This window comes from Crinia signifera, chromosome 1 (assembly GCF_055691185.1).
Source record: "Crinia signifera chromosome 1, ASM5569118v1, whole genome shotgun sequence".
NCBI classification, from domain to species: Eukaryota; Metazoa; Chordata; class Amphibia; order Anura; family Myobatrachidae; genus Crinia; species Crinia signifera.
Genome location: NC_139217.1, coordinates 13,751,149 through 13,895,327, shown reverse-complemented (window position 1 = coordinate 13,895,327; position 144,179 = coordinate 13,751,149). Strand labels below are relative to the sequence as shown.

Below are 144,179 nucleotides of genomic sequence, written 5' to 3'. Positions count from 1 at the left end.
CTATTCTTTCTTTTAATAGTGTTTCCATTATTTTCCCTACTACTGATGTAAGGCTCACTGGTCTGTAGTTACTTGCTTCTTCTTTGCTTCCGCTTTTGTGCAGTGGAACTACATTTGCTTTTCTCCAGTCCTCTGGAACTGCACCTGTATCTAGTGACTGGTTGAATAAATCTGTTAATGGCGCTACCAACACATCTTTTAGTTCTTTTAGTATCCTTGGATGCACTCCGTCTGGCCCCATTGATTTATCCACTTTCAGTCTTGAAAGTTCTGGGTACTTGTGAGTTATCTGGGCGTCCGATTTTTTGATTGTATGCCTTAAGTTAAGGCATACAATCAGATGCGATGCGATGCGATATCGCATCGCATCGCATGCGACCATCGGATGCGATGACCCGATTTTTCCATAGGAATCAATGTTAAAATGGACTGAGTCCATTTTAACATGGAATTCAATGGGAAAAAGGGGTCCTTTTCATACCCCTACTATCCAAGTGGGCATGGAGTTGGATATAAACCTGTGGCGAGCGTAGCGAGCCACCGAGCTCGAAGCGTGTCGAGCGAAGCGAGCCCCGCGAGGGGACGGTATTCCGTGTCCCCTCGCGGGGCTCGCTACGCTCGCCACGCTTCGGGCTCGGTGGCTCGCTACGCTCGCCACAGGTTTATATCCAACTCCATGCCCACTTGGATAGTAGGGGTATGAAAAGGACCCCTTTTTCCCATTGAATTCCATGTTAAAATGGACTCAGTCCATTTTAACATTGATTCCTATGGAAAAATCGGGTCATCGCATCGCATCACATCGCATCCGATGGTCGCATGCGATGCGATGTCCCGATCCAACCCGATTTAAAAATCGGACGCCCGGATAACTCACAAGTACCAAGTTCTGTTAGGACTTTCTCCCTAGTAAATGTACCTCCATCTACCTTATTTTTATGAATGTCCTTGCAACTTAACTGTGGTCCCTTCCCTTCTCCTTCTATAGTGAATACAGAGCAAAAGTAATTATTTAGATGATCTGCAATTGCCTTGTCTCCCTCCACCAAATTCTCAGTGTCTGTCCGCAGTCTTATTATTCCTCCATTTGATTTTCTCCTTTCATTTATATACTTAAAAAAAGTATATAAATGAATTATTATTTCAGGTTTATATAAGTAAGTGTTGAAATGTGAAAATATATACATGCACAAGGTCACACATCAGAGGCTAGGATGTTTAGAATAACGCAATGACTGCCATAGGAAAGGAGTGAATTAAACATCCAAGGCTGTGTGTACACTATGGGCATGTGACTCGGAGCCAACCTCCGAGTCACATGCACGCAACCCGTATGGCCCCTGCCGTATTAATGCTGGAACCAGGCGTGCGGCCGCCTAATGGTGACCTTGATATAGGGATGACGTCGAGGTTTCCCTCCATTGATGTCAAGCATAAACTCATAGGTTTTTCCCCAAGGTTCGGGACACAGAGTATAGCCCCGCCCCCAGCACTTGTGAAGCCCCACCCATGTTTTGATTAGTCCACAGGCCAATCAGTTAAAGGAAATCGATGATCATCAATAGGTAAAAACATTGCTGGTCATCCATTGCATAGAATGTCACTATTGATGGCCAGTTGCACTACTGCCATCGATGGCAACCATCAATGACAATGGGCATCTCTACCGTGACGCGTGTGTGTGTTCAATACACAGGCCCTGATTCCGGTTCACCCCTTCTAGCAAATTCCATCTCAAATGGACAAAACCATGTGCACTGCAGGTGGGGAAGATGTAACATGTGCAGAGGGAATTAGATTTGGGTGAGTTATTTTGTTTCTGTGCAGGGTAAATACTGACTGCTTTATTTTTACACTGCAATATAGATCTCACTTTGAAGTAAAACCCCACCCAAATCTAATTCTCTCTGCACAAGTTACATCTGCCCCACCTGCAGTGCACATGGTTTTGTCCATTTGAGAAGGAATTTGCTAGAAGGGGTGAACCAGAATAAGGGTCTCAGTGCATCAGCGAGAACAGGGTGGTCACACCCCCCACAGAGATGTAAAGAGTGGTGCTGCAACGCCCCACCCCCTTTCACTCGGGGCTCCGACCTCTTTCTGGTAAGGCTCTATCCCTTTTTCGGATGGGTGGACTCCTTTGGTGCATAAGAGGTCAAGAATCAGATTGGGGGGGGGGGGGGGGATTCTGTTTGGTTTGCAAAACTAAACTCCTTCTTTAGTGGGCAAAACCATGTGCACTGCAGGTGGGGCAGATGTAACATGTGCAGAGAGAGTTACATTTTTGGTGAGGTGTGTTCAAACTGAAATCTAAATTGCGGTGTAAGAATAAAGCAGCCAGTATTCACCCTGCACAGAAACAAAATAACTCCCCTTTTAGACATACTACCCAGGATTTTAACCCGCTGCAATCTGAGGTTTTTAAAAATCCCGGGTCGATTGCAGGTGCACAGGACCCAGGATTTTAGTCAGCTTGAACCCCGCGTAGAGCCATTCAGACATACGCTAGTCCTGGGTGTATGTCTGAAAGGGGTATATCTCACCCAAATGTAACTCTCTCTCTGCACATGTTACATCTGCCCCACCTACAGTGCAGCATGGTTTTGTCCATTAATGGAGTTTGCTTTCACACACCAACCAGAATTACCCACTAAGGGCCAGATGTATCAAGCTTCAAAAAGTGATAACTTGGAGAGTGATAAACAACCAACCAATCAGCTGCTACCTGTTATGTTACAGGCTGGGTTTGTAAAAATGACAGGTAGGCGCTGATTGGCTGGTTGTTTTTCACTCTCCTTGTTATCACTTTTTGAAGCTTGATACATCTGGCCCTTAGCATGAAGGAAATATTATTATTATTATTATTATTATTATTATTATCGTCCTTTATTCTGCATGAAGAAGAGGAAGTCCACATAAACAATGACAACAAAGGTACAGAAGTTACATTCAGTACACATATATACAGAATTACATATTTATAATATATAAAACCTGACCCTAGGAGCTTGCACTCTAGAGGGCACATGTGAGGAAGAAGAGGGCAGGCACGTGGTGCAGAGTGGAGGATGTTATTGTTATTCCCAGCACAGGCGTGGTTACAGCGGAGACACATGTTACATCAGCTGGAATAGTACCCGCCCCTTTCCTGTGTTATGAATGAACAGACCAGTATAGACCTGCAGTGTACTGTAGTGACTTGCATCATTTTATACTCACTGACCCAGACTCGCTGCCGCCATGTCAATCCGCTATGCTCTCCTGGCCCTGCTGACCGCTGCCTCAGGCCTGTATTCTGTGCACTATATAACACTGTGGGGTGATTCAGGCCTGTATTCTGTGCACTATATAACACTGTGGGGTGATTCAGGCCTGTATTCTGTGCACTATATAACACTGTAGGGGTGATTCAGGTCTGTATTCTGTGCACTGTATAACACTGTGGGGTGATTTGTGTCTGTATTCTGTGCTCTATATAACACTGTGGGGGTGATTCAGGCCTGTATTCTGTGCACTATATAACACTGTGGGGTGATTCAGGCCTGTATTCTGTGCTCTATATAACAAGGTGGGGGGATTCAGGCCTGTATTCTGTGCACTATATAACACTGTGGGGGTGATTCAGGCCTGTATTCTGTGCACTGTATAACACTGTGGGGGTGATTCAGGCCTGTATTCTGTGCACTGTATAACACTGTGGGGGTGATTTGTGTCTGTATTCTGTGCTCTATATAACACTGTGGGGGTGATTCAGGCCTGTATTCTGTGCACTATATAACACAGTGGGGGTGATTCAGGCCTGTATTCTGTGCACTATATAACACTGTGGGGGGATTCAGGCCTGTATTCTGTGCACTATATAATACTGTGGGGGTGATTCGGGTCTGTATTCTGTGCTCTATATAACACGGTGAGGGGATTCAGGCCTGTATTCTGTGCACTGTATAACACTGTGGGGTGATTCAGGCCTGTATTCTGTGCACTATATAACACTGTGGGGGGATTCAGGCCTGTATTCTGTGCTCTATATAACAAGGTGGGGGGATTCAGGTCTGTATTCTGTGCACTATATAACACTGTGGGGGTGATTCAGGCCTGTATTCTGTGCACTATATAACACAGTGGGGGTGATTCAGGCCTGTATTCTGTGCACTATATAACACTGTGGGGGGATTCAGGCCTGTATTCTGTGCACTATATAATACTGTGGGGGTGATTCAGGCCTGTATTCTGTGCACTGTATAACACTGTGGGGTGATTCAGGCCTGTATTCTGTGCACTATATAACACTGTGGGGGGATTCAGGCCTGTATTCTGTGCTCTATATAACAAGGTGGGGGGATTCAGGTCTGTATTCTGTGCACTATATAACACTGTGGGGGTGATTCAGGCCTGTATTCTGTGCACTGTATAACACTGTGGGGTGATTCGTGTCTGTATTCTGGGTACTCTTTACTTAGAAGGGCGCCCACGATTTTGATCGTGGGCATCGTTAGTAAAAAATCTCGGGCATCTCGGGGATTGAATGCACTAAAAAATCGGGTGCGATCAACCGACGAGATGCCCGAGATTTCCCATAGGGAACAATGTTAAATGTCTCAATTGACCCAATTTTCCTGTTCAATGCCTCAATTGACCCGATTTTTCCATAGGAAACAATGTTAAATGGGCCACAGAGGCCAAATAGGCACCCTGAAGTGTATAATGGCCACCCGAATTGTTAACGCCACCCCACGATCAACGTCAACCCGATGCGTGGCGAGCACAGCGAGCCCGCGAGGGGCGGCGGTACGCGTCCTACGACCTTTTCATACCCCCACTATCCACGTCGGCGTGGAGTTGAGAATAGAAAGTGTGGCGAGCGCAGCGAGCCACCGAGCCCGAAGCGTGGCGAGCGCAGCGAGCCCCGCGAGGGTACGCGGACAGCTGTGAAGCCCGCGAGGGGACGCGGATACCTGTGAAGGTATCCGCGTCCCCTCGCGGGGCTCGCTGCGCTCGCCACGCTTCGGGCTCGGTGGCTCGCTGCGCTCGCCACACTTTCTATTCTCAACTCCACGCCGACGTGGATAGTGGGGGTATGAAAAGGTCGTAGGACGCGTACCGCCGCCCCTCGCGGGCTCGCTGCGCTCGCCACGCTTCGGGTTGACGTTGATCGTGGGGTGGCGTTAACAATTCGGGTGCCCATTATTCACTTCAGGGTGCCTATTTGGCCTCTGTGGCCCATTTAACATTGTTTCCTATGGAAAAATTGGGTCAATTGAGGCATTGAACAGGAAAATCGGGTCAATTGAGACATTTAACATTGTTCCCTATGGGAAATCTCGGGCATCTCGTCGGTTGATCGCACCCGATTTTTTAGTGCATTCAATCCCCGAGATGCCCGAGATGGGCGCCCTTCTAAGTAAAGAGTACCGTATTCTGTGCTCTATATAACACTGTGGGGGTGATTCAGGCCTGTATTCTGTGCACTATATAACACTGTGGGGTGATTCAGGCCTGTATTCTGTGCTCTATATAACAAGGTGGGGGGATTCAGGCCTGTATTCTGTGCACTATATAACACTGTGGGGGTGATTCAGGCCTGTATTCTGTGCACTATATAACACTGTGGGGTGATTCAGGCCTGTATTCTGTGCTCTATATAACAAGGTGGGGGGATTCAGGCCTGTATTCTGTGCACTATATAACACTGTGGGGGGATTCAGGTCTGTATTCTGTGCTCTATATAACACTGTGGGGGTGATTCAGGCCTGTATTCTGTGCACTATATAACACTGTGGGGGTGATTCAGGTCTGTATTCTGTGCACTGTATATAACACTGTGGGATGATTCGGGTCTGTATTCTGTCCTCTATATAACACTGTGGGGGTGATTCAGGTCTGTACTCTGTGCTCTATATAACACTGTGGGGTGATTCAGGCCTGTATTCTGTGCTCTATATAACACTGTGGGGTGATTCAGGCCTGTATTCTGTGCTCTATATAACACTGTGGGGGTCATTCAGGTCTGTATTCTTTGCACAACACTGGGGGTGATTCAGGCCTGTATTCTGTGCACTATATAACACTGTGGGGGTGATTCAGGTCTGTATTCTGTGCTCTATATAACACTGTGGGGGTGATTCAGGCCTGTTCTCTATAACACTGAATGTTATAGTCATGGCGGCTTCTGGTGATAATAATCTCATGTATCAGTTGTAGCCTACCTTACCTCCAGCATTTTGCACTGTGCGTAGTGGTTAGTATTGCTGCCTCACAGCACAGAGGTCAGGAGCACGGGTCACTTATGACCCGCCCAGGCTGTTTAGTGACCGGTGCTGCGCACGTTTTGCAGCGTCTCCGCGACACGTCAGTGGATAGGAGGAATATGACTCTTCTTTATTTCGAAGTGCACTGTACTTGTATTATGTATTTTTATACACGTTCGTTTAACGACCGAATCGTAGGAAGGGAACCGGTTAGTTAAGTGAGGAATGTCTGTATTTACCCTGCACAGAAACAGAATAACTCTCCCAAATGTCAATCTGTCCGCCATAGTGGCCAACGCTACTGCATTCTGCGGGAGACTCCCTGACATAGCTGTAATCTCCCTGTCACCCAGAATAATCTAGCAATCTCCCTGATTCATCTAACCCATGTTTTGCAGCAATTATATATTTTGGGGGGGAAATAAAGGATATATGCTTTCAAATGGGATGATCAGCGCCATTTCCCTGCATTGGTTATAAAGCAGAATGATCCCTGTGGCTACATGCATTTTGTCCACTTATATGGAACCACGTGTAAAACACAATACAGGAACAAGTCCTGACATGTATCAGATGTATCATGTCTGCTCAGACACGCCCAGAGGCCTCACACAGCGTGCAGGAAGTCACTGTGATCGCTCTGTGGCACTACACACCCCAGCAGTGCTGTTTAACCCCTGCAAGCCCATACCTCCCAACAGTCCCGATTGTCAGGGCCTGTCCCGATGTCCCACCCTCGGGCGGCAGTGTCCCGCGGTGTGGGGGGGCTGTTGGGAGTCCCCCCTGTCAGCTGCTAAGCAGCGGGGAATAAACGCTGTGCGCATGCGCACAGCGTCTATTCCCGCAGCCAGAGGGCTGGGGGCATGGCTAGAGGCTCAAAGAGCCTCTGGGTCATGCCCCCATAGCGGCAAAACGGGGGGGTGGCCTCGCGGGGGAGCCGTGAGTATAGGCCACGCCCCAAATTAGGCCACGCCCTCGAAAATTTCGGCGCGCCTCTGGCGCGCAGCAGGAGCTTCCCGCCTGCCCAGCTACCAATGTTGGGAGGTATGCAAGCCTGAATACCAAGAATGTCCTGGACAAATGAGGAGGCTCTGCCCCTGCAATATCAGGAATGCAGCAAATGACAGCAGCTATTATAATGCGATCTGGATGTTACATACCTCCCAACTGTCACGATTACAGCGGGACAGTCACAATTTTGGGGTCCTGTCCCGCTGTCCCACCCGCAGCAGGCATTGTCCCGCTGCGGGGGGAGGCAGTTGGGAGACCCCCCAATCGAATAGAATAGACGCTGAAAATGATAGACGCTGAAAATGACGCAGCGTCTATTCTCGTATGAAAATGAGGTTGCGGCTAATTAGCATAAGCAGTGCCCTCATTTGCATACACCCCGCCTCCTTTTTGGACGCTCACGCGGCTTCGCCGCGCGAGTGTCCCTATTTCCCCAACACAGAAGTTGGGAGGTATGATGTTATCATATTAACAGTAAAAAGGTGAAATCTCAGGAGTTCTCAATGACTACTCTGCCATACAAAGGGGAGGGAGAGCAGACACAACATGAATACTGCCCCGCCTATAGGGACATATAGCTGTGGAATAACGTGCATCATACACACACACATACACACACACACACATACACACACACACACATACACACACACACAGAGCTCCCGTTACAGCCCTGTACTGGTCGCTAGGAGCGCTCTTCCGTTACAGCCCTGTACTGGTCGCTAGGAGCGCTCTTCCGTTACAGCCCTGTACTGGTCGCTAGGAGCGCTCTTCCGTTACAGCCCTGTACTGGTCGCTAGGAGCGCTCTTCCGTTACAGCCCTGTACTGGTCGCTAGGAGCGCTCTTCCGTTACAGCCCTGTACTGGTCGCTGGTAGCGCTCTTCCGTTACAGCCCTGTACTGGTCGCTAGGAGCGCTCTTCCGTTACAGCCCTGTACTGGTCGCTAGGAGCGCTCTTCCGTTACAGCCCTGTACTGGTCGCTAGGAGCGCTCTTCCGTTACAGCCCTGTACTGGTCGCTAGGAGCGCTCTTCCGTTACAGCCCTGTACTGGTCGCTGGGAGCGCTCTTCCGTTACAGCCCTGTACTGGTCGCTGGGAGCGCTCTTCCGTTACAGCCCTGTACTGGTCGCTAGGAGCGCTCTTCCGTTACAGCCCTGTACTGGTCGCTTGGAGCGCTCTTCCGTTACAGCCCTGTACTGGTCGCTAGGAGCGCTCTTCCGTTACAGCCCTGTACTGGTCGCTGGGAGCGCTCTTCCGTTACAGCCCTGTACTGGTCGCTAGGAGCGCTCTTCCGTTACAGCCCTGTACTGGTCGCTAGGAGCGCTCTTCCGTTACAGCCCTGTACTGGTCGCTAGGAGCGCTCTTCCGTTACAGCCCTGTACTGGTCGCCGGGAGCGCTCTTCCGTTACAGCCCTGTACTGGTCGCTGGGAGCGCTCTTCCGTTACAGCCCTGTACTGGTCGCTGGGAGCGCTCTTCCGTTACAGCCCTGTACTGGTCGCTAGGAGCGCTCTTCCGTTACAGCCCTGTACTGGTCGCTAGGAGCGCTCTTCCGTTACAGCCCTGTACTGGTCATTAGGAGCGCTCTTCCGTTACAGCCCTGTACTGGTCGCTAGGAGCGCTCTTCCGTTACAGCCCTGTACTGGTCGCTAGGAGCGCTCTTCCGTTACAGCCCTGTACTGGTCGCTAGGAGCGCTCTTCCGTTACAGCCCTGTACTGGTCATTAGGAGCGCTCTTCCGTTACAGCCCTGTACTGGTCGCTAGGAGCGCTCTTCCGTTACAGCCCTGTACTGGTCGCTAGGAGCGCTCTTCCGTTACAGCCCTGTACTGGTCGCTAGGAGCGCTCTTCCGTTACAGCCCTGTACTGGTCGCTGGGAGCGCTCTTCCGTTACAGCCCTGTACTGGTCGCTGGGAGCGCTCTTCCGTTACAGCCCTGTACTGGTCGCTGGGAGCGCTCTTCCGTTACAGCCCTGTACTGGTCGCTGGGAGCGCTCTTCCGTTACAGCCCTGTACTGGTCGCTGGGAGCGCTCTTCTGGCATGTCGGCAATCACCTGCTCGATGGTGTGGAGAGGGTGATATGGACATAAAAGTGCTTTGTTCAGGTGCACTGGGTCAATGCAGAGATGTACAGTTCCATCTTTTTTTGAAGCAGCCACCATGGCGGACACCCATTGTGTTGCTTCCTCTATGGGGGCAATGACACCCAGTTGAGTCATTCTGTGTATTTCTTGGATGATCTTATCCTTCATTGCGATGTGGACCCTCCGGGGGGCACAGACAGTAGGGACAATGGAGTCATCTAGCCTCATGTGGTATGTGACTGGAAGCTTAAGTCTTGAAAGTCTCTCATTTCGGGAACGCTCACCTGACGTGCATGCACATTTGAGCAGGCTTAATCTCATACTGTCAGGGAGGCCAATCAGTGATTTGACCTGTTGGTCCACAATGTGGAATAGTAGGTCAGCACGAGTGAACTGTATCTGCATGGTGGTCAGCGTGGTGATGACTTGGCCACCATATGCTATTAGATTGATCTTGTCCTGTGGGTTTATCTGCGCAGCAGGATCTTTTTCACGCAGTTGCCTGTATGACATGACATTGCATTTTGCTCCTGAGTCTATCTTGACCGTAGCCACTTTGTTAGTGTTCCTTGTCCTGAGCTTGATAAATATTTCGCCCTTCTCATCTAAGTAGTCCACACTGTCACAGGCGCAGGTTATGTCGCACCCTGGGTCTGTCTCTGCCTGGTTGACCTGCCGGTGTGAACGGCTGTATGGTGACTCAGTCTGCCGCTCCCTGGGGGCTCGATCTTTGGAGCAACAGCACCTTGCAAAATGATTCCACCTGCCACATGCATTGCAGCGTTTATCATAAGCGGGGCAGTTCAGTTCCCACATGTGGGTGGTCGGGGTGGAGTGGCTGCCATGACGCACACCTCAGCCTCCTTTTTTAACTCCCTTGTGCCCTTTTCCGCCTGTTCATGGAGAATGCAAATGCTTATGGCAGTCTCTAGTGTGAGGCCTTTTTCCCGTAACAGTTGCGCACGTACCTTGTTACTGCGTATCCCAAACACAATCCTGTTACGGATAAGCTCATCTGTGAGGGTATACAAAACAATAGAATTGTGCAGCCCTGGCGAAAAACACAATGAACTTACACACAATAGTTCTGACAGTGATATTCAAAACCAAGTCGCCCTATAAACTTGGAAAGAGAAAGCAGACCATTGTGCAAATATTGCCATTCACAATAACCAATTTATTTGGTATATAGTCAAACTCACATGGAGCTGTCATTTTGATAGCATGTAAAAGGGTCTTTTTCTAAGTCAAAGCAGAATTCAGAGGGATCGGTGGGGAAGACCCGATTAAGCGATAGCCGATGCAGTAGTCAGCTCTGCGTTGTTGCTGTCATTCTGGCACCGTTGTCTGTATGACAGGCGCAGTACAGGAGGCAACGTGTCCCAGCAGAATCAGAGTGGTAGTACAGGGAAAGGCTTGAGCGCCTCTTCAGTCCGATGCCTCTCTGCACCGCAGGAGCTGCTGAGTGGGTAACGCCGGCCCTCGAATATTGAATAGGATGTTTTCCAAACCAGCATTCCAGAATCTCACAAATGAGGAGTAAACAGCATAAATGATGTGTCTCAGTTGGATCCCAAAGCTTAAGTCTGTGAGAGTGCCAAAGTTGCATTTCTTTGCTAGCAGCTTTAACGTGGAGGCGTATGACTGTATGGTGTCGTCACCCTTCTGGTTTGTGCTGTTAAAGATATGTCTGTCCATGATTACATTTTTTACCGGCATGCAGATTTCTTCAAACTTTGCGACAAGGACGTCAGGATCCTCTCTGTTCTCTGTGTCCGCGTATGTGAAGGCCTCTGATTTGTCCACGGCGTCGGTGCCCGCGAGGTTCAGCAGCGTGTATGCCTGGACCTTTTTCGACTTGTTCGAGAGGCCGGCTATGCAGTACATGTGCCATTCCCTTTTGAATCTGAGCCAGTTGTCAGCGATGTTTTCGTCGGATTTATTCTTCTCAGTCCGTGTGCCATGTTCATCCCGCTTCTGACACCATGTAGAGGCGTGTGGTAAAGAAGTCACAGACACCTGTGTAGCATTAAGGTAATGAGCGTCTTTACTTCGCATGCAGTAACAACCAACCGGAAGTGAACCCCCGTGTCACAGGAAGTGAGTCACCCGGCATGACTACAACTCCCACAATGCACGGCATGCATTTACAGATCCGTTCTTGGGATTTTTCAGACATGATAATCGCTCTCTCCCCTGTTTCTGCTGTTCCGAGACACCGGAGGCAGAAATGTTTCCCCAGGCCGCTGAGCTGTTATTGGTTCTTTTTAAATAGGCCCTAAAGATGTGAGATGCCAGCACTCGGCAGCGTGCAGTGACCAACTATCATACTAATGTATCAGCAGCTGTCCTGACATGATAACACTGTATGCATACCTCCCAACTGTCACGATTTCCGCGGGAACGTCCCGATATTCGGGGACGTTCCCGCGTCCCGCCCGGGGCCGCCATTGTCCCGTGGTGGGGGGGACAGTTGGGAGCCCCCCCAGCTTGCCGAGAATAGACGCTGTGCGCATGCGCACAGCATCTATTTAGCGCCGACGAGCGGCGAAAACGGGCGTGGCCGGAGTTTGCGTCACCACGTGAGGCCACGCCCCCTTTTCTCGAGGCCCCGCCCCCTTTTCGTCCCGACCTCCCAACTTCAAAAGTTGGGAGGTATGCTGTATGCATCACCTGCACATAGATAGTAATACATTATCTAGTGGCGTGCGGTGGGGTGAGGCAGGTGAGGCACCGCCAGAGGGCTTATATACAAGTGTTTCCTAAACAGCAGGCATCTCCTATAACTGGGAAGTAGAACAGATGCAGAAAGTCCCCCCTTCCCCCCCGCCCCTTCCTGTGGGTAATAGCTGCTCGCAGAACTCAAAGTAACAGGCGGCTGAATCATTGGCTGTGAGCCCAGAACGTGTAATGATTGCTATTGGGTGGGTAAGTCAGGCCACAAAGTGACATAATGCAACATAATAGGATATACACGTGGTAACATAACTTTAGCCAAACAAAGTTCCTGGCGTGATTAATCAGCCCTCCCACATTATACCTGGAGACATCACACCACCCACACCACAAGGAGCTGCTGGAACCACACTTGCAGCTGGTACAGTACAGGTCATAGCATCACAATGTGGCTGGTCCTATTCCTGCTGGACATAGTCTCAGGTGAGTGTAATCCCAGCTGTGCAATACTCTCTATCAGACAAGGCAGAAGCCAGCTCCATTCACTTCTTATTCAGACTCCAGCTTTTTATTCAGAACATTCAGTTTAGCAAGGGTTAATGAGGCTTGAGCAACAAATTTGACACCTGAAATCAACAGAAGGGGTCACTTGCATATGACCCAAGTGTATTTTGTCCGGCCCAATGCTGGTTTGGGCAGGAAGTACGCTGGCACCTTAACGCCATAATTTCCCATCTTGGATAAGTACAGTAGCTGCGGTTTTGCATGGGTTACACTAATAAAACAAATTCATTAAATCAACTGAAATCAGGGCAGAAAAATTTGGCAAGGGCTTTGCTGCAATTTACTGGGGTTATTCAGACCGGATCACTGTTGTGCAAATTTGTAAGGTGATCGATTATCGAATTTCATGCGTACAAATTGTAGCGCGCATTTAAGAGTCCCCCCTGCCACTTGCAGCGGGGAATGCTTCATGTGGACAGCGGCAGTGCTCGTCAGCGGCAGGGGCGGGGACAGTTGAACCGAGCTCCCGAGCAGCACGCCCGTCGCCGAGTCCAGTGTGCTGTTCCTCCCCCTCCCTCCCTCTGGGTCCGTCCAGGCTAAAAATAAATGTGCATAACCGTTGTGGTGGATTAATGATAAATTTGATGTAATATATAAATATATAACAGTAGTGAATAGGTTAAAATGGGGGGAGGAGGGGGGGGGGCAAAAAAATTGTGCCTAGGAGCATCCTGACTCCTGGCTCTGTGTCCCCCTTATTTATGTCATTGTCTACATACCGCACTGTGGAGAGCACGAGAGGGGTAATTTATACCCCTTTTACACCATCGGCAGGTCAGACCCGGGTCAGCGGCGGTGTGAATGGGTCACGCTGTGTCCCTTTACATGGGACTTCTACCCAGGCCTGACCTGGGTAGAACATGGCTAGGACCTGGGCAGAGGGCGGTGTTTACCCCGGCTCCCATTTACATGAATGGGGGACGTCCAACCTGTGGACCGCAGCATCCGCAGGTTGGACGGGAGGCACACACAGCCTCCGTTGCTGTACTCTGCAGACATCAGCGGCGGCATCGGAGGAGGTGAATGGATGTTTGTGTGCGGCATCCATTCACCTCGCAGATGACGGCTGGGGGGGTGTACGGGGGCTTGGGGCAGCCGATCAGCTTACCTTGGTGCTGGGCTGCCCCCAGCACAGCGATCAATGGTCCCAGCGGGGATGATGTAATCTCCAAGCGCCGCCTCCGTCTACACTGCGGATAGGCACATAATGGGGTAAATCTCGGATCCGACCCGGCTTGGATCCTTGTTCCAAATGCTGGGTCGGATCCGGGATTTTTGGTGTAAAAGGGGTATTAGTGTGTAAATGCCCCATCTGGTGGATTCCAATCAGCTAGATTTGCTTTTCAAGTTTTCCACTTTTTTAGGGCCTATTAACCCCTTCCTGACAGAGCTAGTTTTTGCGTTCCTGACAGAGCCATTTTTTTCAAATCTGACATGTCTCACTTAAGTGGGGATAACTTTTTTTTGCTTTTACTTATCCCAGTGATTTTGAGATTGTTTTTTCGTGACACATTGTACTTCAAATTAGTGGTAAATTTGGGTCGATACAGTCTGTGTTTTTTTGTGAAAAATACCAAAATGTCGTGAAAAAATGGAAAATTTAGCGATTTGCAAAATGTTAAATTTTCTGCTTGTGAGACAAATAATCATACCACTCAAAATAGTTAATAACTAACATAGACCATATGTCTACTTTATGTTTCCATCATTATTTCAACTTCCTTTTAATTTTTTGGGACACTAGGAGGCTTACAATATGAATAGCAAATTCTCAAATTTTCAAGAAAATTTCAAACACTGATTTTTTTAGGGACCAGTTCAGTTCTGATGTGACTTTGAGGGACTTGTATGTGAGACACCCCCATAAATGATGCCATTTCAAAAACTGCACCCCTCACAGTATTCAAAACAGCATTTTGGAAGTTTGTTAACCCTTTAGGTGTTTCACAGGAATTAAAACAAAGTGTAGGTGAAATTTCAAAATTTCATTTTTTTTTGCAGATTTGCAATTTTAATACATTTTTCTAAGGAACACAGTACATTTTACTAGAGAAATGTGACTAAAAATTGATTCCCCCAATTCTTTTGTTTTCAAAAATATCCTATATGTGGCCCTAGTGTGCACGTTGACCAAACCACAGGCTTCATAATAGAAGGAGCACCTACTTGATTTTGGAGCCTCCTTTTTATGAGATTATTTTTTAGGCACCATGTAGGTTTCTAGGCACCATAAGATGCTAAAATTTAGAAACCCCCCCACAAGTTACCCCATTTTGCAAACTACACCCCTCAGGGAATTCATCTAGGGGTATAGTGTACATTTCAAACCCCCAGGGGTTTCACCAATTGTGGTACAACTGGGCAGTGAAAATGAAAAATTACATTTTTTACACAAAAATGCAGTTCTGGCTCAAAATTTTTCATTTTCACAAGGAATGAAGGAGACAAAGCACCCCAAAATCTGTGCCCCAATTTCTCCCGAGTACGGCAATGCCTCACATGTGACCAAAAAATACCAGTTGGGTGCATGGCAGGACTCAGAAGGGAAGGAGTGATTTTGGGATTTTGCAGCTCAGATTCTGGTGGAATTTTGGTGGGTGCTATGTCGCATTAGCAAGACCCCCCAAGCACCAATACAGTGGAACCCCCCCACAAGTGACCCCATTTTGCAAACTACACCCCTCAGGGAATTCATCTAGGGGTATAGTGTACATTTCAAACCCCCAGGGGTTTCACCAATTTTGATACAAGTGGGCAGTGAACATGAAAAATTACATTTTTTTACACAAAAATGCAGTTCTGGCTCAAAATTTTTCATTTTCAGAAGGTATGAAGGAGAAAAAGCACCCCAAAATCTGTGCCCCAATTTCTCCCGAGTACGGCAATGCCTCACATGTGAACAAAAAATACCAGTTGGGTGCATGGCAGGACTCAGAAGGGAAGGAGTGATTTTTGGATTTTGCAGCACAGATTTTGGTGGAATGAATGGTGGGTGCTATGTTGCACCAATACAGTGGAACCCCCCCCACAAGTCACCCCATTTTGCAAACTACACCCCTCAGGGAATTCATCTAGGGGTATAGTGTACATTTCAAACCCCCAGGGGTTTCACCAATTTTGATACAAGTGGGCAGTGAACATGAAAAATTACATTTTTTTACACAAAAATGCAGTTCTGGCTCAAAATTTTTCATTTTCAGAAGGTATAAAGGAGAAAAAGCACCCCAAAATCTGTGCCCCAATTTCTCCCGAGTACGGCAATGCCTCACATGTGAACAAAAAATACCAGTTGGGTGCATGGCAGGACTCAGAAGGGAAGGAGTGATTTTTGGATTTTGCAGCACAGATTTTGGTGGAATGAATGGTGGGTGCTATGTTGCACCAATACAGTGGAACCCCCCCCACAAGTCACCCCATTTTGCAAAGTACACCCCTCAGGGAATTCATCTAGGGGTATAGTGTACATTTCAAACCCCCAGGGGTTTCACCAATTTTGATACAAGTGGGCAGTGAACATGAAAAATTACATTTTTTTACACAAAAATACAGTTCTGGCTCAAAATTTTTCATTTTCAGAAGGTATGAAGGAGAAAAAGCACCCCAAAATCTGTGCCCCAATTTCTCCCGAGTACGGCAATGCCTCACATGTGACCAAAAAATACCAGTTGGGTGCATGGCAGGACTCAGAAGGGAAGGAGTGATTTTTGGATTTTGCAGCTCAGATTCTGGTGGAATTTTGGTGGGTGCTATGTCGCATTAGCAAGACCCCCAAAGCACCAATACAGTGGAACCCCCCCACAAGTGACCCCATTTTGCAAACTACACCCCTCAGGGAATTCATCTAGGGGTATAGTGTACATTTCAAACCCCCAGGGGTTTCACCAATTTTGATACAAGTGGGCAGTGAACATGAAAAATTACATTTTTTTACACAAAAATGCAGTTCTGGCTCAAAATTTTTCATTTTCAGAAGGTATGAAGGAGAAAAAGCACCCCAAAATCTGTGCTCCAATTTCTCCCGAGTACGGCAATGCCTCACATGTGAACAAAAAATACCAGTTGGGTGCATGGCAGGACTCAGAAGGGAAGGAGTGATTTTTGGATTTTGCAGCTCAGATTCTGGTGGAATTTTGGTGGGTGCTATGTCGCATTAGCAAGACCCCCAAAGCACCAATACAGTGGAACCCCCCCACAAGTGACCCCATTTTGCAAACTACACCCCTCAGGGAATTCATCTAGGGGTATAGTGTACATTTCAAACCCCCAGGGGTTTCACCAATTTTGATACAAGTGGGCAGTGAACATGAAAAATTACATTTTTTTACACAAAAATGCAGTTCTGGCTCAAAATTTTTCATTTTCAGAAGGTATGAAGGAGAAAAAGCACCCCAAAATCTGTGCTCCAATTTCTCCCGAGTACGGCAATGCCTCACATGTGAACAAAAAATACCAGTTGGGTGCATGGCAGGACTCAGAAGGGAAGGAGTGATTTTTGGATTTTGCAGCACAGATTTTGGTGGAATGAATGGTGGGTGCTATGTTGCACCAATACAGTGGAACCCCCCCACAAGTCACCCCATTTTGCGAAGTACACCCCTCAGGGAATTCATCTAGGGGTATAGTGTACATTTCAAACCCCAGGGGTTTCACCAATTTTGATACAAGTGGGCAGTGAAAATGAAAAATTACATTTTTTTACACAAAAATGCAGTTCTGGCTCAAAATTTTTCATTTTCAGAAGGAATGAAGGAGACAAAGCACCCCAAAATCTGTGCCCCAATTTCTCCCGAGTACGGCAATGCCTCATGTGTGACCAAAAAGTGGCAGGACTCGGAAGGGAAGGAGTGATATTTGGATTTTGCAGCACAAATTCTGGTGGAATGATGGTGGGTGCTATGTCGCATTAGCAAGACCCCCAAAGCACCAATACAGTGGAACCCCCCCACATGTGACCCCATTTTGCAAACTACACCCCTCAGGGAATTCATCTAGGGGTATAGTGTACATTTCAAACCCCCAGGGGTTTCACCAATTTTGATAAAACTGGGCAGTGAACATGAAAAATTACATTTTTTTACACAAAAATGCAGTTCTGGCTCAAAATTTTTCATTTTCACAAGGAATGAAGGAGACAAAGCACCCCAAAATCTGTGCCCCAATTTCTCCCGAGTACGGCAATGCCTCACATGTGACCAAAAAATACCAGTTGGGTGCATGGCAGGACTCAGAAGGGAAGGAGTGATTTTTGGATTTTGCGGCTCAGATTCTGGTGGAATGAATGGTGGGTGCTATGTGGCATTAGCAAGACCCCCGAAGCACGGTGAAATTATGAACCTAATATTCCATAGATGTGTGGTATATTTTAAAACACTCCTTTATACATAGGCCGGGTTTGTCGGGGCAAGTGTCACACTGGAAAATAGTTTGCTTTCTTATTCCCTTTTTATAGCAAACTTTGCACCTTTTTTGTGTCCTGCCCTTTTTTCCAGTGGAGGGGATTTCATCAGGAAAATGCTGCCCTGGTACAATACGGGGGCCAGTACTAGAAGTACTGGGGCCCTCTGCCTGCTGGTTCCCAAATATTAGGCCCTTTATGACTTCCTCTTGAAAGTGCATAAATGTCCCCCTCTGGCCGGTAGAACGGAATAGCACGTAAGCGTTATACAGTGCCATCTGGATGATATACACGGCCACCTTCTTGTACCAGATTTTTGTTTTCCGCAGGGCACTGTACGGCTTCAGTACCTGATCTGAAAGATCCACTCCGCCCATGTACCTATTGTAATCCAGGATACAATTAGGTTTTGAGGTGTGGGTACTGGTACCTCGTACAGGGACGGAGGTGGTACTGTCTCCGTGAATTGTTGTCAGTATAAGGACATCCCTCTTGTCCTTATATTTGACCAACAACATATTTTCGTTGCATATTCCCCTGCTTTCACCCCTTCTCATTACTTGGGCAATGTGCGTTTTTGGGAGGCCTCTTTGGTTCTTGCGCACAGTACCGCAAGCTGCTGTACCTCTTGAACCAAGGGCCTTAAACAGGGGGATGCTAGTGTAAAAGTTATCCACATAGAGGTGATAACCTTTATCCAGGAAGGGGTGCACTAAATCCCAGACAATTTTCCCACTAACACCTACGAGGGAGGGGGGGCATTCTGGCGGTTCAATTCTTGAATCCTTCCCTTCATAAACCCTAAACCTGTGGGTGTACCCTGAGGTGCTTTCACACAGTTTATACATTTTTATGCCATACCTTGCCCTCTTACTGGGAAGGTACTGGCGGAATTTAACCCTTCCTTTAAAATGTATAAGGGACTCGTCGATACAAATAAATTTTTCAGGGATGTACACCTCTTCAAATTTGGCACTGAAATGATCAATGACCGGCCTGACTTTGAATAGCCGGTCAAAGGTGGGATCATCTCTGGGTGGGCACTGTGCATTATCGGTGTAATGTATAAATTTAAGAATTGTCTCAAATCGAGTCCGGGTCATGGCCATACGGTAAAATGGAGTACTGTACAGAACATCTGTACTCCAATATTGCCTAATTTCTGGCTTTTTTACTATGCCCATATGAAACACCAGACCCCAAAACGTCATCATCTCTACTGCATCTACAGGGGTCCACCTAGCAAATGATGACGTGGGGTTTTGAGCAATAAACTGCTGGGCATATAAATTAGTTTGGTCCACCATTAAATTTACAAAATCATCAGAGAAAAATAATTTGAAAAAGTCAATTTCTCTGAGACCTGTGGAATCAAATTGGATTCCTGGCATGGCCAAAAACTCAGGAACCTGGGGCTCAAAATTGTCTGGTGGTGGGGTCCATACGAGATCAGTTGTTGGGGGGGGGGTCTCAGCTGCTCTACGGGGGCGTCTTTGAGGGGGTCCCTCATCATCAGAGGAGGAAGAGGAGCTTAAGGCGAATCCTTCAAATTCCCCGCTTGCATCACTGGCTGTGTCAGAGTCAGAAGCAAGCAGGGCATATGCCTCCTCCGCTGAATACATTCTTCTGGATGACTGGGATGACATTTGGGAGGACATTTGGGAGGACATTTGGGATGCCATTTTTATTTTTGTGTTACTGGTAGTGAAATGTTTCAACACGTGTATAGTGTAGGGGGGGGTATGTAGTGTGTATGTAGTGCAGAAAAAAAAAAAATACTTTATACCAATAAAAAAAAAAAAAAATGAAGGGGTTAAAAATAAAAAATTGAAGGGGTTAAAAAAAAAAAAAAAAAAAAAGGTCCTGCGCCAAAAATTGAGCACAGATGTTGGTCAGTAACGTCTGTCACTGAACAGCGCTCAAAGGCAACAGGAATTTGATCAAAAAAAAAAAAAAATAGATCAACCCTGTGCCGAAAAAGCTGATCAGTGATGTACGTCACTGATCAGCGCACAGTGGCCACAGGACACCCACAAAATCACAGTGTGTGTAAAAAAAAAATTAAAAAAAGACCCCACAGCACTCACAAAAAAAAAAAAAGGTGATCAGTGATGCGACACTGATTACCAGTGAGGTGCAGCAGGTGCACAACCTTTGGTGCAACTGACAGTGCAACTGACAGGTATATATAAAAAAAAAAAAACCTCTGCACCCCCAAAAAAGTTGCTGATCACCTCAGATATAGTGATCAGCACAAAAGGCGGGGGCAGCAGACACAAAATTTAGCACTCTCTGTCACTCTCTGTCACTCTCTCTCACTATCTCTCACTATCTCTCACTATCTCTCACTATCTATCACTCTAGGACACTAAAAAACCTGCACCCCCAAAAAGGGGGGGTAGCAGACACAAAATATACACTCTCTATCACTCTCTGTCACTATCTCTCTCTATCTCTCACTATCTATCACTATCTATCACTCTATGACACTACAGCAGCAGCACTGACAGGTATATCTATATATAAAAAAAAACCTGCGCCCCCAAAAAGTTGCTGATCAGTTAATTTATACTGATCAGCACAAAAGGAGGGGGCAGCAGTCAGTTATATAAAAAATATATAGCACAATCTGTCACTATCTCTCTCTATCTCTCTCTCTCTATCTCTCTCTATCTCTCTATAACTATCACACTGCAGCAGCACAAAATATAGCACTCTGTCACTAGGCCTCTCTATCTATCTCTCTCTCTCTATCTCTCTCTATCTCTCTATCTCTCTCTCTCTATCTATAACTATATCACACTGCAGCAGCACAAAATATAGCACTCTCTGACACTATCTCTCTCTCTATCTCTCTCTATCTCTCTATCTATCTATCTCTCTATCTAGCTATTACACTGCAGCAGCACAATTTCACAGCACAGGAAGGCACAAGTAGCAACAGGATCCAGGAAGCATCCAGCACACTACTAGGCACAGATCAAGCAGTGATCAAGCAGTGATGAAGCAGTGATCAGGTAAGTATGGAGCAAGGATCAGGTCAGTATATGGCGGCAGGTGGGCACGGTGACCGCACTGCACGCTATTCCAGACCGGAATGGCGTCTGCAGTGCAGTCACCGTTAGTTTAAACCCCCCTCCATGGCTGTGATTGGTCCGTCGGTCCGACGGACCAATCACGGCCTTTGGGGGCGGGCGGGGTGAGGTGGGGTGACACCAGTGTCACCCTTACACCCCGCGGTGATTGGTGCTGTACTTTACAGCACCAATCACCTCCGATCCCGTGTCACCGGCGAACGTTATTCGCCGGTGACACAGGAAAACGCTGTAATTGGCTGTTCACACTGAACAGCCAATCACAGCGATCGCCGACGGGGGGGCGGCATCGCAGCCCCCCCTGGGCATGCACGGACATGTCTGCTGTCAGGGACAGCAGACATGTTGAAACTGTCACCGCGTCTATAGACGCGGTGACAGTTTAAATCCATGACGTACATTTACGCCATGTGTCGGGAAGTGCTTCCCGACCATGACGTAAATGTACGTCAAATGTCGGGAAGGGGTTAAAAAGCACAAAAAATGGGTGAAACTTTCAGAAATGGCGAATTGGTGGCCCATGTTGACAGGTGTCAACAACAACTCAAAAAACGCATACTGTATCAACCTTTTTATGTGACAACCTTTTTTCAATGTCAAGCCTTGGCATGTCTACCTAGACACTGTCTGCCTTTCCAGCCACACCCCCCGGGATCATGGAACCCATGTCTTTTTTTCTTGGAGACATCTCTGTGTGCAGGTCACTGGGAAAATGGCCACCAGGGGCCCATGTCCACCCATTATAGATACCCTAGTGAGGCCAGCTCTAATGTTATAAAGTGGGAGACTTGCACACTTGTCCAGGGCGGTGGGAGTGCAACCTGATATTCAGGAGACACCCGGACGTTCAGGGAGGGTAGACAAGTATGATTAGCAAAACCATTGAGGACAGAAAATCCACCCAGAATAAAAGAGTGATCTCGTGTAAGCAACTTACGATTTCTGTAATCTTTTCCCACCCTTAGGTGTCTTCCCCCAGGGGTCCAGCTTTCTGGTCGGCTCCCAGTTCCACATACATATGAAGGAGCTGTGTAACGCAACCGTGTTTGACATCTCTGCCGGCAACCGTCTCATCGGAACATATCATGACAGGCTACGAAGACTGAACGGTTACCAGAACCGCCTGGAGTTCATCAAACAGAACTGCACAATTATACTCCATGATGTAGAACTGGTTCCTCAGACGTTCACGGTGACTGTTAACATCCTGGACAATAATGTTATCAAGGATCGTCGTGAGATCTTCAACCTCAGCATCCCTGGTGAGTCTACAACACCCATTCTGTATGATGTTATTGCAGAAGACAGCAGAGAAACAAACCATCAATTGCGCAGGTAAAGCGTGGTGCTGAAACCAGAAAATGCTGATTTACAATGACAAAACATTTGGGGTTTGCATCTGAGCAGCACATAAGTGGGGTCTGTGCTTCGGCCACGAAAGAAGTCTATTTGTGTCCATAGTGGCTCGGTCTAAAGCTCTACCGGATGGTTTCAGTTCGGCGTGACAGTCCTGTTTTTCTGGGATAGTCTCGCTGTCCCACCCAAGGGCTGCAGTGTCCCACAGTGCACAGCATCTACTCAGTGGCTGGGGACACCTCCACACACAGCATTGCCCATGGGGGGACAACGTTCTGAGCCTGTTCCCTGAGGCTCCAGCTCCTAATCTGGGCACATGTGCAGAGTTCGGTACATGGAACATGTGATATTAAACACTTGTATGTTTGTGTGTAACTGAGGCTGTGGGCCTGGTTCAGACCTGGTCACTGGGGACAATTCGGACCAGTTTCCCCTGAAAGATCCCCGGCAGCTCCCCGGCAGGCTGCTTATGATTTGGCACTTGATGCGCCAAATTATACATGCAATAAATCGCATATGTATATCCCTGGGGAGCTGTTAGCAGTGGGGGACGCGCAGGGGGGCCCGTGGGGTGGGCAGCAGGGTCCCTACGGCACGGGAAGCTGGGTCCCTGCGGCGCTGTTTAGCGGGTCCGTGTGGTGGATGTGAACTGAGTGAGTAGCGCTATTTGCCGGACGGCTGCGTGGGAAGCGCTGCTGAATTTGAAAACACTGGAAGGACGCTGATTGGCTGAAATTGAGCCAATTCGCATCCGGCCAGTGTTTTCAAATTTAATCCCACGCAGCCGTCCGGCGAATAGCGCTACTCATTCAGTTCCCATCCACCAGATCTGCTGACCAGCGCCTCAGGGATCCCGCTGCCCGCCCCACGCCACTTCCCAGCTGCCGCTGCCCGCCACCCAACCAGCTGACCGGACCCCGCAGCCTGTCCCCCGCTACATACATAGGAGGTCCCTGGACAGGTGGTCAGACGGCCAGCAGGTCCGACCACCTGCTCGGGACCGCGCATCGGACCTGAGGGGACAACAAACTGAGCTAATTTGGGCCGATTTCACAGCCCGATTTGTCACAATCGGTTCAAATTGGCCCAAATCGGCAAAGGTGTACGGGGACCTTAAGTCTCTGGCTACTCTGAGCCTGCGATGACTGGTTCCCAGTGTAAGAATCATGGGGAGTCTGTTACCGTGGGCTTTGGACATATTCACTTGGCTGCAAACAGATTTGTAGCCATCCACATCCACAGTACACACATTCATGGGCTAGGTGGGATTTCACTCTGGGGGGGGGGGGGGGGGGGTTTGGTTTGACTGAATGCTGCAGGCGTGCAATCAGCTCTGAATTGGCCATAATAATCATGAGGGACGATCACAACTTGCATTGGAACAGCGCCACCTGCTGGCCAGACTACTGTAAAACATCTGGAAGTGTCATGGATTACTGGTGTCACTCCGCCTTGGTACATTGTGTCACATTACCACCACAGTCAGCATGGTTATTGCCCCTAATTTGATTAATCTCCGAACCCTTTTTATTGTACCCATCTCATTACTGCGAGAACTGGATCCTTGTTACAGAGCCGGGCGCCAGGAGAATACTGTACATTATACATCTATCTAGAACATACAAAGCATTACATACTGCAATAGGAATATCTTTGTAATGACAGACAAGGTTCCTTTGTTGCGTTAATTATAATTATATTTTGTGTTTTGCAGAAACAACTTCGATCTTTCCAATCATTAATACGACAATGAAGAACAGCACAGGTCAGTATTCTGGGTGCACCAGTGCGTAGAGAGATGCTGGGAGTTGTGGTGCCTTATGGTGTGATAGGCACAGGCTGATGGGATGAGAAGTGATACGGGTGAGTCCTTACTCCCCGCTATTAATCTATACCTGCCTGGTGTCTCCTGGAGACAGACAGTAACTGATTATTCTCTTGTTCCCCAGGTCACCGGTTTACGTACGGAGAAATACTGCTCATCTGTCTATCACCTTTGGTTATCGTGGTTCTAGTGGGAATCGTATTCATGTACTGTAAGTCTGTGCTGCAGGTTCCAGCTGTATATTATATAATGTATAATATCCGTGTAGTGTAATGGTGCGTATACACTGACCGATATATCGGCTGTTCCATCGAATGGCCAATATATCGATGCTGTGTGTACAAGCGATATATCTGTGACCAGCGGCATTCACATATATATTGCGTTGGCTGTGCAGCACCACCAATGTCCGATATCTCTAAAGATCTATACATACCTCACAGATATATACATACTTATACATACATACATTCCCTCGTGGGAACGTCATGGTTTTTTGGGATGTTCCTGTATCCTTCCCACAGCCGGCAGTGTTCCATGGCGGGGCAGGGGGGGGGGAGTTGGGAGTACTCCCCCTGTTGTCCGTGAATAGATGCAGTATCTATTCTTGCAGCCAGAGGGGCTGGGGGCATAGCCAGCAGCTCACGGAGCTGCTGGACACGCCCCCACAGTGGAGGAAACAGGGGCATGGCCTCGTGGCAGCACAACAAGTACATGCCACACCCCCTTTCAACTAGACCACACTCCCAAATGTATATAGGCGCATCATTGTGGGTGTGATCCGCCGCCGGTGATTGATAGATCAGTGGGCGGGCGCATGCAAATGGTGTGGAGCGCGTAACGGGGGCAATTGGCGCTATTTTAGCACAACTTCTACTGAATTAGCCCCTATATCCGATACGCTGAGCTTACATATCGCCGAATTGCTCACACACAGACTTGGGGGGTTATTTTGGTTCACTCTTTCTGACAAATTCCTTCTTAGATGGACAAAACCATGTGCACTGCAGGGGGGCAGATGTAACATGCGCAGAGAATTAGATTTGGGTGAGTTATTTTGTTTCTGTGCAGGGTAAATACTGGCTGCTTTATTTCTACACTGCAATATAGATCTCACTTTGAAGTAAAACCCCAGCCAAATCTAATTCTCTCTGCACATGTTACATCTGCCCCACCTGCAGTACACATGGTTTTGCCCATCTAAGAAGGATTTTGTCAGAAAGAGTGAACCAGAATAAAGGCCTTGGTGCCAGACCTGGGAGGAAATATATGAAGATGGGATGTTGCTACGGGCAACTGATTAGATACTATCTATTGTCTTCTAGAAGGTGATAAGGTAAATAAATAAGAAGTATATTCTAATTGGTTGCCCATAGCAACAACCCAGGAGAAATAGAAACTCCCATCTTAGTAAATTTCCCCCAATGTTTCCTGTAATAATGTCACCATGTTGCTGTTGCTGACAGCCGCTGTACACTCTCCCTTAGGTTGGAATCAGAACACTTGCCGGACCAACAGCAGAGACGCGGATCCAGAGGCCAACAGTCGTTCTAAGAAGGGGTATACGATGTGCTACACTGCCGGGGAGCTGTGAGTACTAGGCTGTACTGTGTGCGGTACTGTGCGCCCTCAGGTCTCCCGATTACAGGATTCCGGGGGCCCTGTGCTAATACACATCTAGCTTCCCTTGTATTGCTGCTAACACACCCAGTCAGTTCTGGGATTAATGGTAGTGTCTAGGTCCACAACCCACGAGTTCCACTGGTTGATAGTGAGTAGGTCGACACAAAAAAAAAGTAGACATACTCTAGGTCGATAGTTACAGAAGGCCAAAACAAGCATATGAATATGGTCGACACGTGAAAAGATTGACGCAGGCTTTTATTTTTTGTGGGTGTCTCTGTTTAAATATGTCGACATGGACACAGTATAAGTGTACCACGCGAACCCCCCCAGGTGGGTCGCTGCGTTTGACACACTAATATGTTCTCCCTCTATGCTCACTGGGATGGTAAAGTATGAACAAGTCAGTGTTGACCTAAAGTATGTAGACCATTTGTAGGTGTTGACCTACTCACCGTCAACAATTAGTGGTTGACATAGTGATTGTTGTAGTGACCTGTTGACCGGATACACGCCAGTCAGCATACCCATGTGCATGTAGGATGTAATGCTTGTCGTGGCGCGGGAAGGAGACATGGCTATAGGCTGCCTGGCTGGCGCTGTAGCACATTGTACATAAAATGAGGGTTCCATCAGTAGGTTACATTCCAGTCACACCTCCCCCCCCCCCCCCAGTACATCAGGATGTGGGACAGTTAACAAGCACCCCCCCCCCCCCCCCCCCCCCCCAAAGTCCTGGCGCCCTAGGCTGCAGCCTATCAGGCGCTGCGGGTAGCACATGCCTACTGTTGTATTGCCATTACATTGTACATTTCATGGCACAGCCCAATCGCCCAATGCTATTGGCCAAGAGGCGTGATACCTGGCTGTGAGAGGCCGGGCCAAACAGTGCAGTATGTTACCTGGGAGATGAATGCAGTGCCTCGTGTTATCACTAACACCATTACCTCATATAGGGAGCCATTTATGAACATTATTTTTACTAAAATAATGTGTTAATGAGTGTTTTCGCACACTTTTTCACATTTTTTTTTTAGTTTCACCTAAATGTAATAACTTTGAATTATGAGCGTTTTCGCAAAATTTTACCCTTAAAGCTTATTATTGAAAATGTTTGGTAAATAGATCACATTTCACATAATTATAATGGGAAATGTGATCTACTCATATTAGAAGAGGCCACAGTGATGGTACACTAAACGGGGACTCTCCTGCCTGAGCACCACGGTTGTCCCCAGTAGTGCCAGTTATACAGTATACAGGGCCGGTGCAAGGCAGTTTGGCACCCTAGGCAAAACTTCTAATAATGCGCCCCCCCCCTACCCAGTTTCGTTATTCGTTAGGAATAAAGTATATATATATATATATATATGTTTCTGTGCGGGCACCCGATGCGCAGCAATGTACTTCAAAGTATCCCTCACACACCTGTACCCCTGTCCTGCACGCTGCTGTTTCCCTTACTCACATGTAACCAGGCCCTGCACCCAGCCTCATCCCTAACACATGTTCCCAGCCCTGCACCTCCACCAAACCACATGTTCCATCCCCAGCCCTGCAACACACATGTCCCCCAGCCCTGCACTTTACCCAACACACATGTTCCCCAGCCCTGCACCTCACCCAAAACACATGTTCCCCAGCCCTGCACCTCCCCCAAAACACGTTCCCCAGCCCTGCAACACACGTCCCCCAGCCCTGCACCTCACCCAAAACACATGTTCCCCAGCCCTGCACCTCCCCCAAAACACGTTCCCCAGCCCTACAACATACATGTCACCCAGACCTGCACTTTACCCAAGACACATGTTCCCCAGCCCTGCACCTCACCCAAAACACATGTTCCCAGCCCTGCACCTCCCCCAAAACACGTTCCCCAGCCCTGCAACATACATGTCACCCAGACCTGCACTTTACCCAACACACATGTTCCCCAGCCCTGCACCTCACCCAAAACACATGTTCCCCAGCCCTGCACCTCCCCCAAAACACGTTCCCCAGCACTGCAACACACATGTCACCCAGACCTGCACTTTACCCAACACACATGTTCTCCAGCCCTGGACCTCCCCCAAAACACATGTCCCCCAGCCCTGCACTTCACCCAACACACATGTCCCCCAGCCCTGCACCTCCCCCAACTCACATGTCTCCCAGCCCTGCACCTCCCCCAAATCACATGTCCCCCAGAGCTGCAACACACATGTCCCCAGCCCTGCACTTCAACCAACACACATGTTCCCCAGCCCTGCACCTCCCCCAACTCACATGTCTCCCAGCCCTGCACCTCCCCCAAATCACATGTTCCCCAGAGCTGCAACACACATGTTCCCCAGCCCTGCACTTTCCCCAACTCACATGTAAAACCATCCCTGCACCTCCCCTCCCTCAGATACATAAAGTATGTGCCAGTCACCTGTGCTGTATGTCTGGATGATCTGGCTGCTGTCAGGGTCGGCTCTTGTGCTGGAAGGGGCGGAGATACCAGACGATCTCTGTGAAGAGCAGCAGCAGGAAGCAGAAGAGCAGGGACACAAGTCTCAGAACTGCCGGCTGCTGCTGCTGGAAGCTGAGCCCAGAAATCACCCACAGAATGCAGTACCTGCTCCCAGGCCTGGGTACCAGCATTCCAATGTGCAAAATGTGCTGGGGGAAGTGTCAGACTCCCCTACAACGCACGAAGTCCAGTAAAATACTTAATTTACATGATCATGGTACTGGGGCGCCCTCTAGTGGCCAGCGCCCTAGGCAGCTGCCTAAAGCTGCCTAGTGGTAGCTCCGGCCCTGACAGTATATCATATCCTCAGTAGTGCCAGTTACAGATGTTCCCAGTAGTGCCAGTTATACAGTATATCTATCCCCAGTAGTGCCAGTTACAGATGTCCCCAGTAGTGCCAGTTACAGAAGTCCCCAGTAGTGCCAGTTTTACAGTATATCATATCCCAAGTAGTGCCAGTTACAGATGTCCTCAGTAGTGCCAGTTATACCGTATATCATATCCTAAGTAGTGCCAGTTACAGATATTCCCAGTAGTGCCAGTTATACAGTATATCATATCCTCAGTAGTGCCAGTTACAGATATTCCCAGTAGTGCCAGTTATACAGTATATCATATCCTCAGTAGTGCCAGTTACAGATGTTCCCAGTTGTGCCAGTTGCAGATGTCCCCAGTAGTGCCAGTTACGTATCATGTCCCCAGTAGTGCCAGTTACGTATCATGTCCCCAGTAGTGCCAGTTACAGATGTTCCCAGTAGTGCAAGTTACAGATGTTCCCAGTAGTGCTTTTAGCAAGAAAAAAAAATAGGTATTTGTGTACTATCACGGCGCCCATCACATCGCAGACCATATCGCATGCGATGCGATATCGGCCGATGTTCTACAATGGCATACAATTTTAAAATTATGCCATACAATGCGATGCGATTATAAATTGTATAAGCAGCCTAATGGGTGCTTACAATGCTTAAATGCACCCCCACGCCCCCCCCCCCCAAGTATAAACGTGAACCCGAAGCTTGGCGAGCGCAGCGAGGCCGCGAGGGGCGGTGGTACGCGTCCTACAACCTTTTCATACTCCCACTATCCACGTCGGCGTGGAGTTGATTTTATAAAGTGTGGCGAGCGCAGCGAGCCACCAAGCCCGAAGCGTGGCGAGCCCCGCGAGAGGACGCGGATACCTTCACAGGTATCCGCGTCCCCTCGCGGGCTTCACAGGTATCCGCGTCCCCTCGCGGGCTTCACATGTATCCGCGTCCCCTCGCGGGCTTCACACTTATCCGCGTCCCCTCGCGGGGCTCGCTGCGCTCGCCACACTTTACACTATATATTCAACTACACGCTGACGTGGATAGTGGGGGTATCAAAAGGTCGTAGGACGCGTACCACTGCCCCTCGCGGCCTCGCTGCGCTCACCACGCTTCGGGTTCACATTTATACTTGGGGGGGTGGCGTGGGGGTGCATTTAAGCATTGTAAGCACCCATTAGGGTGCTTATACAATTTAATATCGTATATGCGCTAATATCGCATCGCATCACATGCCATTGGGTGTATGGCATGCGATTAAAAAATCGGGCGACTAATTATCGGGACGCCGTGCTAGTACACAAGTACCAAAAAAATATTACATTCTGGGATGTTTGGATAAGGGATACTCAACCTGTATTATAATTGCACTATTATAAAATATATGTAGGGGAGCACCTGGCCCCTCTTCTATGATCACTCCCCACATCTAGTCTGAGCAGCAAGCAGGAGGACATCCTTGGGAAAGTGAAAGTAAGCTGTCAGGCATGCTCACACAGTAGGACCCCGGGCCATCACATTGCGATGTGCTGACCTTTGCTCTACCTTCTGTCGTAGGTTGGAAACAACTTTGAAAGAACCACTGATCTGAACAATGACACCGATCCCAATGTGCCTGATACGGAGGCTTCATCACTCAGACCCGGATCCGTCCTAATCTACTGCACGGTGGTCCGGCAGTGCTCCGCCGGCACCGCACACGTCCCCCAATCAGCTGCATTTTATCTTTAACCTTTTCAGTGCCAAAATTGGTGTGAAAATTGCCAAACAAACATTTTTATTCATCATAATGACCTGTAATGTTATAATAGGCAAAAAAACAGGGGTAGTGGAGTTGTTAGGGTGCACTCTGGGTAGTGGAGATGTTAGGGTGCACTCTGGGTAGTGGAGATGTTAGGGTGCACTCTGGGTAGTGGAGATGTTAGGGTGCACTCTGGGTAGTGGAGATGTTAGGGTGCACTCTGGGTAGTGGAGATGTTAGGGTGCACTCTGGGTAGTGGAGATGTTAGGGTGCACTCTGGGTAGTAGAGATGTTAGGGTGCACTCTGGGTAGTGGAGATGTTAGGGTGCACTCTGGGTAGTGGAGATGTTAGGGTGCACTCTGGGTAGTAGAGATGTTAGGGTGCACTCTGGGAAGTGGAGATGTTAGGGTGCACTCTGGGTAGTGGAGATGTTAGGGTGCACTCTGGGTAGTGGAGATGTTAGGGTGCACTCTGGGTAGTGGAGATGTTAGGGTGCACTCTGGGTAGTGGAGATGTTAGGGTGCACTCTGGGTAGTGGAGATGTTAGGGTGCACTCTGGGTAGTGGAGATGTTAGGGTGCACTCTGGGTAGTGGAGATGTTAGGGTGCACTCTGGGTAGTGGAGATGTTAGGGTGCACTCTGGGTAGTGGAGATGTTAGGGTGCACTCTGGGTAGTGGAGATGTTAGGGTGCACTCTGGGTAGTGGAGATGTTAGGGTGCACTCTGGGTAGTGGAGATGTTAGGGTGCACTCTGGGTAGTGGAGATGTTAGGGTGCACTCTGGGTAGTGGAGATGTTAGGGTGCACTCTGGGTAGTGGAGATGTTAGGGTGCACTCTGGGTAGTGGAGATGTTAGGGTGCACTCTGGGTAGTGGAGATGTTAGGGTGCACTCTGGTGCTTATTTTGCAATGTGTCCAACCAATTGTAACATAATCTTAAATATAACTTTTATTAGTATTTTACTAAAACAGGTGTGAACAGCACACCCTCTTTTTTAAAAAGAATTAGGGGTGCGGATCAGTTGGTCACCAGCAAGTTGTTAGACAGTCATTAGGTCGATATGCATTTAGGTTGACATGTGTCTAAGTAGACATGTGTTTAGGTAGACATACAGGAAGGTCGACATGAGTATAGTTTGACATGGGTTAGGTCGATAGGGTCATAAGGTCGACATGGGGTTTTTCACTGTTTTTTACCCAAATGTTGACACGGTCGACATGGACACAGGTTAAAGTGCACCACATCCCCTCGCTTCGCTCGCTATGCATTGGGCACGGTGCCTTGCGGCGCTCGGCACACTATTTTATTCACCCACCGCGCCCTAGTGGATGGTAGGACATGAAATACCGCCTGTCGGCACATGTCGGCTCAAAAACAGTGAAAAAAAAACCATGTTGGCCTTTTGACTGTTGACCTAATGACCCTGTCGACCTAACCCATGTTGACCTAAGCTCATGTCGACCTGCCTGCATGTCTACCTAGACACACGTCAACCTAAATGCATGTCGACCTAATTGTGTCGACCTAATGACTGTCTAATTACCTTTTACAGCAAATATATATATATAGATTTAATTTTTTTACAAAACATTTTTTATTTGAATTTCTATAATAAATATGAGCGACGCTGCCATTTTTAGCCGATATTTTGCACATATTTTACAGAGACGTTGGCACTCAAAGGGTTAAAGCTGTTACCAGATGGACCCATGGATTTCAAATTTCTCATTTTAATATTGGTGAACTGTGAACCCGGCAGGTCCGGTCCAGGCCATTGGACGCTACTGGAGCAACGGTTTGTACATTAGCTGCTATTCACCTGCGTGTTTGCACCAATCGGTATTCCTGTGAAGGCAGCAGCAGCACTGAGCCCCTACTCGTTGTGTTAGGGGATTGTATAGCAGAAGCTGCAGTGTAGCAGGGGCATTTGTATTACATCTGCTTATTGTGGTGCTAATGACAGCATTATGTTCTCCAAGCCTTAATACATTAATACAGTTGGCTTACATTACTGTCCATCCGGGGAGGGGGGGAGGGAAGGTCTCCTACAGTACCGGTATATATGTTCACTTTACATTCCTGCACCCATTTAGAAGATGTCTTTTCTGCATTATCCGCACTGCAAGATGTGTAGTGCTCAACGTACAGAACATGTGCTTAACCCACTGCATTATCAATGTATTAATAGGGAGGAAGCCATGAGGCCTATTCTGTATGAGAATTACTGTATACATTTCTTTTGCCAAGTGACTATTATTATTGATTGTATTATTTATAGATGTATTTTGTAACTTGCTAAGCATTCATATCTATATGTACATATATGTATTAGAAGGAATGCACTTCTGGTTTCTTGCACAAAAGCTTTTATCTCTAGATACAGTAACAGTAGATATCAGCTGATCATGTTGCCGGTCTCCATGAACCTTCGTCCATGTTTTTTAATCATGTAAAGCTAATTAGCTGCTTCTTTATTTAGCTGCACAATGCTGGGGTATAATCCAGCTGCCCCCCACTAACCAGCCCAGTATTCTCTCTGCAATCTGCCTAGCCCCTGGCAATGGTCCGATTCAGACCTGATTGCGAATTTGCAGCAGCCATCGATCAGGTAGATGCCGGCCCGCTATAGTGAAATCCCACTTTGGGATCAATGTGTAAAGCGAGCAAAGACTTCTTAGCCATGCAAAAATGTCTTTATCCGTGCATAAGCCGGGCGCCATCTTCACTGATCACAGTCATCGCAGGATCACAACAGCTCTGGACTTACTCAGCGGCTGCGATTAAATAGGCCTCATCGAGCCTGGAGCTGACATCACACTCTCTCCGCTAACAGGCTCAGGCACGCCTGCATTTTCCCTGACAGTCCCGACGTTTTTTCCGCCATGCCTACGTTTTCCCTGACACTCCCGTCATTTTTTCCAACACGCCTCGTGTTTTCCCTGACACTCCCACCATTTTTCCTGTCACACCTGCGGTTTCCCTGACACTCCCACCATTTTTCCTGTCACACCTGCGGTTTCCCTGACACTCCCACCATTTTTCCTGTCACACCTGCGGTTTCCCTAACACTCCCACCATTTTTTCTGTCACGCCTCCGTTTCCCCTGACACTCCCACCATTTTTCCTGTCATGCCTGTGTTTTCCCTGACACTCACAGCATCTTTTTTATCACGCCTGCGTTTTCCCTGACACTCCTGGCATCTTTTCCATCACATCTGTATTTTCCCTGACACTCACAGCATTTTTTCAATCACGCCTATCTTTTCCTTGACAGTCCCGGCATTTTTTCCATCACGTCTGTATTTTCCCTGACACTACCGACATTTTTTCTGTCACGGCTCTGTTTTCCCTGACACTCCCGGCATCTTTTCCATCATGCCTGTGTTTTCCCTGACACTCCCGGCATCTTTTCCATCACGCCTGTGTTTTCCCTGACAGTCCTGGGATTTTTTCCGCCATGCCAGTATTTTCCATGACACTCCTGGGATTTTTTCCGTAATGCCTGCGTTTTCCCTGACACTCCCGGCATCTTTTCCATCATGCCTGCATTTTCCCTGACACTCCCGGCATTTTTTCCGTCACATGTGTATTTTCCATGACACTCCCGGCATTTTTTCCGTCACACGTGTATTTTCCATGACACTCCTGGGATTTTTTCGGTTACGTCTCCGTTTTCCTCAACAGTCCCACTAAACTGGCTGTTACCACCCCCACACACACCGGCTTCCTGTCCATCACCTTGTGTACAGCTAGCAAAGAAAAAAAAAAGCTGACTTATCACATCACGTCAACATGCAGAGTGCATCGATAGTCACCCGCTGCGCGAATTCGCATCCATGTGATCAAGTCTGAATCAGCCCCAATGTATATGAGGGCTCTTGTATACCTAAGGCCGCTGCCTCACCAGCGGTGTACCGTGTGCCAATTCCTCTGTGTGATCTATATACGCACACGATTCTGCCTCACCAGCTGTGTCTTGTATGGTATATTACCTGTGGACATCTATCATTTCATATAATCTAGTTTGTATTACTTATATTTACACATACTTTGGCCTGGTACTGTCATAGGCGGTATGAACAACCTGTGGAATTTATAGCCAGTATGTCTTGGGAACCCATTTTGTTCCGATTTTTTTTTTAGTCCGCCATGTTCAAAGTCACTTGCAGGTACCAATGACAGGGTGCCCAAGATGGCTGCCTTTTATGTAATATGATGACAAATGGGAAGGGGTCTTAAAATCATGCTATATAGATATGACAATTATTATTACATTTATTGCACAAAGGTTATTTTATGTTGTTAGTAAGTTATAAGCTATAAGGGAAAGTGTGTTACTATTTGAATGTATTTGCCATGTGAATATGAATTTTTGGACCTGTTGACAGGTCCCTGTATTGAAACGTGCTTTCGTGCTATTTTCAGCAATAAATTTCTACATTTTGCACAATTCCCGTCTCTGTTCTCGTTTTTCTAATGGACTTGTGGCCAGTGTCCGCTGTGGAGCCTTCCAGCTGTGGAAGTGGATGATGCGGGTGCAGATACCTTGGTGTATTTCTGTGTATATATATATATATATTAGAGATGAGCGGGTCCGGATTCCCGAGATCCGAATATCGGGGATCCGGGCCAGATCCGAGCTGGCTCGGGAGTTCCCGCCTGAATTCCGGACCAATAACGAGGCCGAACGTCATCATCGCGCTGTCGGATTCTCGCGGGAGCGGGATCTTATAAAAGACGCGCGCGCGCCCCGCCATCTTCACTCCAATCTTGAAGAGGGAAGAGGGTGGTTGGGAAGCTCCGTGTGCTCTGTGCTGTGCTCTGTGCCATGTGCTCCGTGACCTGACCTGTGCCCTCACTGCCCTGTGCTGTGCTCCGTGCCATGTGCTCCGTGCTGTGCTCCGTGACCTACCCTGTGCCCTGTGCTGTGCTCCGTGCCATGTGCTCCGTGCTGTGCTCCGAGACCTGCCCTCACTGCCCTGTGCTGTGCTCCGTGCCATGTGCTCCGTGCTGTGCTGTGCTCCGTGACCTGCCCTCACTGCCCTGTGTTGTAGACTTGAGAGTCAGTGACTGTTTATAGGCCTGAGCCCTGTAGTGTGATTTAACTAACTAGGTGCTGCAGTGCTCACACGCAGGGGCTGCAGTGTCCACTGTCCAGGGGCTGTCCTGTGGCCCGTGCCCTGTTGTGATTTATTTAGCCCTAAGCCCTGTGTTGTGATTTATTTAGCCCTGAACCCTGTGTTTTTTGTGATTTAAATAACTAACTCAGTGCTGCAGTGCTCACACGCAGGGGCTGCAGTGCTGCTGAGTAGTACACTGTGTACAGGGGCTGCAGTAATACAAGGGGCTGTGTCCAGTGTGACGGCCTATATCTTATCCATTGTCCAGTGTCACGAGTCACATACGACATATATCCTGTGTCCTGTCCTGTGTGACGACTGACGACATATCCTGTGTCCAGTGTGACGACATATATCCTGTGTCCAATGTGACGACATATATCCTGTGTCCAGCGTGACATATATCCATTGTCCAGTGTGACGACATATATCCTGTGTCCACTGTGACGACATATATCCAGTGTGACGACATATATCCTGTGTCCAGTGTGACGACATATATCCTGTGTCCTGTGTGACGACATATATCCTGTGTCCAGTGTGACGACATATATCCTGTGTCCTGTGTGACGACATATATCCTGTGTCCAGCTTGACATATATCCATTGTCCAGTGGGACATCATATATCCATTGTCCAGTGTGACGACATATATCCAGTGGCCAGTGTGACGACAATATATCCTGTGTCCAGTGTCACGTCACAACATATATCCTGTGTCCAGTGTGACATGTAATGTGTGCCGGCATATATCCTGTGTCCAGCGTGACATATATCCATTGTCCAGTGTGACGACATATATCCAGTGTCCAGTGTGACGACATATATCCTGTGTCCAGTGTGACGACATATATCCTGTGTCCAGTGTGACGACATATATCCAGTCTCCAGTGTGACGACATATATCCTGTGTCCAGTGTGACGACATATATCCATTGTCCAGTGTGACGACATATATCCTGTGTCCACTGTGACGACATATATCCAGTGTCCAGTGTGACGACATATATCCTGTGTCCAGTGTGACGACATATATCCTGTGTCCTGTGTGACGACATATATCCAGTGTCCAGTGTGACGACATATATCCTGTGTCCACTGTGACGACATATATCCAGTGTCCAGTGTGACGACATATATCCTGTGTCCAGTGTGACGACATATATCCTGTGTCCTGTGTGACGACATATATCCTGTGTCCAGTGTGACGACATATATCCTGTGTCCTGTGTGACGACATATATCCTGTGTCCAGCGTGACATATATCCATTGTCCAGTGTAACGACATATATCCAGTGGCCAGTGTGACGACAATATATCCTGTGTCCAGTGTCACAAGTCACAACATGTATCCTGTGTCCAGTGTGACATGTAATGTGTGCCGGCATATATCCTGTGTCCAGCGTGACATATATCCATTGTCCAGTGTGACGACATCCTGTGTCCACTGTGACAACATATATCTTGTGTCCAGTGTGACGACATATATCCTGTGTCCAGTGTGACGACATATATCCTGTTTCCAGTGTGACGACATATATCCAGTCTCCAGTGTGACGACCTATATCCTGTGTCCAGCGTGACATATATCCATTGTCCAGTGTGACGACATATATCCTGTGTCCAGTGTGACGACAATATATCCTGTGTCCAGTGTCACAAGTCACAACATATATCCTGTGTCCAGTGTGACATGTAATGTGTGCCGGCATATATCCTGTGTCCAGCGTGACATATATCCTGTGTCCACTGTGACGACATATATGCAGTGTCCAGTGTGACGACATATATGCAGTGTCCAGTGTGACGACATATATCCTGTGTCCAGTGTGACGACATATAACCCGTGTCCAGTGTGACGACATATATCCAGTCTCCAGTGTGACGACATATATCCTGTGTCCAGTGTGACGACATATATCCTGTGTCCAGTGTGACAACATATATCCTGTGTCCAGCGTCACGACATATATCCTGTGTCCAGTGTGACGACATATATCCTGTGTCCAGTGTGACGACATATATCCAGTGGCCAGTGTGACGACATATATCCAGTGGCCAGTGTGACGACAATATATCCTGTGTCCAGTGTCACAAGTCACAACATATATCCTGTGTCCAGTGTGACATGTAATGTGTGCCGGCATATATCCTGTGTCCAGCGTGACATATATCCATTGTCCAGTGTGACGACATATATCCAGTGTCCAGCGTGACATATATCCATTGTCCAGTGTGACGACATATATCCTGTGTCCAGCGTGACATATATCCATTGTCCAGTGTGACGACATATATCCAGTGTCCAGTGTGACGACATATATCCAGTGTCTACTGTGACTACATATATCCAGTGTCCAGTGTGACGACATATATCCTGTGTCCAGTGTGACGACATATATCCTGTGTCCAGTGTGACGACATATATCCAGTGGCCAGTGTGACGACATATATCCTGTGACCAGTGTGACGACATATATCCTGTGTCCAGTGTGACGACATATATCCAGTCTCCAGTGTGACGACATATATCCTGTGTCCAGTGTGACGATATATATCCTGTGTCCAGTGTGACGACATATATCCAGTGGCCAGTGTGACGACATATATCCTGTGACCAGTGTGACGACATATATCCAGTGGCCAGTGTGACGACATATATCCAGTCTCCAGTGTGACGACATATATCCTGTGTCCAGTGTGACGACATATATCCTGTGTCCAGTGTGACGACATATATCCTGTGTCCAGTGTGACGACAATATATCCTGTGTCCAGTGTGACGACATATATCCTGTGTCCAGTGTGACATGTAATGTGTGCCGGCATATATCCTGTGTCCAGCGTGACGACATATATCCTGTGTCCAGTGTGACGACAATATATCCTGTGTCCACTGTGACGACATATATCCAGTGTCCAGTGTGACGACATATATCCTGTGTCCAGTGTGACGACATATATCCTGTGTCCAGTGTGACAACATATATCCATTGTCCAGTGTGACGACATATATCCTGTGTCCAGTGTGACGACATATATCCTGTGTCCAGTGTGACGACATATATCCCGTGTCCAGTGTCACAAGTCACAACATATATCCTGTGTCCACTGTGACGACATATATCCAGTGTCCAGTGTGACGACATATATCCTGTGTCCAGTGTGACGACATATATCCTGTGTCCAGTGTGACGACATATATCCAGTGTCCAGTGTGATGACATATATCCAGTGTCCAGTGTGACGACATATATCCAGTGTCCAGTGTGACGACATATATCCTGTGTCCAGTGTGACGACATATATCCTGTGTCCACTGTGACGACATATATCCAGTGTCCAGTGTGACGACAATATATCCTGTGTCCAGTGTCACAAGTCACAACATATATCCTGTGTCCAGTGTGACATGTAATGTGTGCCGGCATATATCCTGTGTCCAGTGTGACGACATATATCCAGTGTCCAGTGTGACGACATATATCCTGTGTCCAGTGTGACGACATATATCCAGTGGCCAGTGTGACGACATATATCCTGTGTCCAGCGTGACGACATATATCCTGTGTCCAGTGTGACGACAATATATCCTGTGTCCACTGTGACGACATATATCCAGTGTCCAGTGTGACGACATATATCCAGTGGCCAGTGTGACGACATATATCCAGTGTCCAGTGTGACGACATATATCCTGTGTCCAGTGTGACGACATATATCCTGTGTCCAGTGTGACGACATATATCCTGTGTCCAGTGTGACGACATATATCCTGTGTCCAGTGTGACGACATATATCCTGTGTCCAGTGTGACGACATATATCCTGTGTCCAGTGTGACAACATATATCCAGTCTCCAGTGTGACGACATATATCCTGTGTCCAGCGTGACATATATCCAGTGTCCAGTGTGACGACATATATCCAGTGTCCAGTGTGACGACATATATCCTGTGTCCAGTGCGACGATATATATCCTGTGTCCAGTGTGACAACATATATCCTGTGTCCAGTGTGACGACATATATCCTGTGTCCAGTGTGACGACATATATCCTGTGTCCTGTGTGATGACATATATCCAGTGTCCAGTGTGACGACATATATCCTGTGTCCAGTGTGACGACATATATCCTCTGTCCTGTGTGATGACATATATCCAGTGTCCAGTGTGACGACATATATCCTGTGTCCAGCGTGACATATATCCAGTGGCCAGTGTGACGACATATATCCTGTGTCCAGTGTGACGACATATATCCTGTGTGCACTGTGACGACATATATCCTGTGTCCAGTGTGACGACATATATCCTGTGTCCAGTGTGACGACATATATCCAGTGTCCAGTGTGACGACATATATCCAGTGTCCAGTGTGACGACATATATCCAGTGTCCAGTGTGACGACATATATCCTGTGTCCAGTGTGACGACATATATCCAGTGTCCAGTGTGACGACATATATCCAGTGTCCAGTGTGACGACATATATCCTGTGTCCAGTGTGACGACATATATCCAGTGTCCAGTGTGACGACATATATCCTGTGTCCAGTGCGACGATATATATCCTGTGTCCAGTGTGACAACATATATCCTGTGTCCAGTGTGACGACATATATCCTGTGTCCAGTGTGACGACATATATCCTGTGTCCAGTGTGACGACAATATATCCTGTGTCCAGTGTGACGACATATATCCTGTGTCCAGTGTGACATGTAATGTGTGCCGGCATATATCCTGTGTCCAGCGTGACGACATATATCCTGTGTCCAGTGTGACGACAATATATCCTGTGTCCACTGTGACGACATATATCCAGTGTCCAGTGTGACGACATATATCCTGTGTCCAGTGTGACGACATATATCCTGTGTCCAGTGTGACGACATATATCCATTGTCCAGTGTGACGACATATATCCTGTGTCCAGTGTGACGACATATATCCTGTGTCCAGTGTGACGACATATATCCCGTGTCCAGTGTCACAAGTCACAACATATATCCTGTGTCCACTGTGACGACATATATCCAGTGTCCAGTGTGACGACATATATCCTGTGTCCAGTGTGACGACATATATCCTGTGTCCAGTGTGACGACATATATCCAGTGTCCAGTGTGATGACATATATCCAGTGTCCAGTGTGACGACATATATCCAGTGTCCAGTGTGACGACATATATCCTGTGTCCAGTGTGACGACATATATCCTGTGTCCACTGTGACGACATATATCCAGTGTCCAGTGTGACGACAATATATCCTGTGTCCAGTGTCACAAGTCACAACATATATCCTGTGTCCAGTGTGACATGTAATGTGTGCCGGCATATATCCTGTGTCCAGTGTGACGACATATATCCAGTGTCCAGTGTGACGACATATATCCTGTGTCCAGTGTGACGACATATATCCAGTGGCCAGTGTGACGACATATATCCTGTGTCCAGCGTGACGACATATATCCTGTGTCCAGTGTGACGACAATATATCCTGTGTCCACTGTGACGACATATATCCAGTGTCCAGTGTGACGACATATATCCAGTGGCCAGTGTGACGACATATATCCAGTGTCCAGTGTGACGACATATATCCTGTGTCCAGTGTGACGACATATATCCTGTGTCCAGTGTGACGACATATATCCTGTGTCCAGTGTGACGACATATATCCTGTGTCCAGTGTGACGACATATATCCTGTGTCCAGTGTGACGACATATATCCTGTGTCCAGTGTGACAACATATATCCAGTCTCCAGTGTGACGACATATATCCTGTGTCCAGCGTGACATATATCCAGTGTCCAGTGTGACGACATATATCCAGTGTCCAGTGTGACGACATATATCCTGTGTCCAGTGCGACGATATATATCCTGTGTCCAGTGTGACAACATATATCCTGTGTCCAGTGTGACGACATATATCCTGTGTCCAGTGTGACGACATATATCCTGTGTCCTGTGTGATGACATATATCCAGTGTCCAGTGTGACGACATATATCCTGTGTCCAGTGTGACGACATATATCCTCTGTCCTGTGTGATGACATATATCCAGTGTCCAGTGTGACGACATATATCCTGTGTCCAGCGTGACATATATCCAGTGGCCAGTGTGACGACATATATCCTGTGTCCAGTGTGACGACATATATCCTGTGTGCACTGTGACGACATATATCCTGTGTCCAGTGTGACGACATATATCCTGTGTCCAGTGTGACGACATATATCCAGTGTCCAGTGTGACGACATATATCCAGTGTCCAGTGTGACGACATATATCCAGTGTCCAGTGTGACGACATATATCCTGTGTCCAGTGTGACGACATATATCCAGTGTCCAGTGTGACGACATATATCCAGTGTCCAGTGTGACGACATATATCCTGTGTCCAGTGTGACGACATATATCCAGTGTCCAGTGTGACGACATATATCCTGTGTCCAGTGCGACGATATATATCCTGTGTCCAGTGTGACAACATATATCCTGTGTCCAGTGTGACGACATATATCCTGTGTCCAGCGTGACATATATCCTGTGTCCAGTGTGACGACATATATCCTGTGTCCAGTGTGACGACATATATCCAGTGTCCAGTGTGACAACATATATCCTGTGTCCAGTGTGACAACATATATCCTGTGTCCAGTGTGACGACATATATCCTGTGTCCAGCGTGACATATATCCTGTGTCCTGTGTGACGAAATATATCCTGTGTCCAGTGTGACGACATATCCTGTGTCCAGTGTGACGACATATATCCATTGTCCAGTGTGACGACATATATGCTGTGTCCAGTGTGACGACATATCCTGTGTCCAGTGTGACGACATATATCCATTGTCCAGTGTGACGACATATATCCTGTGTCCAGTGTGACGACATATATCCAGTGTCCAGTGTGACGACATATATCCTGTGTCCAGTGTGACGACATATATCCTGTGTCCAGTGTGACAACATATATCCAGTCTCCAGTGTGACGACATATGTCCTGTGTCCAGTGTGACGACATATATCCTATGTCCAGTGCGACGATATATATCCTGTGTCCAGTGTGACTACATATATCCTGTGTCCAGTGTGACGACATATATCCTGTGTCCAGTGTGACGACATATATCCTGTGTCCTGTGTGACGACATATATCCAGTGTCCAGTGTGACGACATATATCCTGTGTCCACTGTGACGACATATATCCAGTGTCCAGTGTGACGACATATATCCTGTGTCCAGTGTGACGACATATATCCTGTGTCCTGTGTGACGACATATATCCTGTGTCCAGTGTGACGACATATATCCTGTGTCCTGTGTGACGACATATATCCTGTGTCCAGCGTGACATATATCCATTGTCCAGTGTAACGACATATATCCAGTGGCCAGTGTGACGACAATATATCCTGTGTCCAGTGTCACAAGTCACAACATGTATCCTGTGTCCAGTGTGACATGTAATGTGTGCCGGCATATATCCTGTGTCCAGCGTGACATATATCCATTGTCCAGTGTGACGACATCCTGTGTCCACTGTGACAACATATATCTTGTGTCCAGTGTGACGACATATATCCTGTGTCCAGTGTGACGACATATATCCTGTTTCCAGTGTGACGACATATATCCAGTCTCCAGTGTGACGACCTATATCCTGTGTCCAGCGTGACATATATCCATTGTCCAGTGTGACGACATATATCCTGTGTCCAGTGTGACGACAATATATCCTGTGTCCAGTGTCACAAGTCACAACATATATCCTGTGTCCAGTGTGACATGTAATGTGTGCCGGCATATATCCTGTGTCCAGCGTGACATATATCCTGTGTCCACTGTGACGACATATATGCAGTGTCCAGTGTGACGACATATATGCAGTGTCCAGTGTGACGACATATATCCTGTGTCCAGTGTGACGACATATAACCCGTGTCCAGTGTGACGACATATATCCAGTCTCCAGTGTGACGACATATATCCTGTGTCCAGTGTGACGACATATATCCTGTGTCCAGTGTGACAACATATATCCTGTGTCCAGCGTCACGACATATATCCTGTGTCCAGTGTGACGACATATATCCTGTGTCCAGTGTGACGACATATATCCAGTGGCCAGTGTGACGACATATATCCAGTGGCCAGTGTGACGACAATATATCCTGTGTCCAGTGTCACAAGTCACAACATATATCCTGTGTCCAGTGTGACATGTAATGTGTGCCGGCATATATCCTGTGTCCAGCGTGACATATATCCATTGTCCAGTGTGACGACATATATCCAGTGTCCAGCGTGACATATATCCATTGTCCAGTGTGACGACATATATCCTGTGTCCAGCGTGACATATATCCATTGTCCAGTGTGACGACATATATCCAGTGTCCAGTGTGACGACATATATCCAGTGTCTACTGTGACTACATATATCCAGTGTCCAGTGTGACGACATATATCCTGTGTCCAGTGTGACGACATATATCCTGTGTCCAGTGTGACGACATATATCCAGTGGCCAGTGTGACGACATATATCCTGTGACCAGTGTGACGACATATATCCTGTGTCCAGTGTGACGACATATATCCAGTCTCCAGTGTGACGACATATATCCTGTGTCCAGTGTGACGATATATATCCTGTGTCCAGTGTGACGACATATATCCAGTGGCCAGTGTGACGACATATATCCTGTGACCAGTGTGACGACATATATCCAGTGGCCAGTGTGACGACATATATCCAGTCTCCAGTGTGACGACATATATCCTGTGTCCAGTGTGACGACATATATCCTGTGTCCAGTGTGACGACATATATCCTGTGTCCAGTGTGACGACAATATATCCTGTGTCCAGTGTGACGACATATATCCTGTGTCCAGTGTGACATGTAATGTGTGCCGGCATATATCCTGTGTCCAGCGTGACGACATATATCCTGTGTCCAGTGTGACGACAATATATCCTGTGTCCACTGTGACGACATATATCCAGTGTCCAGTGTGACGACATATATCCTGTGTCCAGTGTGACGACATATATCCTGTGTCCAGTGTGACGACATATATCCATTGTCCAGTGTGACGACATATATCCTGTGTCCAGTGTGACGACATATATCCTGTGTCCAGTGTGACGACATATATCCCGTGTCCAGTGTCACAAGTCACAACATATATCCTGTGTCCACTGTGACGACATATATCCAGTGTCCAGTGTGACGACATATATCCTGTGTCCAGTGTGACGACATATATCCTGTGTCCAGTGTGACGACATATATCCAGTGTCCAGTGTGATGACATATATCCAGTGTCCAGTGTGACGACATATATCCAGTGTCCAGTGTGACGACATATATCCTGTGTCCAGTGTGACGACATATATCCTGTGTCCACTGTGACGACATATATCCAGTGTCCAGTGTGACGACAATATATCCTGTGTCCAGTGTCACAAGTCACAACATATATCCTGTGTCCAGTGTGACATGTAATGTGTGCCGGCATATATCCTGTGTCCAGTGTGACGACATATATCCAGTGTCCAGTGTGACGACATATATCCTGTGTCCAGTGTGACGACATATATCCAGTGGCCAGTGTGACGACATATATCCTGTGTCCAGCGTGACGACATATATCCTGTGTCCAGTGTGACGACAATATATCCTGTGTCCACTGTGACGACATATATCCAGTGTCCAGTGTGACGACATATATCCAGTGGCCAGTGTGACGACATATATCCAGTGTCCAGTGTGACGACATATATCCTGTGTCCAGTGTGACGACATATATCCTGTGTCCAGTGTGACGACATATATCCTGTGTCCAGTGTGACGACATATATCCTGTGTCCAGTGTGACGACATATATCCTGTGTCCAGTGTGACGACATATATCCTGTGTCCAGTGTGACAACATATATCCAGTCTCCAGTGTGACGACATATATCCTGTGTCCAGCGTGACATATATCCAGTGTCCAGTGTGACGACATATATCCAGTGTCCAGTGTGACGACATATATCCTGTGTCCAGTGCGACGATATATATCCTGTGTCCAGTGTGACAACATATATCCTGTGTCCAGTGTGACGACATATATCCTGTGTCCAGTGTGACGACATATATCCTGTGTCCTGTGTGATGACATATATCCAGTGTCCAGTGTGACGACATATATCCTGTGTCCAGTGTGACGACATATATCCTCTGTCCTGTGTGATGACATATATCCAGTGTCCAGTGTGACGACATATATCCTGTGTCCAGCGTGACATATATCCAGTGGCCAGTGTGACGACATATATCCTGTGTCCAGTGTGACGACATATATCCTGTGTGCACTGTGACGACATATATCCTGTGTCCAGTGTGACGACATATATCCTGTGTCCAGTGTGACGACATATATCCAGTGTCCAGTGTGACGACATATATCCAGTGTCCAGTGTGACGACATATATCCAGTGTCCAGTGTGACGACATATATCCTGTGTCCAGTGTGACGACATATATCCAGTGTCCAGTGTGACGACATATATCCAGTGTCCAGTGTGACGACATATATCCTGTGTCCAGTGTGACGACATATATCCAGTGTCCAGTGTGACGACATATATCCTGTGTCCAGTGCGACGATATATATCCTGTGTCCAGTGTGACAACATATATCCTGTGTCCAGTGTGACGACATATATCCTGTGTCCAGTGTGACGACATATATCCTGTGTCCAGTGTGACGACAATATATCCTGTGTCCAGTGTGACGACATATATCCTGTGTCCAGTGTGACATGTAATGTGTGCCGGCATATATCCTGTGTCCAGCGTGACGACATATATCCTGTGTCCAGTGTGACGACAATATATCCTGTGTCCACTGTGACGACATATATCCAGTGTCCAGTGTGACGACATATATCCTGTGTCCAGTGTGACGACATATATCCTGTGTCCAGTGTGACGACATATATCCATTGTCCAGTGTGACGACATATATCCTGTGTCCAGTGTGACGACATATATCCTGTGTCCAGTGTGACGACATATATCCCGTGTCCAGTGTCACAAGTCACAACATATATCCTGTGTCCACTGTGACGACATATATCCAGTGTCCAGTGTGACGACATATATCCTGTGTCCAGTGTGACGACATATATCCTGTGTCCAGTGTGACGACATATATCCAGTGTCCAGTGTGATGACATATATCCAGTGTCCAGTGTGACGACATATATCCAGTGTCCAGTGTGACGACATATATCCTGTGTCCAGTGTGACGACATATATCCTGTGTCCACTGTGACGACATATATCCAGTGTCCAGTGTGACGACAATATATCCTGTGTCCAGTGTCACAAGTCACAACATATATCCTGTGTCCAGTGTGACATGTAATGTGTGCCGGCATATATCCTGTGTCCAGTGTGACGACATATATCCAGTGTCCAGTGTGACGACATATATCCTGTGTCCAGTGTGACGACATATATCCAGTGGCCAGTGTGACGACATATATCCTGTGTCCAGCGTGACGACATATATCCTGTGTCCAGTGTGACGACAATATATCCTGTGTCCACTGTGACGACATATATCCAGTGTCCAGTGTGACGACATATATCCAGTGGCCAGTGTGACGACATATATCCAGTGTCCAGTGTGACGACATATATCCTGTGTCCAGTGTGACGACATATATCCTGTGTCCAGTGTGACGACATATATCCTGTGTCCAGTGTGACGACATATATCCTGTGTCCAGTGTGACGACATATATCCTGTGTCCAGTGTGACGACATATATCCTGTGTCCAGTGTGACAACATATATCCAGTCTCCAGTGTGACGACATATATCCTGTGTCCAGCGTGACATATATCCAGTGTCCAGTGTGACGACATATATCCAGTGTCCAGTGTGACGACATATATCCTGTGTCCAGTGCGACGATATATATCCTGTGTCCAGTGTGACAACATATATCCTGTGTCCAGTGTGACGACATATATCCTGTGTCCAGTGTGACGACATATATCCTGTGTCCTGTGTGATGACATATATCCAGTGTCCAGTGTGACGACATATATCCTGTGTCCAGTGTGACGACATATATCCTCTGTCCTGTGTGATGACATATATCCAGTGTCCAGTGTGACGACATATATCCTGTGTCCAGCGTGACATATATCCAGTGGCCAGTGTGACGACATATATCCTGTGTCCAGTGTGACGACATATATCCTGTGTGCACTGTGACGACATATATCCTGTGTCCAGTGTGACGACATATATCCTGTGTCCAGTGTGACGACATATATCCAGTGTCCAGTGTGACGACATATATCCAGTGTCCAGTGTGACGACATATATCCAGTGTCCAGTGTGACGACATATATCCTGTGTCCAGTGTGACGACATATATCCAGTGTCCAGTGTGACGACATATATCCAGTGTCCAGTGTGACGACATATATCCTGTGTCCAGTGTGACGACATATATCCAGTGTCCAGTGTGACGACATATATCCTGTGTCCAGTGCGACGATATATATCCTGTGTCCAGTGTGACAACATATATCCTGTGTCCAGTGTGACGACATATATCCTGTGTCCAGCGTGACATATATCCTGTGTCCAGTGTGACGACATATATCCTGTGTCCAGTGTGACGACATATATCCAGTGTCCAGTGTGACAACATATATCCTGTGTCCAGTGTGACAACATATATCCTGTGTCCAGTGTGACGACATATATCCTGTGTCCAGCGTGACATATATCCTGTGTCCTGTGTGACGAAATATATCCTGTGTCCAGTGTGACGACATATCCTGTGTCCAGTGTGACGACATATATCCATTGTCCAGTGTGACGACATATATGCTGTGTCCAGTGTGACGACATATCCTGTGTCCAGTGTGACGACATATATCCATTGTCCAGTGTGACGACATATATCCTGTGTCCAGTGTGACGACATATATCCAGTGTCCAGTGTGACGACATATATCCTGTGTCCAGTGTGACGACATATATCCTGTGTCCAGTGTGACAACATATATCCAGTCTCCAGTGTGACGACATATGTCCTGTGTCCAGTGTGACGACATATATCCTATGTCCAGTGCGACGATATATATCCTGTGTCCAGTGTGACTACATATATCCTGTGTCCAGTGTGACGACATATATCCTGTGTCCAGTGTGACGACATATATCCTGTGTCCAGTGCGACGATATATATCCTGTGTCCAGTGTGACGACATATATCCTGTGTCCAGTGTGACGACATATATCCTGTGTCCAGTGTGACAACAATATATCCTGTGTCCAGTGTCACAAGTCACAACATATATCCTGTGTCCAGTGTGACATGTATGGTGTGCCGGCATATATCCTGTGTCCAGCGTGACATATATCCATTGTCCAGTGTGACGACATATATCCAGTGTCTACTGTGACGACATATATCCAGTGTCCAGTGTGACGACATATATCCTGTGTCCAGTGTGACGACATATATCCAGTGGCCAGTGTGACGACAAATATCCTGTGTCCAGCGTGACATATATCCATTGTCCAGTGTGACGACATATATCCTGTGTCCAGTGTGACGACATATATCCTGTGTCCAGTGTGACGACATATATCCAGTGGCCAGTGTGACGACATATATCCATTGTCCAGTGTGACGACATATATCCTGTGTCCAGTGTGACGACATATATCCAGTGGCCAGTGTGACGACAATATATTCTGTGTCCAGTGTGACGACATATATCCAGTGTCTACTGTGACGACATATATCCAGTGTCCAGTGTGACGACATATATCCTGTGTCCAGTGTGACGACATATATCCAGTGGCCAGTGTGACGACAAATATCCTGTGTCCAACGTGACATATATCCATTGTCCAGTGTGACGACATATATCCTGTGTCCAGTGTGACGACATATATCCTGTGTCCAGTGTGACGACATATATCCAGTGGCCAGTGTGACGACATATATCCAGTGGCCAGTGTGACGACATATATCCATTGTCCAGTGTGACGACATATATCCTGTGTCCAGTGTGACGACATATATCCAGTGGCCAGTGTGACGACAATATATACTGTGTCCAGTGTCACAAGTCACAACATATATCCTGTGCCAGTGTGACATGTCCTGTGTGACGACATATATCCTGTGTCCAGCGTGACATATATCCATTGTCCAGTGTGACGACATATATCCTGTGTCCAGTGTGACGACATATATCCAGTGTCCAGTGTCACAAGTCACAACATATATCCTGTGTCCAGTGTGACATGTAATGTGTGCCGGCATATATCCTGTGTCCAGCGTGACATATATCCATTTTCCAGTGTGACGACATATATCCTGTGTCCACTGTGACAACATATATCTTGTGTCCAGTGTGACGACATATATCCTGTGTCCAGTGTGACAACATATATCCTGTGTCCAGTGTGACAACATATATCCCGTGTCCAGTGTGACGACATATATCCAGTCTCCAGTGTGACGACATATATCCTGTGTCCAGTGTGACGACATATATCCTGTGTCCAGTGTGACGACATATATCCTGTGTCCAGTGTGACGACATATATCCTGTGTCCAGTGTGACGACATATATCCTGTGTCCAGTGTGACAACATATATCCTGTGTCCAGCGTGACATATATCCATTGTCCAGTGTGACGACATATATCCTGTGTCCAGTGTGACGACATATATCCTGTGTCCAGTGTGACGACAATATATCCTGTGTCCAGTGTCACAAGTCACAACATATATCCTGTGTCCAGTGTGACATGTATGGTGTGCCGGCATATATCCTGTGTCCAGCGTGACATATATCCATTGTCCAGTGTGACGACATATATCCAGTGTCTACTGTGACGACATATATCCAGTGTCCAGTGTGACGACATATATCCTGTGTCCAGTGTGACGACATATATCCTGTGTCCAGTGTGACGACATATATCCAGTGGCCAGTGTGACGACAAATATCCTGTGTCCAGCGTGACATATATCCATTGTCCAGTGTGACGACATATATCCTGTGTCCAGTGTGACGACATATATCCTGTGTCCAGTGTGACGACATATATCCAGTGGCCAGTGTGACGACATATATCCAGTGGCCAGTGTGACGACATATATCCATTGTCCAGTGTGACGACATATATCCTGTGTCCAGTGTGACGACATATATCCAGTGGCCAGTGTGACGACAATATATACTGTGTCCAGTGTCACAAGTCACAACATATATCCTGTGCCAGTGTGACATGTAATGTGTGCCGGCATATATCCTGTGTCCAGCATGACATATATCCATTGTCCAGTGTGACGACATATATACTGTGTCCACTGTGACGACATATATCCAGTGTCCAGTGTGACGACAATATATCCTGTGTCCAGTGTCACAAGTCACAACATATATCCTGTGTCCAGTGTGACATGTAATGTGTGCCGGCATATATCCTGTGTCCAGCATGACATATATCCATTGTCCAGTGTGACGACATATATCCTGTGTCCAGTGTGACGACAAATATCCTGTGTCCAGCGTGACATATATCCATTGTCCAGTGTGACGACATATATCCTGTGTCCACTGTGACGACATATATCCAGTGTCCAGTGTGACGACATATATCCTGTGTCCAGTGTGACGACATATATCCTGTGTCCAGTGTGACGACATATATCCTGTGTCCTGTGTGACGACATATATCCTGTGTCCTGTGTGACGACATATATCCTGTGTCCTGTGTGACGACATATATCCTGTGTCCACTGTGACGACATATATCCTGTGTCCACTGTGACGACATATATCCTGTGTCCAGTGTGACGACATATATCCAGTGTAACGGGGCAGTGTCCAGTGTGACGACATATATCCTGTGTCCACTGTGACGACATATATCCAGTGTCCACTGTGACGACATATATCCTGTGTCCACTGTGACGACATATATCCTGTGTCCAGTGTGACGACATATATCCTGTGTCCTGTGTGACGACATATATCCTGTGTCCTGTGTGACGACATATATCCTGTGTCCTGTGTGACGACATATATCCTGTGTCCACTGTGACGACATATATCCTGTGTCCACTGTGACGACATATATCCTGTGTCCACTGTGACGACATATATCCTGTGTCCACTGTGACGACATATATCCTGTGTCCACTGTGACGACATATATCCTGTGTCCACTGTGACGACATATATCCTGTGTCCACTGTGACGACATATATCCTGTGTCCAGTGTGACGACATATATCCAGTGTAACGGGCAGTGTCCAGTGTCACAGGCTGTGTCCAGTGTAAAAAATCAGAAAAATAAATAAAAGTATTAAAAAAAGGAGAATGGAGGAGGAAATAGTGGGAGATCAGCCACCTTATAGAACTTCTGAAGCTGCTTCCATCAGTCAGATTCATGATGATTCATGATGGCAAGGCCGATGGTCAAAGGCCTAGAGGCCATGTAAAAGCAAAGCAGGAATCTCATTTTACAATGGTCCATAAAAAAAAAGTCACGTGCGGAGAAAAATAAAATTGGCAATATGCCGTTCACCACACGCAGTGGGAACGAAAGGCTACAGCCTTGGCCTTTGTTTCTGACTGATGGTACAGTGTCTCAGAAGAATGATGGTAGCCCTTCTGCTACTACAAAAAAAGAATGAAAGTTTTTAAGACAAAGGCGAGTTCACAAATGTCACAAATCCCAGAGAAGAGTCTAAGTGTGTCCGCGGATGCCATATGTGAGCCGGACCTTTCAAATACTGTTTGTGAAGAGGAGGTTCATTCCACCATTTGCATGCCCTCTGCAAGTGTGTGCAAGAGCATCCCTAGTCAAGATTTTGACCTGGTTATTGAGGATGCTTCTGAGGAATTGGATGTGGATTCTGTTGGTGAAGCTGGCACACAGAGGGATGCGGATGATGACGATGTTGAGGATGATGTTGTTTGTTTTAAGGCACCGACGGAGACAGTTTTTGTCCGGGGTGTGGAAAAGCCCATTGTCATGCCAGGGCAAAAGACCAAAAAATCCACCTCGTATGTATGGAATTATTTCTACCCAAATCCGGACAACAACTGTCAAGCCGTGTGTAGCGTTTGCAAAGCTATTGTAAGTAGAGGTAAGGACGTGCAGCACCTTGGGACCTCCTCACTGTTACGTCATTTGCAGCGCATCCATCAGAAGTTTTTGTCAAAAGAAACTACGAACAAACATGTAGCAGCCCGCCCAGCGTCACCGTCCTGCTCCCCTTTCTCTGTTAAATCCAAGGTCCTGCAATCTCCTCAAACAACTGCATCATCCCCATCCTCAGAGATTATGGGATTGGGAAGTAGTCCTGCACCCAATGTCATGATCCTGACTGAATCCTCTCCTATCCTGGATTCCTCAGAAGCATCCTTATCAGGTACACCTGTTGCTTCTGCTGCTGCTGCTGGTGCTGCTGCTGCTGCTTCAAGGAAAGGGACCAGGAATGCTAGTCCTGATCACTTAGCCAAGCAACTGACTGTAAGTCAATCCTTTGAAAGGGGGATGAAGTATGCCAGCAGTCACCCCGTTGCACAGCGTATTACTGACGCCATAACAACTATGTTGGTAATAGACGTGCATCCAGTATCCGCAATTAATTCTGTGGGTTTTACCCAGTTGCTAGAGATCCTGTGTCCCCGTTACCAAATTCCATCTAGGTTCCACTTCTCCAGGAAGGCAGTACCCAGACTGTACACAGACATTAAAAAAAGCGTTGTTACTGTCCTTAAAAATGCCTCTGTACCCACTGTCCACTTAACCACGGATATGTGGACAAGCGGAACAGGGCAAACAAAAGACTACATGTCTGTGACTGCTCACTGGGTGGATGTATTGCCTTCAGCAGCAACACCAACAGCAGCAGCAGCAGCAGCAACATCATCTCCCATTGCTATTCAGAAGCAGGCTACACTGTGTATCACCGGTTTCAGTAAAAGGCACACAGCGGAAAACATCCTAGAAAAACTACGGGAAGTCATTGCGCAATGGCTTACCCCACTTGGACTCTCCTCAGGATTTGTGGTATCCGACAATGCCACCAATATTGTGAGTGCATTACATGTGGGCGAATTCCAACATGTTTCGAAGAGTTGGGGTGGATCGTCACAAGCGACAAAATAACAATAAAAAATCAATTGTAAGGAATTATTTAATAGTCAATAGAAATACCAACATACAACCAGTATGACTTTTATTGTCAGCGGTACAAGGTTGGTGGTGCTCCCAATAGTTCAGCAGTGAAGCTGATTTAAGAGAGGGGTGTCCAAAGAAGGTCAAAGGCAGAACAAAACTAGGTTTTTGGGGCACTCTTTTTAGAAAAAATTGGTGTTAGGTAGTAAGATGATTGGAATTAATAAATAACTTTTATTAAGGTTCACTTAAAATAAGTTGGCGTCAATAATAAATAAATAAAACATTTCAAGCAAATACAATTTACAATGGTGCATCACAGTATAAGTATACAATTGAATAGAAAGTCTCATTGACTAGGCGAAAATGTTTAACACCAAGGGGACCACCCCCTGTTGAGTTGAAGAAATGTTCAACCCGTGAAGATTCCCTTCGTGGGGTAAATGATTAAGAAATTCACAATAATAACAGATATATACTGGTACGTAGACTGAGTTATGAAAGAGTGAGAGCAGAAAAGTGGTCATTGGTGTCGTGCCTGGTATTCGAGGTGTTCCGCTGTTCATACGACACCAGATCTTCCCTATCAGTCGCCCGATTAGGTACTGATCTGGCCAAACACTGTTTAGCTACTGAGATCGGACGAGATCAGGCGGCCCAGTGGTGTATGGTCGTATACTTAATAGGATTGAAGTAGCAACACAGGACTGATGTTTGGGACCATAAATTGCTTCTGCTTTCCAGAGACACACCGGGTGACCAAGGCCTGATACGCAAGGTATTGCAGGACGGGTCAGATATGCCTAGGGATGAGAGAGCAACGATATACGAGAGTACAGAGCACTGAATTTATTACAGTGACCAGACCCTTCTACTACCCTCCATCATATAAAATAAATTGGATGGAGGTTGAGAGTAATAGTCTGGTTGTGCTCAATTCAATAAAAAAAGAAATAGAGAAAGATAAAAGTAAAAGTTAGTATGTGCCCCCTATCCGACTGGTCTAACTGGTGAGAATGATAAGTTGACACTTAACACCAGATTCGATCCGGGGGTTGTGTGGTACAGTACTGTGTGGTATGTGTCACAGAGGGAAAATAATGATGTTTTTAGGTCCCTAGGTGATCACATTAGGTGGAAAAAGAGTACAGAACCACCAATCGGGGTTGCAGAAACAGGTAAACTTAATGGTAAATATTTACAGTGTATATTAAGCCATAGATATGTGGTTATGCAGACCCGATAAACCTGGTAATTGATTTTGAGGTTGCAGAACATGCACACAAAATGACACTCACTTGATATACAATTAATACACACAGATGTTGAATGATAAGCTCTCGATGTATTAAGCTATGATTGCACAACACCGTCAAAGGGACAAGCACAGACAGACTGCCACTATCGCGATCTACTGGGTTCCGATGCGGTAGTCCAGTCAAAATGACATGTGCAAGATAAATGAACGCAATCAAACAATGTGATTAAACAGAGCCTGTATGAGTCATCCTAATTGGATGTCTGATCAGTTGCGGGTTTGCAGTAAAGAGGCTCCCAATATATCAAAGTCTGATAGGGCACTTAGGTCACAATAGAATATGTGAAAAAACAGCAAACCAGCGGTGCATATAAACAGTGCCTGTGTAGTTCACAGGGGCAGATATTTATACTTATGTAGAAGGAAAAATGCCCTCACATAGAAATATATGCGGTTACAGGTTGCACAGATAAATCTCACAATATATCTGACTCTATTAAGGCGATCTGGTAATAGTGATATATGAAAAGAGAGCACAGATGTTGTAGATTCAGATAATATCAGTGCGGTACACAGCGGCAGATTGGCTGTTCTATAATAATGCAGAGGGTAATTCTCCCTTACACAAGCTGTATTTAGGAGATCACCAAACACATGGAGAGGAAGAACAAGGGTATGTTAGAGAGAGAGAGAGCGGACAGTCTGATAAGTTAGTAAGGCGGTGGGTGGGAAGTCCTACGTGGTAAGAGGTACCGTGTGGAATGCAGGTACCTGGCGGGTGACAACCCGCTGTTGACGGAGACTCAGTCCGGGTGGGTCCCTGAGTCAGGCTGCGTCTACTGGGAATTTCAGCGTTAAAGGCTGTGTAGAGGCGGCCGGGTGATCCGCCCGTGGCTTGCGACGGGTGGAGAGGCTCCAGGTATGGAGTGACGTCAGGGGGTGGTCCTAGGTGCGTCTGGACACGTGTTTCGCCGTGAAGGCTTGTTCACCGCGACGCTTGTTCATTTACCCCACGAAGGGAATCTTCACGGGTTGAACATTTCTTCAACTCAACAGGGGGTGGTCCCCTTGGTGTTAAACATTTTCGCCTAGTCAATGAGACTTTCTATTCAATTGTATACTTATACTGTGATGCACCATTGTAAATTGTATTTGCTTGAAATGTTTTATTTATTTATTATTGACGCCAACTTATTTTAAGTGAACCTTAATAAAAGTTATTTATTAATTCCAATCATCTTACTACCTAACACTATTTTTTTCTAAAAAGAGTGCCCCAAAAACCTAGTTTTGTTCTGCCTTTGTCCTTCTTTGGACACCCCTCTCTTAAATCGAATTCCAACATGTCCCATGTTTTGCTCACACAGTAAATTTGGTGGTGCACCATTTCTTGAAAAAGGACAGGGGTGTTCAAGAGATGTTGTCAGTTGTTCGGAAAATTTGTGGACATTTTCGCCATTCTGCAAGTGCGTGCAGGAGATTGCAAGACTTGCAAGAAAAGCTAAATTTGCCCTGCCATCAGCTGAAGCAAGAGGTGGTCACGAGGTGGAATTCCACCCTCTATATGCTTCAGCGGATGGAGGAGCAGCAAAAGGCCATCCAAACCTACACCTCGACCTATGACATAGGGAGAGGAACGGGAATGCACCTGAGTCAAGCTCAGTGGAGAATAATTTCCGTGGTGTGCAAGATCCTGCAGCCCTTTGAGGCTGCTACACGCAAAGTTAGTTCTGACACTGCCAGCTTGAGCCAGGTCATTCCCTTGATAGGCCTTTTGCAAAACCAGTTGGCGAAATTGAAGGAGGAGTTGAAGCACAGTGAATCTGCAAAATATGTAGGACTAGTGGATCACGCTATTAGTTCACTTATCAAGGATCCAAGGGTCGTCGATCTCTTACAATTAGATAGAAACATAGAATTTGACGGCAGATAAGAACCACTTGGCCCATCTAGTCTACCCTTTTTTTAAAACATGTTACCTCAAACCATATTTGATCCTTATTTTTTTGTAAGGATATCAATATGCTTATCCCAAGCATGTTTAAATTGTACTACTGTATTTGCGTCTACCACCTCTGTTGGGAGGCTATTCCACTTATCTACTACTCTTTCTGTGAAAAAAATTCTTCCTCACATTTCCCCTGAATCTTCCTCCCTCTAGTTTCAGTGCATGTCCTCGTGTTCTGTTGCTCCTCTTCCTGTGAAGAATGTCTCCCACCTTTACCTTGTTAAAGCCCTTGATATATTTGAAAGTTTCTATCATGTCCCCCCTTTCCCTTCTCTGCTCTAAAGTATACATATTAAGATCTTTTAGTCTTTCCTGGTACGTTTTGTGATGTAGGCCATGCACCATTTTAGTTGCTCTTCTTTGTACAGTCTCTAATGTATTTATATCCTTCTGGAGATATGGCCTCCAGAACTGAACACAATACTCTAGGTGAGGTCGTATCCTTTGAAAGGGGGATGAAGATCATTATATTTTGGCGACAATACTGGATCCTAGGTTTAAGTCTTACATTGTGTCTTTGTTACCAATGGGAACAAATCTGCAGAGGTGCAAAGACCTCTTGCTCCAAAATTTGTCAGCTGAAGCGGAAAGTGGCAGGCACACAACTTCTCCTTCAATTTCTACCACTGGGGTTGCGAGGAAAAAGCTAAATTTTCCTAGGAGACCCACTGCTATTCAGTCCGGAAATATATTTGACATCTGGTCCGGACTGAAGGAGCTTCCTAGCATAATGGACATGTCGACTGCTACTGACTATGATGCTATCACAATTGAAAGAATGGTGGATGACTACTTTGCCGATAGCATCGATATAGGTATGTCAGATTGTCCATTCCATTATTGGCAAGAAAAAAAGGCAATGTGGCGTCCTTTGCACAAACTGGCTTTGCTTTACTTAAGTTGTCCACCCTCCAGTGTATATTCTGAGAGAGTCTTCAGCGCAGCTGGGAACCTTGTAAGCGATCGGTGTAGGAGGTTACTTCCACAAAACGTGGAGAAGATGATGTTCATAAAAATGAATTTCAAATTCCACGAACTTGACCTCCTTCACCAGCACTTACGTCCTCCTAATACACATAGTCTTCCTGTATTGGTTGATTCCAGCGACGACAAATTAATTGTGTGTGAAGAAGAGGATGAGGCTGAGGAATCTGATGCTGAGGATGACATCTTGTAAAGCCAGTTTGTGCAATGGCCATTGCCATTTATTTTTCGTGGGGGCCCAAACAAACCAATCATTTCAGCCACAGTTGACAGTTGAAGTCCCTGTCGCTGAAATGATTGGTTTGTTAAACTGTGCATGTCCTGTATACTACATAAGGGTGGGTGGGAGGGCCCAAGGACAATATCATCTTGCATCTCTTTCTGCGTCGTTTTGTTGGCTGTTGTAGCATCCTAATTTTTTACCTCTTTGATGGATGAATGTTGGGGAGATGGGTGATTTCTCTCTCCACATCATCTATTATGGATGAAAATATGTCCTCATGGACATCCATGGTCTTATCCCTTCCTATCGTACTTCTTTTTGGATGGGATGTCCCGGATGGATGGATGGCTGGGTGGCAGGGCCCCAGCGAATCTTTTTCTTGCACCTATTTCTGCATCATTTGTTGGCTCTTTGTAGCGTCATAAATTTTTAAATCTTTGATGGATGGATGAATGGTGGGGAGATGGGTGGTTTCTTTCTCCACATCATCTATTATGGATGAAAATATGTCCTCATGGACATCCATGGTCTTATCCCTTCCTATCGTACTTCTTTTTGGATGGGATGTCCCGGATGGATGGATGGCTGTGTGGCAGGGCCCCAGCAAATCTTTTTCTTGCACCTCTTTCTGCGTCATTTGTTGGCTCTTTTTAGCGTCATACATTTTTTACCTCTTTGATGGATGAATGGTGGGGAGATGGGTGATTTCTTTCTCCACATCATCTATTATGGATGAAAATATGTCCTCATGGACATCCATGGTCTCATCTATTCCTATCGTACTTCTTTTTTGGATGGGATGTCCCAGATGGATGGCTGGGTGGGAGGGCCCCAGCAAATCTTTTTCTTGCACCTATTTCTGCGTCATTTGTTGGCTGTTTGTAGCGTCCTGATTTTTTACCTCTTTGATGGATGAATGGAGGGGAAATGGGTGATTTCTTTCTCCACATCATCCATTATGGATGAAAAATATGTCCTCATGGACATCCATGGTCTCATCCATTCCTATCGTACTTCTTTTTGGATGGGATGTCCCGGATGGATGGATGGCTGAGTGGCAGGGCCCCAGCAATTCTTTTACTTGCACCTCTTTCTGCGTCATTTGTTGGCTCTTTGTAGCGTCATAAATTTTTAAATCTTTGATGGATGAATGGTGGGGAGATGGGTGATTCGCTCTCCACCCCATCCATAATGGATGAAAACATGTCCTCAGGGACATCCATGGTCTTATTCATTCCTAGACCGAGGGCGTGGCTTCGGGAGGAACACACGTGATTTGGTGAAGTGGTGAGGGAGGTAAGGGAAAACACACCTAGCCAGCCAGCTCAAACAAATTAACCTTAGCGGTGAATTGGGTGACAGATGTCGCAGACTAATTGACCCTACTACATAGATAGCGGTCTATGAGGGTAGACTATATAGGGATCTCCTAACCTGGGGTCCTAGAGAGGTGGAGGCCACCAATTACCCCACCCCTGCCACCAATTACCCCACCCCCCTCCACCCATTAGGTGATGGATGAGGAGGCAACTGGTAATGCTCCAAGTGTTCAGAAACTACGTGACCTCACGCCAGATAGGGGTCTTGTTAGATATTAAACTGATCTAATCAGATACTACCTTGCAGACTAAATAAGTGCTGCACGAAACGCCCACTGCTCCTTGGCTGAACATGAGGAAGAGTGCCCAATCAAGCCAAACAGGGGTTTTGGTACTTGATTGGATCTTCTACCAGAGGAGCGCAGCTACTAGTATAGCTTTGAACGAAGATCGGTCCTTCTCTATTGGGGAAGAATATATGTCATCAGTGACATCCAGAGTATTTATCCTCCTTTTGGGATAGTATGGATGGATTGATAAATGTTTGGGAAGAAGTAGTCCCAACAGCTGCTGATGGTCAGCGTACTAGACCAAGTACGTGGCTTCGGGAGGAACACATGTAATGTGGTGAACTGGTGAGGGAGGAAATGGAACGCACGCCTAGCCTGTCTGATCAAGTTTGATAAGGAGGTAACTTCACAAACCACGTGACCTCATGCCATATAGGGGTCTTGTTAGATATTAAACTGATCTAATCAGATACTACCTTGCAGACTAAATAAGTGCTGCACGAAACGCCCACTGCTCCTTGGCTGAACATGAGGAAGAGTGCACAATCAAGCCAAACAGGGGTTTTGGTACTTGATTGGATCTTCTACCAGAGGAGCGCAGCTACTAGTATAGCTTTGAACGAAGATCGGTCCTTCTCTATTGGGGAAGAATATATGTCATCAGTGACATCCAGAGTATTTATCCTCCTTTTGGGATAGTATGGATGGATTGATAAATGTTTGGGAAGAAGTAGTCCCAACAGCTGCTGATGGTCAGCGTACTAGACCAAGTGCGTGGCTTCAGGAGGAACACATGTAATGTGGTGAACTGGTGAGGGAGGAAATGGAACGCACGCCTAGCCAGTCTGATCAAGTTTGATAAGGAGGTAACTTCACAAACCACGTGACCTCACGCCAGAAAGGGGTCTTGTTAGATATTAAACTGATCTAATCAGATACTACCTTGCAGACTAAATAAGTGCTGCACGAAACGCCCACTGCTCCTTGGCTGAACATGAGGAAGAGTGCACAATCAAGCCAAAAAGGGGTTTTGGTACTTGATTGGATCTTCTACCAGAGGAGCGCAGCTACTAGTATAGCTTTGAACGAAGATCGGTCCTTCTCTATTGGGGAAGAATATATGTCATCAGTGACATCCAGAGTATTTATCCTCCTTTTGGGATAGTATGGATGGATTGATAAATGTTTGGGAAGAAGTAGTCCAAACAGCTGCTGATGGTCAGCGTACTAGACCAAGTGCGTGGCTTCGGGAGGAACACATGTAATGTGGTGAAGTGGTGAGGGAGGAAATGGAACGCACGCCTAGCCTGTCTGATCAAGTTTGATAAGGAGGTAACTTCACAAACCACGTGACCTCACGCCAGATAGGGGTCTTGTTAGATATTAAACTGATCTAATCAGATACTACCTTGCAGACTAAATAAATGCTGCACGAAACGCCCACTGCTCCTTGGCTGAACATGAGGAAGAGTGCACAATCAAGCCAAACAGGGGTTTTGGTACTTGATTGGATCTTCTACCAGAGGAGCACAGCTACTAGTATAGCTTTGAACGAAGATCGGTCCTTCTCTATTGGGGAAGAATAGATGTCATCAGTGACATCCAGAGTATTTATCCTCCTTTTGGGATAGTATGGATGGATTGATAAATGTTTGGGAAGAAGAAGTCCCAACAGCTGCTGATGGTCAGCGTACTAGACCAAGTGCGTGGCTTCGGGAGGAACACATGTAATGTGGTGAAGTGGTGAGGGAGGAAATGGAACGCACGCCTAGCCAGTCTGATAAAGTTTGATAAGGAGGTAACTTCACAAACCATGTTACCTCACGCCAGATAGGGGTCTTGTTAGATATTAAACTGATCCAATCAGATACTACCTTGCAGACACAGTCAATGCTGCACCAAACACCCACTGCTCCTTGGCTGCACATGCCAAACTGCAAAATCAATCCACATTGGGCTCTTGGTACTTGTGTGGAGGTTCTAACAGAGGAGCGCAGCTACAAGGGGGGGGGGGGGGTTATTAAACTGCCACCCTGTCTGCCCCTGTAGTGCTGCTCTGCTTCCAACATGTGCCAGGTTGGAAGTGTAAGGTCCACATGTATGTGATGCCCACTGCTGTTGCCTAGCTTAGTCATCCAGCTACCTCGGGATAACCTTATGGCCCTACTACAGTATATGAAAACTATTTTGTGAGCTGTGAAGTGATCAAAATTGTCTAGAAATGAGTGGAAACTAATGTTATTGAGCTTAATAACACTTTAGGGGCAAAAACAGGCCCGAAAACTATTATTTTAGCAATTTTTAGCATTTTTCCAAAAAAATCCAGATCCAAAACCAAAACCCGCAAGGGTGGTTTTGCCAAAACCAATCCAAATCCAAAACACGAAGGGAGATCCAAATCCAAAACCAAAACCCGAAAAAGTGGCCGCCGCACATCTCTAATTGAAATAGAGCTGTTCAAACTGCCAAAAAAACGGCTTTAACCCCTACCCGACATTTGACGTATATATACGTCATGGCCGGGATGTACTTCCCGACACATGACGTATATATACGTCATGACTTTAAACTGTCACCGCGTCTATAGACGCGGTGACAGTTTAAACATGTCTGCTGTCCCTGACAGCAGACATGTCCCAGCATGCCCAGGGGGGGCGGCGATGCCTCCCCCCCGTCGGCGATCGCTGCGATAGGCTGTTCAATGTGAACAGCCAATCGCAGCGTTTTCCTGTGTTACCGGTGAATCAGACGCTCGGTAACACAGGGATCAATCACCGCCGGGTGTGAGGGGGCGTGAGGGGGTCACCGGTGGTCACCGGTGATGACCACACCTCACCCCACCTGCCCCCAAGGCTGTGATTGGTCCGTCGGACCGACGGACCAATCACAGCCATGGCGCGTGATTTAAACTAACGGTGATTGCGCTGCAGACGCCATTCCGGTCTGGAATTGCGTGCAGAGCGGTCACCGTGCCAATCTGATATACTGACCTGATCCTTGCCTGATACTTACCTGATCATCGCTGGTAGCGTGCTGCCAGCAGCTGGATGCTTCCTGGATCTTGTGACTTCCTGTGTGCTGCTGCTGCAGTGTCATAGAGTGAGAGATAGTGAGAGATAGTGAGAGATAGTGAGAGATAGTGAGAGATAGTGACAGAGAGTGATAGAGAGTGCTATATTTTGTGTCTGCTGCCCCCCCTTTTGTGCTGATCAGTATATCTGTGCTGATCAGCAACTTTTTGGGGGTGCAGGTTTTTTTTTTATATATATATATATACCTGTCAGTTGCACCAAAGGTTGTGCTGCCTGTGCAACTGACTGCTGCCCCCCCCTGCTGCCCCCCTTTTGTGCTGATCAGTATAAATTAACTGATCAGCAACTTTTTGGGGGTGCAGGTTTTTTTTTTATATATATACCCTGTCAGGTTGCACCCACAGTTGTGTGCCTGCTGCCCCTCACTGCTAATCAGTGTTGCATCACTGCATCACTGATCTGCAGTTCTTTTTTTTTTGGAGAGTGCAGTGGGGTTTTGTTTTTACACCCACGTTGCTTTTGTGGGTGTCCTGTGGCCGCTGAGCGCTGATCAGTGACGTACATCACTGAACAGCATTTTTGGCACAGGGTTGATATAATTTTTTTTCTGCAGTTTTTTTAAATTGTTTTTTTTTTGGAGAGTGCTGTGGTTTATTTTTTTTAAATTGTTTTTACACCCACGTTGCTTTTGTGGGTGTCCTGTGGCCGCCGAACGCTGATCAGTGACGTACATCACTGATCAGCATTTTCGGCACAGGGTTGATCTATTTATTTATTTTTTTGGATCAAATTCCTGTTGCCTTTGAGCGCTGTTCAGTGACGGACGTTACTGACCAACATCTGTGCTCAATTTTTGGCGCAGGACCTTTTTTTTTTTTTTTTAACCCCTTCAAGGTTGTACCAAAAGCTGCCTTGAAGTTGCTGAGTGACGTACATCACAGATCAGCATTTTTGCCACAGGGTTGATCTAATTTTTTTTTTTTTTATTGGGATCAAATTCCTGTAAAAAGTATTTTTTTTTCTGCACTACATACACACTACACACTACATACCCCCCGTGTTGAAATAAAGTTTGTACCCCCCCTACACTATACACGTGTTGAAACATTACACTTACAGAAACACAAAAATAAAAATGGCATCCCAAATGTCATCCCAAATGTCATCCCAGTCATCCAGAAGAATGTATTCAGCGGAGGAGGCATATGCCATGCTTGCCTCTGACTCTGACACAGCCAGTGATGCAAGCGGGGAATTTGAAGGATTCGTCTTAACCTCATCTTCCTCCTCTAGTGATGAGGGACCCCCTCAAAGACGCCCCCGTAGAGCAGCTGAGACCCCCCCCCAAATGATTGATCCCGTATGGACCCCACCACCAGACAATTTTGAGCCCCAGGTTCCTGAGTTTTTGGCCATCCCAGGAATCCAATTTGATTCAACAGGTCTCAGAGAAATTGACTTTTTCAAATTATTTTTCTCTGATGATTTTATAAATTTAATGGTGGACCAAAGTAATTTATATGCCCAGCAGTTTATTGCTCAAAACCCCACGTCATCATTTGCTAGGTGGACCCCTGTAGATGCAGTAGAGATGATGACGTTTTGGGGTCTGGTGTTACATATGGGCATAGTAAAAAAGCCAGAAATTAGGCAATATTGGAGTACAGATGTTCTGTACAGCAAACCACTTTACCGTATGGCCATGACTCGGACTCGTTTTGAGACAATCCTTAAATTTTTACATTACACCGATAATGCACAGTGCCCACCCAGAGATGATCCCACCTTTGACCGGCTATTCAAAGTCAGGCCGGTCATTGATCATTTCAGTGCCAAATTTGCAGAGATGTACATCCCTGAAAAATTTATTTGTATCGACGAGTCCCTTATACATTTTAAAGGAAGGGTTAAATTCCACCAGTACCTTCCCAGTAAGAGGGCAAGGTATGGCATAACAATGTATAAACTGTGTGAAAGCACCTCAGGGTACACCCACAGGTTTAGGGTATATGAAGGGAAGGATTCAAGAATTGAACCGCCAGAATGCCCCCCCTCCCTCGTAGGTGTTAGTGGAAAAATTGTCTGGGATTTAGTGCACCCCTTCCTGGATAAAGGTTATCACCTCTATGTGGATAACTTTTACACTAGCATCCCCCTGTTTAAGGCCCTTGGTTCAAGAGGTACAGCAGCTTGCGGTACTGTGCGCAAGAACCAAAGAGGCCTCCCAAAAACGCACATTGCCCAAGTACTGAGAAGGGGTGAAAGCAGGGCACAATCCACCGAAAATATGTTGTTGGTCAAATATAAGGACAAGAGGGATGTCCTTATACTGACAACAATTCATGGAGACAGTACCACCTCCGTCCCTGTACGAGGTACCAGTACCCACACCTCAAAACCTAATTGTATCCTAGATTACAATAAGTACATGGGCGGAGTGGATCTTTCAGATCAGGTACTGAAGCCGTACAGTGCCCTGCGGAAAACAAAAATCTGGTACAAGAAGCTGGCCGTGTATATCATCCAGATGGCACTGTATAACGCTTACGTACTATTCCGTTCTACCAGCCAGACGGGGACATTTATGCACTTTCAAGAGGAAGTCATAAAGGGCCTAATATTTGGGAACCAGCAGGCAGAGGGCCCCAGTACTTCTAGTACTGGCCCCCGTATTGTACCAGGGCAGCATTTTCCTAACGAAATCCCCTCCACTGCAAAAAAGGGCAGGACACAAAAAAGGTGCAAAGTTTGCTATAAAAAGGGAATAAGAAAGGATACTATTTTCCACTGTGAAACTTGCCCCGACAAACCCGGCCTATATATAAAGGAGTGTTTTAAAATATACCACACATCTATGGATTATAAGGTTCATCATTTCACCGTGCTTCGGGGGTCTTGCTAATGCCACATAGCACCCACCATTCATTCCACCAGAATCTGAGCTGCAAAATCCAAAAATCACTCCTTCCCTTCTGAGTCCTGCCATGCACCCAACTGGTATTTTTTGGTCACATATGAGGCATTGCCATACTCGGGAGAAATTGGGGCACAGATTTTGGGGTGCTTTTTCTCCTTCATACCTTATGAAAATGAAAAATTTTGAGCCAGAACTGCATTTTTGTGTAAAAAAATGTAATTTTTCATTTGCACAGCCCAGTTGTATCAAAATTGGTGAAGCCCCTGGGGGTTTGAAATGTACACTATACCCCTAGATGAATTCCCTGAGGGGTGTAGTTTGCAAAATGGGGTCACTTGTGGGGGGGTTCCACTGTATTGGTGCTTTGGGGGTCTTGCTAATGCGACATAGCACCCACCAACATTCCACCAGAATCTGTGCTGCAAAATCCAAATATCACTCCTTCCCTTCTGAGTCCTGCCATTTTTTGGTCACACATGAGGCATTGCCGTACTCGGGAGAAATTGGGGCACAGATTTTGGGGTGCTTTGTCTCCTTCATTCCTTGTGAAAATGAAAAATTTTGAGCCAGAACTGCATTTTTGTGTAAAAAATTTAATTTTTCATTTTCACTGCCCAGTTGTACCACAATTGGTGAAACCCCTGGGGGTTTGAAATGTACACTATACCCCTAGTTGAATTCCCTGAGGGGTGTAGTTTGCAAAATGGGGTCACTTGTGGGGGGGTTCCACTGTATTGGTGCTTCGGGGGTCTTGCTAATGCGACATAGCACCCACCAACATTCCACCAGAATCTGTGCTGCAAAATCCAAATATCACTCCTTCCCTTCTGAGTCCTGCCATGCACCCAAATGGTATTTTTTGGTCACATGTGAGGCATTGCCGTACTCGGGAGAAATTGGGGCACAGATTTTGGGGTGCTTTGTCTCCTTCATTCCTTGTGAAAATGAAAAATTTTGAGCCAGAACTGCATTTTTGTGTAAAAAATGTAATTTTTCATTTTCACAGCCCAGTTGTACCACAATTGGTGAAACCCCTGGGGGTTTGAAATGTACACTATACCCCTAGATGAATTCCCTGAGGGGTGTAGTTTGCAAAATGGGGTCACTTGTGGGGGGGTTCCTAACTTTTAGCATCTTATGGTGCCTAGAAACCTACATGGTGCCTAAAAAATAATCTCATAAAAAGGAGGCTACAAAATCAAGTAGGTGCTCCTTCTATTATGAAGCCTGTGGTTTGGTCAACGTGCACACTAGGGCCACATATAGGATATTTATGAAAACAAAAGAATTGGGGGAATCAATTTTTAGTCACATTTCTCTAGTAAAATCTACTGTGTTCCTTAGAAAAATGTATTAAAATTGAAAATCTGCAAAAAAAAATGAAATTTTGAAATTTCACCTACACTTTGTTTTAATTCCTGTGAAACACCTAAAGGGTTAACAAACTTCCAAAATGCTGTTTTGAATACTGTGAGGGGTGCAGTTTTTGAAATGGCATCATTTATGGGGGTGTCTCACATACAAGTCCCTCAAAGTCACATCAGAACTGAACTGGTCCCTAAAAAAATCAGTGTTTGAAATTTTCTTGAAAATTTGAGAATTTGCTATTCATATTTTAAGCCTCCTAGTGTCCAAAAAAATTAAAAGGAGGTTGAAATAATGATGGAAACATAAAGTATACATATGGCCTATGTTAGTTATTAACTATTTTGAGTGGTATGATTATTTGTCTCACAAGCAGAAAATTTAACATTTTGAAAATTTCTAAATTTTCAATTTTTTTACGACATTTTGGTATTTTTCACAAAAAAAACACAGACTGTATCGACCCAAATTTACCACTAACTTGAAGTACAATGTGTCACGAGAAAACAATCTCAAAATCACTGGGATAAGTAAAAGCAAAAAAAAGTTATCCCCACTTAAGTGATACATGTCAGATTTAAAAAAAAGGGCTCTGTCAGGAAGGCAAAAACAGGCTGCGGCGGGAAGGGGTTAAAACGTGTAGGACTCTGCTTTTTAACCGTGTTGAAATACCGGTTAACGTTAACTGGTAAATCAACTCTGGCACTTTCACATTGCAGCCTTAAACGTTTTAAAATTGAAAGAAAATGGCAATATACCATTTTAAAAGTACGATGTGAAAGGGGTATTAGTGTCCGTGTGGTTATTTCTTGTCCGAGTGTTTTATTTAGTGTCCGTGTTGTTGTTTCTTGTCGGAGTGGTTTATTTAGTGTCCGCGTTGTTGTTTCTTGTCGGAGTGGTTTATTTAGTGGCCGTGTGGTTATTTCTTGTCCGAGTGTTTTATTTAGTGTCCGTGTTGTTGTTTCTTGTCGGGGTGGTTTATTTAGTGTCCGTGTGGTTATTTTTAGGTTAAGCTAGCTTAAATTAAGGTAGAGGTATGTCACAATAAGTTAATGGGCTCCTTAAGACAATGTAAACAAGAGGCCAGGATGCCAGTAGCTCACAGAAATGTATAACAGGAACGATATTTAGGACATGTAGAATGGACACAGACCCACACAAGTGTAATGTGTATGTGTGATCATAGGAAACAGGTGCTGCTCATACCCATTAAACTTGCCAGTTAGGGGTGCATCTATTGTTTGCCTAGTTTTGTTATTTTATTTTGGTGGGATCAGGGTGCGATTGCTCTTTATTAGATACGGTGAGATGGATGTTTAACATGAGAAGCACATTAAGGGTGAGATCAGTGCCAGATTAAGCATTCGGGGGGCCCGGGGTACTTTAGCCAGGGGGTGCCCCTTGCACTTGTCATTACTGGCTGCACACTGCATGGGAGAATATTATACTGTCAAAACACAGAGTAAAGGCTGTATAAACTTGGTCAATGGGTAACTGCATATATATATATATATATATATATATATACACACTCACACATAAATACATACCATATGAAAAGCCTGTGTTTGTCCCTCTGCAACTTACTCTGTAGGAGACCTCACAGTCCTAGTGCTGCCTTTCATTAAAAACCCTCCCATGACTAAGCTGCTGCTGTTCTCCATGGGCATGTAATGAGCTCCACCAATCAGAGCTCATCACAAACCTCTCAGCCTCTGCCCTCTTGTGCAAAGTCTCATGGGACTTAGTCAACTCCCAGTAATGCACTGCACACTTGTGCAATCAGTGTGCCTTGGCTCCCGATGCTCAGCACCATTAATCATTGTCACATTGGCAGATAAGTGAAGCTGCAGCACTACCCCACTCCCATGCACAAAACCTGTGGCTAAAAAAAAAAGCATGCCAACCATGCCAACCACAGCGGGCCCCTAGCTAATGGGGGGCCCAGGGGCACTGACCCCTTGTGCCTCCATTATAATCCGGCCCTGGGTGAGATGTGCCACATTCCTACCTATAGGGCATCTTTATCAAACCATTGATTAGCTGGGTGTCATCTTTTTCAACATTGTTATAATTGTATATTCCACTGGAGGGCAGCATCTCACAGTATTTCCATTCCTATGAGCGTGAGCTCCGAGCCTTCCTGTATGATCCCATGAATACACCAATGGTCTGACTCCAGCTTCTACAGAACATGAATGAAACTAGAACCCATAGGGCCTGATTCAGATCCAATCACTAAGCAGCATTAATTTGCTGCTCATTCAGCCAGACCCCCGCTGACACACGACTGTCCGCGCCTGCATGCGAATGAATGTGCGCGCTGACATCACGTGCAGGCTTTGACATGCCTGTGTTTTTGTGGGTGCACCCAGGAAATGCTGGGCGTTCCCATGGGACATACCCCTGCCCGCCCCCTGCTCACCCTGCTCTGTGCGAACGCCTCAGGGAGTGTGATACTCACACAGCTGGTCTGCACATGCGTATTCTTGCCGATAGGCATGCGCAGACCCAAAACATCGGTCCCCGAACCAAATTCGCTATATTCCGATCAAATCTGAATCACCCCCCTTAGCACCATCTTTACCAGTCGGGTGCATTATTGTCAGATGATTACACCAGTGATGTGCGGCACTGTCACAGCCACCACTGTACCCCCCCCCCCACACACACACACACACACACACACACACACACACACACACACACCGGTGCCGACACCCAGGATTACCATCTCTAATTGCGGTACACACATTTGGCAGTCAGCAAAGGCAAAAAATCAACCCATGCCCCCCCACACCGGCCGCCCCCCTCATTTAATTACATGGGTGGGAGGCTGGGAGCAGGGCAGGATTCAAATCCGGTGGTTTCGGCCAAATCCCAGGATCCCGCCGATCCCAATCCCGGGATTGATCTGCTGTCCAATCACAGTAGCCCCTGTCAATGAACTAGAAGTCCCGCTTTTGGCATTATTTTTAATGGGCTGTTTTAGCCCATGACTTAGCCCCACCCCTAGCCCCACCTCCCTATCAGTTTTTTGGGTACTTGATATATCGGATGTGATATCGGTCGATATATCGATGTGATCCTATGCAATTTGTTAAACCGCTGAGCGCCTGATGCCCCTCACCAGTCAACAAACCTTGAACCCAAAGCACCATCTCCTCCCCTTCTTTCCCCTTTTGTAACCTTCCCCTTGTACCTGAAATAACCAGTCGGAGTCTAGTATGTTTAGCGAATTAAATGGTCACAATTTATTAACTTGATTTCAGATTTACTGTTACTTAATTTGGGTGGCAAAGATAGCACTGCGGTCCACCAGCCCTTATCAACTGAATCATGTAACCGCCTGGGGGGCCGGGATCCCCTTCTCGCAACTGACAACCTGTAACCGACAGGTGATCCCGTTTTGCCCCCCGACGCCAGGCCTGGCGCCCACCTTGGCTGGCCCACAGTACTTCCGCCCCCGACGCCAGGCCTAGCGCCATACCATGGCTGATCCGCAGTACTTCCGTCTGCTGCTTTGCCTTCTTGAAGTTGCTTAATGTTGTTCCTTCTTCCTCTTGTGGTGGGTGGGTGGGATCCTTGTGGGGGGTTGCTTCTGAGTGTAATGACCCCCTTCCTGCAAATTTACTGTTACTTAATTTGGGTGGCAAAGATAGCACTGCGGTCCACCAGCCCTTCTCACAACTGAATCATGTAACCGCCTGGGGGGCCGGGATCCCCTTCTCGCAACTGACAACCTGTAACCGCTGGGTGATCCCGTTTTGCCCCCCAACGCCAGGCCTGGCACCCACCTTGGCTGGCCCGCAGTACTTCCGCCCCCAACGCCAGGCCTAGCGCCATACCATGGCTGGTCTGCAGTACTTCCGTCTGTTGCTTTGCCTTCTTGAAGTTGCTTAATGTTGTTCCTTCTTCCTCTTGGGGTGGGTGGGTGGGATCCTTGCTGGGGTTGCTTCTGAGTGTAATGACCCCCTTCCTCCCCCTTCCTTAAGTATGGCCTATCCCCTGGGGAGGGGCCATTTACCTTTTGTTCATCACCTTATCTTCCCTCTTGCTTTAAGCTGGCACCTACCCTACCTGCGTTCCCCCCTGCAGCAATTATGTCTCTTTTTTGTGGGGAACAGGCTGAGCGTTTATACTCATTCGTTGCTATTTGCAGCTCATTCTCTTTTACCTGTTAATAACCCCACTATCCACTACGCATGGAGTTGATTTTATATAGTGTGGCGAGCGCAGGGAGCCACCGTGCCCGAAGCGTGACAAGAGTAGCGAGCCTGCGAGGGGATGCGGATTGCTGCGCTAGCGACACTATAAAAAAACAACTCCATGCGTAGTGGATAGTGGGGTTATGAGCAGATAAAAAAATCGCTTTGGATCGCATCGATTTATATCGGCCGATGTTGCATCCGATATATATCGGCCAATATCACATCGATATATCGGCCAATATTGCATCCGATATATATCAGCCAATATTGCATCCAATATATCGGGCACTAAGAGACTACACAAGTACCGTTTTTTGTATTATTTTAATAAAAACGACAGGGGAAGCACTGCCAACCCTGCCTCCCCTGACTGTCCCTAGATTACACTGCCATCTGCAATTGCTGATACTGTACACACTGTATATAATTTATTCCTTATTCTGCAGTTATTATGTACCTGAGATAATTAAAATACAATAAATAAAAAAATAAATTTTTTTTTTATAAAAATACTACACTGGATGTTAGCATGCCAGTGCACCATTATGGGTGTACTCTTATATCCTATAACAATTACAAATGAATGAACTGTACCCACATGCATGGGGGTACGAGTACATAAAATAAATAATAAATAAAAAATAAATAAAGATTATGAAAAATAATAAAAAACAAGAAATAAAAATACAAATCAAATAAAATAAAATATCGCATCAGTCTATCAGTCTGTCAGTGTAACAGTATGTGTGTACCTTGACATATGTTAAAATCTTTTTAAACTTGTATGACTATATTGCACTGTGATCACGGCATGCTATTACCGCTCTCTGTAGTAAATGAAAAACAGAGTTTGAGAGCCAGTAAAACAGCATGGACAATGATAATGAGATATACACCTATAGACAATTAGCCAACAGGTATAAGATCAGCCCCCAGCATGGAACTCCTCATTCCTGAGATGAAAAAGCCACTTGATCGCGGCGAAACGCGTTTTCGTGAGGAGTTATCTACTGAATACTGCAGCCAAGGACCTGACGAACACAGCATTGTCACTGTGCTACCTGACTGATATTGTATCATCGGTGCCCGGCCACGCTCTCCTGCAAGGATCTGATTCCCGTGAATAGGTACCTTCAGCCACTGCGGCGTACATCATCACAACCGGCCGCATACAACAAAGACGGTGCGGCAGACGCCGGCAAATAACAACTGAGGCGCAAGCTCATTACAGTGTGAAGGTGAAACCAAGGGAGTATCTACGGAGTATCTACGAGTGTCGGGTCTGCTGGAGTGACAACTATCCAGCCCTGTACAGCACAAAGCACTGACGTGTCGACCCTGCGGGAGATAGTGCTACAATTTACAGCACAGGTGCCATCAACTATTATCGGGCACAAAACAGTGAGCGATAAGCGAGTGGTCCACCTGTCCCGATTTGCTCACTATTACACAGCTCTTCCCAATAATCCCCTGGAGAGATTTGGACCTGTGATGGGACTATAAAAACTGGCCACCACACCATCCAATCAGGACTTGGTAAATATCTGCTGCAGTTCTGTTTTTTATATTTTTTATATTTTTTCTATCTTTTTTGCAATTGCATTGAAGTAAATATTTTAAAGTATTACCACTACAAAAACATTTTTTACTCTGTTTGCATGCATGCAAAGGTATTTGTCAAGTGTTCTTTGTGAATTGTGTTGTATTTACCGTATTTGCCGGTGTATAAGACGACCCCCCAAAATTTCCACTCAAAATGTAGAGTTTGTTATATACTCGCCATATAAGACTACCCCCTCTTCCGCACACCTCCCTGTCACTAGCAGCTGTCTGGTCCCTTGAGTGGTGGGTTTTGCTGGGGCAGGACAAACCTATCAGGGCAGGTTTGTCCTGCCCCAGCAAAACCCACCACATAAAGTTTTAAGACCCCCTCATCTGCAGCTTCCCTGCAGTGATGACCTTGTCCTCCCCCAGGCATAAAGTATTGATCATATATTCATTAAAGGGTACCTCTCCTCGGCCTCGCCCCCCCCCCCCCCCCTTCTTATGCATATGGTACCTCAATAATAAAATATAGCAGTATTTCTCTGCCGCGCTTTCTTCAGCCTAACGGCCTGTCACATTGCACATTGATGTCGGTGGCAGGCTCGGGTGTTTTCGGCGGGGCTCGGGGGGGCTTGTGTGCCTGAGCGCTCTCGAGTCCCCCCGAGCCCCGCCGAAAATACCCGAGCCTGCCGCCGACGTCACTGCAGTGATTGATGTCGGCGGCAGGCTCGGGTACTTTCGGCAGGGCTCGGGGGGACTCGGGAGCGCTCAGGCACACGAGCCCCCCCGAGCCCCGCCGAAAACACCCGAGCCTGCCGCCGACATCAATGCGCAATGTGACAGGCCGTTAGGCTGAAGAAAGCGCGGCAGAGAAATACTGCTATATTTTATTATTGAGGTACCATATGCATAGGAAGGGGGGGGGGGCCGAGGAGAGGTACCCTTTAATGTACCGTATATATGCCGCACCCAGCATATAAGGCATCATCACGCCGTGCACCCGGCATATAAGACGACCCCCCACTAGAAGGCAAATTTTTATGGGGTAAAAAGTCGTCTTATGCGCAGGAAAATACGGTATGTGTATTATTGATTAAAATATTTTAGTGTACAGAAGGCGCCCACTGGCTCTCTCCTTTTTGGGGGTTAATCTGTACCTGAGATAATTATGTGACACACACCGCAGAGCCGTTATACAGTAATGATAGTACTGAGCCTTATATACAGCACTATGGGGGTTATTCTGTACCTGAGATAATTATGTGACACACCGCAGAGCTGTTATACAGTGATAATAGTACTGAGCCTTACATACAGCACTATGGGGGTTATTCTGTACCTGAGATAATTATGTGACACACACCGCAGAGCCGTTATACAGTGATAATAGTACTGAGCCTTATATACAGCACTATGGGGGTTATTCTGTACCTCAGATAATTATGTGACACACCACAGAGCCATTATACAGTGATAATAGTAGTGAGGCTTATATACAGCACTATGGGGGTTATTCTGTACCTGAGATAATTATGTGACACACACCGCAGAGCTGTTATACAGTGATAATAGTACTGAGCCTTATATACAGCACTATGGGGGTTATTCTGTACCTGAGATAATTATGTGACACACACCGCAGAGCCGTTATACAGTGATAATAGTATTGAGGCTTATATACAGCACTATGGGGGTTATTCTGTACCTGAGATAATTATGTGACACACACCGCAGAGCCGTTACACAGTGATAATAGTACTGAGGCTTATATACAGCACTATGGGGGTTATTCTGTACCTGAGATAATTATGTGACACACACCGCAGAGCCGTTATACAGTAATAATAATACTGAGGCTTAAATACAGCACTATGGGGGTTATTCTGTACCTGAGATAATTATGTGACACACACCACAGAGCCGTTATACAGTGATAATAGTACTGAGGCTTATATACAGCACTATGGGGGTTATTCTGTACCTGAGATAATTATGTGGCACACCCCGCAGAGCCGTTATACAGTGATAATAGTACTGAGGCTTATATACAGCACTATGGGGGTTATTCTGTACCTGAGATAATTATGTGACACACACCACAGAGCCGTTATACAGTGATAATAGTACTGAGCCTTATATACAGCACTATGGGGGTTATTCTATACCTGAGATAATTATGTGACACACACCGCAGAGCTGTTATACAGTGATAATAGTACTGAGGCTTATATACAGCACTATGGGGGTTATTCTGTACCTGAGATAATTATGTGGCACACCCCGCAGAGCTGTTATACAGTGATAATAGTACTGAGGCTTATATACAGCACTATGGGGGTTATTCTGTACCTGATATAATTATGTGACACACACCACAGAGCTGTTATACAGTGATAATAGTACTGAGCCTTATATACAGCACTATGGGGGTTATTCTATACCTGAGATAATTATGTGACACACACCGCAGAGCTGTTATACAGTGATAATAGTACTGAGCCTTATATACAGCACTATGGGGGTTATTCTGTACCTGAGATAATTATGTGACACACACCACAGAGCTGTTATACAGTGATAATAGTACTGAGGCTTATATATATAGCACTATGGGGGTTATTCTGTACCTGAGATAATTATGTGACACACCGCAGAGCCGTTATACAGTGATAATAGTACTGAGCCTTATATACAGCACTATGGGGGTTATTCTGAACCTGAGATAATTATGTGACACACACCGCAGAGCCGTTATACAGTGATAATAGTAGTGAGCCTTATTTACAGCACTATAGGGGTTATTCTGTACCTGAGATAATTATGTGGCACACCCCACAGAGCCGTTATACAGTGATAATAGTACTGAGCCTTATATACAGCACTATGGGGGTTATTCTGTCAGCGGTGTAGCTAGGTGCCATGGTGCCCGGAGCTAGGACATACTTTGCGCCCCCCCCCCCCCCCGGTAATGAATTGGGGGCGTGGCTAACATGTGTTGGCATGTTACATTTCAAAAGAAAAAAATTAAAAAATAAGACACTATTTAAGACACTGTAACGGAATCTGCTGCGCTATATAAGACGCTGTAACGGAATCTGCTGCGCTATATAAGACGCTGTAACGGAATCTGCTGCACTATATAAGACGCTGTAACGGAATCTGCTGCGCTATATAAGACACTGTAACGGAATCTGCTGCGCTGTATAAGACACTGTAACGGAATCTGCTGCGCTATATAAGGTGCTGTAACGGAATCTGCTGCACTATATAAGACGCTGTAACGGAATCTGCTGCACTATATAAGACGCTGTAACGGAATCTGCTGCGCTATATAAGACGCTGTAACGGAATCTGCTGCACTATATAAGACGCTGTAACGGAATCTGCTGCGCTATATAAGACACTGTAACGGAATCTGCTGCGCTGTATAAGACACTGTAACGGAATCTGCTGCGCTATATAAGACGCTGTAACGGAATCTGCTGCGCTATATAAGACGCTGTAACAGAATCTGCTGCGCTATATAAGACACTGTAATGGAATCTGCTGCGCTATATAAGACACTGTAACGGAATCTGCTGCGCTGTATAAGACACTGTAACGGAATCTGCTGCGCTATATAAGACACTGTAACGGAATCTGGTGCACTATATAAGATACTAACAGAATCTGCTGCGCTATATAAGACACTGTAACGGAATCTGCTGCGCTATATAAGACACTGTAACGGAATCTGCTGCGCTGTATAAGACACTGTAACGGAATCTGCTGCGCTATATAAGGTGCTGTAACAGAATCTGCTGCGCTATATAAGACACTGTAATGGAATCTGCCGCGCTATATAAGACACTGTAACGGAATCTGCTGCGCTATATAAGACACTGTAACGGAATCTGCTGCGCTGTATAAGACACTGTAACGGAATCTGCTGCGCTATATAAGACACTGTAACGGAATCTGGTGCACTATATAAGACACTGTAAAGGAAGCTGCTGCTCTATATATATAACATGCTGACAGCTGTAAATAAAGATAAATAAATAAAGATATATATATATATACAGCATAAATAAAGATATATTTATCCCCCCCCCCCCTCTCCACGGGCTCCACGAATCCAACAAAAAAACAAGCTTACTATGTTTATTTTAGGAACATTCTTTAGCTGTAAAAAAAAAATAAAATCCACCTTGAATAACTGAATAAGGCACGGGCGGCAGCCAGCAACACACCTTCTCCTCCAGGCTACAGCCAGCGCTTGGAAAGGCTGATGACGCTGCTGTAGCCAGGGAGGAGGGAGGGGGTCAGAGACAGGTGACACTCTGGCTGCCGCAGTGCCGCTGGGAGGAGTGTGACACACAGTGACAGTGTACATTGTTGTCACTCACTAGTGCTGCTACGCTGGCTGCCTGCGCTGCCCGGAAGCCGGACCGAGCAGCAGCAGCAGCAATTCAGAGGCAGCCGCGGCCCGCAGGAGGAGGACATGATGGACTCGGCGTGACTGTCAGCCCGCCGCCCGGCCTCACCGCCCGTGACGCTTGGCGGCGGGGACCGGGCGAGCAGGCTGGGCAGTGGCGTAACTATAAATTTTGCTCCCCCCTGCTAAAATTTTGTGGTGCCCTCCCTCCCCACATAGTATGCATATATATATATATATATATATACGCACAAACACACACACAGCAAGAAGTAGTAAAGCACTCAGCAGATCTTTACAAATGCCTGAATTAAAAAATGTGCAGCAGTCAACTTACATTTCAAAGCCCAAAAACCCCTTTATTAACTCTGGCAAAAGGGAGAACATACAAACTCCACACAACAAAAGTAAGCTGAAGGTAGTAGGGACAGTGTTTGGGGGAGCAGTACTGTAAGCACAGCAAGGCAATAAGGGATACAAAGCAAGCTGTGGACAGCAAAGGGAGGGACCCAGAGCGAGCCAGTGGCTGTTATCGATGTAAAGGGGGACATGGTGGCAGTGGTGACATGGGGAGGGGGGAAAAGGGTCGGCTGTTGCAGCAGTGCAGTACTGGGCAGGGGTGGATCCAGAAAAAAATGCTCCTGGCAACAGAGCTGGCGCAGCCTCAACTCATACCTCCTTGAACCTCCAGAACCCGGCAAAGGCTTCCACTCCTCCATCCGGCAGTTTCTTCCCCTCTCCGCAGCCCTGGCATCCAGCAGTTATGTCCCCAGCACCCCGCAGATTCATCATCCGTCCTCGTCCCGGCAGCAGAGTAGCAGCAGCTCCGCCCACCTTCTCCTTCTGGCAGTGGTAGCAGCAGGCTGACTCCATCCCCTGGTGGCACAAATCCACCCCTGGTCCGGGACACAGTGCAGGCAACGGCGGCCTGGTCCGGGGTTGCAGCCAGTCTGTGGTGACTGGCTGCAGCTTTCAACACCCCTGCCTTCCAGTGATCAGGCCAGCAGCTTCGGGGAGCACTGGCTCTCACAGCCCAAGGAGAATATCAGGGCGGGCGGCTCCCACATGTAATGCTGGATGGGATGCGCTAATGGCTGGTGGGGGTTATAGAGGGCTCCTGCAATTGAGATCATGTCTCAATTACCCAAGCCCGACTGTCACTGTACTGCTCCCAACGTGATATCACGCACCGGCTACCACCTGATGCAAGGGGGGTGGCAATAGCGGAACAGTCTCCATCCAAGGCCGCGCCTCCAGCCGCCCACCCATCCCCCCATTGGATATCTCGCCCGCACCCTCCCTCCCATTGGGCAACGCACCTGCACATCAATTTTTTTTTTTTTTATGACAGATACCCTGTCATGGCCGCGCCCGCGCCGATAAGCGCGGGCGGCGGCCGTGCACAATAAGCAGCAGCCGCATCTCTATAGTGTAGTGTGACAGACTCACTGTCTGTCACACTCACTTGTCCGGCAGTGGCACACAGCGCCCATGCAGCCCCCACTTACCCAAGCAGCAGCAGGCAGCCGCCGGCGCTGCCCGGGCATACGAGTCCGACACTAGTAGCAGGGATCATTTGCGGAGGGAGGGGCGGGCCGGCGCGCCAGCCAACCAATCGGCGCCCGGAGCAGGAGCTCCGGTGGCTCCGCCCTCCCTACGCCTCTGTATTCTGTACCTGAGATAATTATGTGACACACCCCGCAGAGCCGTTATACAGTGATAATAGTACTGAGGCTTATATACAGCACTATGGGGGTTATTCTGTACCTGAGATAATTATGTGACACACACCGCAGAGCTGTTATACAGTGATAATAGTACTGAGCCTTATATACAGCACTATGGGGGTTATTCTGTACCTGAGATAATTATGTGGCACACCCCGCAGAGCCGTTATACAGTGATAATAGTACTGAGGCTTATATACAGCACTATGGGGGTTATTCTGTACCTGAGATAATTATGTGACACACACCACAGAGCTGTTATACAGTGATAATAGTACTGAGCCTTATATACAGCACTATGGGGGTTATTCTATACCTGAGATAATTATGTGACACACACCGCAGAGCTGTTATACAGTGATAATAGTACTGAGCCTTATATACAGCACTATGGGGGTTATTCTGTACCTGAGATAATTATGTGACACACACCACAGAGCTGTTATACAGTGATAATAGTACTGAGGCTTATATATATAGCACTATGGGGGTTATTCTGTACCTGAGATAATTATGTGACACACCGCAGAGCCGTTATACAGTGATAATAGTACTGAGCCTTATATACAGCACTATGGGGGTTATTCTGTACCTGAGATAATTATGTGACACACACCGCAGAGCTGTTATACAGTGATAATAGTACTGAGCCTTATATACAGCACTATGGGGGTTATTCTGTACCTGAGATAATTATGTGACACACACCACAGAGCTGTTATACAGTGATAATAGTACTGAGGCTTATATATACAGCACTATGGGGGTTATTCTATACCTGAGATAATTATGTGACACACACCGCAGAGCTGTTATACAGTGATAATAGTACTGAGCCTTATATACAGCACTATGGGGGTTATTCTGTACCTGAGATAATTATGTGACACACACCGCAGAGCTGTTATACAGTGATAATAGTACTGAGGCTTATATATATAGCACTATGGGGGTTATTCTGTACCTGAGATAATTATGTGACACACCGCAGAGCCGTTATACAGTGATAATAGTACTGAGCCTTATATACAGCACTATGGGGGTTATTCTGTACCTGAGATAATTATGTGACACACACCGCAGAGCCGTTATACAGTGATAATAGTATTGAGGCTTATATACAGCACTATGGGGGTTATTCTGTACCTGAGATAATTATGTGACACACACCGCAGAGCCGTTACACAGTGATAATAGTACTGAGGCTTATATACAGCACTATGGGGGTTATTCTGTACCTGAGATAATTATGTGACACACACCGCAGAGCCGTTATACAGTAATAATAATACTGAGGCTTAAATACAGCACTATGGGGGTTATTCTGTACCTGAGATAATTATGTGACACACACCGCAGAGCCGTTATACAGTGATAATAGTACTGAGGCTTATACACAAGGCCTATATGTGTATTCTGTGACTGCATTGTACTCTTGTACTGAATCAGTTAAAGAAAGAAGCAAACCAATGATGCAATATGTAATGGGCGGGACTCAGGCCCATGTGACTGCACACACCACTACAGCCTGGAGCAGGGTTACTCTCTGCCATCCTGAGTGGTATTCCCCTACTATTTCCTTACAGCAGAGGGGACGGCAGCCAATGAGGGAGTGACTGCAAGCACACACCTCTCTCCCAGCTCCAACATCACAGCCTGTACAGATCACATGTGCTGTTATTACTGTAGCTGGACATCCGTTCTGCTGTGTCATCGCTGTCATAGTGAGGGTGCGCTGCTTACTGATGCAATACTACATACTACCACTGGCATATCTACAAATATGGTAAAATCAGCTGTTCCTGCAGTAGGAACCCGTGTGCGGCGAAGCAGCAATTGCAAAAAATCGGGTGTGTCTTAGTGGGGATGAGTGATGCTCATGGCCGGCGCCACCACTAGGCAGGACTAGGCATTTGCCTAGGGTGCCGGCCACTGGAGGGCGGTACTGAGCCGCCGAGGTACCATAGAGTGGTACCAGAAACAAAGCATTACATCCCGCCTAGCGTGAACCAACGCTGACCCCCGCTCCCTGCTGGGGGGATTTAAGCGAGGATGGAGACGCTGCCCCCCGCGCGAGCCGCCGGCTCCCAGCTGGGGGGATTGCAGCGTGGATGGAGAGGACTAAAGGGACTTGCGCAGCACCCGGAAGCTGAATATCAGTACAGCAGGTACAGCGTTCCGGGGGGTGCGGGCGCCCGCCGCAGTATCGCCCGCACCCCTCCCCCCTCCGCACCGTAGTAAGTATAGACCACTGATAACCCCTCCCCCCGGGCAGGCGGCGCAGGGGGGTTTAGCCTGGGGCGGGCGGGGGGCTTGCACCGGCCCTGGTGACGCTCCCCCATTTTCACCTCTGTGGGGGCATGCCCGGCGCTCTGTGATAGACTCACCTTCTCCTCACTGACACTCGTTCAGTCAGACACAGCCGGCGTGTGCAGGAATGCGTTTACTGTGCCTCATAGGCAGAGCGCGAACGGGCGGGCGCGTGCCCTGCGTGATGGTTACTCGTTACTACGCCACTCATCTCGCACACTGCAGCAGGACGCACACAGCTGCTGCGCTGCCCACACAGAGAAAGCCAGGTGGGCGCTGGAGCGGGTGCAAAAGGCAAAGGAGGCGGAGCTATCATATCAGTCAGGCTCAATTAATATGTTCCTGAGGGGTACGGCCACTAGGTCTACAAGCATTATGTCAACACCACTAGGTCGACATGACTGAAGGTCGACATGGGTTAGGGCAAAAGGGTCATTAGGTTGACAAATGCTGTAGAGGTTTGTGCTGCTGCCTGGGAGGGATGGGGGGGTTGGACCAGGGCCCCTGCCGCTGAGGCGTAGCTACCGTAAGGCAGCCACCGCGGCTGCTTGGGGGAGCAAGCGCCAGCGGGGCGCCCCCGTTGCCCAGGCACTCTGGTCAGAACCCCCTTACCCCTCCGCATGCCGCCGCCACCGCATTCAGTCCGGCACCGCAGATAGCCTCCGGGCTCCGTTTCCTGCAGTAATGAAAAATGTCACGACAAAATGGCTTCCCCCTAATAGCAGACAGTTTTTACGGATGCTAGAGGAGGCCGACGCCTCCTCTAACATCCCTAAAAAAACTGTCTGCTGTACTGGGGCAGCCATTTTGTCGTGTCATTTTTCATTACTGCAGGAGACGGAGCCCGGAGGCTATCTGCGGTGCCGGACTGAATGCGGGGCCGGCGGCGGCGGCATGCGGAGGGGTAAGGTAATTTTTTGGCGGGGGGGCGCCACAATATTAGTTACGCCTCTGCCCTGCCGTGCCCCTCCAGCAAGCCCGACCCCGGGTAATTAGTATCCCCCCCCCCCCCCCTCTAGGCGGCCCTGGCCACACCCCATTTTGCCATTGTGGAGGCATGGCCAGCAGCAAAGTCGGACCAAATGAATTCCCCCTTACATCCCAGCCATAAACCTTATCCCACTTTATACATTTTTGCTAAAAAATATCACTTTAATAAATGGAAATACTGATTTGGATTTTATTTGTTTCAATAGTTTATTTGCACCATAGATGTAAGTTTGGTGCCTTCCACCTCACCGAGCCTCGGTCCTCATCACCTAGACTAAGGGCCCGACACAGAGATGGCGCTACTGCAGTTGCAAGTGCAGCTTTCTCCTCAACGCCCACTACAGCGATCGCAGCTCGTACACATAGAGGCAAGAACAGGAGACATCAACTGCTGAAATAGCATCAACTGCTACACAGACCGTCTGTAACCGTAGCAACGCAGGCGCCATGTTTTTGTACACTAATACTTGCAGCTAATGTCAGATACATGCCCTGAAAACGGCCAGGACGCCCGCGTTTTATAACCACTCCCTGCTAACAGCATGTTAACACCCCGAAATGGTCACTTCCTGTTAATGACGTTGCGGAGTTGTCCTTGTTGTGACCTTGATATAGGGATGCCGTCGAGGTTTCCCTCCATTGATGTCAAGCATAAACTCATAGGTTTTTCCCCAAGGGTCGGGACACAGAGTATAGCCCCGCCCCCAGCACTTGTCATGCCCCGCCCCATGTTTTGATTGGTCCACAGGCCAATCAGTTAAAGGAAATGATTGATCATCAATAGGTAAAAACATTGCTGGTCATCCATTGCATAGAATGTCACTATTATTGATGGCCAGTTGCACTACTGCCATGGATGGCCACCATCAATGACAATGGCCATCTCTACCGTGACGCGCGTGTGTGTTAAATACACAGGCCCTTATTTCGGTTCATTCGCAAAGGCAAATTCCTTCTCAAATGGACAAAACCATGTGCACTGCAGGGGGGCAGATGTAACATGTGCAGAGAGAGTTAGACTTGGGTGAGTTATTTTGTTTCTTTGCAGGGAAAATACTGACTGCTTTATTTTACACTGCGATATAGATCTCACTTTGAAGTACACACCCCACCCAAATCTAATTCTCCCCCCTGCAGTGCACATAGTTTTGTCCATTTGAGAAGGAATTTGCCTTTGCGGGTGAACCAGAATAAGGGCCACAGTGCATCAGGGAGAACAGGGTGGCCACACCCCCCACAGTGATGTAAATAGTGTGCTACAACGCCCCACCCCCTTTCACTCGGGGCTCCGACCTCTTTCTGGTAAGGCTCTATCCCTTATTCGGATGAGTGGACTCCTTTGGTGCATAAGAGGTCAAGAATCAGATTGGGTGGGGGGGGGGGGGGATTCTGGTTGGTTTGCAAAACTAAACTCCTTTAATGGGCAAAACCATGTGCACTGCAGGTGGGGCAGATGTTACATGTGCAGATAGAGTTACATTTTGGTGAGGTGTGTTCAAACTGAAATCTAAATTGCAGTGTAAGAATAAAGCAGCCAGTATTTAGCCTGCACAGAAACAAAATAACTCACCCAAATCTAATTCCCTCTGCACATGTTACATCTGCCCCCCTGCAGTGCAGCATGATTTTGTCAATTAAAGAAGGAGTTTGCTTTTGCACACCAACCAGAATCACCCCTAAGCATGAAGGAAATATTATTATTATTATTATTATTATCGTCCTTTATTCTGCACGAACATTAGGAAGTCCACATAAACAATGACAAAGGTACAGAAGTTACATTCAGTACACATATATACAGAATTACAGTGTTCCATTACATATTTATAATATGCAAAACCTGACCCTAGGAGCTTGCACTCTAGAGGGCACATGTGAGGAAGAAGAGGGCGGGCACGTGGTGCAGAGTGGAGAATGTTATTGTTATTCCCAGCACTGGCGTGGTTACAGCCGGGAGACACATGTTGCATCAGCTGGAATAGTACCCGCCCCTTTCCTGTGTTATGAATGAACAGACCAGTATAGACCTGCAGTGTAGTGTAGTGACTTGCATCATTTTATACTCAGACAGAGTCACACAATGTCAGTCCGCTGTGTCCTCCTGGTCCTGCTGACCGCTGCTTCAGGTCCGTATTCTGTGCTCTATATAACACGGTGGGGGGATTCAGGCCTGTATTCTGTGCACTATATAACACTGTGGGGGTGATTCAGGTCTGTATTCTGTGCACTATATAACACGGTGGGGGGATTCAGGCCTGTATTCTGTGCACTATATAACACGGTGGGGTGATTCAGGCCTGTTCTCTATAACACTGTATATATTGCTAAGTGATAGTCATGGCTGCTTCTGGTGATTATAATCTCATGTATCAGTTGTAGCTAGGGTTGCCACTGTTGTATCTTGACCTACCTTTGTTACTTTCAATTCGTCTTGCACACTGGAGATTATGGGGGAGATTCTCTAAGAAACTCCGCCCCCTTTCGCCGCCCATCGCATACTTAATTAGCGCATATGTTGTAACATATGCGATAATTAAGGCAAAGGACAGCTCTTCGTTAAGAGCTGTCCTTTGCGGTGAGAGTCGCCGGGTCCCAGCAGGTCCCGGCGGCTCTCCCCTCCCTCCCACACCCGGCGCTGCTGCTGCGCCGGGCTCTCCTCCTCCCTGCACCCGGAAGAGGATCAGTACAGGGAGGAGGTCACAGGTCCGGGCAGTACAGCTCTGTGCTGCCTGGACACAGGTGAGGGGGCGATGCGGGGCGGCGGGGGGTCGGCGCGGGGCGGCGGAGGGATGCTGTAGAAGCCCATTGGCTTCTATGGGGCATCGACAGATTTTTCTTACAGCATCCCAAAATGCGGTAAAAACCCCGATCTCCCCCTAGATGTTTTATTTCTTATTTATAAATGATACTTGCAGGAGTACAGTTAGACATCTGCGCGGCAGCCAGGGTCAGATTTCCCACCTAGGGGAGGCCCCTTCTTGTGGCGGTACAGGATCCCCCATTCTCATGGGGTACGTGAAATGTGGGAGCGGGGTCGAGGGGGTCCGCTCGGGGGTAGAATTGCGGGAAGAGGGTCAGGGGGGTCTGCAAATTGCGGGAGGGGGGTGCGGGGATCCGCGATTAGCGGGAGGGGCTCCGCAAATATTGGGACGGGGCGCGGAGGGGCTTGAATCATGGGAAGGGGGGTCTGAAAATTGCGGGAGGGGAGCGCGAATTGCGGGAGGGGGGTCGCAAATCGCAGGAGGGGGGGTGCCGTGAATCGTGGGAGGGGGCAGTGGTCCGCAAATCGCGGGAGGGGGGGTCGCGGGGGTCCTTCGAATCGCGGGAGGGGGGGTCGCGGGGGTCCTTTGAATCGCGGGACGGGGGGGCGCGGGGGTCCCACGATTCACGGGAGGGGGGGTCCGGGGGGTGCTGGCAGGGGGGGGGGGGTGCAGGAGTAATGGTGGATAGTGGCTGTGGAGTAATGGTGGATGGTGGGCGTGTACTGTAGCCCTGGCTGGGTGGGGGGAGGTGATCTCAAGGGGGTGGGGTGAGTAGAACGTTATACACATAGAGCACTTTTCCCTAGGGGGGGCGGGTTTGTGTATCCCGCTGGTCGGGAACGGTAGATACACAGGGGATGAGTGACAGATCTGGCTAAATATATAAAAGATATATGGGCGGGATGTATTAAAATACATCGCTGCCCTTCGCGGCCCCCCCATCGCGATGCCGCCGCATATGTACTAACATATGCGGCTGGCATTGCGGTGCGGTGACGGAGGCCCCCCCACGATACCTGTACTCTGGTGTGCGGGGGGTCTCCGTCACCTCCCTGCCGCCACGCTCTCCCCTCACGCCGGGGACAGCTATGCATGCTTTCCCGGCGCTTCCTCCTCCCCAGTGCAGCCGGAAGGACATCCGGCTGCTTCACTAGGGGGAGGCAGGGCTTACCTTCCGGGGTCCAGGAGGACCCTTCAGGAAGGTAAGCCAGAGGGGGGAAAGGAAAGGTGTTTTGACATAGGAGTATGGGCGCTAATTGATGACAATGAATTATTAGAAAAAAGAGAGGCTTGTACTCCCCTGTAAGTCCCAGTCGATTCCGATCTGGTCCTCCGTTATGTTGTTCTTATAGAGATATATGGAATGACAAGAAGAGAAAAAGAGGGCCGCACCCATCGTGTAATCCTGTTTCCAAATCACAATGACTTTGTTCTATGTTATGGACAATATATTTTATACGTTATCCAATTTATTATTATACCGGGGTATCTCCCCCTCACAATCTCACTCACAGAAAGAGTAGATCAATATCGCATGTCAAAAACAGTGTTTCCAGGGTCACCAGCTGATATGTATCGGGGGGTCCCCCCTAAGCCATATACTCACAGAATGGTTGATGTCAAATCGCATGAAACAGGTTCTTTCTCCCGAACTTTAAGGAATCAGAATTCTGGATTCTTGTGTAATCAAACAAGTATCCTTTATTGTAATATACACAATTAAAAACAAAACTGTATAGCGTAAGGCTACTGGGCTGTGTGGAGCCGGTTAGGGCTGGACGGAATGATGTTATGTGTAAGTGGAACAAGTCTTACCGGGGCCCCCTGTTCCTTGTCCACCTCCAGTCCTCGTCCTTTTCCGCTCCACCGGCTGTTTGCCTTCTCTAGTATAAACAAAGGGAACTCCACCGACGCGTTTCAAACACCTTGAAAAAGAACCATTAGAGTTCAAAGGTCTGTTTTACGAAGCCACGCCCATTTTTCTGGGAGCGTGCGCGCATTAGAATAAGAGGAAAGAGTCTCCGGGAATGGAAGATGAGTGAGGTGGCAGCCCTAGTTGTAGCCTACCTTGTCTCCATCATATTGCATATTTCACTGTGCGTAGTGGTTAGTATTGCTGCCTCACAGCACAGAGGTCAGGAGTTCTCATCCTAGCTATAACCTGGTGATTGGCTCCCCCCGGCGGTGTACTGGCAGCTGATTGGCTCCCCCCGGCGGTGTACTGGCAGCTGATTGGCTCCTGAATGAGATGACATGTGTCTGTGTGTAGGTCAGGGGGATGCATTCTGTTATTGCTGCACATGTGGTGGTGCACTGGGGTCAGAGGTCACACTGTGACATCAGCGCACCCTCCTTCTCCGGTACAGAGGCAGATACCAGGCAGCCCCAAAATGCCTGCTACAAAACCAACTTGATCAGGAAAATACAGCAGCCAGTACAGACATTCCTCACTGAGGGCGCGATGTACTAGGACAAACCACCGACCAATCAGCTCCTACCTCTCATTTTTCAAACACAGCCTGTGGCATATCAGGTAGGGTCTGATTGGCTGGTGGCCATTTTATCACTCTCCATTTTATCACTTTTCAAGCTGAGTACATCTGGTCTTTAACGACCTACCTGTTTATCGACGGCACTGCTCACACTTACGACCCGCCCAGGCTGTTTAGTGACCGGTGCTGGGCACATTTTGCAGCGTCTCTGCGATACGTCAGTGGATAGGAGGAGTATGACTTTTCCTTATTTAGAAGTGCACTGTACTTGTATTACGTGTTTTTATACACGTTCGTTTAACGACCGAATCGTAGGAAGGGAACCCGGTTAGTTAAGTGCGGAATGTCTGTATTTACCCTGCACAGAAACAGAATAACTCACCCAAATGTCAATCTGTCCGCCATAGTTGCCGACTCTCCGGCATTCTGCGGGAGACTCCCTGACATAGTTGTAATCTCCCTGTCTCCCAAAATAATCTAGCAATCTCCCTGATTCATCTAACCCATGTTTTGCAGCAATTATATATTTTTTTGGGGGGAAAAAAAGATATATGCATTGAAATGGGATGATCAGCGCCATTTCCCTGCATTGGTTATAAAGCACAATGATCCCTGTGGCTACATGTATTTTGTCCACTTATATGGAACCACGTGTAAAACACAATACAGGAACAAGTCCTGACATGTATCAGATGTATCATGTCTGCTTAGACAGGCCCAGAGGCCTCACACAGCGTGCAGGAAGTCACTGTGCTCGCTCTGTGGCGCACAACACACCCCAGCAGTGCTGATTAACCCCTGCAAGCCTGAATGTCAAGAATGTCCTGGCTCTGCCTCTGCAATATCAGGAATGCAGCAAATGACAGCAGCTATTATAATGCGATCTGGATGTTATCATATTAACAGTACAAAGGTGAAATCTCAGGAGTTCTCAATGACTGCTCTGCCATACAAAGGGGAGGTAAAGCAGATACAACATGAATATTGCCCCGCCTATAGGGACATATAGCAGGGTTGCCGACCCTCCCCGGAATTTGCGGGAGTCTCCCGAAAATCAGGTCCCCCCTCCCGGCCCCCGGAAGGGTGGGCAACCCTCCCGGAATCAGGGGGACCCCCACTGATCCCCCCCCCCCCCGATCGCGGGTCTCAGAGGAGGGGGCGGAGCTAAATGGCACAATCGTGTCATTTTAGCCCCGCCCCCTCCATGGAGATCAGATATTTCGCCTATTTGCCGTAATGGGGGCGGGGCGTAATGACATCACCGTTAAGCCCCGCCCCCGAACTAGTAATGCAAGATTCCTCTCCGGGCAACCCTAACATATAGCTGTGGAATAACGTGCATCATACACACACACATACACACACACACACACACACAGCTCCCATTTCTCATAGAAATGTAGGGTCATCCTGGGCTCAGTGTGAAAGGTGCCGATCCGTGATGTCCCTGCTGCAAAAGCATGTGTAAACGGGCCCCAACTCAGGAATGTCCCTGGAATTTAATTCCCGGGTTGGTCTTTGCCAGGGCTGTTTCTAGACAATTTAGCTCCCAGGGCAAAGGCCCACCCCCCCCCCAAAAAAAAGTGAACACGACATAGAAGAAATTGCGCGCGCCGAAATAAGGGGCGTGGTTTATTTTTTAAAAGGGGGTGAGGCTTAATATAAGGGCGTGGTCTAGCAGGAAAACAATTACCTTACATCTCACCTTTGCAACCTGCAGGTCCAGATATTGGTTACCGCAGGAATTGTCATTGTACTGTGATGTCACTGTGTGAAGGCCACACAGTGACATAAAAATATAAAGGCCCACACAGTGACCTAGTACGCCTCACAGATCAAGGCCAAACAAAGACAGGCTACTTGAATCATTACACACTATTTATCCGTGATCCAATTACACATTACGCCGCACACTGTGATGACAATTACACATTACGCCGCACACTGTGATGACAATTACACATTACGCCGCACACTGTGATGACAATTACACATTACGCCGCACACTGTGATGACAATTACACATTACGCCGCACACTGTGATGACAATTACACATTACGCCGCACACTGTGATGACAATTACATATTACGCCGCACACCGTGATGACAATTACACATTACGCCGCACACCGTGATGACAATTACACATTATGTCGCACACTGTGATGCCAATTACACATTATCATGCCCGTTACACCCCACACTGTGATGGCAATTACACAATACTCCCCACACCGTAATGCCTATTACACATTATGCCCCACACGCTGCTGCCACACAACTCATGCCGTTTACTAATATGCCCCCACAGTGGCATATATGCCCCCACAGTGGCACAGTGCCACACATATGCCCATACAGTGCCAGATACGCCCCCACAGTGCCACATATATATGCCCCCAGTGCCAAATATGCCCCTAGTGCCACAGATATGTCCCCAATGCCACACATATGCCCCCGTAGTGACACACATATGCCCCCGCAGTGACACACATATGCCCCCACAGTGTCACACATATATGCCCCCACAGTGCCACACATATGCCCATACAGTGCCAGATATGCCGCCACAGTGCCACACATATGCCCATACAGTGCCACATATATATGCCCCCACAGTGCCAGATGTGCCAGATATGCCCCCACAGTGCCACACATATGCCCATACAGTGCCACATATATATGCCCCCACAGTGCCAAATATGCCCATAGTGCCACAGATGTGTCCCCAGTGTCACACATATGACCCCACAGTGCCACACATGCCCCCACAGTGCCAGCAGCACAACTTACTGTCTCTCTGGGTCTCCACCTCCAGTCCCCCGCCGCTGCCCGCTGGTGCTGTTGGTGCTGCTGCTTTCACTGTGTCCCTGAGCCGTCAGCCATTCATATCTCGCAGGCTGGCTCCTGATTGGCTGCCAGCCCGCGAGCTCCTATGATTGGCTGACAGCCTAATGACACAGTGAGCGAGGGGAAGGAGAGCGTCGCGCGATGCGCTCCCCTCCCCTCGGAAATCACTCACGCTGGCTGTGCCTGCTCTGTTTGTTGCGGACAGGGAGAGGGGGAGGAACTCGGAGGTGGAGGTGGCGGCGGGCGGCATTGGGGTGAGCTCAGCTGCCGGCCGGGTGCCCCGGCTGTTTAAAAGAGGTGGACAAGCCGTACGGCGCCCCGGGCTGCTGCACGGCTTGTCCGCCTGTAGAAACGGCCCTGGTCTTTGCATCTCCGGTGTGAAAGTGGTATTATTGTGCATTTAAAACTGCAGACCTGGGTCATTTCCCTGCTCTGAGTAACGAGAGTGCTGATTGGTTTCAGTTTCCCTGCAGCTGAGGCCTGCAGAGCACACAATACAGTACAGTTCTGGACTGCTCACATTTGTGTACTGTACTGCACTGTACTTTCTACCTGCTATACTGTACCGCCATGTACTTTAGTGGAGTGATGAAGAAATCATAGAGTTGCTGCGGATCACGGGTGAGGATTGCATTCCTCCCAACTGTCCCTATTTCCCCGGGAACGTCCCAATTTTCGGGGGACGTTCCCACATCCCTCCCGGGGCCGCGGGTGTCCTATGGAGGGGATGGGGGGCAGTTGGGAGACCCCCCCAACCTCAAGAGAATAGATGATGTGTACCATGCGCACAGAGTCTATTCAGCAATGGCAAAGGACGGAAAATGGGGGCGTGGCCTTGGGAAGCGTCATCCATGAAGATGCGCCCCCTTTTATGAGGCCACACCCCTTTTCGGGTGCACGTGCTGCTCCACCGCGTAGCTGTCCCGTTTCTCAGAGGCCAGAAGTTGGGAGGTATGGGCAGGGCAGGCGGCAGGGGGGGTCAAAGGGGACACTTGTACCGGGCCCCGACCAGTTGAGGGGCCCCAAGACTTTGAGGGACTCGGGGTCTGAAAGCATGGCTGCCTTATCACTTGTCTGGCTACCTGTACTAATGAGTTTAGTGACATCGCGCAACACACTAAACCACACAACGCACAACGCAAAATGCTGTACCCTCCTATCTCTGCCCTCCCGTATTATATTGCATTGTAAATATTGATTATCTATTTGGTGTTGGGGGCCCCCCCCGAGATATCAGTGTTCCGGGCCCTAAGATTTCTGTTGCCAGCCCTGGGTATGGGATCAGTGTACTGCAAGCATTCCCCAGCCCCCTCCTTTGTTCAGACCTCAGAGACCAATGAAGTACTAAAAAAAATACTGGTTTAAACATGGGTGACCCGGGTTGAGTAAAAATGCACCAACCCTGCAATAACCCGGGTCAATAATGCATTATAAACATCTCTGACCCGGGTCAGTACCGGGTCTGACCCGTGTTTAAAACACAGGTCCGACACTGATTTTGTGATCTACTGGTCGCGATTTGGTCCCTGAGCGATATATTGCTGTTATATTAAGACAAAATTCCAGTAATGGCGGAGATGTGTGGGAAATGTACTCTCTAAATGTGTCGGCATTCCTGGGCGATGGCAGGGAGGTGGTCAAGAGCAGCACGGAGGTGGTCCGTCTAAAGGAAGCGTCACTGAAAGCAGTGGCAGAGAGTGTAGTTAATGAGGTTGACACAAGCCACTAGTCAACACGAAAATAGATTGATAGACAAAAAGATCTACATGAGTTTTTCATGGTTTTGGACCCCCAATCCCCTCGCAGGGCTGCTTCACCCTTCTGCCCAGCCGGACTCCACATGACTGGAAAAGCTTCAAATAACTAAATAAACTTCACATCGGCCTTCTTAAAACAAAAGGAGGTGCTGTTTCCCATAGCAACCAATCAGATTCTGTCTATCATTGTCTAGGATGCAATAGAGAAGTGAATCTGATTGGTTGTTATGGGAGACATCACCTTTCGTTTTTAGAAGCTTTAGTAAATGTATCCCTCAGTGTTTTTCACGGAGATCCGTTCTTGGGATTATCAGACATGATGATCGCTCTCTCCCCTGTTTCTGCTGTTCCGAGACACCGGAGGTAGAAATGTTTCCCCAGGACTCTGAGCTGTTATTGGTCCTTAATAAATAGGCCCTAAAGGTGTGAGATGCCAGCACTCGGCAGCGTGCAGTGACCAACTATCATACTAATGTATCAGCAGCTGTCCTGACATGATAACACTGTATGCATCACCTGCACAGAGATAGTAATACATTATCTAGTGGCGTGCGGTGGGGTGAGGCAGGTGAGGCACAGCCAGAAGGCTTATATACAAGTGTTTCCTAAACAGCAGACGTCGCCTATAACTGGGAAGTAGAACAGATGCAGAAAGCCCCCGCCCCCTTCCTCTTCCTGTGGGTAATAACTCAAAACAGCAGGCGGCTGGGTAATTGGCTGTGAGCCCAGAATTTGGAACGATTGCTGTTGGCTGGGTAAGTCAGGCCACATGTGACATAATAGAATATACGTGACTTGGTAACATAACTTTATCCAAACAAAGTTCATGGCGTGATTCATCAGCCCTCCCACATATACCTGGAGACATCACACCACCCACACCACAAGGAGCTGCTGGAACCACACTTGCAGCTGGTACAGTACAGGTCATAGCATCACAATGTGGCTGGTCCTACTCCTGCTGGACATAGTCTCAGGTGGGTGTAATTCCTGCTGTGCAATACTCTCTATCAGACCAATTGCTGATTGGCTGAGAGAGTGCTGAGCCAATCACTGGCTGCTCATTCCTTTGTATGTTTTTTTTTTTTCTTGCAGCACTGACAGCTCCCTGCTCCCCCTGCCCAGCTCTCCATTACCCTCGCCAGCTCACCGGCATCCCCTGCCTGCCGCCTCTATGTCCGCCACCCCCCCTGCTCCCTCCACCTGCAGCTCCCTGCTCCCCCTGCCCGGCTCTCCATTACCCTCGCCAGCTCACCGGCATCCCCTGCCTGCCGCCTCTATGTCCGCCACCCCCCTGCTCCCTCCACCTGCAGCTCCCTGCTCCCCCTGCCCGGCTCTCCATTACCCTCGCCGGCTCACCGGCATCCCCTGCCTGCCGCCTCTATGTCCGCCACCCCCCCTGCTCCCTCCACCTGCAGCTCCCTGCTCCCCCTGCCCAGCTCTCCATTACCCTCGCCAGCTCACCGGCATCCCCTGCCTGCCGCCTCTATGTCCGCCACCCCCCCTGCTCCCTCCACCTGCAGCTCCCTGCTCCCCCTGCCCGGCTCTCCATTACCCTCGCCAGCTCACCGGCATCCCCTGCCTGCCGCCTCTATGTCCACCACCCCCCCTGCTCCCTCCACCTGTAGCTCCCTGCTCCCCCTGCCCAGCTCTCCATTACCCTCGCCAGCTCACCGGCATCCCCTGCCTGCCGCCTCTATGTCCGCCACCCCCCCTGCTCCCTCCACCTGCAGCTCCCTGCTCCCCCTGCCCAGCTCTCCATTACCCTCGCCAGCTCACCGGCATCCCCTGCCTGCCACCTCTATGTCCGCCACCCCCCTGCTCCCTCCACCTGCAGCTCCCTGCTCCCCCTGCCCAGCTCTCCATTACCCTCGCCAGCTCACCGGCATCCCCTGCCTGCCGCCTCTATGTCCGCCACCCCCCCTGCTCCCTCCACCTGCAGCTCCCTGCTCACCCTGCCCAGCTCTCCATTACCCTCGCCAGCTCACCGGCATCCCCTGCCTGCCGCCTCTATGTCTGCCACCCCCCCTGCTCCCTCCACCTGCAGCTCCCTGGGAGTTGTACTGTATATGATACATTTATTATATGCAAAACTCGTGTGTCCCCTCCCGGGGAGCTGCAGGGGAAACCAGGTCCAACTAATTTAGGGGGGACGTTACACATTAAAACGAATTCATGAAATCACCTGAAATCAGGGCAGAAATAAATTGGCAAGGGCTTTGCTGCAATTTACTGGGGTTATTCAGACCGGATCACTGTTGTGCATATTTGTAAGGTGATCGATTATCGAATGACAGGCATACGAATTGTAGCGCGCATTTGTGAGTCCCCCCTGCCACTCGCAGCAGGGAATAGACATTGTGTGCATGCGCAGTGGCGTAACTAAAGCCCTGCAGCCCCCGCTGTAACTGTGGGCGCCGGTCTGCGGGGCTATAGTTACTAGTAGCCCGGGACATATTCATATTGCCGACCCCCCCCCCCCCCCCTCCCGCCTGCCCAAGTAAAGTTAAGCACCCCCCTTACCCCTCCATATGCCGCCGCCACATTCCAGATCCGGCTCCGCAGATATCCCCCTGGCTCCGTCTCCTGCAGTTCTAATTAAAAATTAGACAACAAAATGGCTGCCCCCATACAGCAGACAGTTTTTTAGGAGTGTTAGAGGAGGCGGCTGTCTAAAAACTGTCTGCTATTAGGGGGCAGCCATTTTGTCGTATTATTTTTTATTAGAACTGCAGGAGACGGGGAAAATTTTTTAGTTACGCCACTGTGCATGCACGCAGCATCTATTCACGAAGACAGAGCTGACGGGGGATTGATGCTTCATGATGAAGCTTTTTTGTCACAGCTGCAGGAAATGCAAACATACGATGACAGGATGATAGAAATGACGTCAAATCTGGTTGTTGCTGATTATTTTCTATATCATCTATATTGCCTGACTTCGCTTCCTATGTTTCTACCCAGCACTGCTCCAGGCTTGCCTACCCTCCCGGAATTGCCGGGAGGCTCCCGAAAATCGGGTCCCTCTCCCGACCCCCCAAAATTACCAGTGTTCCCGGGTCCGCGGTGAGAGTCAGGGCTAAAATGACGCAAATTGCATAATTTCGCATAATCTTAGCCCCTCCCCCAATACGCGGACCCACGAATTACGTTGTTTGACTATCATGGGGGAGGGGCTTGATATCTGCCCGTCCCACCCCCCTGACATGCTGCTGTCGGGAGCAACTCAGCAGTCGGCAAGTATGCTCTGTGCAGGACCGGGTTTGTCACTAGGCCCCGGAGACACAGAACTATTACAGGCGACAGGTGCCTGTGACCAGTCCAGACTGAGTGACCTGACCAGGCAGCAGCATGGCTGAGTGGGCAGTGACAAGTGATGAGCTGCGCCATTGCCGGCATAATCCAGTGAATACTTTAAAATAGGGGGGGGGGGGTGACCAAAAATATTGTGCCTAAGGGCAGCCTGACCCCTGGCACTCGTTTACATACCACACTGTGGAGAACACGAGAGGGGTTATTTAGTGTGTAAACTTTCAGAAATGGCGAATTGGTGGCCCATGCTGACAGCTGTCAACAACAACACAAAAAACAAGCACTTTATATGTTTTGCCTGTCTACCTAGACACTGTCGGCATTTCCAGGAACACATCAGGGATCATGGCACCTCTGTGCGCAGGTCACTGGGAAAATGGCCACCAGGCAAGGGTGTAACTACCATAGATGCAAGAGGTGCAGCTGCTATGGGGCCCAGAGCTGAAGGGGGCCTATCTTTACTGTCTAGGTCTGGGGTAGCCAACCCCAGTCCTCGAGAGCTACCAAAAGTGCATGTTTTGCAGGTCTCCTCACAGAATCACATGTGAGCTAATTAGCTCCACCTGCGGATCTTTTAAAATGTGTCAGTGATTAATGAGTGCAGCTGTGCAGCAGCTAGGTGGTCTGGAAATGTGCACTGTTGGTAGCTCTCGAGGGCTAGGGTTGGCTACCACTAGTCTAAGTAATATGTTTTACATACATTTATCACCATCAGCTGCTAAATAGGGGGCCCTTACAAACTGTTGCTATGGGGCCTGTGAATATCTAGTTACGGCACTGCCACCAGGGGCCCATTTCCACCCATTATAGATACGCTAGTGAGGCCAGTTCTAATGTTATGAAGCGGGAGACTTGCACACTTGTCCAGGGCGGTGGGAGTGCAACCTGATATTCAGGAGACACCCGGAAGTTCAGCGAGGGTAGACAAGTATGATTAGCAAAACCATTGAGGACAGAAAATCCACCCAGAATAAAAGAGTGATCTCGTGTAAGCAACTTACCTTTTCGGTGATCTCTTCCCACCCTTAGGTGTCTTCCCCCAGGGGTCCAGCTTTCTGGTCGGCTCCCAGTTCCACATACACATGAAGGAGTTGTGTAACGCAACCGTGTTTGACATCTCTGCCGGCGACCGTCTCATCGGAACATATCATAATAGGCTACAAAGTCTGAACGGTTACCAGAACCGCCTGGAGTTCATCAAACAGAACTGCACAATTATACTCCATGATGTAGAACTGGTTCCTCAGACATTCACGGTGATTGTTAACATCCTGGTCAATGATGTTATCGAGGATCATAGTGAGATCTTCAACCTCAGCATCCCTGGTGAGTCTACAACACCCATTCTGTATGATGTTATTGCAGAAGAAAGAAGAGAAACAAGCAATCAATTGCGCAGGCAAAGCGTTGTGCTTACACAAGAAATGTGCTGTGAGGTGTGTGTGTGGTGGGGCCACACACACCTCACTGGGATGCACATTGGGGTGCCATGACAAGGTTCTGAGCCTGTTCTCTGAGGCTCCAGCTCCTGATCTGGGCACATGTGCAGAGTTCGGTTCATGGAACATATATGTTGGGATGTATGTTATCAACTGTTTGCAATGCGGTGCAACTAGGACGTACCGGGAGACTGCTGACTAATGTGATATCACCGGGAGGCTGCTGACTAATGTGATTTTACCGGGAGGCTGCTGACTAATGTGATATTACTGGGAGGCTGCTGACTAATGTGATATTACCGGGAGGCTGCTGACTAATGTGATAGTACCGGGAGGCTGCTGACTAATGTGATTTCACCGGGAGGCTGCTGACTAATGTGATATTACCGGGAGGCTGCTGACTAATGTGATAGTACCGGGAGTCTGCTGACTAATGTGATATCACCGGGAGGCTGCTGACTAATGTGATTTTACCGGGAGGCTGCTGACTAATGTGATTTCACCGGGAGGCTGCTGACTAATGTGATATTACCGGGAGGCTGCTGACTAATGTGATTTTACCGGGAGGTTGCTGACTAATGTGATTTCACCGGGAGGCTGCTGACTAATGTGATATTACCGGGAGGCTGCTGACTAATGTGATAGTACCGGGAGACTGCTGACTAATGTGATAGTACCGGGAGGCTGCTGACTAATGTGATATTACCGGGAGGCTGCTGACTAATGTGATATTACCGGGAGGCTGCTGACTAATGTGATATTACCGGGAGGCTGCTGACTAATGTGATATCACCGGGAGGCTGCTGACTAATGTGATATTACCGGGAGACTGCTGACTAATGTGATATTACCGGGAGGCTGCTGACTAATGTGATATTACCGGGAGGCTGCTGACTAATGTGATATTACCGGGAGACTGCTGACTAATGTGATATTACCGGGAGGCTGCTGACTAATGTGATATCACCGGGAGGCTGCTGACTAATGTGATATCACCGGGAGGCTGCTGACTAATGTGATATTACCGGGAGGCTGCTGACTAATGTGATATTACCGGGAGGCTGCTGACTAATGTGATATTACCGGGAGGCTGCTGACTAATGTGATATTACCGGGAGGCTGCTGACTAATGTGATATTACCAGGAGACTGCTGACTAATGTGATATTACCGGGAGGCTGCTGACTAATGTGATATCACCGGGAGACTGCTGACTAATGTTATATTACCGGGAGGCTGCTTACGATTTGGCACTTGATGTGCCAAATTATACATGCAATAAATCACATATGTATATCCCTGGGGAGATGGTAGCGGCGGGAGGGGGAGTGCAAGGGGGCAGGCGGCGGGAGGGGGAGTGCAAGGGGGCAGGCAGCAGGGTCCCTACGACGCAGGGCAGGCAGCGGGGTCCCTGTGGTGCTGGTCAGTGGGTTGTGTGGTGGATGGGAACTGAGTGAGTAGCGCTATTCACCGAGCGGTGACGTGGGAAGCGCTGCTAAACTTGAAAACACTGGTCGGACGCTGATTGGCTGAGATTCACGAGGGCCGGCAGTACGCGTCCTCCGACCTTTTCATACCCCTACTATCCACGTCAGCGTGGAGTTGATTTTATAAAGCGTGGCGAGCGCAGCGACGCGGATACCTGTGAAGCCTGCGAGGGGACGCGGATACCTGTGAAGCCCGCGAGGGGACGCGGATACCTGTGAAGCCCGCGAGGGGGACGCGGATACCTGTGAAGCCCGCGAGGGGGACGCGGATACCTGTGAAGCCCGCGAGGGGGACGCGGATACCTGTGAAGCCCGCGAGGGGGACGCGGATACCTGTGAAGCCCGCGAGGGGGACGCGGATACCTGTGAAGCCCGCGAGGGGGACGCGGATACCTGTGAAGCCCGCGAGGGGGACGCGGATACCTGTGAAGCCCGCGAGGGGGACGCGGATACCTGTGAAGCCCGCGAGGGGGACGCGGATACCTGTGAAGCCCGCGAGGGGGACGCGGATACCTGTGAAGCCCGCGAGGGGGACGCGGATACCTGTGAAGCCCGCGAGGGGGACGCGGATACCTGTGAAGCCCGCGAGGGGGACGCGGATACCTGTGAAGCCCGCGAGGGGACGCGGATACCTGTGAAGGTATCCGCGTCCCCTCGCAGGGCTCGCTGCGCTCGCCACGCTTTGGGCTCGGTGGCTCGCTGCGCTCATCACACTTTATAAAATCAACTCCACGCCGACGTGGATAGTGGGGGTATGAAAAGGTCGGAGGACGCGTACCGCTGCGCTCGCCACGCTTCGGGTTGGCGTAAATAGCGGGGTGGTGTTAACAATGTGGGACATTTCAAACATGAGGGGGTTTCTATTAAAATGGGGGGTTTGGGGGCATTTTACATTAAAATCAATGTAAAATCTGGTCTCAGGGACCATTTTACATTGATTCCAATGTAAAAATCTGGTCGATCGCGTCGATCGCATCACATGCGATTTGGTTGGCATGAGATGCGATCGACGCGATTTTTCCGACCCGATGAATACAATGAAAATCGGTGGCGCCGTGCTAGGAAACGAGTACCGTGTTTTCAAATTTAGCAGCATTTCCCGCGGCGCTGCCCGGCGAATAGCGCTACTCATTTAGTTTCCATCCACCGGATCTGCCGACCAGCGCCGCAGGGATCCTGCTGCCCACCCCACGCCCCGGTTGCTGCTGCCCGCCACCCGCGTAGGAGGTCCCACGATAGGTGGTCCGATGGCCAGCAGGTCCGACCACCTGCTTGGTGTATCGCAGACCGAGTGTATGGGCACCTTAAGTCTCTGGCTACTCTGAGCCTGGGATGACTTGTGCCCAGTGTAAGAATCAGGCGATGGTGAGTCGGTTACGATGGGTATTGGACACATCCGCTTTGCTGCAAACAGATTTGTAGCCATCCACATCCATTTGCCCTGAAGCACATTCATTGGCTAGGTAGGATTTCACTCTGGGGGGGGGGAGGGTTGGTTTGACTGAATGCTGCCCGCTGTGAATTCGCAGGCGTGCAATCAGCTCTGAATTGGCCCTAATAATCATGAGGGACGGCCACAACTTGCATTGGAACAGCGCCACCTGCTGGTCAGACTACTGTAAAACATCGTGAAGTGTCATGGATTACTGGTGTCACTCCGCCTTGGTACATTGTGTCACATTACCACCACAGTCAGCATGGTTATTGCTCCTAACTTCATTAATGTCCGAACCCTTGTTTGCTGTACCCATCTCATTACTGGAACTGGATCCTCGTTACAGAGCCGGGCGACAGGAGAATACTGTACATTATACATCTATGTAGAACATACAAAGCATTACATGCTGCAATAGGAATATCTTGGTAATGACAGACAAGGTTCGTTTGTTGCGTTAATGCCTATATTTTGTGTTTTGCAGAAACAACTTCGATCTTTCCAATCATTAATACGACAATGAAGAACAGCACTGAGCATCTAACAGGTCAGTATTATGGGCAAGGGCGGTGCAGGGAGTGCAGCTGCTATGGGGCCCAGAGCTGAGAGGGGCCACCTTCCCTGTCACAGTTACATGTGTTATATACAGGGGTGTAGCTACCATCAGGTGCAGGGAGTGCAGCTGCTATGGGGCCCAGAGCTGAGAGGGGCCACCTTCCCTGTCACAGATACATGTGTTATATACAGGGGTGTAGCTACCATAGGTGCAGCTGCTATGGGGCCCAGAGCTGAGAGGGGCCACCTTCCCTGTCACAGTTACATGTGTTATATACAGGGTGTAGCTACCATAGGTGCAGGGGGTGCAGCTGCTATGGGGCCCAGAGCTGAGAGGGGCCACCTTCCCTGTCACAGATACATGTGTTATATACAGGGGTGTAGCTACCATAGGTGCAGCTGCTATGGGGCCCAGAGCTGAGAGGGGCCACCTTCCCTGTCACAGTTACATGTGTTATATACAGGGTGTAGCTACCATAGGTGCAGGGAGTGCAGCTGCTATGGGCCCAGAGCTGAGAGGGGCCACCTTCCCTGTCAGTTACATGTGTTATATACAGGGGTGTAGCTACCATAGGTGCAGGGGGGTGCAGCTGCTATGGGGCCCAGAGCTGAGAGGGGCCACCTTCCCTGTCACAGTTACATGTGTTATATACAGGGGTGTAGCTACCATAGGTGCAGGGAGGGCAGCTGCTATGGGGCCAGAGCTGAGAGGGGCCACCTTCCCTGGCACAGTTACATGTGTTATATACAGGGGTGTAGCTACCATAGGTGCAGAGGGTGCAGCTGCTATGGGGCCCAGAGCTGAGAGGGGCCACCTTCCCTGTCACAGTTACATGTGTTATATACAGGGGTGTAACTACTATAGGTGCAGGGAGGGCAGCTGCTATGGGGCCCAGAGCTGAGAGGGGCCACCTTCCCTGTCACAGTTACATGTGTTATATACAGGGGTGTAACTACTATAGGTGCAGGGAGGGCAGCTGCTATGGGGCCCAGAGCTGAGAGGGGCCACCTTCCCTGTCACAGTTACATGTGTTATATACAGGGGTGTAACTACTATAGGTGCAGGGAGTGCAGCTGCTATGGGGCCCAGAGCTGAGAGGGGCCACCTTCCCTGTCACAGTTACATGTGCTATATACCATAGGTGCAGGGAGTACAGCTGCTATGGGGCCAGAGCTGAGAGGGGCCACCTTCCCTGTCACAGTTACATGTGTTATATACAGGAGTGTAGCTACCATAGGTGCAGGGAGTGCAGCTGCTATGGGGCCCAGAGCTGAGAGGGGCCACCTTCCCTGTCACAGTTACATGTATTATATACAGGGGTGTAACTACCATAGGTGCAGAGAGTGCAGCTGCTATGGGGTGAGGAGCTGAGAGGGGCCACCTTCCCTGTCACAGTTACATGTGTTATATACAGGGGTGTAGCTACCATAGGTGCAGGGGGTGCAGCTGCTATGGGCCCAGAGCTGAGAGGGGCCACCTTCCCTGTCAGTTACATGTGTTATATACAGGGGTGTAGCTACCATAGGTGCAGGGTTGCAGCTGCTATGGGGCCCAGAGCTGAGAGGGGCCCACTTTGCCTGTTAAAGTTTTATGTGCTGTATAGATTTTTCAGCATTAGGTGATAAATAGGGGCCCTTCCAAACTTTTGCTATGGGGCCCACAAGTATCTAGTTCCTCATGGTGTGGTAGGCACAGGCTGATGAGAAGAGATACGGGCGAGTCCTTACTCCCAGCTATTCATTTATACCTGTCAGGTGTTGTAATTGGTGGTCTCCTGCCCACCCCCTCTGCCCCCAGCTGTCAGTGGGCGGGGCGATGAGGCAATGCTCACAGAATGGAACCAATGGGGCATCACATAGATATCAAGCATGTATGTGAATGACAAATATTACCTCCTGCTCCCCACCACCCCAGTCCCGTACCAGCCCGTATTGTATAATGATGCTGGATATATATATATATATATATATATATACTGTATATGCTTTGCTTCCTCTGCAGCCTGCTGTGTATCGCTCTTCTTCTCGGTGTGTCCTGCCATCAGCGGCCTCCTGACTGTGATCGGTGAGTGCTTGAGCTGATCATTAACGAGCCTGCCTGTCTGTCCTAGAACCCGGACTGGGATAATGCGCTGTGGCTGTATGACATGACGATGACGGAATGTAACCCGCACTTTGCTTTCTCTGCAGCTTCCGTGATATATTTGAGTTCCTCTCGGAATGTTCTGAAGGAAGTTCACCTGGGTGAGTGCAACCAGACTCCCGGCGCTCTCTGGCTGATGACACTACAATCCTGGGGTGAGATGTACTAAGCCTGGGGGTTATGTGATAAAGTGGAGAGAGATAAAGTGCCAGCCAAATAGCCCCTAACTGCCATGCTACAGGATGAGTTTGGAAATGGCAGTTGGGAGCTGGCTGGTTGGTACTTTATCTCTCTTTACAAGGCTTAGTTGGTGTTGGGCATTGTGGTGTCATTTATGGTGATTGCCACTATATGGGTGGGTGGAGGATGGATGAGCGGATAGACTGGTGAGTGGGATAATTTGGGACGTATGGTGGATGCAGGGATGACTCCAGATATCAAATAGGGTACCTGCACCAATGAGTCCCGGCAGGTGATGTTTGGTGCAGTTGATGCGGCTCCATGATTTGAAGTTTGGGTTGTGATGCTGCCCCACCCCTGGATCCACCACCATGGAGGACCCAGTCAGCTCCTTACAGCCATTTTACAGGCATTGGGGAAGATGTATTAAGCCTCCCAACATGACCCTCTCCAGGAGGACACTTAGCTCTGTTTCTGGACTTCCCTCTTAATGTATGATTGCTGTCACCTGTTTTAAACAGGTAAATGGCTAAGAAAGGTGTTTCCACACAGGTAATGGCAAATATAAATTAAGAGTAAGTGCCGAAACAGAGCATTGTGTCCCTCCTGGAGAGGGTCATGTTGGGAGGTATGTAAATGCAAGGGTGATAAAGAGAGATAAACGCCAGCCAATCACCTGCTAACTGCCATGTTACAGGCTGTGTTTGAAAATAGTCAGTAAGGAGCTGATTGGCTGGACGTTTATCTCTCCTTATCACCCTTGCTAAGGCTTGAAACATCTGCCCCAGTGTTTGGACATGCCAGATAGGTGTTGGCTGGTTGGTGGTTTAGCACTCTCCAAGGCTTAGAACATATGGCTGGTAAGTCTGTATAAGGACACACATGAGGGTCTGGCTGCTAAGCAGTTGGAGATCTGAGAGATGGACTCAGACTGTATAGGAAAGCAGCGTTATTAGCTATGGTCACCATGCATACCTCCCAACATGCCCCTCTGCTCCTGCACTTCCCTCTTAATGTATGATTACCAGCACCTGTGGGGAGCTAGGTAACTGATAAGAAAGGTGTCACCACAGGTGCTGGCAATCCTACATTACCAGGGAAGTCCAGGAACAGAGCATTGTGTCCTCCTGGAGAGGGGCATGCTGGGAGGTATGGATAATGTATGATTGCCAGCACCTGTGGGGAGCTAGGTAACTGATAAGAAAGGTGTCACCACAGGTGCTGGCAATCCTACATTACCAGGGAAGCCCAGGAACAGAGCATTGTGTCCTCCTGGAGAGGGGTATGCTGGGAGGTATGTATAATGTATGATTACCAGCACCTGTGGGGAGCTAGGTAACTCATAAGAAAGGTGTCACCACAGGTGCTGGCAATCATACATTACCAGGGAAGTCCAGGAGCAGAGCATTGTGTCCTCCTGGAGAGGGGCATGCTGGGAGGTATGGATAATGTATGTTTGCCAGCACCTGTGGGGAGCTTGGTAACTGATAAGAAAGGTGTCACCACAGGTGATGGCAATCATACATTACCAGGGAAGCCCAGGAACAGAGCATTGTGTCCTCCTGGAGAGGGGCATGCTGGGAGGTATGGATAATGTATGATTGCCAGCACCTGTGGGGAGCTTGGTAACTGATAAGAAAGGTGTCACCACAGGTGATGGCAATCCTACATTACCAGGGAAGCCCAGGGACAGAGCATTGTGTCCTCCTGGAGAGGGGCATGCTGGGAGGTATGGATAATGTATGATTGCCAGCACCTGTGGGGAGCTAGGTAACTGATAAGAAAGGTGTCACCACAGGTGATGGCAATCCTACATTACCAGGGAAGCCCAGGAACAGAGCATTGTGTCCTCCTGGAGAGGGGCATGCTGGGAGGTATGGATAATGTATGATTGCCAGCACCTGTGGGGAGCTAGGTAACTGATAAGAAAGGTGTCACCACAGGTGCTGGCAATCATACATTACCAGGGAAGCCCAGGAACAGAGCATTGTGTCCTCCTGGAGAGGGGCATGCTGGGAGGTATGGATAATGTATGATTGCCAGCACCTGTAGGGAGCTAGGTAACTGATAAGAAAGGTGTCACCACAGGAGCTGGCAATCCTACATTACCAGGGAAGCCCAGGAGCAGAGCATTGTGTCCTCCTGGAGAGGGGCATGCTGGGAGGTATGGATAATGTATGATTGCCAGCACCTGTGGGGAGCTGGGTAACTGATAAGAAAGGTGTCACCACAGGTGCTGGCAATCATACATTACCAGGGAAGCTAGGAACAGAGCATTGTGTCCTCCTGGAGAGGGGCATGCTGGGAGGTATTGATAATGTATGATTGCCAGCACCTGTGGGGAGCTAGGTAACTGATAAGAAAGGTGTCACCACAGGTGCTGGCAATCCTACATTACCAGGGAAATCCAGGAACAGAGCATTGTGTCCTCCTGGAGAGGGGCATGCTGGGAGGTATGGATAATGTAGGATTGCCAGCACCTGTGCGGAGCTAGGTAACTGATAAGAAAGATGTCACCACAGGTGCTGGCAATCATACATTACCAGGGAAGCCCAGGTACAGAGCATTGTGTCCTCCTGGAGAGGGGCATGCTGGGAGGTATGGATAATGTATGATTACCAGCACCTGTGGGGAGCTAGGTAACTGATAAGAAAGGTGTCACCACAGGTGCTGGCAATCATACATTACCAGGGAAGTCCAGGAGCAGAGCATTGTGTCCTCCTGGAGAGGGGCATGCTGGGAGGTATTGATAATGTATGATTGCCAGCACCTGTGGGGAGCTAGGTAACTGATAAGAAAGGTGTCACCACAGGTGCTGGCAATCATACATTACCAGGGAAGCCCAGGAGCAGAGCATTGTGTCCTCCTGGAGAGGGGCATGCTGGGAGGTATGGATAATGTATGTTTGCCAGCACCTGTGGGGAGCTAGATAACTGATAAGAAAGGTGTCACCACAGGTGCTGGCAATCATACATTACCAGGGAAGCCCAGGAGCAGAGCATTGTGTCCTCCTGGAGAGAGGCATGCTGGGAGGTATGGATAATGTATGTTTGCCAGCACCTGTGGGGAGCTAGGTAACTGATAAGAAAGGTGTCACCACAGGTGCTGGCAATCATACATAACCAGGGAAGTCCAGGAGCAGAGCATTGTGTCCTCCTGGAGAGGGGCATGCTGGGAGGTATGGATAATGTATGATTGCCAGCACCTGTGGGGAGCTGGGTAACTGATAAGAAAGGTGTCACCACAGGTGCTGGCAATCATACATTACCAGGGAAGCCCAGGAGCAGAGCACTGTGTCCTCCTGGAGAGGGGCATGCTGGGAGGTATGGATAATGTATGTTTGCCAGCACCTGTGGGGAGCTAGGTAACCGATAAGAAAGGTGTCACCACAGGTGCTGGCAATCCTACATTACCAGGGAAGCCCAGGAACAGAGCATTGTGTCCTCCTGGAGAGGGGCATGCTGGGAGGTATGGATAATGTAGGATTGCCAGCACCTGTGGGGAGCTAGGTAACTGATAAGAAAGGTGTCACCACAGGTGCTGGCAATCATACATTACCCGGGAAGCCCAGGTACAGAGCATTGTGTCCTCCTGGAGAGGGGCATGCTGGGAGGTATGGATAATGTATGTTTGCCAGCACCTGTGGGGAGCTAGATAACTGATAAGAAAGGTGTCACCACAGGTGCTGGCAATCATACATTACCAGGGAAGCCCAGGAACAGAGCATTGTGTCCTCCTGGAGAGGGGCATGCTGGGAGGTATGGATAATGTATGATTTCCAGCACCTGTGGGGAGCTAGGTAACTGATAAGAAAGATGTCACCACAGGTGCTGGCAATCATACATTACCAGGGAAGCTAGAAACAGAGCATTGTGTCCTCCTGGAGAGGGGCATGCTGGGAGGTATGGATAATGTATGATTGCCAGCACCTGTGGGGAGCTAGAAGAAAGGTGTCACCACAGGTGCTGGCAATCATACATTACCAGGGAAGCCCAGGAACAGAGCATTGTGTCCTCCTGGAGGGGGTCATGCTGGGAGGTATGGATAATGTATTATTGCCAGCACCTGTGGGGAGCTAGGTAACTGATAAGAAAGGTGTCACCACAGGTGCTGGCAATCATACATTACCAGGGAAGCCCAGGAGCAGAGTATTGTGTCCTCCTGGAGAGGGGCATGCTGGGAGGTATGGATAATGTATGATTGCCAGCACCTATGGGGAGCCAGGTAACTGATAAGAAAGGTGTCACCACAGGTGCTGGCAATCATACATTACCAGGGAAGCCCAGGAACAGAGCACTGTGTCCTCCTGGAGAGGGGCATGCTGGGAGGTATGGATAATGTAGAATTGCCAGCACCTGTGGGGGGAGCTAGGTAACTGATAAGAAAGGTGTCACCACAGGTGCTGGCAATCATACATTACCAGGGAAGACCAGGAACAGAGCACTGTGTCCTCCTGGAGAGGGGCATGCTGGGAGGTATGGATAATGTAGAATTGCCAGCACCTGTGGGGAGCTGGGTAACTGATAAGAAAGGTGTCACCACAGGTGCTGGCAATCATACATTACCAGGGAAGCCCAGGAGCAGAGCATTGTGTCCTCCTGGAGAGGGGCATGCTGGGAAGTATGGATAATGTATGATTGCCATCACCTGTGGGGAGCTAGGTAACTGATAAGAAAGGTGTCACCACAGGTGATGGCAATCATACATTACCAGGGAAGTCCAGGAACAGAGCACTGTGTCCTCCTGGAGAGGGGCATGCTGGGAGGTATGGATAATGTATGATTACCAGCACCTGTGGGGAGCTAGGTAACTGATAAGAAAGGTGTCACCACAGGTGCTGGCAATCATACATTACCAGGGAAGCACAGGAACAGAGCACTGTGTCCTCCTGGAGAGGGGCATGCTGGGAGGTATGGATAATGTAGAATTGCCAGCACCTGTGGGGAGTTAGGTAACTGATAAGAAAGATGTCACCACAGGTGCTGGCAATCATACATTACCAGGGAAGCTAGAAACAGAGCATTGTGTCCTCCTGGAGAGGGGCATGCTGGGAGGTATGGATAATGTATGATTGCCAGCACCTGTGGGGAGCTAGAAGAAAGGTGTCACCACAGGTGCTGGCAATCATACATTACCAGGGAAGCCCAGGAACAGAGCATTGTGTCCTCCTGGAGGGGGTCATGCTGGGAGGTATGGATAATGTATTATTGCCAGCACCTGTGGGGAGCTAGGTAACTGATAAGAAAGGTGTCACCACAGGTGCTGGCAATCATACATTACCAGGGAAGCCCAGGAGCAGAGTATTGTGTCCTCCTGGAGAGGGGCATGCTGGGAGGTATGGATAATGTATGATTGCCAGCACCTATGGGGAGCCAGGTAACTGATAAGAAAGGTGTCACCACAGGTGCTGGCAATCATACATTACCAGGGAAGCCCAGGAACAGAGCACTGTGTCCTCCTGGAGAGGGGCATGCTGGGAGGTATGGATAATGTAGAATTGCCAGCACCTGTGGGGGGAGCTAGGTAACTGATAAGAAAGGTGTCACCACAGGTGCTGGCAATCATACATTACCAGGGAAGACCAGGAACAGAGCACTGTGTCCTCCTGGAGAGGGGCATGCTGGGAGGTATGGATAATGTAGAATTGCCAGCACCTGTGGGGAGCTGGGTAACTGATAAGAAAGGTGTCACCACAGGTGCTGGCAATCATACATTACCAGGGAAGCCCAGGAGCAGAGCATTGTGTCCTCCTGGAGAGGGGCATGCTGGGAAGTATGGATAATGTATGATTGCCATCACCTGTGGGGAGCTAGGTAACTGATAAGAAAGGTGTCACCACAGGTGATGGCAATCATACATTACCAGGGAAGTCCAGGAACAGAGCACTGTGTCCTCCTGGAGAGGGGCATGCTGGGAGGTATGGATAATGTATGATTACCAGCACCTGTGGGGAGCTAGGTAACTGATAAGAAAGGTGTCACCACAGGTGCTGGCAATCCTACATTACCAGGGAAGCCCAGGAACAGAGCATTGTGTCCTCCTGGATCGGAGCATGTTGGGAGGTATGACCATGCCATAGCATTATGTGTGTGCAGGACATGCTGTATGTAACATCTCACTGTACTATGTCAGAGCAATGATGTGGGGATTGGTGAATAACCAGGCCTACCCCCCTCCCCCCTTACTGTCTTGCAGGTGCTCAATATAAGAAAACATTAACTCAGATTCGTTTTATGATCCGGTCTTGCTCTCTGGCCTGTCAGTTTGTCAGCATCGTCCTGTTTTCTGTTGGTGGTAAGTAGCAGTCAGACCTACTGGCGCCGCTGCAGAGCTGGATGCAGGTCGGTGGCACTGGCAGGTGTTGGCACTGGGCCCGCTCCGTCACTGAGTGTAAAATACAGGAACTAACTTCAGATGACATATAACAGTGTAACATCTCTCCACAGGGTGTTTGGAATGGACAGGCTGGACTTTAGTTATTATATGTACATCAATCTCCATCGTGACCCAACTAGGTTATATCTGGCCATGTAAGTATCCAGTGGCGTAACTAGGGAGGGTGCCGGGGATGCAATTGCTAAGGGGCCCAGCCGCTGGGGGGGGGGGCCCGAGGACCCAGCAGGCAATCCCCTGCACCCTTTCGAATGTGCTGACAGAGCAGAGTTAATATGGGTCCGGGGTCCGGCGGTTACAGTACCGGCTACTGCAGCTGACAGTGTGTCATTGCCGCCTGGTTTTGTGTTGGGCCACTCCTAGTAGGACTATTTTATTTAGTCCTACTTGTCCTGGGCCACTTTAAGTACCCAATCTGCCCCTGGATCTATGTATTGTCCATCTAAGCCACTTGTACTATCTTGTACAATGTCCATTTGTCCATCTATCAATCCATGCCCCAATATGGTGCTCAGCCTGTCAGTGCCCCCCTCCCACCACCCCACCCCATCCATCCATGCATCCTACCTGTCCTGGTAGTGCCTCTCCTGCTCATCCCCCCTCCTCTCTCCCTTACACACACACACTCTCTTCCTTGCTCTCAGACACTGTCTCTCTCTGACGCTCTCTGTGTCTCTCACTCCTTTCTTATTCCCTCTTTTACCAGGAAACTCTTTCTTCCCTACACCCTCTTTGTCACTCAACTGTTTTTGGCCCTATAAAGATTTTGCTATGGGGCCCACAAAGTTCTAGTTACGCCACTGTAAGTATCTATCTCTATAATCTCTCAGATCCACCACTGACCATGTACAACCAGGGCCATAGGTTACAAGAGACTTGTGTCATTCTCCAACTTTATTCCATGGCTGTATGTTCTGTCTTGGACCTCTCTGATCACCATGACTTGTGTCATTCTCCAACGTTATTCCCTGGCTATATGTTCTGTCTTGGACCTCTCTGATCACCATGACTTGTGTCATTCTCCAACGTTATTCCCTGGCTGTATGTTCTGTCTTGGACCTCTCTGATCACCATGACTTGTGTCATTCTCCAACATTATTCCATGGCTGTATGTTCTGTCTTGGACCTCTCTAATCACCATGACTTGTGTCATTCTCCAACGTTATTACCTGGCTGTATGTGCTGTCTTGGACCTCTCTGATCCCCGTGACTGGTGTCATTCTCCAACTTTATTCCATGGCTGTATGTTCTGTCTTGGACCTCTCTGATCACCATGCCTTGTGTCATTCTCCAACGTTATTCCATGGCTGTATGTACTGTCTTGGACCTCTCTGATCACCATGACTTGTGTCATTCTCCAACGTTATTCGCTGGCTGTATGTTCTGTCTTGGACCTCTCTGATCACCATGACTTGTGTCATTCTCCAACGTTATTCCCTGGCTGTATGTTCTGTCTTGGACCTCTCTGACCCCCTACCCCTCCCCTCAGAGTATACTTACATAGATCTGGGAAGCAGGTCCCTCCTGACTTGTGTCAGTCTCCAACGTTATTCCATGGCTGTATGTTCTGTCTTGGACCTCTCTGATCACCATGACTGGTGTCATTCTCCAACGTTATTCCCTGGCTGTATGTTCTGTCTTGGACCTCTCTGATCACCATGACTTGTGTCATTCTCCAACGTTATTCCCTGGCTGTATGTTCTGTCTTGGACCTCTCTGATCACCATGACTTGTGTCATTCTCCAACGTTATTCCCTGGCTGTATGTTCTGTCTTGGACCTCTCTGATCACCATGACTTGTGTCATTCTCCAACGTTATTCCCTGGCTGTATGTTCTGTCTTGGACCTCTCTGATCACCATGACTTGTGTCATTCTCCAACGTTATTCCCTGGCTGTATGTTCTGTCTTGGACCTCTCTGATCACCTTGACTTGTGTTGCAGGGTTGCGAGGATTGATTAGAACATACAGTGTCATACCTGTGCGGCGTATAATAGGACTACCAAATGGCACTGAGACCGGAGGTAAGATCGGAGATGCACTGGCAGAGCTGGTAGATGACTATTGCTGATTGGGTAGTCAGTGGGCCTGATTCGGATGCTGGTACTGAGAGGGGGCACAGACTAATAACTTGGGCCCCCCACCCCTCCCCTCAGAGTATACTTGCATAGATCTGGGAAGCAGGTCCCTCCTACTCAGCCATCTTCCCAGGAAAGGAAAGGCTCTGGTACTGATCCCGAGTCTCTGCTCTCTAGTGCAGCCATCGCCACTTTCTGGAAGGGACATTTGAGGGTCCCGGGTCCAGTGAAGCCCACCAGTCCTCTTACCTGTCAGTAGCAGAAGCTCCTCTCCCCAGCCCAGTACACGCTGCTGTGTGTGTGTGTGCAGGGCTGGGCTTCAGGGGTGGGGGGATCACTCTGGTTTCCCCCAACCCCCATGGATTTTCCCCCATTCCTTTCATTATATAAGGAGACTCCTGCGATTAGGCCATTCCCTCCCTTAGGAAAGGTACTGGGGCCCACTGCAGCTCTCCGCAGCCAGCTCCCATCACTTCTCATGCAGGGGGAAAATGGTGGAATGTATCAGATTCTCTATGTAACAATGAAGGCATCCTGCCCTAAGTAACTTGTACAGCATCATGTCTGCAAGATATGACTATATACAACCTGTCCTCTGCTTCCCAGGGAATGGAGCCAAACTAAACCAACGGTGGTCGGACCGTTACCTTCTCTGCACAGTTATACCGGAGATCACATTTACATTATGTGCCTTCTACCTCTCTGCATGTAAGTCATCAGTGCGCTCACATACAGTATATACATATATATATATATATATATATAGTAAAATCGAAGAACCGCACTCCTTCCATTACTTGCGGACAACTTTGTGGTACTCCGCTCTACAGGAAACAGCGTCCCAAATATAGCAATTTTTGTTGGAAGCAGGCACTCACCATAAACCATAGAATAGTTGAGACAAGGATTTATTTCATAGTTGTCAAGACACGAGTATGTAACATCAAGGGCACTGCCTGGTGTTCCTGGTCCTTGATGTTACATACTCGTGTCTTGACAAATAAATCCTTGTCTCAACTATTCTATGGTTTATGGTGAATGCCTGCTTCCAACAAAAATTGCTATATATATATATATATATATATATATATATATATATATATATATATATATATATATATTTTATTTACTTGCTTGTAGGGAACGCACACCGCTCCTGTAGTAATCCTGAGTGTCAGGTCGTAAATAGATACAGTCTTGTTTACAAGTGCAGCAAACATGAGCTCACTGCACATGGAAGGAACAGCACATCCAGCACATCCAATAATGCAAAAAGGAAATGTAATGTAAATGGGTCATGATACTTACCACAAGGGCAGATACTCACAAAAGTGGCAGTAGCATAGTTAAGGTCTGCTCCATAGGCAGTACCCTGACGGGCCGTTTCGGCGAGCAAACGCCTTTTTCAAAGCCCGAAACAGCCCGTCAGGGTACTGCTCATGGAGCGGACTTTAACTATGCTGCTGCCACTTTTGTGATGTGGATGAAATGAAGCTGCTGTCTGCCCTTGTGGTAAGTATCATGACCCATCTACATTACATTTCCTTTTTGCATTATTGGATGTGCTGGATGTGCTGGTCCTTCCATGTGCAGTGAGCTCATGTTTGCTGCACTTGTAAACAAGACTGTATCTTATATATATATATATACACATTTACATTATGTGCATTCTACTTCTCTGCATGTAGTAGTAGTAGTAGTACGTTTATTTATAAGGCGCCGCAAAGTGTAGTATAGCTGGTAGAAGTAAAATCAGCATCAGTTTTCAGAAGTAGGTGTGGAAATTGTCGAGGAGACTGAAGATGAAGTAGAGGAAGGGAAGAACAGGACAGGAGGACAGGTGAGGTAAAGAGGTAGGGTGAGTACGTGAGGAAGGAGGGCCCTGCTCATAAGAGTTAACATACTAAAAATAGGTGGGTGGACGATCGAAAAACAACAGGATAAGTAGGAATGGAGGCAGGATAGGAGGATCAAAAGAGGTTAGGAGGAGGGATAGGCTAGTCAAAAAAAAGTGGGTTTTGAGGGAGCGCATGTGTCATTAGTGCACTCACATACAGTATATACATATATGTATATACACACTGAGTGGCCAAATTATTATGACCACTTGACACTTATACACAGATTGGCCATAACTTCACGTTGCATCAGTTGCACTGTGTTGCTTGTGAAAAAATGGGCAAAAAACGTGATGTAACTGAGTTTCTACCCGCGATGATTGTAGGCGCTCGAACCGTCTGAACCAGTATCAGCAAAACGGCTGCACTTGTAAAGTGTTCGAGAGCAGCAGTTATTAATGATTACAGAGAGTGGACTACCCAGCAGAAAACCGGGTCTCAACGTCAGGCTTGTGGTCGTCACAGGCTACTGAGTGCTCGATCTGACAGGAGACTCGCCAGAGTTGTCCAGTCCAACAGAAGAGCAACAGTCCGTCACATTGCGGGGAAACTTAATCAAGGAGCAACTGGGAAGGTCTCTGAACGAACTGTTCCCGCACATTACTCCGTATAGGCTATGGAAGCAGATGACCTGTTCGACATCCTCTACTGTCTGCCTTGAACAAGAGCAGATGTCTCCAGGTCACAAAGGAGCACAAGGATTGGACGGTAGATGACTGGAAAAGGATCATGTGGTCCGATGAATCCCGTTTTCAATTACACCATGCAGATGGCAGGGTGCAAATATGGAGAAAACCGCACGAAATCATGGACCCCAACTGCATTGCCACAACACTTCCAGCTGGTGGCGGCAATATTATGGTTTGGGGGATGTTTTCTTGGCATTGTATGGGTCCTTTGATTCCTGTGGAACAACGTCTGAACAGCCAAGGGTATTTGCGTGTTATCGCAGACCAAGTACATCCTGTTATGTTAATGGTGTACCCTGCCGGGGATGGATACTTCCAGCAGGACAATGCTCCCTGTCATGAAGATGCCAGTGTCCGCAGATGGTTCGAAGACCAGGACAGAGACTTCACCTTGGTGTTCTCCATCTTAGTTGGCTGCACAATCACCGGACCTCAATCCAATTGAGAATCGGTGGGATGAGATTGAACGGGCCATCAGGCAGCCGGATCCAGAACCATCAAATCTTAAGGAATTGGAAAGTGCAGTTCATCGGATATGGTCTCAAATTCCTCATAGCACCTACCAGCATCTCATAGAATCCATGCAGCATTAAGGGCAAAAGGTGGTCCAACATTGTATTGAGGGGGTGGTCATAATAATTGGACCACTCAGTGTATATACTGGGTGTGTGTATATGCCTCCGATGTCCCATCAGACAGACTCCCAGCTCCAAGTATGTCACAGCAGAAACACGCCCGACCGGTTGCGTCTCGTCTGGATGAAGTCAGGCAGCTGTTACAGACAGTGACTGATTATTCTCTTGTTCCCCAGGTCACCGGTTTACGTACGGAGAAATACTGCTCATCTGTCTATCACCTTTGGTTATCGTGGTTCCAGTGGGAATCATATTCATGTACTGTAAGTCTGTGCTGCAGGTTCCAGCTGTATATTATATAATGTATAATATCCGTGTAGTGTAATGATACGTACACACTGACCGATATATCGGCTGTTCCATCGAATGGCCAATATATCGATGCTGTGTGTACAAGCGATATATCTGTGACCAGCGTCAGTCACAGATATATTGCGTCGGCTGTGCACCGCAGCCAATGTCCGATGTATCTAACGATATACAGGTGCATCGTTCTGTGAGTATGGGCAGTCCACTGCCGCAGGTGATTGATAAGTCAGCGGGCGCATGCAAATGTAGTGGATTGCATAACGGGGGCAATTGGGCATCCTAAGGACAAGTCAGCCCCGATTTCCCCTGAGCTTCCCCGGCAGCTCCCCGCGGGAGCTTGATAAGTTTTGGCACTTGATGTGCCATTTTTTACATGTGATAAATCGGATGCGATTTATCACATGTAAAATTGTGGGGGGGAGGCATCAGGAGCAGGCTGAGAGTGGGGACCGTTCAGGGAGCGGCAGGAGCAGGGACTGGTCTGGGGAGCAGCACAGGGTGTAGCGGCAGGCAGGGAGCGGGGACCGAGGCGCAGATGCTGAGCAGAGACCGGGGGCGCGGCGGGAGAATAGAAGGAAATCCTATTCAAAAGACTAAGCGGCCGCTGATTGGCTGGGAACTCAGGCAATCAGCGGCCGCCCGGTCTTTTGAATAGGATGGTTTCTATTCTCCCGCCGCTCTGCGGAACCCACGGCGAGCGGGAGAATAGAAACCATCCTATTCAAAAGACCGGGTGGCCGCTGATTGCCTGAGTTCCCAGCCAATCAGCGGCTGCTCAGTCTTTTGAATAGGATTTCCTTCTATTCTCCCGCCGCGCCCCCGGTCTCTGCTCAGCATCTGCACCGCGGTCCCCGCTCCCTGCCGGCCGTTGCACATTGTGCCGCTCCCCGGACCAGTACCTGCTCCTGCAGCTCCCCGGACAGGTAACTACTCCCAGCCTGCACCTGATGCTCCCCCCCCCCCCCCCCCAGACGGCTGCACATGATTAATCTTATGTGCAGACCGTCCGACATCTGGATCTGATCCGATGCGCACGGGACCGCACATCAGATCAGATGTCATACCCTACGCAATTTGGCCAATTTCACCCGATTTCTCGGTCCATCCTCCAGAATTGGGTGAAATCGGGGCCAAATCGCGTAGTGTATGGGGGCCTTATGTTGCTATGGGCAACCAATTATATACTATCTATTATCTTCTAGAAGGTGATAAGGTAAATTAATAAGAAGTAAATTCTGATTGGTTGCCCATAGCCACAACCCAGGAGAAATAGAAACTCCCATCTTAGTAAATTTCCTGGATATCCTGACACGGGTTCCAGTGTAATACTGTCACCATGTTGCTGTTGCTGACAGCCGCTGTACACTCTCCCTTAGGTTGGAAACAAAAAACCAACAGCAGCAACGCGGATCCAGAGTCCGACAGTCCATTTAAGAAGGCGCCTCCAGTGTTCAACGGCCGGGAAACCGTAAGTACTACAGACTCATGGAGACGGGAGAGCAGCCTGTGTGCGGTACTGTGCGTTGTACTGAGCGTGGTACTGTGTGCGTGGTACTGTGTGTGTGGTACTGTGCGTGGTACTGTGCGTGGTACTGTGTGTGGTACTGTGTGTGTGGTAATGTGCGCGTGGTACTGTGTGTGTGGTACTGTGCGTGGTACTGTGCGTGGTACTGTGTGTGGTACTGTGTGTGTGGTAATGTGCGCGTGGTACTGTGTGCGTGGTACTGTGTGTGTGTGGTACTGTGTGGGGTACTGTGTGTGTGGTACTGTGTGTGGTTATGTGCGTGTGGTACTGTGTGCGTGGTACTGTGTGTGCGTCGTACTGTGTGTGTGGTACTGTGTGTGTGTGGTACTGTGTGTGGTAATGTGCACGTGGTACTGTGTGTGTGGTACTGTGTGTGGTACTGTGTGTGGTACTGAGCGCGGTACTGTGTGTGGTACTGAGCGTGGTACTGTGTGTGTGTGTGGTACTGTGTGTGTGGTACTGTGCGTGGTACTGTGTGTGTGGTACTGTGCGTGTGGTACTGTGTGTGGTACTGAGCGTGGTACTGTGTGTGTGTGGTACTGTGTGTGTGGTACTGTGTGTGTGGTACTGTGTGTGGTACTGAGCGCAGTACTGTGTGTGGTACTGTGTGCATGGTACTGTGCATGGTACTGTGTGTGGTACTGAGCACATTACTGTGTGTGGTACTGTGTGTGGTACTGAGCGTGGTACTGTGTGTGTGGTACTGTGTGTGTGTGGTACTGTGTGTGTGGTACTGTGTGTGTGTGGTACTGTGTGTGTGGTACTGTGCGTGGTACTGAGCGCGGTACTGTGTGTGGTACTGAGCGTGGTACTGTGTGTGTGTGGTACTGTGTGTGTGTGGTACTGTGCGTGGTACTGAGCGTGGTACTGTGTGTGTGGTACTGAGCGCGGTACTGTGTGTGTGGTACTGTGTGTGTGGTACTGTGCACCCTCAGTCCTCCCGCTAGCCAGGGCCTGATTACCGGTTCCCGGTGCCCTGGGCTGACACATGCTATGTCTACAATCTCGAGGTCGACCACTAATTGAGTCTAGGTCGATAATGACAGGAGGTCAACACAAGCAAAAGGTTGATGTGAAAATGGTCGACATGTGAAAAAGATGACACAGGTTTTTTATGTTATTTTTGGTGTTGCCGTGGACACGGTGTCCTCTGACACGGCTCGCAGCGTTCGCACATTATTATGTTCTCCCTCTATGCCCACTGGGATGTGAACAAGTCAGTAACATACATGAAAAACTTGTGTTGACCATGTCCATGTCGGCCTTTTGCTTGTGTCGGCCTTCTGTCAATGCTTACCTAGACCATATATAGACCATTATTCGGTTTCAACCTACTCACGGCCAACCATTCGTGGTCGCCGTGGTGACCAGATACCCGCCAGTCCACATACCCGTGTGCATGTGTGACGTAATGCTTGTGGTGGCGTGGCGTGGCTTTAAGCTGCCCGGTTGGTTCTGTAGCACAATGTACATAAAGTAATGGTTCCATTGGCACAGCCATCTGCTAGTCACCTCACCCCCCACAGTACATCGGGACAGGATTAAATGAGGCCTTTATGTTATTCCTCGGCTGTCATCTGCCCCCCTCCCCCCCCCCAGTCCTGGCAGCCTATTGGTTAATCAGGCACTGCGGGTAGCACAGTGCTGGCATTGCATTGCCGTTACATAGTGCATTTCATGGCACAGCCCAATCCTCCTTACACAGAGATGTATTGGCCTAGAGGCATGAGACATGGTGGCGGTGAGAGGCGGGGCACTATGTCACCGTGGGAGATGCATGCAGTGCCCGTGTTATCGCTAACACCTCATATAGGGCTACATTCTCTAAGCTTCAAAAGTCCAATCAGCTCCTACCTGTCATGTCACAGACTGTGTTTGAAAAATGTCAGAAAGGAGCTGATTGGCTGGACGTATATCACTTTCCATGGTACTTGATACGTGGTCCTAGAACGGCCACAATCGCGGGCATCGTGTACCTTAAAGTTGAGGTATACGATGCCCGCGATGGACCCAATTTCCTTTGAAATCAGGTCCATTTTGCTGGCAAAGGCAAAATCGCGGGCATTGCCCCTGACGCGACCGACGCGATGCCCGCGATTTTGCCATAGGCTTCAATGTTAAAATAGTTTTTATCATTGAAATCGGGAGCATCGCGTCGGTTGATTAAGTCCATCTCACATAGGAAACAATGTGAAATGGGCCAATATGACCCATTTCACATTGTATATGGCCCCGTAGTCACCCCACGATTGACGCAAACCCGATGCGTGGCGAGCGCAGCGAGCCCGCGAGGGGCGGCGGTGTGAGTGTGGAGTTGAGAATATAAAGTGTGGCGAGCGCAGCGAGCCACCGAGCCTGAAGCGTGGCGAGCGCAGCGAGCCACATGAGGGGACGCGTATACCTGTGAAGTTATACGCGGCCGCTCGCCACGCTTCGGGCTCGGTGGCTCGCTGCACTTTATATTCTCAACTCCACGCCGACGTGAATAGTAGGGATATGAAAATGTCGGAGGACGCGCACCGCCACCCCACGCGGGCTCGCTGCGCTCGCCATGGTTAGGGTTCGCGTCAATCGTGGCCAAGGCCGCTGAGCTTAGAGATAGTGATGTGCTGTGTGATCTAGCATACTCCGCTATTAATAATATCACCTGTTGTGCTGACCTCTGCTCTACCCTCTGTTTTAGGAAGGAAACAACTCTGACAATACCTCTGAGCGGAACAATAACACCGATCCCAATGTGCCTGATACGGAGGTTTCACCACTCAGACCCGGATCTGACCAACTGTGCTCCTAATCTACTACACTGAAGCCAGGAGGATGCGGGTGGTACGGTGGTTCCGCAGGTTCGGCACCGCACGCATCCCCCAATCAGCTGCATTTTACATTTAAACTTTAACCTTTCAGTGCCAAGTGGATTTACATAATACTGTATAGAAAAAGTAATCTTTTTTTACACAATATTTTTTAACATTATATAACAAATGTGAACGACGCCGGTATTTTTAGCGGAAATTCTGCAATGTCTCAGAGACGTTGGCCCTCAAAGGGTTAAAGCTGTTACCAGATGGACGCACGGTTTTAACCCCCAAATTACTCATTTTAATATTGGTGAACTGTGAACCCTGCAGGTCCGGTCCAGGCCATTGGATGCTACTGGAGGAATGGTTTGTACATTAGCTGCTGTTCACCTCTGAATAATGTTACGTATTAATGTGAAGGCAGCAGCAGCACTGAGCCCCTACTCATTGTGTTAGGGCAGCGGTTCTCAAACTGTGGGTCCTGACCCCAAAGTGGGTCCCGACCTTCTCAGCATGGGGTCACGACTCCATGTTGCGGACCATCAGGCTGATGACTTTCCTTGAATCACAGACTGAGATTAGAAGTCTGAAAAGTCTGTGGAATGTTCTGTTATTTTAGACTCCTCACATCATTTTGTGCCTCCACAATGCTGCCATGTATGTGCTGTCTGCTGACTAAACATGAGATGTAGTGACCTTCTGCTGTAACCTGCTGAGGTCCTCCAATTAATTTTATTGTCTGATGGGGTCCCACAGCAAAATAGTTTGAGGACCCCTGTGTTAGGGGATTGTATAGCAGAAGCTGCAGTGTCAGGAATGTACATTCCAATTATTATTATTTATGTTTTTTGCATGGATTGACACATGGTGCTTATTGGGGTGCTAATGACAGGATTATATTCTCCAAACCCTAATACAGCTGCCTTACATTACTGTCCATTCGGGAGGCAGGAGGCTCCTACAGTATTTGTTATGTTTAAATTCCTGCTGCCCTTTAGAAGATGTCTTTTATGTATTATCTGCACTGCGAGAAGTGGTAGTGCTCAACGTACAGAACATGTGCTTAACCCACTGCATTATCAATGTATTAATAGGGAGGAAGCCATGAGCCCTATTCTGTACGAGAACTATACATTTCTTTTGCCAAGTGACTATTATTATTGATTGTATTATTTATAGATGTATTTTGTAACTTGCTAATGATTCATGTATAGATGTATTTTGTAACTTGCTAATGATTCATGAAATGCACTTTCTGGTTTCTTGCACAAAAGCTATTATCTCTAGATATAAGTAGATATCCGCTTGGCCACAATTCTTCCATGTTGCCGATCTCCATGAACCTTCATCCATGTTTTTTAATCATGTAAAACTAATTGGCTTCCTCTTTATTCAGCTGCACAATGCTGGGGTATAATCCAGCTGCCCCCCATTAACCAGCCTGCACCAGCTCCGCGCCGCGCTCCCCAGCCACAGCATTCCTGCTTCAGGTACAGTTGGCTTTGGCCTTCAGACTGAAATCTTTTGCCTGCCCCGGCCAAACTTATGTGCTATCTAGTCCCCACTCTGAATTGGGGTCTGTGCCCTCCGTTACCACTCCAGCTTACACTGCTGCACCCTCTCTGGGGTGATGTCTGTGCCCTCCGTTACCACTCCAGCTTACACTGCAGCACCCTCTCTGGGGTGGTGTCTGTGCCCTCCGTTACCACCCCAGCTTACACTGCTGCACCCTCGCTGGGGTGGTGTCTGTGCCCGCCGTTACCACCCCAATTTACACTGCTGCAGACTTGTATCGCAGCACGTCCCCAATGTCTCTGAGGGATCTTGTTTACCTAAGATGGCTGCCTCACCAGCGGTGTACCGTGTGCCAATTCCACTGTGTAATCTTTAATCACACGATTCTGCCTCACCAGCTGTGTCTTATATTGTCTTTGTATGGTATATTACCTGTGGACAGCTATCATTTCATATAATCTAGCTTGTATTTCTACTATCTCTACTGGTTCCAGCAATTGTAATCCACTGTATGGCGCTCGAGTCCGCAGCCTGCCTGGTACTGTCATAGGCGGCATGAAGAACCTGTGGAATTTATGGCCAGGATGTCTTGGGAACCCATTTTGTTCCGATTTTTTTTTTAATTTTGCAAAGGTGTCCGATGTAATAGCGCCAGCGTCCGAGGTTTGCGGCTCTGAATAGGAGCAGCCTGTAAAAAGCCGGATCCAGAAGTTTTACCCATGTTACACCCACGCAAGGCCAAGTGGGAAACTAGTTTAAAAGTCAGACAAAATTAGAGCCTTTTTTATTGGGGGGGGTTTCTAGTCCACAATGTTCAAAGTCATTAGCAGGTACCAGTGACAGTGTGCCAAAGATGGCTGCCTTTTATGTAATAGGATGACAACTGAGGAGGGAACTTCAAATAAAACCATGCTATACAGATATGATGACTATTATTATTATTATTATTATTATTGCACAAAGGTTATTTTATCTTGTTAGTAAGTTATAAGCTATAAGGGAAAGTGTGTTACTAGTTGAATGTATTTGCCATGTGAATATGAATTTTGGGGTCACTTGACCGGTCCCTGGATTGAAACGTGCTTTCGTGCTATTTTCAGCAATAAATTTCTAAATTTTACACAAATCCCGTTTCTGGTCTCATTTCTAATGAACTTGTGGCCGGCCAGCATCCTCTGTGGAGCTCTCCAGCTGTGGAATTGGGTGATGTGGGTGCAGATACCTTGGTGTATTTATATATATATATATATATATATATATATATATATATATATATATATATATATATATATATATATATATATATATATATATATATACAGTATATGCGAGTATAATACAGTACGTGGTGCAATTACACAACCAGGAAACTGAGAGAAAATGACTGTGTTAGATCACTATGTCTGTGAGCCGAGAAGCATTTCCCAGGGTTCCATGGGACGGCCTCATCGTCAGACTGCTGGAGTCTCTCCCAGGTGAAAGGTCCACAATAACTGAAGACAAATGGAGCCCCCCAGAGATTTGTAGGGAGACCAGTAATATGTTCCCAGGTGCACATGTACCGTATGTGGTACACGGCTGCGATGCCCTGGGTGTATCTACCACCATACTGTATATTATTTCACTTGAAAGATGGACCTATCAGGCTGCCAAAGAAAACTACAACTTTTAAGTTGTCACGCTGCGCAGAGCCGCGCTGCCAGGGACGGGTGACGCCGGGCAGCATCTGAGCACTCGCTCAGACGCTGCCCGGCATTAGACTGCGCATGTGCAGTCTAATCCCAAAATCCCGGCGTTTTCGGTGCCAAATCCCAGGATCCCACCGATGCCGATCCCGGGATTGGCCACCCTAATCTCAACACGCTGTACTACACTCTCCTCAAATCCCCTCTTTCTCTATTCTTGATACCAGAATAATGCACTGACTTCGTCCAGATTGGTCTTATTAAGGACTTTCTTCCTATTTCAGGTTTTCAATTTGGATAACACCACTAATCTCTACTGCTTAAATGTAATGAATTAATACTCAGTAGATGGTTCTTTTTCATTATTACTAATATAACTATTTAACATTATTACATTTGAGCTATTCGGCCTCTATATCTTATATGACTTAGAATTAAAAGTTACGTTTCAACTCATTTCACTCAACAAGTATTGTATCAAAACTGTGCCTCCCACAGGTAATCCATTTTGTTAAACGGATGGTCTGTCTCTCACGGACAACTGTTTTTCTTGTATGAACCTCGACAAACTCTATTCTTGCAATTATGACCCTATTCTACTATCCTTATCTAAATCAGTGGATACACGGAGTGATCTCCCCCTGTCTCTGCTGGGAAGAGTGGAGTTAATTAAGTCCAATCACATCACTAATCGCTGATCCAGTCACTAATCACTGCTCCAATCGCTGCTCCTATCACTAATCACTGCTCCAATTGCTGCTCCTATCACTAATCACTGCTCCAATCGCTGCTCCTATCACTAATCACTGCTCCAATCGCTGCTCCTATCACTAATCACTGCTCCAATCGCTGCTCCTATCACTAATCACTGCTCCAATTGCTGCTCCTATCACTAATCACTGCTCCAATCGCTGCTCCTATCACTAATCACTGCTCCAATCGCTGCTCCTATCACTAATCACTGCTCCAATCGCTGCTCCTATCACTAATCACTGCTCCAATCGCTGCTCCTATCACTAATCACTGCTCCAATCGCTGCTCCTATCACTAATCACTGCTCCAATTGCTGCTCCTATCACTAATCACTGCTCCAATCGCTGCTCTTATCACTAATCACTGCTCCAATCGCTGCTCCTATCACTAATCACTGCTCCAATCGCTGCTCCTATCACTAATCACTGCTCCAATCGCTGCTCCTATCACTAATCACTGCCACCATCGCTGCTCCTATCACTAATCACTGCTCCAATCGCTGCTCCTATCACTAATCACTGCTCCTATCACTAATTGCTACTCCAATGAAATCACCAATCGCTGCGCCAATCACTGCTCCAATCACTAATAACTGCTCCAATCACTGCCACCATCGCTGCTCCAATCACTAATCGTGGCGCAAAATCACTGCTTCAATCTCTTCTCCAATCACTAGTCACTGCTCCAATCAATTATCCAATCACTAATCACTGCTCCAATCACTAATCACTGCTCCAATCACTAATCACTGCTCCAATCAATTATCCAATCACTGCTCCGATCACTGCCACAAACGCTGCTCCAATCACTGCTCCAATCATTCTCCAATCACTAATCACTGCTCCAATCACTAATCGCTGCTCCAATCATTCACTAATCACTTCTCCAATAACTAATCACTGCTCCAATCACTAATTACTGCTCCAATCATTCTCCAATCACGAATCACTGCTCTAATTGCTTCTCCAATCACTAATCACTGCTCCAATCACTTCTCCAATCACTAATCACTTCTCCAATCACTAATCACTGCTCCAACCATTCTCCAATCACTAATCACTGCTCCAATCATTCTCCAATCACTAATCACTGCTACAATCACTTCTCCAATCACTAATCACTGCTCCCACCACTTCTCCAATCACTAATCACTGCTCCAATCACTTCTCCAATCACTAATCACTGCTCCAATCACTAATCACTGCTCCAATCACTTCTCCAATCACTAATCACTGCTCCAATCACTAATCGCTGCTCCAATCATTCTCCAATCACTAATCACTTCCCCAATCACTAATCACTGCTCCAATAACTTCTCCAATCACTAATCACTGCTCCAGTCACTAATCGCTGCTCCAATCACTAATCACTGCTCCAATCACGTCTCCAATCACTAATCACTGCTCCAATCACTAATCACTGCTCCAATCATTCTCCAATAACTAATTACTGCTCCAATCATTCTCCAATCACTAATCACTGCTCCAATCATTCTCCAATCACTAATCACTGCTTCAATCGCTTCTGCAATCACTAATCACAGCTCCAATTGCTTCTCTAATCACTGCTCCAATCACTTCTCCAATCACTAATCACTGCTCCAATCACTAATCACTTCTCCAATCACTAATCACTGCTCCTATCACTAATCACTGCTCCTATCACTAATCACTGCTCCAATCGCTGCTCCTATCACTAATCACACCTCCAATCACTAATCACCGCTCCAATCACTAATCACTTCTCCAATCACTAATCACTGCTCCAATCATTCTCCAATCACTAATCACTGCTCCAATCACTTCTCCAATCACTAATCACTGCTCCAATCACTTCTCCAATCACTAATCACTGCTCCAATCACTGCTCCAATCACTAATCGCTGCTCCAATCATTCTCCAATCACTAATCACTGCTCCAATCACTTCTCCAATCACTGCTCCAATCACTAATCGCTGCTCCAATCACTAATCACTGCTCCAATCACGTCTCCAATCACTAATCACTGCTTCAATCACTTCTCCAATCACTAATCACTGCTCCAATCATTCTCCAATGACTAATCACTGCTCCAATCATTCTCCAATCACTAATCACTGCTCCAATCGCTGCTCCAATCACTAATCACTGCTCCAATCACGTCTCCAATCACTAATCACTGCTTCAATCACTTCTCCAATCACTAATCACTGCTCCAATCATTCTCCAATAACTAATCACTGCTCCAATCATTCTCCAATGACTAATCACTGCTCCAATCATTCTCCAATCACTAATCACTGCTCCAATCACGTCTCCAATCACTAATCACTGCTCCAATCACTTCTCCAATCACTGCTCCAATCACTAATCGCTGCTCCAATCACTAATCACTGCTCCAATCACGTCTCCAATCACTAATCACTGCTTCAATCACTTCTCCAATCACTAATCACTGCTCCAATCATTCTCCAATGACTAATCACTGCTCCAATTGCTGCTCCAATCACTAATCACTGCTCCAATCACGTCTCCAATCACTAATCACTGCTTCAATCACTTCTCCAATAACTAATCACTGCTCCAATCATTCTCCAATAACTAATCACTGCTCCAATTCATTCTCCAATGACTAATCACTGCTCCAATCATTCTCCAATCACTAATCACTGCTCCAATCACGTCTCCAATCACTAATCACTGCTTCAATCACTTCTCCAATCACTAATCACTGCTCCAATCATTCTCCAATGACTAATCACTGCTCCAATCATTCTCCAATCACTAATCACTGCTCCAATCGCTGCTCCAATCACTAATCACTGCTCCAATCACGTCTCCAATCACTAATCACTGCTCCAATCATTCTCCAATCACTAATCACTGCTCCAATCAGGTCTCCAATCACTAATCACTGCTTCAATCACTTCTCCAATCACTAATCACTGCTCCAATCATTCTCCAATGACTAATCACTGCTCCAATCATTCTCCAATGACTAATCACTGCTCCAATCGCTTCTCCAATCACTAATCACTGCTCCAATCGCTTCTCCAATCACTAATCACTGCTCCAATCGCTTCTCCAATCACTAATCACTTCTCCAATCACTAATCACTGCTCTAATCGCTGCTCCTATCACTAATCACTGCTCCAATCACTTCTCCAATCACTAATCACTGCTCCTATCACTAATCACTGCTCCAATCGCTGCTCCTATCACTAATCACTGCTCCAATCATTCTCCAATCACTAATCACTGCTCCAATCATTCTCCAATCACTAATCACTGCTCTAATTGCTTCTCCAATCACTAATCACTGTTCCAATTGCTGCTCCAATTACCAATCACTGCTCCAATCATTTGATTTCCCTTCAACTCCCTGGCAGAATATATGTTTTTGGACACACGGGGCCAAATGTAATAGTGTGAGAGTTTCAGAAAGTGAGAGATTTTGGGAGAGTTTTCCCATGTTTTTTAAAGCAGCAATCAATTACACTGCAAAACCAGGTTGATTTTGACATGTAATTGATTGCTGCTTTAAAAAACATGGGAAAACTCTCCCAAAATCTCTCACTTTCTGAAACTCTCACCCTATTACATTTGGCCCCCAATGTTCTCACAATGTGCACAGAATTCATTGTACAATCCATACATACAAGGGGTCAGTGCTCGTTGCCAAGGGTTAATGGTTGTTGCCAGGGTTTAATGTCCATTTCCAAGAGTTAATTTCCATTGCAAGGGTTAATGCCTGTTGCCAGGGGTTAATGCTTGTTTACAAGGGGTCATTGCTTTTTGCCAATGGGACAATGCCCAATGCAGTGGCGTAACTACATTTTGGGCGCCCCCCCGCCGTTAAAGGGAGGGCGCCCAGCCACTCACCCGCCCGCCGCCCTCCGCCCGCCGCACCAACCCCTGCAGTCTTACCTAGGTTCAGTCAGTACGCGCTGGTCCCGGCTCCCTTCTTCTGCTATGAGGACCACCACAAAATGTCCGCCCCCATACAGCAGACAGTTTCAGAGAACTGTGTGCTATATGGGGGCGGCCATTTTGTGGTGGTCCTCAGCAGAAGAAGGGAGCCGGGACCGGACCAGCGCATACTGAACACAGGTAAAGACTGGGGATGGGGGGGTTGGTGCGGCGGGCGGCGGGGTGTAACGTAACTATAGCACTGCAGCCCCCGGCGCCCGCACATGCATAGCGCCCCCCCGCGGTCGCGGGGGCTGCGGTGCTATAGTTATGCCCCTGGCCCAATGCCAAGGGTTAATGCTCCTGCAACATACAGCCCTTCTGTCAGGACTGCCATTTGGCTTCTGGCCTGCATTACATCTGTGTGGCCAGAAGTGCTGCTGCTATGTTCTGCCCGCAATACTTCTGAATGACCAGAGGTGTGGTTCCTGAGAGCAATCCCAGCTGGGTCGGGTGATTCTCTGAATACCATTCCCAGCTGCAGCACATATTAAGGATTGAGGGGCCTGTCTCTGTGTGCTGCAGGGATTGGCCTGGTCTTGCTTTAAAGCTGTGTTTGCCCTGAGCTTCAGGGCCAGTTATAGCCACCTTAAGGCCCCCATACACTACGCGATTTGGCCCCGATTTCACCTGATTCTGGAGGATTGGCCCGAGAAATCGGGTGAAATTGGCCAAATTGCGTAGGGTATGACATTTGATCTGATCCGATGTGCGGTCCCGTGCGCATCGGATCAGATCCAGATGTCGGACGGTCTGCACATAAGATTAATCACGTGCAGCCGTCTGGGGGAGCATCAGGAGCAGGCTGGCAGTGGGGACCTGTCCAGGGAGCGGCAGGAGCAGGGAGTGGTCCGGGGAGCGGCACGAGATGTACCTGCAGGCAGGGAGCGGGGACCGCGGCGCAGTGCAGACTCAGAGCAGAGAGACCGGGGGCGCGGCGGGAGAATAGAAAGAAATCCTATTCAAAGGACTGGACGGCTGCTGATTGGCTGGGAACTCAGCCAATCAGCGGCTTTCCATACTTTTGAATAGGATGGTTTATATTCTCCCGCTGCTCTGCGGTCCCCACGCCGCCCTATTCAAAAAACTGGGCGGCCGCTGATTGGCTGAGTTCCCAGCCAATCAGCGGCCGCCCAGTCCTTTGAATAGGATTTCTTTCAATTCTCCCGCCGCGCCCCCGGTCTCTGCTCAGCATCTGCGCCGCGGTCCCCGCTCCCTGCCTGCCGCTACATCTTGTGCCACTCCCCGGACGGTCCCCACTCCCAGCCTGCTCCTGCCGCTCCCCCCCCCCCCCCCGGATTTTTACATGTGATAAATCGCATCCGATTTATCACATGTAAAAAATGGCACATCAAGTGCCAAATCTTATCAAGCTCCCCAGGGGAGCTGCCCGGGAAGATCAGGGGAAATTGGGGCTGACTTGTCCTTAGGACAAGTTGCCTGAGTGTATGGGGGCCTTTAGCCTTGCCTTGCATGTACCGGGAAGTCTTTATACCTGCACACTGATACATGAAACCTTGTACCTGTATCTGGTTTCTGATCCTGACAATACAGTGATTTCACATCCGTCCTGCCTCCGTTGTCGGTTCTGGTATTATTATTAGGTGCCCACACATTAGAACAATTTTTTTGCAGATTGGACGATTTCTGATAAATCAGCCGATATCGGTCGGATGCGCACTCCTGTGGATCTTTTGCTAAATCTTCAGATCTAAAGGTGCCCATACACTAGAAAGATCTGCGCTCTTAAGATGTGCGCATAAATTAGCCTTCAAATCTTTTTTCCGTCCTGGAAAATAGATTTCAGGCAAGCACACATCTTTACCAAAGATTGTTATTAAGATCCCGTGTGCGTACCTATGGATCTTTTGTTAAATCTTCTGATGGAAAGTCCCCCATACACTATGCGATTTGGGCACGATTTTGCCTGATTCGTATGAAACGGGTCGTTAAAATTGTCCCAAATCGCATATGGAAACATCCCCTCCGACCCGATGTGCGGCCCCGTGCACATCAGATCGGAGTTGGGAGGTCGGACGGGCTGCACATAAGATTTGCTAAATCTTATGTGCTGCCGGGAGCCGTGCGGGGGACTGCAGCTAACGGGGGACCTACCAGGGCCGGGCGGAGGGATCAGGCGCAGGGAGCCGGGCAGAGGAGGAAGCGCGAATGGCGGGAGCAGAGGTCTTCAAACAAACAAAAAAAAGCCCATACAAATGCATAGGAAGCCATTGATTGGCTGAGACCTCTCTCGGCCATTCAGTGATTGGCTGAGACCTCTCTCAGCCTCTCTCAGCCTCTCTCAGACCTCTCTCAGCCAATCAATGGCTTCCTATGCGTTTGTATGGGCTTTTTTTTTTTTTAAGCACTCCCGCCACTCACGCTGCCGCTGCAGCGTCTTCTCCTGCCCGGCTCCCTAGTACTCTGCGCCGCCCCCCCTGCTCCCGCTGATGGCAGCAGCTTCTTGCTCGGCTCGCTGCGCCGCCCCCACCCCCCCCAGCCCGCTCTCTGGTCGCGGGCATATCCCCGCTACTGTCCCCCGCTCCCATTGTCCCTGCAGCTCCCCGGGAATTGCATGTGATAAATCGCATGCGATTTATCACATGCAAAACTTGGCACATGAAGTGCCTAATCGCATGTGATCCCTCCCGGGGAGCTGCCGGGACAATCAGTATGGGGGGGGGGCCTTACTTGCTGACCAATCGGCCAAAAAATCGTTCTAGTGTGTGGGCACCAGAATAGTTAACAAAAGATCCATAGGAAAGTAAATGGGATCTTATGAGAAATCTTTGGTAAACATGTGCGCTTGCCTGTAATCTTTTGTCCAGGCAGAGCCAGCCCTAGCCTAAATGACGCCCTAGGCAAGATTTTGGCTTTTTCTCCCTAGCACCCCCACTAGTTCCGCCTCTGACCCTGCTCCCCTTTCCCAGCACCATCAACCCTCATCATAGCAGTCATCATTTTGGTGCTCCTACCCGCAATATTTTAAATAGAAACACTGCACACATTCGGTGCGTAGCCCAAACAGGGGTGTGTTCTTGCTGGGAAGGGGCATGGCCACACAATAGTACCCCCAATTCAAATTATGCCACACAGTAGTGCAACTTTATTCACATTATATCATGCGATGGTGTCCCTTATTCACGTTACATCACACAGTAGTACCACTTCACCTTATGTACATTACTCCTCACATTATTCACATTATACCCTTAGAAAAAAATCCTGAGAAAATATTGTATTTTAAGCACCTCCATGGCCACACTGCAACCCAGCACAAAGCAGTGTGTGCTGGGCAGAGGAGAAGAGCTGCAGCTGCTGCTGTCACTGAAGGGGAGGGGACCCGGGGCCCCCACTGGAGCCTTCCATCAGACTTTGGCCTGGATAATTTGTACCCGCTACCCCTTTCTATCAGCTCCCCTGATAATACTACACAGTAATGCCCCTTACACATGACACACATTATTAATGTCCTAATAAACATAATGCCCCTTACACATTATGCCAACCTTTATTAATGCCTTCATACACAGTGACACACTTAATGCCCCTTACACATATGTTGCACATTATTAATGCCCTTATACACATGACACACATAATGCCTGTGACACATATGTCGCACATTATTAATGCCCTTATACACATGACACACATAATGCCTGTGACACATATGTTGCACATTATTAATGCCCTTATACACATGACACACATAATGCCCATTACACATATGTTGCACATTATTAATGCCTTCATACACAGTGACACACATAATACCCCTTACACATATGTTGCACATTATTAATGCCTTCATACACAGTGACACACATAATGCCCCTTACACATATGTTGCACATTATTAATGCCCTTATACACATGACACACATAATGCCTGTGACACATATGTTGCACATTATTAATGCCCTTATACACATGACAAACATAATGCCTGTTACACATATGTCGCACCCTTACACATATACCCTTATACACATGACACACATAATGCCCCTTACACATACGTTGCACATTATTAATGCATTTATACATGACACACATAATGCCCCTTACACATATGTCGCACATTATTAATGCCCTTATACACATGACACACATAATGCCTGGGACACATATGTTGCACATTATTAATGCCCTTATACACATGACAAACATAATGCCTGTGACACATATGTTGCACATTATTAATGCCCTTATACACATGACACACATAATGCCTGTTACACATATGTCGCACCCTTACACATATACCCTTATACACATGACACACATAATGCCCCTTACACATATGTTGCACATTATTAATGCATTTATACATGACACACATAATGCCCCTTACACATATGTCGCACATTATTAATGCCCTTATACACATGACACACATAATGCCTGGGACACATATGTTGCACATTATTAATGCCTTCATACACAGTGACACACATAATGCCCCTTACACATATGTTTCACATTTTTAATACCCTTATACACATGACATACATAATGCCCCTTACACATATGTCGCACATTATTAAAGCCCTTATACACATGACAAACATAATGCCTGTGAAACATATGTTGCACATTATTAATGCCCTTATACAGTACACATGACACACATAATGCCTGTTACACATATGTTGCACATTATTAATGCATTTATACACATGACACACATAATGACCCTTACACATATACCAAACACTATTGCACAACCAACCCACCCGTAGACAGCACTCACAGCCTCTAACCCTGTGACCTCTGCGTCGGCTTGGATACAGATGTTTCCTCATACATCTTGCCTCAATAGGCCATGCAGCTTCTGGCCAGTTCTGCTACTGTTGGCTGACTTGTTTAGCTTCCAATGATTAAAATGATATGTGGCATGCCTATATTCTGTGTGCGACTGTGGCTGTACCTGCATACAGAATGCTATGTTACAGTGATTTCCATGAATATACTATTTCATATGCAGATACAGCCTCACTCACACACAGAATATAGGCATGCTGCATATCATTTTAATAATTTTAATCAGCAGAAGCTTCTGCTGCATTTCAAACGCCCTAGGTATTTGCCTAATTTGCCTATGCCTAGGGCCGGCGACAGACAAAAGATTTGAAGGCTAATTTATGCGCACATCTTAAGATGACAGATTTTTCTAGTGTGTGGGAACCAAAGGTGTAAAGGTGCCCACACACTAGAAAGATCTGCGATCATAAAATGTGCGCATAAATTAGCCTTCAAATCTTTTGTCTGTCCTGGACAAAAGGTTTCGGGCAAGCGCACATATTTACCAAATATATTTCTTAAGATCCCGTGTGTGTTCCTATGGATCTTTTGTTAAATCTTCTGATCTTTCATGCAGCACGTAAGATCAGAAGATTTATGGTGTGTACACACTTGTACAATCACCCTGCGATTCTGACTATATAGTCAGAATCGCATCGGTATCGCATGCAGATCGCAATGGTTTTAACCCTTGCGACCCCGATGCGATCTCGATGCGCGCTCCCGTATCGCAGCCAGAAAGTCTTGGCTGCCTTGACTATATAGTGCAGATCTGCACTATATAGTCAAAATTGTATGCCATTGCATGCATGCCGTGCGATGTAATCGCATCGGGGATCGCATCGCACGGCACATCTCAGGTGTGTACACACCATTAGCAAAAGATCCACGGGAGCGCGCATTGGACCGATATCGGCTTATTTTCCGCCGATTATCGGTAAACATCGGATGATATATCGGCCGATTTATCAAAAATTGCCCAATCGGCCAAAAAATCATTTTAGTGTGTGGGCAGCTTTAAGGTGCCCATACACTGCCTGCGACGTCTCACAGCAGTGTACGGACATCCGACAGAGTGCGAGCCGCCAGGATCTTCCACAACGGATCGCATGCGTCCACATAGGATCGCCTGGAGGATTGGTCGGCTCCGATGTGCACGGGACAGCGCATCGGACCCGACGGCATGTCAGGAAGAGGCGATTTGGTCCAATTTAACAGGCCGATTGGTCGCAATCGGCTGAAATCGGACCAAACCGCCTCGATGTATGGGGGACTTTAGTCTTGCAGTCGTCTGGGACTCATAACCACTTCCTTATGGAGAACTATCACCATATACACCTATTAGTGATGGTAAACAAATATGTTGACCTAAAACAATGTATTTTGATTAGAGATGTGCAGACTCGGATTCCAGAGATCTGAGCCCGTACGAACGTCATCATTCCGAGCCCGGGTCCGAGCAGCGCTCGGAGATTCCCACCTGACTCGGGTCCGTCCGCGTGGTCAGAACATCATCTCCCGGCGCCGGATTTCGCGAGGCTTTAAATAGCGGCTGCCGCGCCCGCCATCTTCACTCCAGTCTAGTAGTGGGTTGGGAGAGGGTGTGTTGGTGCTGCTGCTGGGGCTTAAACTTGAGCTTGACCCTGAACGCAATATTTTTTATTCGCTGGGGCTGTCTCTCAGTGCTGCTGTGTAGTCTAACTGTGTACTTGTAGTACTACTGTCTCCTCTGTGTGCGGTTCTACCTCTGGTGTCATTTTATTGTTTATGTATTATATGTACATTTTATCTTTTAAAGTCCCTACTTATTATTATTATAATTGTATTTGTAAGGCGCCACAAGTGTCTCGCAGCGCCGTACAAAGGAACAGTACAGGGAGACAAAACTTGGCATAACATTGAATAAATACCAGCAATGCGACGGGCACGGTGTCTCGCTGCGCTCTGCACACTATTTTATTCTCCCACCACGCCCTAGTGGATGATAGGGCATGAAATACAGTGAAAATGCCATGTCAACCTTTTGACTGTCGACCTAGACATTGTCGAACTAACGACCAGTCGAACTAATGTCCTTTCGCCTATGTCGACCTACACCCATGTTGACCTTTTCCCATGTCGACCTAATGACTGTCGACCATCATGCTGTAGACCAAATGACCGTATCCCAATCAGAGGTAGAACTACCAGTGGTGAAGCAGGTGCAGTGCACTGCTGTCCCTGTCCCTCTTCTTCTCTGTCACCCTCTGCCAGCCACTGCCCCTCCCTGCCACCCACTGTTCTTCTCTGTCACCCTCTGCCAGCCACTGCCTCTCCCTGCCACCCACTGTTCTCTCCTGTCACCCTCTGCCAGCCACTGCCTCTCCCTGCCACCCACTGTTCTCTCCTGTCACCCTCTGCCAGCCACTGCCTCTCCCTGCCACCTACTGTTCTCTCCTGTCACCCTCTGCCAGCCACTGCCTCTCCCTGCACCTACTGTTCTCTCCTGTCACCCTCTGCCAGCCACTGCCTCTCCCTGCCACCCACTGTTCTTCTCTGTCACCCTCTGCCAGCCACTGCCTCTCCCTGCCACCCACTGTTCTTCTCTGTCACCCTCTGCCAGCCACTGCCTCTGCCTGCCCACCCACTGTTCTTCTCTGTCACCCTCTGCCAGCCACTGCCTCTCCCTGCCACCCACTGTTCTTCTCTGTCACCCTCTGCCAGCCACTGCCTCTCCCTGCCACCCACTGTTCTTCTCTGTCACCCTCTGCCAGCCACTGCCTCTCCCTGCCACCCACTGTTCTTCTCTGTCACCCTCTGCCAGCCACTGCCTCTGCCTGCCACCCACTGTTCTTCTCTGTCACCCTCTGCCAGCCACTGCCTCTCCCTGCCACCCACTGTTCTTCTCTGTCACCCTCTGCCAGCCACTGCCTCTCCCTGCCACCCACTGTTCTTCTCTGTCACCCTCTGCCAGCCACTGCCTCTCCCTGCCACCCACTGTTCTTCTCTGTCACCCTCTGCCAGCCACTGCCTCTCCCTGCCACCTACTGTTCCCTCCTGTCACCCACTGCCATGTTGCATATTGTGAACTTAGGTTGGGGGTGGAGGAGGGGGGCCCAAATTATATTTTTGCACCTGGGCCCACCCCTCACCTGGGTATAATTACACTGATGTAGTGAAGATCTCTGCTGTGATTGGACGATCAGCGCTAGTTAAGCAATAATTCCGCTCTTTTATTTTTGTTTATTGTTGTTTATGGTCCAATCTATAAAACATACAAATCCTCTCTAGAGTATTGGCTCCCCCCCCCCCCCCCCCCCCATCCCATTCCCCCCTTCCCCTTCAGAAGCTTCAGGAGTTCCTCAGAATCATCTGTAAAAAAAAAACAAATAGAACAATAAATTATATGGTGTTGGTTTTTGCCCAGACAATTATACCCCTTTCACACTCGCAGAGCCGGGTCATACCCGGGAATGTGTTCCCAGGTTGCTTCCTGGGATTCTACCTGGGAATGTACGCTTTCACACTGCACTCAGACCTGGGATCGACCCGGGACAGCCCCATTCACACTGATCCCGGGAAATCCTTGCAAATACATATGCATGTCATTAGAAATGGACTCCAGGGCTCTGAAAGATGACATCAGCATTTGTGAGCCCAAGAAAGCTCCAATCAGCAGCTTTTTTAAAGTCCTGTGTACCCAATACCGAGTACGGGACCATTCGCACTGACCGCATCCCGTGTCGATTCCGGAATCCCGGGAATCGACACGGGAGCAATCCCGGGATCTTCATCCCGGGATATTCTTTCAAGACCCTTTCACACTGAGCTAAATCCCGGGTTGATGCGCGTTCATGTGCAAAAACCCAGGATAAAATTGTCAGTGTGAAAGGGGTATTACATGATTTCGCAACACACTATTTATAATACCAGGGTGGTCCTGCAGGATCTCATGGGCAGCAAGTCAGTGCCCATATTGCTGCCAACTGCCCCCTCCTCTTTTGAGATGCCACCCAAGGAAGTTCTTACAAAGGGGATAGCTAAAAACTCAGAGGCATCTTTCCACCCCCAATCTCCCAGTACAATGTAAAGGTTACTTGTTCTCTTACATCAATAACTTGTATACTGTATTATGTATGACGTATGTCTATTTGAGCGTACGCTTCTCACTGCATTTATTATTATTACAAGCTACAGGAACAGTATTATATTAGATAATAACCCTGCCATGTATACGTACCACGCTGTATCCGAGGGCTTCCCCTCCACATAGACACCAGAGTCCTCCAGTAGGGTGACCAGCTCATTCCTGATGGCTGAATCCCAATCCTTGAATTCATCGTAGCTGACTATACTCATACACTCAACCAGCTTCTTCATCTCAGCACGAGCTTCGTCCACCAAGAAATGGAGGCGTTTAGGACCAGCCTTCTTCTGGCAGACACGCTGCAGATGGACAAATAAATTTCCCACAAGTTTTTCACAGAATTTGCACACCAGGGGGGACTTGTAACCCCTGAAAGACAGAAACGTGTCAGTGAGTGTGACATAGGACAAGATGTAAACATGTACACAGGGCCGGAGCTACCACTGGGCAGCTGCCTAGGGCGCTGGCCACTAGAGGGCGCCCCAGCACCGTGATCATGTAAATTAAGTACTTTACTGGACTTGGTGCGTTGTAGGGGAGTCTGACACTTCCCCCAGCACATTTTGCACACTGTAATGCTGGTACCCAGGCCTGGGAGCAGGTACTGCGTTCTGTGGGTGATTGCTGGGCTCAGCTTCCAGCAGCAGCCGGCAGATCTGAGACTTGTGTCCCTGCTCTTCTGCTTCCTGCTGCTGCTCTTCACAGAGATCGTCTGGTAGCTCCGCCCCCTCCAGCACAGGAGCCGACCCTGCCAGCAGCCAGATCATCCAGACATACAGCACAGGTGACTGGCAGCACATACTTTATGTATCTGAGGGAGGGGAGGTGCAGGGATGGTTTTACATGTGAGTGGGGACATGTGTGTTGCAGCGCTGGGGAACATGTGTTTTGGGGAAGGTGCAGGGCTGGGAAACGTGTGTTGGGTGAAGTGCAGGGATGGGGAACATGTGATTTGGGGGAGGTGCAGGGCTGGGGGACATGTGTGTTGGGTGAAGTGCAGGGCTGGGGAACATGTGATTTGGGGGAGGTGCAGGGCTGGGGGACATGTGTGTTGGGTGAAGTGCAGGGCTGGGGGACGTGTGTTGCAGGGCTGGGGATGGAACATGTGGTTTGGGGGAGGTGCAGGGCTGGGGAACATGTGTTAGGGATGAGGCTGGGTGCAGGGCCTGGTTACATGTGAGTAAGGGAAACAGCAGCGTGCAGGACAGGGGTACAGGTGTGTGAGGGATACTTTGAAGTACATTTCTGCGCACCGGGTGCCCGCACAGAAACATATATATATATATATATACTTTATTCCTAACGAAACTGGGTAGGGGGGCACATTATTAGAAGTTTTGCCTAGGGTGCCAATCCGCCTTGCACCGGCCCTGCATGTACAGGAACTATACAGACAGACACTTACTTCATGATTAAATGTGATGTGCAGGATACAGTCCAGTAACTGAGAATGAAGTCCCGGCCAATGTCTTCCAAATTCTGTTCTGTTCTATGGTGGCAGACCTCTTATATACTGATGTGTGCCATGAACTAAACCAATCAGAAACTGTCTATTAGAATTGAATATGCAATCAGGTCCAAGACATTTTGGTCAGGTGAAGTATTTACAGATAGGTGTAAAATAGTCTCATTTAAATATCAAAAGAGATTCAAGCGTTTTACATTTTCTTTTACAAATGGGCAAAGTGGTATTTTATATTCAGAGTTTCTGACCAGACAGTACGGCGTCAGACCAAACACAACCTCAGCACCGTCATTTACATATCACAGAGCAGGTCTCTCCCGGCACAGCAGGAGGTACAGGTTGGGGGGAGAACACATCACTGGCATTTTACAACTTAAGGTTTTTGCAAAAAGAATAAAAGTTACAACCAGCAAAGTTTATTTAAAAATAATTAGTAGCAGGCTTAAAATTGTAGCGCGATAATAGATTCAATGCATACATAATAATTACAGGGGCAGGGAGCAGAATGAGGGATCTGGGGGGGGGGGGGGGGGGGGGGGGGGGGGGGGGGGGATGTAATAGGGTGAGAGATTTGGGAAGAAATCTCCAGTATTTGTAAAGCGGCAATCACTAAAGGCCCCCATACACTACGCGATTTGGCCCTGATTTCACCCGATTCTGGAGGATTGGGCCGAGAAATCGGGTGAAACTGGGCAAATTGCATAGTGTATGACATCTGATCTGATCCGATGCGTGGTCCCGTGTACATCGGATCAGATCGGATGTCGGACGGTCTGCACATAAGATTAATCATGTGCAGCCGTCCGGGGGAGTGACAGGAGCAGGCTGGGGGCGGGGGTCCGGTCCTGGGTACCTGTAGGTGCAGCAAGCAGGAGGAGGAGTTTGCAGGTGCACACTAAATATATATGCTAGACCTTTTAATATCTTGCTATATTGCATTTGAGGTTATTAGCATAGTAATGGCCATTAGTATCGGCTTGTCCACCGCGTCCAGGTTACCTCATTAGGACAAGTCCCTAACACTACTCTGGGACAGGTCCAGGGCACAGGGCCCCCCAGGCCAGCCCAGCAGAACCACCCCATGGCATCACATTAGTGTAAAATTAAAGTGATAGTAAAAGGGATAGGGGAAATTATATGTGATAGGACTTACCTAGGTAAGAAGTAATAATAAATGTGAAGGGTGCTACATATATATTAAACAAACTAAAGGGGTGATTGAAAGTATACGATATGATGCCATGGAGCAGCCCAGCAACAGCAGCCCAAAGAGCCCTGAGCCCCAAACACGGTCCCACAGACTAACACTCAGCATATATGTATAGTAGGACTTACCCTCATAGTGCCAAGCTGAGGTGTGCAGTCTTGAATGTTGGGACTCCAACCTAATTAAAATCAATTTGGGACAGGTGGGTGGGGTGCAAGTTTAGGAGGAAGGCGTCTCTAGTTCCTTCCAGTGTGTATGAATACACAATATATAGTACATAGGGGGAGGGGCCCTAAACTGCACACCCTGGACATATGAGGTGCTACCTGCTGAGACTTGTAGTGCAGCAAGCAGGAGGAGGAGTTTGCAGGTGCACACTAAATATATATGCTAGACCTTTTAATATCTTGCTATATTGCATTTGAGGTTATTAGCATAGTAATGGCCATTAGTATCGGCTTGTCCACCGCGTCCAGGTTACCTCATTAGGACAAGTCCCTAACACTACTCTGGGACAGGTCCAGGGCACAGGGCCCCCCAGGCCAGCCCAGCAGAACCACCCCATGGCATCACATTAGTGTAAAATTAAAGTGATAGTAAAAGGGATAGGGGAAATTATATGTGATAGGACTTACCAAGGTAAGAAGTAATAATAAATGTGAAGGGTGCTACATATATATTAAACAAACTAAAGGGGTGATTGAAAGTATACGATATGATGCCATGGAGCAGCCCAGCAACAGCAGCCCAAAGAGCCCTGAGCCCCAAACACGGTCCCACAGACTAACACTCAGCATATATGTATAGTAGGACTTACCCTCATAGTGCCAAGCTGAGGTGTGCAGTCTTGAATGTTGGGACTCCAACCTAATTAAAATCAATTTGGGACAGGTGGGTGGGGTGCAAGTTTAGGAGGAAGGCGTCTCTAGTTCCTTCCAGTGTGTATGAATACACAATATATAGTACATAGGGGGAGGGGCCCTAAACTGCACACCCTGGACATATGAGGTGCTACCTGCTGAGACTTGTAGTGCAGCAAGCAGGAGGAGGAGTTTGCAGGTGCACACTAAATATATATGCTAGACCTTTTAATATCTTGCTATATTGCATTTGAGGTTATTAGCATAGTAATGGCCATTAGTATCAGCTTGTCTACCGCGTCCAGGTTACCTCATTAGGACAAGTCCCTAACACTACTCTGGGACAGGTCCAGGGCACAGGGCCCCCCAGGCCAGCCCAGCAGAACCACCCCATGGCATCACATTAGTGTAAAATTAAAGTGATAGTAAAAGGGATAGGGGAAATTATATGTGATAGGACTTACCAAGGTAAGAAGTAATAATAAATGTGAAGGGTGCTACATATATATTAAACAAACTAAAGGGGTGATTGAAAGTATACGATATGATGCCATGGAGCAGCCCAGCAACAGCAGCCCAAAGAGCCCTGAGCCCCAAACACGGTCCCACAGACTAACACTCAGCATATATGTATAGTAGGACTTACCCTCATAGTGCCAAGCTGAGGTGTGCAGTCTTGAATGTTGGGACTCCAACCTAATTAAAATCAATTTAGGACAGGTGGGTGGGGTGCAAGTTTAGGAGGAAGGCGTCTCTAGTTCCTTCCAGTGTGTATGAATACACAATATATAGTACATAGGGGGAGGGGCCCTAAACTGCACACCCTGGACATATGAGATGCTACCTGCTGAGACTTGTAGTGCAGCAAGCAGGAGGAGGAGTTTGCAGGTGCACACTAAATATATATGCTAGACCTTTTAATATCTTGCTATATTGCATTTGAGGTTATTAGCATAGTAATGGCCATTAGTATCGGCTTGTCCACCGCGTCCAGGTTACCTCATTAGGAATTAGGCAAGTCCCTAACACTACTCTGGGACAGGTCCAGGGCACAGGGCCCCCCAGGCCAGCCCAGCAGAACCACCCCATGGCATCACATAAGTGAAAAATTAAAGTGATAGTAAAAGGGATAGGGGAAATTATATGTGATAGGACTTACCAAGGTAAGAAGTAATAATAAATGTGAAGGGTGCTACATATATATTAAACAAACTAAAGGGGTGATTGAAAGTATACGATATGATGCCATGGAGCAGCCCAGCAACAGCAGCCCAAAGAGCCCTGAGCCTCAAACACGGTCCCACAGACTAACACTCAGCATATATGTATAGTAGGACTTACCCTCATAGTGCCAAGCTGAGGTGTGCAGTCTTGAATGTTGGGACTCCAACCTAATTAAAATCAATTTGGGACAGGTGGGTGGGGTGCAAGTTTAGGAGGAAGGCGTCTCTAGTTCCTTCCAGTGTGTATGAATACACAATATATAGTACATAGGGGGAGGGGCCCTAAACTGCACACCCTGGACATATGAGGTGCTACCTGCTGAGACTTGTAGTGCAGCAAGCAGGAGGAGGAGTTTGCAGGTGCACACTAAATATATATGCTAGACCTTTTAATATCTTGCTATATTGCATTTGAGGTTATTAGCATAGTAATGGCCATTAGTATCGGCTTGTCCACCGCGTCCAGGTTACCTCATTAGGACAAGTCCCTAACACTACTCTGGGACAGGTCCAGGGCACAGGGCCCCCCAGGCCAGCCCAGCAGAACCACCCCATGGCATAACATTAGTGTAAAATTAAAGTGATAGTAAAAGGGATAGGGGAAATTATATGTGATAGGACTTACCAAGGTAAGAAGTAATAATAAATGTGAAGGGTGCTACATATATATTAAACAAACTAAAGGGGTGATTGAAAGTATACGATATGATGCCATGGAGCAGCCCAGCAACAGCAGCCCAAAGAGCCCTGAGCCCCAACATTCAAGACTGCACACCTCAGCTTGGCACTATGAGGGTAAGTCCTACTATACATATATGCTGAGTGTTAGTCTGTGGGACCGTGTTTGGGGCTCAGGGCTCTTTGGGCTGCTGTTGCTGGGCTGCTCCATGGCATCATATCGTATACTTTCAATCACCCCTTTAGTTTGTTTAATATATATGTAGCACCCTTCACATTTATTATTACTTCTTACCTTGGTAAGTCCTATCACATATAATTTCCCCTATCCCTTTTACTATCACTTTAATTTTACACTAATGTGATGCCATGGGGTGGTTCTGCTGGGCTGGCCTGGGGGGCCCTGTGCCCTGGACCTGTCCCAGAGTAGTGTTAGGGACTTGTCCTAATGAGGTAACCTGGACGCGGTGGACAAGCCGATACTAATGGCCATTACTATGCTAATAACCTCAAATGCAATATAGCAAGATATTAAAAGGTCTAGCATATATATTTAGTGTGCACCTGCAAACTCCTCCTCCTGCTTGCTGCACTACAAGTCTCAGCAGGTAGCACCTCATATGTCCAGGGTGTGCAGTTTAGGGCCCCTCCCCCTATGTACTATATATTGTGTATTCATACACACTGGAAGGAACTAGAGACGCCTTCCTCCTAAACTTGCACCCCACCCACCTGTCCCAAATTGATTTTAATTAGGTTGGAGTCCCAACATTCAAGACTGCACACCTCAGCTTGGCACTATGAGGGTAAGTCCTACTATACATATATGCTGAGTGTTAGTCTGTGGGACCGTGTTTGGGGCTCAGGGCTCTTTGGGCTGCTGTTGCTGGGCTGCTCCATGGCATCATATCGTATACTTTCAATCACCCCTTTAGTTTGTTTAATATATATGTAGCACCCTTCACATTTATTATTACTTCTTACCTTGGTAAGTCCTATCACATATAATTTCCCCTATCCCTTTTACTATCACTTTAATTTTACACTAATGTGATGCCATGGGGTGGTTCTGCTGGGCTGGCCTGGGGGGCCCTGTGCCCTGGACCTGTCCCAGAGTAGTGTTAGGGACTTGTCCTAATGAGGTAACCTGGACGCGGTGGACAAGCCGATACTAATGGCCATTACTATGCTAATAACCTCAAATGCAATATAGCAAGATATTAAAAGGTCTAGCATATATATTTAGTGTGCACCTGCAAACTCCTCCTCCTGCTTGCTGCACTACAAGTCTCAGCAGGTAGCACCTCATATGTCCAGGGTGTGCAGTTTAGGGCCCCTCCCCCTATGTACTATATATTGTGTATTCATACACACTGGAAGGAACTAGAGACGCCTTCCTCCTAAACTTGCACCCCACCCACCTGTCCCAAATTGATTTTAATTAGGTTGGAGTCCCAACATTCAAGACTGCACACCTCAGCTTGGCACTATGAGGGTAAGTCCTACTATACATATATGCTGAGTGTTAGTCTGTGGGACCGTGTTTGGGGCTCAGGGCTCTTTGGGCTGCTGTTGCTGGGCTGCTCCATGGCATCATATCGTATACTTTCAATCACCCCTTTAGTTTGTTTAATATATATGTAGCACCCTTCACATTTATTATTACTTCTTACCTTGGTAAGTCCTATCACATATAATTTCCCCTATCCCTTTTACTATCACTTTAATTTTACACTAATGTGATGCCATGGGGTGGTTCTGCTGGGCTGGCCTGGGGGGCCCTGTGCCCTGGACCTGTCCCAGAGTAGTGTTAGGGACTTGTCCTAATGAGGTAACCTGGACGCGGTGGACAAGCCGATACTAATGGCCATTACTATGCTAATAACCTCAAATGCAATATAGCAAGATATTAAAAGGTCTAGCATATATATTTAGTGTGCACCTGCAAACTCCTCCTCCTGCTTGCTGCACTACAAGTCTCAGCAGGTAGCACCTCATATGTCCAGGGTGTGCAGTTTAGGGCCCCTCCCCCTATGTACTATATATTGTGTATTCATACACACTGGAAGGAACTAGAGACGCCTTCCTCCTAAACTTGCACCCCACCCACCTGTCCCAAATTGATTTTAATTAGGTTGGAGTCCCAACATTCAAGACTGCACACCTCAGCTTGGCACTATGAGGGTAAGTCCTACTATACATATATGCTGAGTGTTAGTCTGTGGGACCGTGTTTGGGGCTCAGGGCTCTTTGGGCTGCTGTTGCTGGGCTGCTCCATGGCATCATATCGTATACTTTCAATCACCCCTTTAGTTTGTTTAATATATATGTAGCACCCTTCACATTTATTATTACTTCTTACCTTGGTAAGTCCTATCACATATAATTTCCCCTATCCCTTTTACTATCACTTTAATTTTACACTAATGTGATGCCATGGGGTGGTTCTGCTGGGCTGGCCTGGGGGGCCCTGTGCCCTGGACCTGTCCCAGAGTAGTGTTAGGGACTTGTCCTAATGAGGTAACCTGGACGCGGTGGACAAGCCGATACTAATGGCCATTACTATGCTAATAACCTCAAATGCAATATAGCAAGATATTAAAAGGTCTAGCATATATATTTAGTGTGCACCTGCAAACTCCTCCTCCTGCTTGCTGCACTACAAGTCTCAGCAGGTAGCACCTCATATGTCCAGGGTGTGCAGTTTAGGGCCCCTCCCCCTATGTACTATATATTGTGTATTCATACACACTGGAAGGAACTAGAGACGCCTT

The 144,179-nt window shown here is 47.9% G+C and overlaps 3 protein-coding genes and 1 pseudogene across 6 annotated transcripts; 2 read left to right on the top strand and 2 right to left on the bottom strand.

Annotated features, from left to right (window-relative positions):
• The first annotated feature begins 12,303 nt into the window (after positions 1-12,303).
• On the top strand, positions 12,304-30,919 carry LOC146068191 (uncharacterized). The gene is made up of 6 exons (XM_083179221.1): positions 12,304-12,498; positions 22,035-22,331; positions 24,140-24,190; positions 24,375-24,461; positions 25,738-25,840; positions 30,236-30,919. The coding sequence occupies exons 1-6, from the start codon at positions 12,462-12,464 to the stop codon at positions 30,267-30,269; spliced, it is 609 nt and encodes a 202-aa protein (XP_083035347.1). The 5' UTR covers positions 12,304-12,461; the 3' UTR covers positions 30,270-30,919.
• A 23,448-nt stretch (positions 30,920-54,367) lies between these two features.
• LOC146040407 (5S ribosomal RNA) lies at positions 54,368-54,485 on the bottom strand (annotated as a pseudogene).
• Positions 54,486-84,448: 29,963 nt separating this feature from the next.
• LOC146067815 (uncharacterized) lies at positions 84,449-121,768 on the top strand. Of its 3 annotated transcripts, none has more exons than XM_083179214.1 (12): positions 84,449-84,528; positions 96,606-96,902; positions 100,421-100,483; positions 102,494-102,556; positions 102,682-102,735; positions 109,010-109,108; positions 109,261-109,344; positions 111,150-111,230; positions 111,891-111,992; positions 114,683-114,769; positions 116,192-116,283; positions 119,024-121,768. In XM_083179214.1, the coding sequence occupies exons 1-12, from the start codon at positions 84,483-84,485 to the stop codon at positions 119,132-119,134; spliced, it is 1,179 nt and encodes a 392-aa protein (XP_083035340.1). In that variant the 5' UTR covers positions 84,449-84,482; the 3' UTR covers positions 119,135-121,768. The 3 variants fall into 3 exon arrangements, with proteins under 3 accessions (XP_083035340.1, XP_083035333.1, XP_083035339.1); XM_083179207.1 differs by having other exon boundaries at positions 102,682-102,789; XM_083179213.1 differs by lacking the exon at positions 84,449-84,528 and adding an exon at positions 93,074-93,241 and having other exon boundaries at positions 102,682-102,789.
• Positions 121,769-135,148: 13,380 nt separating this feature from the next.
• On the bottom strand, positions 135,149-137,507 carry LOC146068349 (uncharacterized). Of its 2 annotated transcripts, none has more exons than XM_083179241.1 (3): positions 137,378-137,507; positions 136,066-136,341; positions 135,149-135,197 (listed from the first exon to the last, which is right to left on the bottom strand). In XM_083179241.1, coding segments are annotated over exons 1-3 (282 nt in total). In that variant the 5' UTR covers positions 137,383-137,507; the 3' UTR covers positions 135,149-135,196. The 2 variants fall into 2 exon arrangements, with proteins under 2 accessions (XP_083035367.1, XP_083035358.1); XM_083179232.1 differs by lacking the exon at positions 137,378-137,507 and adding an exon at positions 136,558-136,816.
• Positions 137,508-144,179: the final 6,672 nt, after the last annotated feature.

Excerpts from the sequence above, each read along its gene's own strand:
- LOC146068191 (XM_083179221.1), top strand. The coding sequence starts at position 12,462 with ATGTGGCTGGTCCTATTCCTGCTGGACATAGTCTCAG. Across the intron at positions 12,499-22,034 it reads CCTGCTGGACATAGTCTCAG|GTGTCTTCCCCCAGGGGTCC; the intron begins GTGAGTGTAATC and ends TCCCACCCTTAG. Across the intron at positions 24,191-24,374 it reads GACAATGAAGAACAGCACAG|GTCACCGGTTTACGTACGGA; the intron begins GTCAGTATTCTG and ends CTTGTTCCCCAG.
- LOC146067815 (XM_083179207.1), top strand. The coding sequence starts at position 84,483 with ATGTCAGTCCGCTGTGTCCTCCTGGTCCTGCTGACCGCTGCTTCAG. Across the intron at positions 111,231-111,890 it reads AAATGGCACTGAGACCGGAG|GGAATGGAGCCAAACTAAAC; the intron begins GTAAGATCGGAG and ends TCTGCTTCCCAG. Across the intron at positions 114,770-116,191 it reads GGGAATCATATTCATGTACT|GTTGGAAACAAAAAACCAAC; the intron begins GTAAGTCTGTGC and ends ACTCTCCCTTAG.
- LOC146068349 (XM_083179232.1), bottom strand. The coding sequence starts at position 136,772 with ATGTGCTGCCAGTCACCTGTGCTGTATGTCTGGATGATCTGGCTGCTG. Across the intron at positions 136,342-136,557 it reads GTACCTGCTCCCAGGCCTGG|GGGTTACAAGTCCCCCCTGG; the intron begins GTACCAGCATTA and ends TCTGTCTTTCAG.